Source organism: Brachyistius frenatus, unplaced genomic scaffold (genome assembly GCF_029030835.1).
Source record: "Brachyistius frenatus isolate BFR_SWC_R1_liver_20210118 unplaced genomic scaffold, ASM2903083v1 Contig_92, whole genome shotgun sequence".
In the NCBI taxonomy this organism is placed as follows: Eukaryota; Metazoa; Chordata; class Actinopteri; family Embiotocidae; genus Brachyistius; species Brachyistius frenatus.
In genome coordinates this window covers 285,615-429,193 of record NW_027210691.1, presented here as the reverse complement: position 1 = coordinate 429,193, position 143,579 = coordinate 285,615, and the positions used below count along the sequence as shown (strand labels likewise).

The following is a 143,579-nucleotide window of genomic DNA, read 5'->3' as shown; positions in this document are numbered from 1 at the left end:
GAGACCAATGTGTAAAACAACAAAGCTACGTGACGAGGTGGAGGAACAATTCAACTTTTAATCCCTGAACGTCATCGAGTTCAGCATTTCGGCCGTCGCCGTCTTACTATTTTCTGAAGGAGTAAGTGACCATATTTGGACGAGCTGGGGGAGGAGCGAGCGGGCAGATCTGACTCAATCTCATTGGAAACCTGGGGACACTAAGCCCCGCCCACCAATAGCGGAAAACTTACTACACCACAGGCCTGTCAATCAAACCAGACAAAACCATGTGGAAAAAAAATGTGGTTACAAAAAAACCCCTGAAACTCCTTACAGAAACTTCAGAACTACAGAAACGGCCTTTTTGCTTTATGTCATTACTTCTGTTGAGCAATGTTTGTCACATGACCTGCCTCTGTTGACGTCTATACGTCTCAAAGACACGCCCCCCCTCTAGTCGAAGGTTGTGTTACACCGTTTGCTGTGACGCTGCTGGTTTTGAGGTGAAGTTGAATATATTTATGACACTGAAAGACGTTCCAAGCTCGGATCATTGTGAGGTAATAAATAGAAGGAAGGATGAAACGGGAGAAAACAATCTGCCCGGCTGACGCAGCGCTTCATCACAGAGATGACTGGATGAGGACCAGCTGAGGATTATGGGAAAATCCCAGCACAGATACAAACACATGTTGGAGAAGTGTTTAAACTGGACACTGAAGACAGAACCACGAATAACACAGACCAAACAAAGAGGCTGACATGTCTCTGTGTTTCATCATCCTCCTCTCAGAGGTGGGCTTGGACCAGAACCAGCGAACGGACTCAGCAGGTTCACTGGGACCAGAACCAGTGAACCAACCCAACAGGTTTACTGGGACCAGAACCAGGGAACTCACTCAGGAGGTTTACTGGGACCAGACTGCAAAAAGCTGCATTGTTTTGAGTTAACTGTTTTTAACTCAATGCGCAATGGACAGCGTGTTGGACTTAAATACTGAAGAAGTGATTCAAAGGTTGTGGGTTCAAACCCCATCAGAGTCAATGTTTAGAAGTTGCTTTTAATGCAGCACACTGATTTAACAGATACATATTGTCTCTCTTTGAGTACCAACACAATCATCGCTCCCCACGACCAGGTGATGTTTAATGTTCTACACGCAGTATTCAGTAGTGTTCGAAGTATTACCTGGAGCAGAAGGTGGTATTTGAGGATCCTCTGCACCGGTTTGAGCAGGTACGTCTCCAGCGGTAACGAGTGGTTCAGAGTCGTCTGTCTCTCCTGGAAGAAACGAACCAGAATCTCGGTTTTCATGCACTCCCTCAGCACAGCCACCGAACTGTTGGGAGGATGGGGGGTACGGGGTGGGGTGGGGTGGGGAGTGGGGGGGAGGGGGGGCAGAGGCAGAAGAGACATCGTTAGAGCGCAGATTAATCAGGAAGAAAAATGCTTCTGCGTGGGATCAAAATCTTTTTCTCAACAACAGGAGGCCAAACGGCGACTACAAAACAGACTGATGGATCTGCAGGTGAGATTACGGCCATCCACAGAGGGAGAGAAATCATTTCTCCCAGCATGGAGGCAGGAGGAGTGAAACATGATGAGAGGGAGAAACGAGGTGGAGGAGGCAGCAGGAGAAATCCTCTGACTGACATCCATCGGAGGAGGCGGAGGTGATGGAGGGACGGAGGAGGAAGACGGATGGAAGAGATTATGAAGGGAGGACTCTACAGATGTTTGGAGCTTTGACAAGCATTCATTACAGGTTTATGGAGAAAGATTGAATAAAGTGATGATAGTTTAACATTTATCACAATATGAACAAAGAAGAGGAGGAAATTGAAGAAAGACACAAAGAAACTGAAGAATCGGAGGAAATCTTTGAAGGACAGGAGCTGAGCAGGACGATGAGAACTCGTCCGGATGACGGAGGAGGGGGAGTAGGTGGTGAGAGGAGATGATGGAGGACAGCGGAGACTCCTCAGCTGTTGGGTTTCACATTCATCACAGCGTGAAGCCAAAGAATCTCTGATGGAGAAGGACTCCAGGAGTTCAGAGCAGGAGTAATATCTTCAGCAGACATCACTGACGTGATGAACACACGTTTACTGTCCTGTGCAAAAGGTTAAAGGATTCTTTACATCCATCATGTAACATCATCACAGAGATGTCGGATCATTCTTGTTTGATCCTGCAGGACAACGAGCTAAAAACTGATTGGAAACCTGACGATACTACGTCGCGCCCATCGTCAAGTGACATTTACCCGCGTGTAATTTTCACGCCTACGAAATGTGTAAGTTTCACGCCTACGCAGCCCTAAGTGTGGCTATCTCACGTTTTGCTGCGGTGGACTGGCGTGCCTATTTCAAACATTTGGTCTCATGCAGAACGTCCGAGACTGAGAGGACACGTTTAGGCCCGAGTCCTCCACAGACGGAAAGAAATGAAGCCGTGATCTGTCATCCAAGACGAGACCGGACCTCAGCCTCAGACACACACTCACCTCTGCAGGAGGAATGTAAAGCATATGGCAGATATGAAGAACGTCCACCCGAGACATTCCTAGAAACTGTGCTTGGACAGATTCCTATCAAACCGCAGAGAAGAAAAGACTAACTCACATCTGTGGTTTCCAGCTGTTAAAATAATTTTATTTATCTGTCTGCCTCGTGTTGTTTACAGCCTCTAAACAGAAACACAGGAACCAGAGCTGCTGTCTGCTCGTCATCATGACAGGACAGACCGAAGCCAGTTCTCCTCTCTGCCTCCATCTTGTCTCAGACTGCAGATAATCACAGCTGGATTCATCTCCACCAATCAGAGGTAACATGATACCCGCCTGGAGCCAATTAAAAAAACCACCATGAACCTCCTCACCTCCACTCCTCCCTCCGGCCCACTTTTAAGGTTCGTTTGCATTCTGCAGAAAGTGGTTTCTGTCATGCATCATGACAAATTATGATTATTACTCTTCATCTTCCTCTTGTTTGGGGGATAATAGTTATAATAGTTAAGTTTTGGCCAACCATCATCCATCAGTGATGTCATCGTTGGTTTGTGAACGTTATGAATCCTCCAGTTCAGATTCTGTCCGTCACCATCTTTGCTAGTTCGGAGCGGTTTGGAGCAGGAAGTGACCATATTTGGACGAGCTGGGGGAGGAGCCAGCGGTGGATCTGACTGATCTGATTGGCAACCTGACGATACTACATCCCGCCCACCGCTAGATTTTCAGATGGACCACCAAAAAACGAATCTGGAAGAATGAATTTAGCGAACGACAGACAGAAAACTCAATCTGTCCAAAACCAAATCTAGAACTCAGTTGAAAACCTGTTTAAAACCAGTCTATAACTATAATCCCCTCCTTGTAGTTGCAGGTGTCAGTTTCCATCCATCTCTCCTTTTGTTCCTCAGTCATGGCATCAGGTTCACGTGAATGGGCGGGGCGTGAGCGCTCAGTGACCTTTGACCACCAAAATCTAATCACTTTATCTTTGAGTCCAAGTGAACGTTTGTGCCAATTTTGAGGAGATTCTTTCAAGGCATTCTTGCAATATCGCGTTCACGAGAACAAGACGGACTTCTGTACACCCCAAAACATAATGCCTCCTGCTGTGGCATGAAAACATTTGAATAAAACATTGTTTTCATGGTTTATATATGCAACAACAACTGTCCCAGCCTTTCCTCCATTTAGTTTTTGATGGTTCTAATTCTGTGAAGTAAAAAGCTTGGACGTCCAAAGGACACCGGGTCTTTGAGGACAGTGAGAAACAGATGTTTCCAGGCAAGTTGGATGTGTTTATAAAGCAGTCGGGGATGTGAATCAGGATGCAGCATCGACCGTGTAGGATGCAATTCAAACCCAATAACCTGCTCTGCGGCTTGTCAGTATATTTTTGTTTTCATGTGTGTTGAGTCCGATCATTACGGGAACATTTTCTCGCTCTGTTAAAACTTGGCTTTCAAGGAACAACCCCCTTCTGGCCTCCAAAGCCCACCCCCCCACCCGCCCCCACCCGCCCCACAGCTCATCAATTTACAGCATTACAAACTGCACACGTCCAAAGCGGAGTTCAGCAGCATAAATCACCTCAGCATCTGTCCCGGCTCCCTCTCTGGATCTACCCACTGAGATTACAGCCACATCTGTAAACGCCATTTTAACAGCAGCCTGTTTCATGATACATACAAACCGTTGGGGTGTTTGTGAAAGAAAAAGATCTCCTCGAAGTACTTCTGCTGCGTTCCTGGAGATGTGTTGTTATCTGGCGTGTCTCCCTCTTTACGCAGGATAACTAACCAAACAAAGACTCTCATCTCGTGTTCCCAGCGGGGCGACACTAGAGTTCACAAACCTGCAACCCAGCAGATTTCCCTCCAAATCTGACCCAGCGGATCACAGTGGAAAAATGCAGAGCCTTGGCTGACAGAGACCCAAAGTCTGCTCCTCTGGTAATCACATTACTGTCTTATTGTGAGTTTGCTGAGCTAAAATATCACACGAGGCATCTTCTGAGGGTTCAGTATCAAAGAAAATACAGGCCGAATACCAAAAGTGACGGATTCAAAGCAACTTTGAATCATTTTCTCTGTCCGAAATAGTGTCTTTAAATCACCGCTGGACACAAAAGACCTCTATTTGTTGTATATGTTGTGCAGTTAAACAGTTCAGAGTCTGTTCCTCTTGAACTGCAGCTCAGTGATGCACACGGAGGAATCGATAACCTTCACGAGGAAGTATTTGAAGTTCCACACATTTTTGTGACCACTGGTACGTGAACATTTGTGATCTCACAGTGAACCTGAAACTTTAGCAGGTTCACGACACCCAAAATCACCTGAACCAGATGCACCCTGAGCATCCTCCGGACGCCGAGGAAACTCCTCTCGTCCGCCTGTATCCTTGGAACGGAGCCTGAATGGTGAACCGAGAGCTTCATCCTTTGAACTCGGGGTCCCTCGTCACAACAGCAGTCTGGTACAACGCCCAGATCTCCGCAGACTGAACGGCCCGTATACAAGATCCAGATGTCTTGGTGCACTTTATGCTGCAGAGCTCCCTCCACCAACTTCCGCAGAATGTGCAGAAGAGCAACAGACATGAACACGTTACTGCAGCGCTACTAATTCACTCATTGATCTGCTGACTGTTTCCGACCCGGTGCCTCGTCTCAGATCAGAGAACCGGACGTCTTGGCCGTTGATTAAAGGTGACTGGGCCTTTGCAGTTTAACCTCCCTGACTTCTTATTTAGACCAGATGTGCTGCACCTGTAATGCTTTCTAAATATCTTCATAGCAAAGCTTCTATGATTAGGGATTTGTTTAATTTTCTGTAGTTGATTATGTCACTATTTTTATTTCATTTCCTTGTTTGCTTTTTAATTCCACCGTAGGGTACTTTATAATAAAAGGGATATACAAATAAAGTTTATTATAGAACCCTGTTTACAAAAAAGTTGTGACGCTCTGTAAAATATAAATAAAAATGGAATTTGATGATTTGCAAATCACATAAACCTGTATTTAATAAAACATTTTAAAAAAAAGACCAAAGACAACATGTGAATTCTTGAAACTGACAAATTTCATTGTTTTATGAAAAATATGTGCTCATTTTGAATTTGATGGCAGCAACACGTCTCAAAAAAGTTGGGACAGGGGCAACTAAACAGTGGAACATCCCACAACTAATTAGGTTAACATGGCAACAGGTCAGTAACACGATTGGGTATAAAAAGATGATTTCAGAGAGGCAGAGTCTATCAGCAGTGAAGATGGGGAGAGGTTCACCACTCTGAAAGACTGTGTTGGAAAATAGTTCAACAATCTAAGAATAATGTTCCTCAATGTAAAACTACAAAGAATTAGTAGATTTCATCGTCTACGGTTCATAATATCATTAAAAGATTATTTAAACTCCAGGCTGTTAAAATATTGGCTGTGATCTTCGAGCCTTTAGGTGTCACTGCATTAAAAACAGACTGAATTCTGTAGTGGAAATCACTGCAAGGGCTCAGGAACACTTCTGAAAACTATCGTCTGTTCGTCGCTGCATCCGCAAACGCAGGTTAAAACTCTAGCATGCAAGAAGAAACCACAAATAAACATGATTTCCACAGTGTGACAACTGTTTTGGAGACGGGATTGAATTGGATGGTAATGAGATGAGACTGTCTTTACTCCGTTTATAGGTTTTATAAATAGATTCCTGTGTTTCAGGCTGGGAGAAACTGCATGTGGCTCCTGAAAAGTGACGGACTTACAGCAGCAGAATAAGTCAGCGTTTTGAACCGAGAGGATCAAGAAGAAGAAGAATAAGCGGCGATGTAGCACTGAAATCTGGAGACGGGCTGACAGAGAGCCTCTCTGGATTTGGTGGTCTGACAGAAACCATTCGACCTACTTATTTTTATTGGCGTTTAATGGGGCTTTAAGGAGGCGACAGGCAGCGAGCAGCGAGGTGAAGGAGGGGTCGACTTCCTCTCCGACGATGGAAACTGACACACCGGGTACACTGAAGGGGCTCAAACACACACACAGGCATGTATGAAGGCCTTTAGAGCACATGTATGCAGTAATTTAAGTGTATTAACATGCAGACAGATGTAGGCACACACACACACACACACACACACACACACACACACACACACACACACACACACACACACACACACACACACACACACACACACACACACACACACACACACACACACACACACACACACACACACAGCTGCGCAGCGATCCAGTCAGGCCACACATCTGTCTTGTCAGATTGATGGGGAGAAGATGGTGTGAGATTAGCAGCGATTCTCTCAGACTCCACCGAGAATAAAAGACAAACACTACAGAAAAAGACAAAGAGGTCGAACACAAACATAAAAAAAACAGCATTTTAAAAAACAAATCCTTTTTCCAGAGTGCTTCGATGATGTTCCTGCTCACAAAACAGGATTTAATCAATTTTAACAAACCTCAAGAGGAAAACAAAGGAAAGAAGTTTATTGTATTTCTATCCTCCAGTTTAATTTAATAAAATAGCAGGACTCACTGACCGCAGTTGTGGATTTAATATCTAAGAAAAACTAGAACATGTGGAACTTTTAAAGTTTGAAAGTGCGTGTCTGTTTCCATTTTGATTTAAATATCTTTTATATTTATGACTTTATATCAAAACCAACATTTTTGGTTTTCTGACAAAAAGCAAGAAGCGCAAAAACACTTAAAGATGTGAAACATGTAGTTACCCACATTGAAGCCAAACATCTGTCAAACCGTTTGAAGAGGTTGTGTGTGCCTGTACGTCAATCATTGTGAAGTCCAATTTGAGTTTTAGACGTCAGATATTTTGAGGATATTTTGAGAAAACTTTGAGGATTTTTGGAGAATATTTAGAGAATATTTGAAGATATTTCTCAAATATATGAGGATATTTTTAGAATATTTAAGGATATTCTGAGAATATCTTTAAGGATTTTTTGAGAGGATTTTGAGGATTTTTCGAGGATATTTCGTGGTTCAGACTGGGTTGTATGTTTCAGATCAGAATGGGAAAACATTTTGTGTGCCCACAAAAATAGCAGAACAAGCTTGTGTCTGGATGAGATACAGCTTGTGCTCTACGCTCTTCCTCTGCTCCATAAAGCAGACCTCTCAGCAACAAGGCTCAACATTTTACTCCTCTGTATGTTTCTACGGAAAGACATTTTCTCCCATCATAAACCAAAATGCCTCGCACCAAACCTGAGAGTCCGTTTATCAGGAACAGACCAGAGAAAAATGTGAAGCATCTCACTGATGTCTGTTCAGACTTCACAGGAGAGCGTCGACACGTTTCAGCATCCAAACCACAAATTCACAACATGGAATAAGAATGTTTGTCTGCTGCTCAAGGAAAAGTCATGGAATCATTAATCTCTAATGGGTTCATCCTCTGAGAAGCAGGAGTATGACATGACAATATATCACAGCAAACTGTCCGGCTCTCCATTATTCTGGCTTTAGCCGTCAATCTATTTATCCATGTATCCATTTCATGGATCCAAAGATTAAGTGGCACAATCAGTAGCCCCGATTACTAATCACCCATCTTGACACATCTGATATGTTTTATCTACACCTCTGTCTTTTATTTCTACTCTGCTTTTTCTTTAATTTATTCAGTTTTTCTCCTGATTAATCCACTCGACTGTATAAATGTGTGTTTCTGCGTGCGAGTACTTACTTGGGGTAGTTCATGCAGTAGAGAGTGTAGATGTCAAAGGCTTCACTCTAAACAAGAGACAGAAGAAGTGAAATTAGAAGCAGAGAGAGACGGAGGTTTCATCCCAACATGATAGGGAGAGAGGGATGGACAGATAGACAGATGGACGGATGGATGAATGGACGGACAAATCTTTTACCATGTATAAAAATAACTCACACAGCAGAGCCTGGTCTGAATCTCCAGTTCTCACCATCTAATATTCACTCTATCATCTCCTCTGAGAGATGATGGCCTGAAAATCTGTTGAACTCAATCAACTGTAACTTCTTGTATGCGATGTGTGTTTCCCTTTAATTTGATCTGTGAGTCAGGAAGCAATTAGATAAGCAGAGAGAGCACTTTTGCTCCAGATTTCGATAATCGCTGCATCTCGTTACGGCAAACTAAAGATGTCATTCCTTTCCTCCTTCCATTTCACTTCCTGTCAGTCTGTCAGGAGGTCGCGGAGAGAAGGAGCGCATTGTGTGCACAGTCTCAGGTCTTAAAATAACTCTGTAACAGTTTAATCTAATGTCCACTGCTCTTAAACAGACAGCAAGCTCAGGACAAACACCAAAACAAAATCACATGTTTTATACGAGTAAAAAACTCAAAGAGGGTAAAAGTGTCCAGGTGGCCCCTGAATCATTACGATTCTTCCTCTGAGCGTCACGAATATTTATTTTAAAATTTAACAGAGATTTAAGCTGTTGTTGTTGAGCTATTTCCACTCCGGACTCTGACGTCACCACCACCCCAGAGGTGTACAGTCACCTGGTGAGCAAACATTCATGCTGTCTGCAACAATAAAGCGTCTGTCCAATACACACAGGCGGCGTGTTTTCATTTATTGGGTGTCGGTTCGATCTGTAGCAGCAGCAGCAGCAGCTGTTTTGTCGAAGGATGTTTGTGTTCTACAGTTGTACTGGTGGTTTACTCAGTGTTTGGAGTTCACAGTGTCATGTTTCCTCTAAATTATCAGCCTAACACACACACACACACACACACACACACGCACGCACACACACACACACACACACACACACACACACACACACACACACACACACACACACACACACACACACACACACACACACACACACACACACACACACACACACAGAGCTGTACTGTACTCACCCTCTCTACGAAGCAGTCTGCGATGGCTGCGGCATGACGACTCCTCTCTAAATCCTCCAGGAGATCACTGAGGACACAAACAGACATGTTAGAGATGGTTTACAAGAGTTGTCAAAATCGTAGCACCCAGAACTAAAATTCTGAAAATGGGCTGCACTCAACTTAATGCCTACGGTGTTGGACAGTGTTGAGGTCGATCATAGCAGCCCCGCCCCCAAACATATCTGTATTTGAGTCCTAATATCTAATGAATGCTGGAATTATTTCCAGAAGGACCAGAACTCTGATCACAAGGAGCGAATTTATCTAATGACATCATGATGACTTATGGAAAACATTTACTGTCTTTGTATTTCAGGAGAGAATTTGATGTGAGTCTTTGGAGACAGACGTTTTTTGAGCAAGTCCCAAGTGGCCGTCAGTGGTACTGCGTTTTAAGGCACTTCTACATTGGCTTCGACGCTCGACGCTGCACCCAAATCCCTCCTTTGCACCAGTCATAACTACAATACTAAGTATTGTGGAAAACTGCTTTTAACTATCCTGGATTTAAAGACAATCACTAGACACCTGTTGTGGTTGTCCAAAATTTACTTTCACATTGCTAAGTTTACTTTCACATTAAAACGTAATTTCCGTGACATATTTGGGGGCTCGTCCAGGATCTCTTTCACATTGTATTAATATAATTTCTGGTCAACCACAACAGGTGTTTGTTGTTTTTCTTTGAATCCGGGATTGTTAAAAGCTGTTTTCGATGACAGGAATTATCACTTATCTCTTAAAAATTTCATTTTGGGCAATTTACTAAATCAAATAAACATATCAATGGGTCGTAGTAAAGCTGCCCTGATTTTTTTTAATTTAAAAAAAAAATCAGAATGAACACCCCATGTTAAATTAAACACATCCTGTTAATACTGAATGTTTTCATGTTGGGTCTTGCAGGACCTGCAGGAGCTAGATCCTGCTGCAGCACAGAAAACAGCACAAATGGGTCACATTTCTCCCTCAGAGTTCTCTCGAAACTCTGGTTCACAGACAGTTATATTTGCTGGGAGTCAAGGAGAACATCTGACACTATAATGAGTAACAAATGTATTGTAGTTTCTGCAGAGTTCAGTTGAACAGAGTCCTTGTGTTTCCACATGAAGGTTAGTGTGACACGAAACTGACTCCAGAACCTGCAGACTGTTTCAGCTGGCAGACGTTCATCCTGAAAACTCCGTTCCCACAATCCATCCTCATCATCACCCCTCCTTCCTGCCAAGTCCCAATTACAAGCCCAGTCTATATCTCTCCGTTTTAATTCTTCTGTTTCTCTTTTTCAACCCTGTTTTTTACTCAAACAACACACTTTTTAAACTACAGACTGCTACTATCAGAAATAACAAACCGGTTTTGTTTGAAGGAACCTTTGACCTGTTGGATGTTTGTGCCTGAACTCGGACCAGGATTACAACCCAGGTCCAAACCCCACTGACCCCGATGTGGACGGCAGTTCCCATGGGTCTGCTCATGAGGTTCTGGTCTTTGGTTTTAATCGCAGTAACATTACATGGTTTCATGTGTTCATTTCCTGCTTAATGAGGATATTAAACACAAATCAGATTGTCCTGAAGCACTGACATTAGACGCTGTGTTAGATCGACGTACAGAACAAGTCGAAAGCTGATTGGAGAGCAGATTACAACAGTTTGGCTCAGCTGTGGAAATGTTACTCGATTTGGAACAACTATTATGTTTCGAAGGAAACATGAGCCTTTTTTTAGCTCGGCTCGACTGGACTCACTTTTTTGGTTTTCCATGGGGCAAAAGTTGTGGCTTTTATCTGGTACTATTTTCAGTATCACCTCCCTCAAAGTGAGTGGAGATGAAAACACCTCAGACCACTGATGAGTCAGAGCAACTATGGAAGCTGTATTTTATAAAGTCACTAGACTACTAGATTCACTGCAGCATGCTAAACAACACCATGTTGAACTAAGGAGGTATGGATGTTCCTGTGTTTGCCAAGAAAGGAACCAGTTATCACGTGGCGTTGGTTCTATCTGCATACAGTAGAAAAGAAAATTCAGAAAAGTACCGGGTATCAGTAGAGTCATGGAGAGCTGCTACTGGCATTGTAAAAGGGGCTATGATTACAAATCGATTGTATTTTTATTAAACTTAACAAGGAAAGTTGAATGGCTGGACTGGGAGGGCTTTTAATTTGACACGAGGGCTTTTCATTTGAAACAGATACAGGAAGTCGCTTTATTATGCTGACCAATGGTGTAACGTTGATCACTCACTCGGTGACATACATCCCATTAATGGTGCTGACCTCCATTCTGGAGGCTGTTTGACTGTTATGAGTTTTCAAAATAAAAGAGGATCCAGACGCACAGCAAACAGAGGTTCAACGTAAATAACAGGGCTTTTCACAAGAGCTCTGATACAACGGCTGGTGACAAAGTAGAGCAAACCAAACTCAGCTGAATCCAAGAAAAATCTCAAAAAGTTCAGAACTCACATGGAAACAGGAAAATCCAGGAGTGTGACATGACAAACTAACAAAACGTTGGGAGGAATATAAACAGAGGAGGCTGATGGTGAAGTGGAAACAGGTGTGAACGATCAAGGTGTAGGAAACACCTGAGGGGGGAACTTCAAAATAAAACAGGAAACACAAAACCCAAGACTGAAATAAAGAGGAGACTGACATGATATCCAAACCATGTAGTAATAAAAGCTATTAAATTCGTTGGAGACGTTGATGGGTATCTCATTTCTGTCAGGGCGCAGAGTCACGTTTCCATTCAAATGTGGTGTTATTTGAAGAAAAACTGTTGATTTTTTGAATCAACCAATCACATCTTTATAAAAACCTAGCAACGGGGTCGACCACACCTCCTCACTAATATCAGGGTTTCTTTCCTAAATCACTCCTAAGATAAGACTCCTTGATAACATTTTTAGGCTAAGTTAGGAGCTCTCTAAGAATCTTTGTGAATATGACCCCAGGTCTGAAAAATGAGGCCGATGCAGAAGTGTCTTCAGCTGCAATACCAGCGAGTGCCACTAGAGGTCGGCTCCAAAAAGCCTTCGGCTCCATAGACTCCCATTCAACTTCTCTCATCAAATCCAAAGTGAATAAAATGTGTCCATCAGTTATCTCGGTGTTGTTAGCTAAAGTCACTCCTTCTTATTAGTTTTCTGGAGGTCCATCTGAAAATAATCCCTCATTCATTAGAAAAGAAGATTCAAGAAGACCTGTTTTTGGGGGCGTGTCTGTTTGATTGACAGGCCTGTGGTGCAGTCAGGTTACAGCTATCGGTGGGCGGGACGTGGTATCGTCAGGTTTCCAATCAGATCGGTCAGATCCACTGTTCAATCCTCCCCGAGCTCGTCCAAATATGGTCACTTCCTGCTCTGAACTAGCAAAGATGGTGACGGACAAAATCTAATCTGGAGGCTTCGTAACGGTTGTTCCCAAACCAGTAGGCGACGTCATTGCAGCCGAACTAGTCCTTCTTGAAATGAAAGTGTTTGCAGAAACCAAACTAACTCTGTTTATCCTGCCGCCTTTTTTGTTCTCGTGTTACAAACCGAAGTGGGAACCAGGCGATGAAAAATTTTCCAGCTGAGATTCAGGAAGAACCGAACCACCAGTCGAGGCTGTTTGCATGAATTCTTCCCTCGCCTTATTTTCTGCATCACTGCTCTCATGGAACGAATGCAGAGCTGCTGTTTGTCTTTTTGACGGCCTATTATAAAGTTTCATTATAAAGTTTTCATGGTGGTTTTACGTGCCGAGTCTTCCCCCTCTGAGAAAACGTCCTCAGCGAACAGCGATTAAAAGAAGAGTTAAAGTGAGTGATGCTGCGTTTACCCGAGACGCTCTTCACCCCTGCTTTGACTCCACATGTTCTCATGTCAGCGGGGAAACAGCAGTAATAGAAGTTTGGCTCGGTTCTCGAGCCGTGTTGTTTGTACCGTACATGCAGTGTGTGTGTAATTTATAATTTATGTGCAGCCGTATAGTCCACCATCTTGTAATCTTACGGTGGAGCCCTGAGAGAGTTTCAGAGACCCACGGGGCTTCGAAACCTGTTGGCAACCAATTTATAATGTCAGAAAGAAAATACGTAAATTATGAAGAAAATATGAAGCAATCTGTTGCAAAACAGGAAGTTCAATCACCTTTCACAGTAAAAGCAGCCAAGCGTGATAGAATAAAGCCAATATTTTAAAGTGAAGTGGGGCGAGATCGACAGAGAAGAAGAAGAATGAGAGTAATAATGCTTTCTGTTTATACAGTGATTTTTAAAACGCTTCACTTGAATTCCTGCAGAATCGAGAATGGAGTTATTTCTCAGGAGTTTTGGAGAGTTTCTAGAGTTTATGAGTTAGAGACGATGCTGATGCAGAAACTGAGTGTCGATGTTGAGCTGCAAAATAAACTCCAAACTTCTCTGTGAAGCTGATGTTTGTTTCTGATGAATGAAACAATTCATCAGGAAACACAGGAGCTGTGGGAGAGCAGAGGTTTCAACGGAGGCTGAACATATTTCACGTGACATCAGACGGCCGACGTCATGGCAACGAAACATTAAGAAGGAATTGAAAATACAAATATCAATCATAAAAAATAAATCAAATAAACTGACGAGGTTGTATGTGTGAGAGACAGAGAAAGAAGGATATTCAAACATCAAGAAGAACAAGAAGAAGACGATGAAACACGACACGCCGTTTGTCTCCGAGCCAACAGTGTTGAAGTTGTAGGACACACACATGATGTGAGGTTACACCACAACTCTCACTGCATTCACAGTTAACAAGCTCAAATTATCATACACACACACACACACACACACACACACACACACACACACACACACACACACACACACACACACACACACACACACACACACACACACACACACACACACACACACACACACACACACACACACACACACACACACACACACACACACACACACACACACACACCATCCCGCCTCCTCCTCTCTGCCCTCTCTCGCTCCCTCTCTGGCGTCAGGCCTCATTTTGTGGCCGGCGGACATCATTAGTGGGGGATTGTGGGAGAGGAAGAGGGAATTCTGGTGTTTTTCTTGTCTTTTCTTTTTTTTTAATGGAGTGACCACAGAGGACGGAGGACCAACAGTGATGGACAGACAGAGGGACAAACACATCAGACAAACAGAGCTGATAATTAAAGACAGAAACTGAAACATACCAAAGTTTTTTCAAGTTTACACAAATGTATTTTTTACGAATTTCATAAATTCTCTGTAAAAACGAGTCCTAAACAAGTTAAAAACTAGTCCTAAACAAGTTAAAAACTAGTACTAAACAAGTCAAAAACTAGTCCTAAACAAGTTAAAAACTAGTACTAAACAAGTCAAAAACTAGTCCTAAACAAGTCAAAAACTAGTCCTAAACAAGTTAAAAACTAGTCCTAAACAAGTCAAAAACTAGTCCTAAACAAGTTAAAAACTAGTCCTAAACAAGTCAAAAACTAAACAAGTCAAAAACTAGTCCTAAACAAGTTAAAAACGAGTCCTAAACAAGTTAAAAACTAGTACTAAACAAGTCAAAAACTAGTTCTAAACAAGTCAAAAACTAGTCCTAAACAAGTTAAAAACTAGTACTAAACAAGTCAAAAACTAGTCCTAAACAAGTTAAAAACTAGTACTAAACAAGTCAAAAACTAGTACTAAACAAGTCAAAAACTAGTCCTAAACAAGTCAAAAACTAGTCCTAAACAAGTCAAAAACTAGTCCTAAACAAGTTAAAAACTAGTCCTAAACAAGTCAAAAACTAGTACTAAACAAGTCAAAAACTAGTCCTAAACAAGTTAAAAACTAGTCCTAAACAAGTCAAAAACTAGTCCTAAACAAGTTAAAAACTAGTCCTAAACAAGTTAAAAACTAGTACTAAACAAGTCAAAAACTAGTCCTAAATAAGTCAAAAACTAGTTCTAAACAAGTTAAAAACTAGTACTAAACAAGTCAAAAACTAGTTCTAAACAAGTTAAAAACTAGTCCTAAACAAGTCAAAAACTAGTTCTAAACAAGTCAAAAACTAGTCATAAACAAGTCAAAAACTAGTACTAAACAAGTCAAAAACTAGTCCTAAACAAGTCAAAAACTAGTCCTAAACAAGTTAAAAACTAGTCCTAAACAAGTTAAAAACTAGTACTAAACAAGTCAAAAACTAGTTCTAAACAAGTCAAAAACTAGTCCTAAACAAGTCAAAAACTAGTACTAAACAAGTTAAAAACTAGTTGTAAACAAGTCAAAAACTAGTCCTATACAAGTCAAAAACTAGTCCTAAACAAGTCAAAAACTAGTCCTAAACAAGTTAAAAACAAGTCCTAAACAAGTCAAAAACGAGTCCTAAACCAGCCCACAACTAGAACCACTTCCTCATGGTCATTTCCATTCCCTATTGAGTCCGGTTGTGGAGGACATTCACGTGTGTCCTTTTAAGTAAAGATCAATTTGTTGGTCTGAAGTCTTCTCGTGCTCTCTGATTGGCTGCTGGTCATGTCAATCAAACAATAAACTAAAAAAGAACATTATATTTTTTATAAAATATAAAATGTTGTTCCTGTTCCCACTCTGAAGGTCTCCTCAGCTGCGTCATCATCTCACTTCTTTTCTCAGGAGTTTTAGCTGCTAAAAAAACCAAACCTGCCCCTGAGCCTCGGTGACCCCCGGTGACCCCTGACCCCCAGAACCCTGAACGCCCGAGCTGGGCCCTCCTCTGCTGGCCGGGGCCAAACCAAACACACGGGTCTGTTTTTCATCCTCATGCCGAGAGAGTCAACTCTTTAACGGAGTGATAAACAGCAGCTGACTGTGTGGCATCTGAAAAATGCTGCTGAACTGAAGAGGAGGAGGAGGAGGAAGAGGAGGAAGAGCAGGAGGAAGAGGAGGAGGAGGAGAAGAGTGATATGAGAGGAAAGTGATAAAAAGAGAAAAGATATTTATAAATTATCTTTGATGCAACTGATTTAATAGATGCATATTGAAGATATTGATGAAGATGTCCGGCTGATTAAATATGAATATTGATCAAGAACTTCTCCAGAACAACAACAGGACTCGCGTCAGAGGCACAATCGTCGCTCTCCATCCCTTCGACTCATCGGATTTGGCTCCCCGTGACTTCTTTCTCTTACCCGACAATTTTACCCAAAATCTGCTCAAGTTTCGGGTCCATGGTGAAATCACGAAGAAGCCTCCGGTGGCCAATGGAGGAACTGCAGCGTACACTATTATTCTTTAAACATTCAGACGTTTTTTTCAGCTGTTTGATTTTCCTCGAAACATGAAGTCTAGACATCAGCTGACTGGACAAGCCAGCGTCTCTGAGACTGTTTGGTTATAAAAAAAAATTACACCTGGCACCAAATTAAAAGTGTTGAAATTGTGCAAAAACTCTTTTCAAATTACAACTTGCTTTAGTTTCCTGTGCAGCGCGATGCGAGCGGCGGACCACCCTGCAGACGCAACATCCCACAATCACACAATGATGAGCAGAGACGCAGGGTGGATATTACACTATAAAAACATACCCGAGTGCAAAAGTTTAACAAGTTCCTCACGCCTGGATTGAAGCGCTGTAATCATGGAACAATCATCCAACCGACAGCTGCGTCTGATGCAAACTGCTGCTTCTTCTCCGGAATAAAAACATCTGAAATACAGGAAGTAATCCAGCCGCAGTGAAACATCTGTCTGCCTTTAACATTACGGTATGTTTTTTATTCTCTGACCAATATAAAACATTTTGTTCTCTTTTGAAAATGTTACTTTGTAGTTTAAGTTTCTGTTTTAAATGAAGAGATCGTTAAACATTTTTCATTTTTCATTGACAAAATGAAAAAACTATTTATTTACTTATGACTACCCGGAAAAATGTCCCGCATCTCTGTCACACGTTTCATGTTAACTTCCTGTTTAGACTAAAATACCAGATAAAAAAAATAATGAGCCTGAACTGGGTTTTAATTTTACACAGCGGCGTCAAAACACCTGACTGCTTTCTACATTTTATGTTTCAGCCAAACAGCTTCTCAGTATTTTTGAAATAGACTTCACATTTGTTTTTAGTGGTTATGATTTTTTTTGAATTTGTGTTTGAATCATTAAACAATAGAAAAATATAATAGTTTAAGCAACTTTGGTCTTCCAACCCCTTTGTTTTATCGGCGCCTGGTTGTGATGCCGCCAGAAGGAGGCAGTTTTTAGTCCATATTAAACTTTTGTTTCTAGAAACGAGACCAGATCGTAAAGATATCACATTTTACGTCATATAAGAGGAGCACACGCACATTCTGACGCAAATGCACTCATCAACACACCCGAAGTATGCAGAGGAATGTGTGTGTGTGTGTGTGTGTGTGTGTGTGTGTGTGTGTGTGTGTGTGTGTGTGTGTGTGTGTGTGTGTGTGTGGGAGGACTTTTGGCCCGGTCCGACTTCAAAGGGCTCTGCAGGGTTCAGTTTGAAGGTTAACAGACAGAGGAATGGATTATATCACCGGAGGTCCTCACAACTGTACATATGTTCGACTGTGTTTGTGTGACGTTACGTGGGCTCGTGACCCCCGGTCAGCACGAAGGGGTCAAAGTTCAAATACTGAATCGGAAAATCTGAGGACGCCGAGAGAAAATAAGGAAAAAGAAGAAAAGAAAAAGGAGAGAAGAAGAAGAGAAACGAGACGAGAGATCGAAATGAGAAAGACAAAAAAAAATGTAAAGAAAAAGTTCAGAAACAAACGACAACTCGCTAATCAATTCGTTATCGGCAGATACCGCCGGTCACAGCTCGTCAATCATCCGCCTGACTCAGCTGCTTGTCTTGGCCCAGTGCACCATGGGAAAACAGCGCTGGTGATGTGGTGGACGTCCCGGGGGACTTGTGTGTGTCTGACTGACTTCACCGAGCGGGAATGAACAGAATGTGTGTGTGTGTGTGTGTGTGTGTGTGTGTGTGTGTGTGTGTGTGTGTGTGTGTGTGTGCGTGCGTGCGTGCGTGCGTGCGTGCGTGCGTGCGTGCGTGCGTGTGTGTGTGTGTGTGTGTGTGTTGCCGCGGTTACCGCCGGCAAATCGTTTTGTAAACGCTCGTCAAAGACACAAACTTATCAATCTTTAACGTTGATTAACGAGAAGCTTCTTGCACAGAGAAGTTTTAGAGCCTTTAAGTTAAACGTGAGCTGGTCAGTTTTCCAGAGGTCAGTAAAGGTTTGTGCACTTCATCAGCTGACTTCCACTTATCGTGTAAAATCGACTCAACAGCAACCCAGGTGATCACATGATCGATCGCAAAGAAGGAAAACACAACAAGTAGCTCCGCCCCCGAGATCTGATCGGTCAGCTGAACATTATGAACAAATCATGATGACATCACACCCCGCTGATCTCCAGAAAAATCCCTCCGCCTCCTCAAAGGAACGTGGACACATTTAAACATCAACCGGTGCTGATGCACACTCAGCAGTTCAGCTGCTCATAAACCTCCGTGTGGTTCGATTTCCGACTGTAACACACACACACACACACACGCGCACACACACACAAGCACACGCGCACACGCACACGCACACACACACACACACGCGCACACGCACGCGCACGCGCGCGCACGCACACACACACACACACACACACACACACACACACACACACACACACACACACACACACACTCTGAATGTTGTCATGTTTGAACTATGCTGGATGATGTAGCTCTCAGGGCTTGTTATGACTACCCATCTGGTACAGTGTGTGTGTGTGTGTGTGTGTGTGTGTGTGTGTGTGTGTGTGTGTGTGTGTGTGTGTGTGTGTGTGTGTGTGTGTGTGTGTGTGTGTGTGTGTGTGTGTGTGTGTGTGTGTGTGTGTGTGTGTGTGTGTGTGTGTGTGTGTGTGTGTGTGTGTGTGTGTGTGTGTGTGTGTGTGTGTGTGTGTGTGTGTGTGTGTGTGTGTGTGTGTGTGTGTGTGTGTGTGTGTGTGTGTGTGCGCGTGTGCTTGTGTGTGTGTGCTTGTGTGTGTGTGTGTGTGTGTTTTCTTATTTTCGCTCCTTTCCAGGACAAAGAGAGAGAAACCAGGTCAGTCGTTTACAGTCCGACTGGGCTCGACCCTGGTCCTGTGTGTGTGGGGGGTGGGGGGGTGGGGGGGTGGGGGGGGTGGGGTTCTGAATGCTGTAATTACCTCGTTAGGAGCTACTTACCTTCATTCACTAAAATCTAATTAAGTGCAGAACTGGAGTACCAATGGACCCCCCCCCTCTCTACTGCCCCCCCTCTCTCTCTCTCTCTCTCTCTCTCTCTCTCTCTCTCTCTCTCTCTCTCTCTCTACCTCCCTCTCTCTCTCTACCCCCCTCTCTCTCTCTACCTCCCCCCCTCTCTCTCTCTACCTCCCCCCCTCTCTCTCTCTACCCCCCCCCTCTCTTGCCGCCTCGCTCTCATATTTCCCATGAGAACCTGAAGCAGGAAGCAGCGATGGAATGAAAACTGTGTGTGTGTGTGTGTGTGTGTGTGTGTGTGTGTGTGTGTGTGTGTGTGTGTGTGTGTGTGTGTGTGTGTGTGTGTGTGTGTGTGTGTTGAGGAGGCACAAAGAAAGTTAAGTGTGAAAAACAGGACTCTTAGCAGGGAGTGTGCGTCTGTATGTGTGTAACTGTATGTGTGTAACTGTGTGTGTGTGTGTGTGTGTATGTGTGTGTGTGTGTGTGTAACTGTGTGTGTGTGTGTGTAACTGTGTGTGTGTGTGTGTGTGTGTGTGTGTGTGTGTAACTGTGTGTGTGTGTCATATTCTAGCAGTTTCCTTCCCAGGCTCTCAAAGAACCCCTCCCCACCCTCCCCACCCTCCCCACCCTCCCCCCTTCACAATCACTTTAAAATCGGTTCAGTAGTCCGTCTGCTCCACAATGTGACATCACACCTTCATCATTTCCATCAAAAATACACCTTTTAACAAGCTGCTCCTCCTCCAGTCTTCACATCCATCAGCCTGAAACACCGAGCGGCAACCATCAGTGATGTCATCAAACATCAGTGATGTCATCAATCAGCAGTGATGTCATCAACCATCAGTGATGTCATCAATCAGCAGTGATGTCATCAACCATCAGTGATGTCATCAAACATCAGTGATGTCATCAATCAGCAGTGATGTCATCAACCATCAGTGATGTCATCAACCATCAGTGATGTCATCGTTGGTTTGTGAACGTTATGAAGCCTCCAGTTCAGATTCTGTCCGTCACCATCTTTGTTAGTTCGGAGCGGTTTGGAGCAGGAAGTGACCATATTTGGAGGAGCTGGGGGAGGAGCCAGAGGTGGATCTGACCGATCTGATTGGAAACCTGAAGATACTACGTCCCGCCCATTTTATTGACTTTGGATTTGATGAGAGAAGTTGAATGGGAGTCTATGGAACCGGAGGCTTTTTGGAGCCGACCTCTAGTGGCACTCGCTGGTATTGCAGCTGAAGACACTTCTGGATCAGAACCATTTTACAGACCTGAAGCTACGAACTCTTTTATAAACAGTTTGTGGATTAGACTGAGTCTGAGCTGGTAAACGGACCATGATGGTCTGAAGGATCTGCAGAGGAGGAGGAGGAAGAGGAGGAGGAGGAAGAGGAGCAGGTGAGTTACCTGTTGAACTCGTAGATGTCCTCAATGTTGCAGAACAGCGTGCTGACCTGCTCCGGTTTCAGCGGCAGAGCGCCGCAGTCGATGATGCAGCCGACGTAGTCCTGCAGACACACAGAGAGACGAAGACGAGATGTCAGTGTCCTGCAGTCTGTCCATGTCTTTGAATGAAGCACGCTCTGATCGACTTCCTTGCTGGTGCTGGTTTTGGTTTTCTGTCCTGATCTGTGTTCCTGTCACACTGTCAACATATCGGTCACAGTTTCTTACGGTGTCGCAAAAAAAGTCAAAACATCTCTATTAACATTTATTTCGGTGCGTTAAAAGGCGCATGGATGTCTATGAACTGTGGCACCGTGGCAAAGGCATTATTAATGTGGTGAAATGGACAGTGTTGGACTTCTAGTTAAACACAGTGATTCAAGGGTTGTGGGTTCAATTCCCTCCAGAGTTAATATATATTCTGTTAAAGTACAAGATTTTAAAAGTTCATTTGCAGGTTTGTTGTTTTTAAAAACTGTTTCTAGGAGACGTGAATCATCTCTCATGTTCTGTCTTCATGTCTGTATCGCTTTCTGATTTTTCCTAAACTGGGTCTAAAACACGCACACAGTGTGTGTGTGTGTGTGTGTGTGTGTGTGTGTGTGTGTGTGTGTGTGTGTGTGTGTGTGTGTGTGTGTGTGTGTGTGTAGACAGTAAAAAATGGCCTATAATGAGAGGTTTTGACCACATTCATCACCTTTTTAAAGACAACAGGAAACACACACACACACACACTGCAGGGCATGATGGGAGAGAGAGAGATGAGTGAAAAATGATGGAGCTTAACAGGAAAAGAAGAGAAGAAGACAGGAGGAATGAGGAAGAGGAAGAGAGTTGCTTGAGCTGAACCCCAGATGACGAAGAGGAGGAAGAGGAGGATCGATCAGGAAACTAAAGAAACAAAAAATGGGTTGTCATGTGACCGTCGTCCTACGATGTACAAACTACAACCACTACAGACACCTGACTGTTTTTAATGCAGGGCCTCCTGAGGGCCCGAAGATCATAGATTTAATACGATTCTGTCCAAACTCTGTCCTAATGAAGTAATAAGCCACACCTCCTGCCTCCATCATGAGGAGGTGTGGCTTGGTGGCATGAGTCACGGACCGCCATACGGGCCGACGAGGTTTGTCAAAGGTTGTCTACTTTGTTGTTTTATTTTTTCTAAACCTGGTTTTCACATGGTTTCCTTTTCCTATAAAGCGCTGCGTGTAATAGACACGCCTGTGAACAAGCGTATCTATTACACACGTTGCCGTGACACCGGGTCGAGTGATGTGTTATAAAATCAGGAGGCTGGCGTTTTATTTTGGATGTTCTCTGAATCTAGCCTTTCAGGAGTTGAACTCCGGTCTCTGCTTCCTTCCTGCTTGTTTTCCTCTCCTCGTTCCTAAAATCTGCGACCTGAAATTCACTTCCTCCTTTCCTTTCCTTCTCTCCTTCCTTCTCGCCCTTTTCTTATTGTCTGTGTTCTCCTTACTTTCCTCCCTGATCTTTGTGTCCTCCCTTCGCTTCCTTTTCCTCATTCTTCCTTCAACATTTTTCATCCCTCTTTCTGTTTTTCTAGTTTTCCCAAATCTCATCTCGGATCCCCTCCTCGTCTTCTTCCTCCTCCTCCTCTTCCTCCGTCTCCACCTCCTCCTCCCCATCCTCCTCCTCCTCGCTGTCTTCCCCTGTCTCCTCATGTTTCCTCATGTTTCCTCTGGTTCTTAAACCCCCCTCCTTCATCTGTCTCCCCTCCATCATTCGATCCCCCCCCCCCTCCTCCTCCTCCTCTTCCACCTCCTCCTTTCTCAGTTTCCTGTCCCACTTGGCAGCAGGTCAGCAGCTCGATCCCTCATGTTCACTCCGCAACTCCGTTTTCTCTCCAGAAAAACTAAACTGATTCCTTAACGTATTCAGTTTCACAGTTTTCAGCAGTTTCCAAGGAAATCTCTTCGAGTGAGAGCGTTAATCAATAAAAGTGAATGAAAAGAGTTGAACCAGCTGGAGCTGCTCACACACACACACACACACACACACACACACACACACACACACACACACACACACACACACACACACACACACACACACACACACACACACACACACACACACACACACACACACACACACACACACACACACACACACACAGTCCTATTATGGTAGTTGGTTCAGATTCCAAGTGAGCGTGACATCATGTAGCCCCAATCAAAACCAGACTTCAGCAAAACCTCAAATACAGAGAACAGCAGGAATGAAGGTTTACATTACACACAGACACACACACACACACACACACACACACACACACACACACACACACACACACACACACACACACACACACACACACACACACACACACACACACACACACACACACACACACACACACACACACACACACACACACACACACACACCTATCATCTATCAGACCTCCTCTGTCTCCATCAGAACAGGGGAATTCTGGGTTTGTTGCTCTGATTCTTCACACTGTTGGCCGTTAAAGTCAGAAATGCACGGACTGAATGAGACTGGTGTTTCAGTGACGCGTTGACTGACGCCATTTTTCTTTCAGAGAAAAGCTCACAGCTGGAACAAAGTTTTAAAACAGCGAGATGTGGTGCAGAGTGTTTTATATGAAACAGGGAAAAAAAACTAATAAATGTGTGCTTTTTTTTTAAGCTTTGTGGAGTTCCATTGTATTTTTGTGTGTTTTGAAGTTGCAGTTTAATTGACAGTTTATTCATTTTAATCACAGTACCTAACATAATAATGGGGGTCAACAGATTTTTGATGATCTTCAAACCCTCAGGCAGCACTGCATTAAAAACAGCCAAGATTCTGGAGTGAAAATCCCTGCATGGACTCAGGAACACTTGTGAAAACCATCGTCCGTGAACACAGTTTAAAACTCTGCAAAGAAGAAACCAGATAGAAACATGATCCAGAAAACTGCCCTGTGGTCTGACGAATCAAAATTTGAAATTAACTTTGGAAATCATAGATGCTGCATCTCTTTGAGCTAAAGGAGGAGAGGGACCATCCAGCTTGTTATCGGTGCACAGTTCCAAAGCCGGCATCCGATCTGTACAGGTTTTGGAGCAACACATGCTGCCATCCAGACGACGTCTGTTTCAGGGAAGGTCTTGTTTGTTTCAGCAAAACAATGTCATCATAACAATTCAACTGCAAACAAGTTTAGGAAAAAAAAAAGAAAAAAGACCAATCCGCTAATCTAGTGATGAAGTACCTGCAGGTGAGCGGGAGTCATGTGACGCTGAAAGTGACCCCTGAGTGAGGAAGAAAACAGTCAGGAGGGATTAACCAACAAAGAAGAAAGATGTGGTGATGAGAGAGAGAGCTGGAGGTCGGAGAGGAGAAACTGACAGACAGCTGATAAACCTGACAACAGCCGAGCCCTCAGCGAGAGTGTGTGTGTGTGTGTGTGTGTGTGTGTGTGTGTGTGTGTGTGTGTGTGTGTGTGTGTGTGTGTGTGTGTGTGTGTGTGTGTGTGTGTGTGTGTAACATGGCAGGGGATGAAGGCAGCAGTAAATTCTGTCCTTTACTTCAAAAGGATGTTTCACACTCCGATCGGACAGCTGTAGGTGTACACACACACGCACACGCACACACACACACACACACACACACACACACACACACACACACACACACACACACACACACACACACCTGGTGCACCTGGACCAATGATGGATGAAACACACACAGTCAAACAACCAGCTCAGCAAATTCTGTCAAGAAGCATTTTTTCCATTCAAAAGTTCCTTTAAAAAAAGTTCATTTTTTACTCCACGGAGAACTTTTAAGTTGTTTCCAAAAAGCATTTCTGACCCATTCTTCGGGTCGGGTGAAATACTGAGTCGGTGCTCTCAACATGGTCCAGTTTCCAGATAAACATAAATCTTAGAAGTTTTAATGAATCTTTTTTTTTTGTGGCATTTCTACGAGTGCACGTGACGTCAACTTTCTGTGGTATTAAAAAGAACCACAAATAAACTTTAAAGTAATGTGTCGTGTGTCTGTAAGTTGTGCTTTGAAATAAAAACAAAGAGACAAAGCTTATGAGACGAGAAGAGGAAGAGGAGGAGGAAGACGACGCTTCCTGAGTGACAGAGTTCTGATGTGAAGGAACGTTTGTCCATCGATGATGCAGCAGAGGGAGGAGGATGTGTGGAGGGCAGCTGCAGTTACACCGGCCCGGAGGCTTTCACACCTGGCCGGTAAATCAGCCGGCTCCTCCCACACACACACACACACACACACACACACACACACACACACACACACACACACACACACACACACACACACACACACACACACACACACACAGATGTGGCCTCTCCTCAACGTCCTGTTTAATTTTTCTCTCCGTTAAATCGCTGCAATCGCGTCCGGTCAACACCTTGCAGGCCACAGTAACCGTGGAAACCAACCAGCCCAAGAGGGAGTTCGAAGAGTGAGGAAACGGGTAACTTCACGTAGCTTCCTGAAGTGACGTTTTGTGTCCTTTGTTTTTTTTAAAGAGCTCAGGGGGACCCTGCAGATATTTGGCGTCCACCAGGACAGACTGAGCACGACAGGAAGTTAAATATAACAGATGCAACCCTCAGACGTCCCGATCATTTCTTCAAACCTGCAGCTTCAGAATGACTTCCTGTATGATGTCATCCTCTGCATTCACTCAAAGTCGTTGTGTGTTGAAAGTTATGCAGAAATGTTGGAGGAACATTTGGATGATGTATTTTTGTTTTTTTTAAATGTCAGCACTGCAGGGACTGAGGAGGATGTTTGTTCCGTGTATTTACCGTGTAACCCCGCCTCAAACGAGCCGAACTATCTGTTAAACGTTAGCCTTTAATAACAGAACAAAAACACGGAAGAATAGACGTTGCTATACCAACAACCGACTGATTTACATCTTCCTATTCTTCAGTGAGAATGCAGACGGAAACAAATCCCTTGGTAGTTCTTGGGGAAACTCGCCGTTAACGTTTGGTCCAAAAGCCCTTCAAGTTCTGAAACACAATCAGCTGATTGTCCATAAAAAAATAAAAATAATAAAAAAAAGCAGGTTGGAGACTTGGAGTCATTTTTTTAAGCCAAAAGTTCCCCGGCTGCTGCTTTTTAAAAAGTCTGTGACATCTGAATATCTTAGTTTTTTTTAGACGTTACACATCTTTTCACTACATTTCTACACAATTTAAACTCTCTTAAATAAAAACAAATAAAGTTGTTACCTCCACGATGCTCTTCAGGTCTCGGACGTAGGCCCGTTCTGTCTCCACGATCTCCAGAACGACTCGCTCCAGCCGAGAAAGCTGCTTCGGCGCGGCCACTGCTACCACTGCCGCGGTCGGATTGGGTGCATGTCCGTTAGGGGCGTGGCTTCCTCCTGCCACCTTGGCAACAGAGACTCCTCCTCCTCCTCCTCCGTGTGGCGTGACGAGCGGAGTGAGGTCCAGGCTGATGTCAGAACCGTTCCTCTTCGGCGTGGAGGATGACGACGAGGCGTTGTAGGTCGGCACGGCGCCGTATGGAAGCGAGGAGGAGGAGGAAGATGAGGAGGAGGAGTGGGAGGCATCCTGCAGGGAGACTGAGGAGGCAGAAGAGGAGAGGGAGGCGGGGCGCTCGCCATCCGAGCAGACGGTGTTGACGGAGGTGCAGGAGGAGGACGACGCGCCTCGCTCGCCCGATGACATCATCCTACCCACAATCCCACTCAGGGACGAGACTGAGGAGGGACGTTTGGCAGCTGCAGGGAGACAGAGACACAGTTCAGTCCACCAGCTGCTCTTATCAGGTAAAAAGCAGGCAATAGGGATACCAACGAAGAAGAAAGGTAACAGGAGTGCAGGAACAGGTCCACTGTGTAAAAAAACAACAACTGACGTACGGAGATATTCAGTGTTTGAGTCGATGTTCAGGGCTCAAACTACAAATACAAATGGTGTCACAGAGCATTTAAACAACTCAAACTGAAAACAGGCTCTATAAATATCAATCAATCAATCAATCAATCAATCAATCAATCAATCAATCAATCAATCAATCAATCCTCCAGCTGATTTCCTCCGAGTCAGAATCCGTCTGATTGACTCTGAAACTTTTGACACGTTTGCTGCTTTTTAAATCGAACCAGATGGACAGTTATTTTATTTGCTGACACACACACACACACACACACACACACACACACACACACACACACACACACACACACACACACACACACACACACACACACACACACACACACATAAATACACAAGTGTTTCTAACAGTGGAAGCTGAAAAACCATCCAAACAGCTGCTCACCTGCCAGTCAAACCGTCGTCTAGGCGACCTCAATTTCGACAGGAAGTACGAGCACAAAAAGACCCAACAGTTGCATTCAAACGATTTGCTGATCGGTGAATTGAGGAAATCGTTGGTGGTAAACAGGAAGTGCTGTCGTCATATGAGCTGTACATCAGGCGTGTTGTTTCGTTATGACACAACAAGAAGCTAAGCCAACTTCATTTAATCTGACAGCGTTACCGTGGTGACAGACAACCATTTCCTTTGTGGTAAATCAGCAGCAAAGATTTTAGTGTCAGAAACATCGACTCTGACGGGACTCGAACCAACAACCTTTGAATATCTCCGTCAGCTGTTTAGCTAGAAGTCCAACGCACTGTCCGTTGCACCACAGAGCCTCACGCTAGCTGAAATGACCCTGTTGCCATGGCGTCACAGTTCAAGGTCACACTAGGTCTCATCGTTGACAATCTGACGACCTGCTAACAAACAGCTAACAAACAGCTAACAAACAGCTAATGTTACGAAAAACAAGTTAAACTCAAATGAACAAACCGCTAACAACGCTAACAAGCCTCAGCCGCCTTTGTTGACAGTCTGACTCTTTGGGACGAATTCACGGTTGCACGACCTCCGTGAACGTCAAAGAAAACCCACCTGGCGGACGTGTGAAGCTCCGCCCCTTTTTGAAACGTTGAACGTCACTCAGAAACACGTCGCCCGGCTCGTTGCTTCATCGCCGGAGACTTTCTGAAGCGTTTCAGGAGTCTCTGTTGGCGATTTACAGTTTGACCCTAAAAATCTGATGTTTCTCTGGTTTTTCACGCTTTCTTTGTCGTTTCCTCTCAACGACGTGAAACTTTTCCGTCCAGACATGAACCCACCTGCCCGGCCTGCTGGCAGAGACTCGCCGACGCGGTGAAGTATTTAAGGCTCATTAAGCGTTTAAAACTCCAGACGTCCCGGCAGGAGGAAAATTTCCTCACCGAGTGTTAAAGGAGAAACTTTTTTCTTCTTCCACGCGGACCCCTTTGAGCTGATATCAGTCCGTCAGGTTTTGTAGAGGAAGAGTTTTAAAAGCTGCCAACACGGTTGTAAAGCAGCTACATGTGGTTTGAAGCGTTGAGCTGCTTTCGTTCCACATGTTTCGTTTAGAAAAAACATCTTTTATATAAAAGAAAAAAGAAGTCGTTGGCTCCTAATAGACTTCACACAAGGGAAGTAAAACGACAAAATGCTCTTAAATGATTGATTTTTGAGTATAATCGCCGTAAATATGATGTCTATGAGACATGTTCACAGACCTAGATTTTAAATACAGAATAAATGAAGCAGAGATAAAAAACATGATTCACTGTTGCAGATTAAACAGCCCAGAAATATGTGGAATTAGATTTTATTTACTGATTAACTGTCTTAAAAGTTATTTTTCTTCAAAAAATGACAAACATTTTCTCGTACAAGCTTTTCAAACATGAAGATTTTTTTTGGTCTTTAACGATTAATCAAACTTTGTACTGAACGCTTTGGGCCTGTTTTGAGATTGATGAAATATAACCTCCTGGATGCTTTCAATCATGTGATCTACAGACAATTAAGAATTTTAGCTTATAGAATACATGCACAGCTTTAAACACCCAGCCTCATAGAAACAGGGTGGACAAAATAATAGAAACACCTGTCAGCATGATGCAACACGGCTCAACGGCATAACCGAGTCCAAAAAGGAGAAAAACAATCGAGTCGACGAGTCCCCAAAACAGAACAGATTCAACAACTGGACATCGGAACTGGAGGATCTACTGCACACACACACACACACACACACACACACACACACACACACACACACACACACACACACACACACACACACACACACACACACACACACACACACACACACACACACACTAACCAACCAGACAACCTGAACCCAGATCAAACAACCAGATCAGGACTGATCGGTTCCACCTGAAAACCAGAAGATCAATGAGCAGAAAAACAGACGACCATTAGAAATGTGTTCAAGAGAGATGTACTTACAATTTGCAGGGGTCAGTGTGTGTGTGTGTGTGTGTGTGTGTGTGTGTGTGTGTGTGTGTGTGTGTGTGTGTGTGTGTGTGTGTGTGTGTGTGTGTCAATCAGTCCACATGCTGTTTCTCTGCTGAATTTATAACAATACAGATAACCGTTAAAGACTGACTGAAGTCTGTCAGTCACACTCAGGCAGCCTGATTTCCTGTTATTGGCTGTGTGTGTGTGTGTGTGTGTGTGTGTGTGTGTGTGTGTGTGTGTGTGTGTGTGTGTGTGTGTGTGTGTGTGTGTGTGTGTGTGTGTGTGTGTGCACCTGACTTAAGAGTACAGGATGTGGTTTTATGAACGTCTCTTTCTGTTTGTCTTTCTTATGCAAACGCACACGCACACACACACACACACACACACACACACACACACACACACACACACACACACACACACACACACACACACACACACACACACACACACACACACACACACACACACATACTTGTACTTCTATCTTTATGAGGACCGTCCCGTCACCGCTCGTCCTCTCAACATAAACCTGATTCTAACCTGAAGTCTCAAACAACCCAATGAAACTCCGTCCAAACCACAGGCTGTTTATAAAAGCCTCCATCTCTGTTACGTAACTCCGTAACTCTGAGCACATCCACCCTAAAAACGTAACGACAGACCGACCTGTGGGAGCGGCGGTCCAACATCAGAGTCAGATGTTTCCTGTGTAAAATGTAAACAGATGTGTATTTATGTATTAATCTCTAAAACAGACACAGATCATAGTAATCAGATTAAAGAAGTCAAATCTTCTAATGTACAGAAAAAGATATGTCTTTTATCAGCTACGCGCATTATTAATCAGTTTTTGCTTTGTTCAGAAATATTTATACTAACATTTCACTGTATAGGTCAAAGATGTATTTATTTATTTTGTGTATATAGCTTTTGTGTGTATTTATAAAAACCTTTTGCATTTTTCAAAAAAACAAATCTTTTTATTCTATTCTACTTTTATTGTTTGCGTATTTGTAATTTTTTTCTTTCACCTGTATTCTTAAGTTGCTGTCACGACTAAATTTCCCCACTGAAAGTTTAATAAAGTCTTATCTTGTCTTAATGTTGGATTATAGATTAATTATTTAGACATTTTCAGATTAAAAAAAATTTTCATTAAAGATTTCTAAACTTTATACACTCAAAGTCTTCAAAGCCTGAATTTTGTCATTTGACCTTAATCAGTTTCCATTTTACTTCAACATTTTTTGCTTTAAAATGAACCAATTAAAACAAAGAATTGTGCCATAAATGATAAATATTGTGCGAGGAGAATGTAATAAACAAAATGTCTGAAGAAGCCTCACTACAGAACATCAGGTGTGTTTTTCTGTTCCTAAACGCCACACGGTGATTGACATGAAGGGGAATCTCCCTTCAAACACAAACTATAAGGCGGAGTGGATTCCAGCGTGTGATTACAGTAATAAGACAGAAGCTCCTGTCATTAAGTGTTCGTAACCAGTTTCTCAGAATAGAACAAACTGCGACACGTGAACCTGAAGAACAGAAGAAAAAAATATCCGGCTGCGCTTCAGCTCATCGATAATTCAATTTAAAATGTGATATTTAACTACCGTCCTTGTGTTTGTGGTGGACTGACTGTATTAACCCCTTAAACTCACTAAACAAGACGTCATCTGAAAGCACAAAGCCACATGATTCAAACGGTGCACGATTAATTGTATTTGGAGAAAGATTTCAGAGAAAAGTTTGTCTTTAACAAGAAAGTCATTTCAGGAAAATTGTGAAAAATTAACGTGAACTCACGCAGTCTCTGTAATATCTGCAACAGCCGGCAATTTAGCAAGATTCATGCAACTTTTCCCAAGAAAAACTATCGTGAGCAGATGCTTTGCTGAAAGTATTACAGCATAAAGTCACCTTTCAAAATAAAACTGACTTTATTACGAAAACTAAAATATCAAAAATTTGCAATAAAGAAAAACAAAACACCGGTCTACTTCAGAGAAATGTGAAATAGACACACTTTGGGCTGTCTAGGTGTGACAGTTACACGCTTTGAAAGCGTGAAACTTAAATGCATGTAAATGTCAGGTGCTGTGGAATCATCACTCATTTTAGCTGTAAGTTTTATTTTCCTGAAAATCACACGGCTCAATACAAGCAGTAGGTTTCATTTTCGTCCACAACAGGAAAACGTGTAACTTTCACGCCTAGACAGCACAAAGCGTGTCTATTTCACGTTTATCCGTTATACTGGATTGTTGAAACACTGCAGAGTATTGTAGGAACGTTTTTAGAGCCAAAATTATTTCTTGCGGCCCGAGGTGTAAAATAATTTAAGATACCAACACGACACCAGCAGCAATTCCTTTTTTTTGTGATCTTTCTTATTTTTCATCTTTGTATCTCCCTTAATAATTCTACAGATAAGAGAGTGACGAGGAAGCTGAGGGACGGGGCACCCATGAAACTCTAAACCAAATGTTTAAATAGGAGGGGAATGTAACTTTAAACCAGATGTTCAAACACTGAGAATGTAACTTCAGAGTCAGATTCAGCGCAACAGTCCAAGTGGCCTTTTAACAGCGTTTGAGTGAAAGTTTTCAGACTGCAGCAGATAAAGAGACAAAGACAGGAAGTGAGTCGTCCTTTGAGCCCGTCACCCCCAGCAGCACTGTGCCACACACACACACACACACACACACACACACACACACACACACACACACACACACACACACACACACACACACACACACACACACACACACACACACACACACACACACACACACACACACACACACACACACACACACCCTCACGGTTTCCTCATGTTTACATTTATTCCTGCAGTCACCAGTGAACTCCCTTCAACAAGCTGCTAATTTTACATCACTACTCTGAACTTCACGTTGCTGCCGTCGGTTCCTCTTCAGTCTTGACAGTAAATTCCTTGAATTCCACCTGATGAAAGGTCTGAGGGACACTAAGCCCCGCCCACCTATAACAGAACCCTCAGTGCACAACAGGCCTGTCAATCAAACGCAAAAAAACCCCCAAAAAACAGGTCTTCTTGAATCTTCTTTTCTAATGAATGAGGGATTATTTTCAGATGGACCTCCAGAAAACTAAGAAGAAGGAGTGACTTTAGCTAACAACACCGAGATAACTGATGGACACATTTTATTCACTTTGGATTTGATGAGAGAAGTTGAATGGGAGTCTATGGAGCCGGAGGCTTTTTTTTTTTTTTTTGAGTCAGTCCCTAGTGGCCCTCAGTAGTACTGCACCTGATAGCACTTCTGCATCGGCCTCACTTTTCCAGCTATGTCTCCTTTTTTTGTGCAAGGTTCAGGACAAAAACACATTTCACAGACTTCACTGTTTGTTTTTGCATTTAAAAAGCGGTTTATTAAAACTTTGATGGACTTTTCTCACCGGAGGTTTTTTGTAAAGTCTAAAACTCTGCGGTTTGACTCTGACTCGGAGTGTTTCAGTCTTCCCTCCCGGTTCCTTCCTCATTTCTGTTCAGACTGTTTGTTACTGAAATAATAACAGCAGGGAGTCTCCAGAAACCGGCCAATCACAAGCGAGAACACGACCACAGATAAAAATCCGTGATTTTCTCAGCTTGCTCTCCGTTTCTATTCTATCGTTCATCTCGTCGTGTTTCTGCAGCCTTATCTGGGCGTGTTCTCTATTTTCTGCCTCGTTCCTTTCTATGGTTATAATCAACAGATCTGCTGTGGCCTTTTATGGTGTGTGTGTGTGTGTGTGTGTGTGTGTGTGTGTGTGTGTGTGTGTGTGTGTGTGTGTGTGTGTGTGTGTGTGTGTGTGTGTGTGTGTGTGTGTGTGTGTGTTTGTTACAGCAGAAACATTGTTCGGCGCTACACTTTATCACCACAAACCATACAACTTCCTGCCCACAGAGTATATTGGTGTGTGTGTGTGTGTGTGTGTGTGTGTGTGTGTGTGTGTGTGTGTGTGTGTGTGTGTGTGTGTGTGTGTGTGTGTGTGTGTGTGTGTGTGTGTGTGTGTGTGTGCGCGTGTCCACATGCCAGTTCTGCATGCAACAATCAGTGGTGTGTTTGTGTACAAATGTGTTGCCTCTGTGATAATTGCAGAATTTTAGCGTGTGCAGAAATGTAACTGCCCTTTGGTATGTTTCTAGGTGTGTGTGTGTGTGTGTGTGTGTGTGTGTGTGTGTGTGTGTGTGTGTGTGTGTGTGTGTGTGTGTGTGTGTGTGTGTGTGTGTGTGTGTGTGTGTGTGTGTGTTTGTAAGTGTGTGTAAATGCTAAGTATGGAAGCCAATATAACAGCAGAGCAACTAAACAGCATGGTGGCTGTGTGTAATTACACATCATTACAGAGCCTCTATGTGTGTGTGTGTTTGTATGTGTGTGTGTGTGTGTGTGTGTGTGTGTGTGTGTGTGTGTGTGTGTGTGTGTGTATGTATGTGTGTTAGTGTTGTGTATAATAGCAGTCCACTCTGCCGGGCCTCTCTCTGGTTTGGTGACAGGAAGTCACAGCTCGGAGAGAAAGTTGAGCCGAGACCGAAAACACTGAAATAAAATCTTGACTCTCAGTGGGAAAACGACAACGCTTCACTCAGTGAGGTTAAGCTGGAATAATTGTAGTATTTTTCAAATATATGAAATATAGATGACTTTTATTTTGAAAGCTGGATGAAATACAGATAAAGTCACCATGTCAGGCAGCTTTAAACGCTGACGCTGGTGGGAGTCGAACCCACAACCTTTGAATCACTTCTACTGTGTTCAACTAGAAGTCCAATGCGCTGTCCGTTGCGCCACAGAGCCTCATGTTTCCTCTCATGCACACCGCCGACAGTAAGGGCACACATAAGTCTGTTTGTTTGAGGTTTCAGTCCGCAGATGTCCACAGAAACCTTCAGTTTACGGCGGCTGCACCAGCTGCTAACATTTTTAATTTGCATACTTGCGCGGAGGCCGTTTTGGGGGCCCAACAGCTGCAGAGAGGTGAGCGCGAAGCGTGGAAACATACATACTGAAGGTGCTGCTCGAGCTGTCTCGACCGTGTTTTAACTTATATTTTGTGGTTTTTAATTCAGATCCATCCACAGTCTCATGTGTCTTTTTGTGGTTGTTTTTTTAAAAATATCTTGTCTTTAAGCTTTTATGTCTTTGCCCATTAGGGTATTTTTGTGTCTTTATTGTGCAAAAACTGTTTTAAGAGCAAATTTCTCAACACCGCAATCAACTATCAGGTTTCCAGCATTAGTCCCGCCCACTACAACCGGCTCAGCTCGTAGGTTTTTGATTTATAGATGAAAACTTAAGTTTTAGAAGCAAAAAAAACAGTGAACCAGTTATTTCAAAATATTCCACATTCATCTTATAATTTTGTTCAAAATAAAATCACGAAAAACCTTATGGAAACTTAAAACTTAATGGACAGTGTGTTGGTATTTTAATTAGGAGAAATTCCGAGGTTGTGAGTTAGAGTCCCACCAGAGGCACCATTAATGGCTTGGAGCAACTTTTTATAGGTTAAAATCTACTCAAGAGAAACAACATCTGTTTAGTTATTTGTGCTGTCGGCAGATATTTTGGTCTTTACTTGAACGGCAACTTTACTACAACAATCCCACGAACTAGTTAGTCACTCACTGACTGACAGATGATCCAAACCTTTAATCTGACTGACTTCTCTCTCTTTTTTTTTTTAGCTCTGTTTTTGGTCTCCACCACCTCCTGAGGGAAATATCTGACCAGTTTTATGGATAACAACCGCTGCCACCCCCCCCCACCTCGCTTCCCTTTTACCTGTGTTACTGGGCGATCTCTGGCTGCCACGCCGTGACCCCTCAGGCATGGTGTGATGATGTCACAGGAAGTAGAAACCTGGAGAAAACAATGAGGGAACGCCGGTTAGCTTCCCGCTTCACGAACACCAACTCTCTTGTCTGGTTCCTGTAAACAACTCGTTTTCAGTCTCATTTGTGGAAAGAGTGCCAGACTCCTGTAAGCGCTCTGGGTTAATTGACAAATGATCAGCGCCTCTTATTTCTCGACCCGTTTTCATTCTCAGGGTGTCGAATACCGACGTTCTGTCAACGCCTGCTGCCGTCCCAAAGATTCCCACAAGATGGCTTCAGTACAGGAACCAAAAACTGCTTCGGTTCATTATTAAAGTAGGTAACGTTAAGATCATGTAACTTATCGTACAAGCGGAAACCATCAGTGATGTCATCGTTGGTTTGTGAATGTCATGAAGCCTCCAGTTCAGATTCTGTTCGTCACCATCTTGCTAGTTCGGAGCGGCTTTTTGGAGCCGACCTCTAGTGGCGCTCGGTGGTATTGCAGTTTAAGGCACTTCTGCATGGGCCTTATTTTTTAGAGCCTGAAGCGACAATCACTTTTATATCCAATCTGTGGCTACTTAAAATAAAACTACAGTGACTTTGCTTCCACATGGTCTTGATCATCTATCCTACCTCACCTGATGTCCCGAATCAGGTGGTCAGGCCACCGACGCCAAAGTTCACCGTGGGGGGAATCTGAGAGACGCCAGCAGGCTTTGAGAAAACTGCAGTATTTGACGCCCTAAAAGGAGAACAGTGGTCTTTCTTCTAAACAACATAAAACACGGCAGTGACACAAAGAGACTCACAGAGGCAGGAGGTGAAAAGCTTTATAAAGGAGGAGAAGAAGAAGAAGAGGAAGAGGAGGAGGAGATCCATAGAGGAGTTCTCTGTTCTTTTGTGTAAAAACTGTGAGGACACATGTAATGTTTGGCTGGAAGACAAGAATGCGGTCTCTTCTCTTAACCCTGTGTGTGTGTGTGTGTGTGTGTGTGTGTGTGTGTGTGTGTGTGTGTGTGTGTGTGTGTGTGTGTGTGTGTGTGTGTGTGTGTGTGTCCACTGGAGGATAACGGCCTCCTACAAAGTCATTGATACAGTAACACAGGTTGACCCAATTAGTCCTTCGTACGTAAACAAGTGTTTCTGCAGCTGCACGCTAAAAAACCGAGATGAGGGGGTGAGAGGGGGAGAGTGTGTGTGTGTGTGTGTGTGTGTGTGTGTGTGTGTGTGTGTGTGTGTGTGTGTGTGTGTGTGTGTGTGTGTGTGTGTGTGTGTGTGTGTGTGTGTGTGTGTGTGTGTGTGCGTCTGTGTGAGAGTTAGATGGGAGTCCTGGAGGAGTCGGGGTGTCAGTAATATGAGCCAGATGCAGAGCAGGTCTGCGGGTTGCTGGTTGAAATCCATTTTTACTGCGTGGAAACACCTGCAGATTCTCCTTCACAGCTGAGATTTAAACAGCGACTTTACGGTTGTGGGGAAAAAGATGTAGGAACTGCAGGGCTCTATAAACACCGCAGTGACAGCTCACTCGGGTCTGCACTCTAAAATAACATTAATGACGTTGGAAATAAACGTTCGTATGACTTAAAACTTTAGTTTTTGTGAAACCAGCCCTGTAAACTGCACCAAGAAGGACGGAGGGGAAACACGATTGTGACCTGATTATATTTTCTAATAACTTGAGGAAAAGTCATTTATATATTTGAAACTTAATGGAGAGTGTGTTGGTATTTTAATTTGGAGAAATTCAGACATTGTGAATTAGAATCCCACCAGAGTCACAATTAATGGCTTAGAGCAACTTTTTATAGGTTAAAATCTGCTCAAGCGAAACAAGTAAACTCTATAATAACTCTTCTGTAATATTTCCTGGAGAACCCGAGGTCCACGAAGGCCGACAGGAAGAGCAGCGAAAAGACGGTCCGAAGGAGCCCGAACGGAGAAAACGTGACTTCATCAAAAGCAGCCGAGTCGGACTCAGAAGAAACGACGTTTTCTTCGATCGAACCGACCGGCGGAGAGAAAATGACCCCGAGAGACGGTGGAGGACAGACAGAGTACCGAACAGAGCTGTGGTGGAGCCGTTTCAACACTGTGGTTAACCGAATGAAAAGTCACGGCGAGGTCACACACACACACACACACACACACACACACACACACACACACACACACACACACACACACACACACACACACACACACACACACACACACACACACACACACACACACACACACACACACACACTCAGCAGTGTTTCCAGCACTTCAGAGAACAGTCTATTGACTTCCATTCACTTCCTGGACAGCGACAGCAGATGTTCTTTACGAGCAGATCTTCAAATTTGGCACAAACATTCACTCGGATAAATTAATTACGTTGTTTTTTTTTGGTGGCCAAAGGTCAAAGGTCAGGGCGAAGCCACAAAACACGTATGTAGCCATCAACTCATAACATCATTCATACCTGAATTATGACAGCATTTCATTTTTAGTTTTTATATAAGGTCAACTTCACTGGCACATCGTGATGTTTCCGCTCATTATTTCGGAACCATAACTGACACCTGACTGGTTGGAGGAGGAAAGAAACCCACAAACATAGACTGGTTTAGGACCAGTTTTAAACTGGTTTCGCATTGAGTTCCAGATTTGGTTTTGGACTGGTTGAGGACTGATTCTGGACTTTGTTTGGACTAGTTTTAAACTGGTTTTAGACGTGGTTTAAGACAATTTGGGGAATGGTTTTAGACTTGATTTTTAACAAGTTTAGGATTGGTTTTCAATTGGTTTTGGACAGGTTTAGGATGTAGTTCTGGACTTGGTTTGGACTTAGAACTGGTTTCAGACTTGGGTATAAACCCAGTTTTGGGCGACTTCAAGACAAACTCTGGTCTCCATTGTTCCACACTATAACCGAGGAACAGAAGATCAAATTCCACTTGCGGTCAAATGCTAATCTTGGCTGTCCACCTTGAAACTGTGCTGACTCCTACAGCAGCCCCGATGGGACACACTCTGTCTCTAACTCAGGACAGTTAAAACTTTACGATTCGGTTAATGATCTTCTCTAACAGTAAAAGTTATATTTTTAATGTAGCCAGAGGTTTCTAGTTTACGGTGGGAAGCTCATGAATGTTCGTCCTCTGGAACTCTGGGAGGATTTTTTTCACATTAACTTCACCTCATCATCTCCACCTGCTGCAACTCAAACTCTGACTAGAAATTATGTTTGCGCTTGTCGTGAAGCCTCCCAGCATGTTGGATAAGACGTCCTGCTCTCTGATGGAAAAAACATCAAACTTTCATATAACTTATAGAGATGGAGGCGAGAGAAGGAACGTATTTCAGACCAGTTTATTTTTCTTGTTTCCAACGATTGCAACTCTTTAATCCAAGACGTCAACTTAAATCTGAATGATTTATGTGAGAAGGACTTTTCGTAGGAAGACAAATCCCCACAATGAGACGGTGCAAGCAGATGTATGTCCCCATAACGTGAGTAAAACACACACACGTATGTCTTTAACATGTCTGTCGGTACTTAAAACACTCAGCACACACTGAGAGAACAGAAAAGGCTGTAGTGTGTGTGTTTGTGTCTGTCTGTGTGTGTGTGTGTGTCTGTCTGTCTGTGTGTGTGTGTGTCCTTTGACCATCCTCTTCATCACCTATCAAGGTATTTCCAGGTGCATCTGCTTCAAACACACCTCATCATACACACATGCAGGCAGTGAACCAACATTTTCACTTCCACCGGGGTCAGTGTGTGTGTCTGTGTTATTGATGCCGTATCTCGTTGTCGCGACAACCGGACAGACTGCGAACAGACGTGAGGTCCGTTAAATTAAACAGAGCCGTCGGATGCCGTCCGTCTCCTTCAGCTGAACCTTTTTTTTTACCCGCCGCAGCTAAAAAAGGGCATTACGACATCTTCAGAGAGGTCAAAAGCTATGAGCCTGGTGGGACTCAAACCCACAACCTTTGAATGATCATCTAGAAGTCCAATGCTCTGTCTAGGGCAACACGGAGCCACCCATTGACGACTCACTGTGGATGGACACATGTGAATCGGGCAGTGAACCAGTGATGGAAAACATCCGCTGCAGAACCACTTGAACTGTGTCTCCATGGCAACAGGGTTTGCACAATCACTGCAAGGCTCTGTGGCACAAAGGATAGCGCATTGGACTTCTAGGTTACCATGAAAGAAGTGATTCAAAGGTTGTGGGTTCAAGTCCCACCAGAGTCATCAGTCTTTGTGTCAGCCTGGTTTCATCATGCATGTTGTTTCCAAGTAGAAGAAGACTCTGTGGCGCAACAGATAGCACATTGAACTTCTTGGTAAACACTGAAGTCAGATTGAAAAATCTTCCTCAGTGGACACACTGCTCTGCCGTCCTCCCGGTGCTGCTCTAAATCTGCACGGTGACGTACGTTATTTATTGTATTTGGGCTCCGACACACAGGAGAGAGAAATAAAACAGAGAAAATAGAGATTGATTACAGCAATTATGGATTCTGGATAATAATCTGAATTATTACTTAGACTTGTTCTGTAATGAGCCTGCAGGCCTCAAACTCCAGAACCAGAGCACGCAGCTTGTTTGTGTAGCGTGTGTAGTAGTGTGTAGTGTTTACATTTTTCCTGCTTCTATAGGCCTTCATGTTTATATGACATCAGTGAGAGAAGGAGGCCTCGTGGATTTTAGCCCTCAGCGTTGCCTCCCAGGCAGTTCGCAACAGCCTTCACTGATAAAATATTCAAGTTTATTCCAAAGTCCTCAGACACAGGTGGCTCTGTGGCGCAACGGACAGCGTGTTGGACTTCTAGCTAAGCACAAGAGAAGTGATTCAAAAGTTGTGGGTTCAAGTCCCACCAGAGTCAAACCTTACAAAGTTAAACCCAAATCTCTAACCCTAAATTACACCATGGTGCTGTTGGAGGACACCATCTGAAATACTAAATGTTGATAAAAACACAACTTTACTCCTCTTTAACTGCGCAGTTTGTTCTGTGTGTTGGGCTGTGTATGCAGTACGTAGGTGTGAGGTCGTTGGTGACTGTAAAGTCACTCCAGGATGTCACAGCTGGGTTTTTTTTGCAATTGTTACGATCGAAAATGTTTGATTCTGTCAGATTTTCTCAAAAATGTCATAATTTTTTTAGTTTTAAGTGGGTTTTTGCATAAAATTGCGGGAATGAGAAAACATTGCAGGTTGAGAAAGAAAATTGCATATTTTTCTTGAAAGCACCACCTGATAAATGAATAAATATGTAATCACTTCCTGTAATAATAATCATGCTGCACGTCACAGAAATATTTGAGTTCTAATCTTTTTCAAATTTATTTATTGAACTTAGAGAATCATGGGGCCAAAAGCAAAAAAACCTCCTAAAAGCTGCATATCTATATACTTCCAGCACAGCTTCTGATGATTTTTTACAGCAAAAAATCCCATGAATATTTTAAAGATTGTCAGCTCCCACAAAAAGACAACAACAGCAAAGAGGTACAAACTGACCACAAAACAACACTGAACAAAGAAAAGATGCAACAACCACCGTGAAGACACGGCAATGAAACACAAAACTACCACGGGGATGCAAAATGATGACAGAGATTAAAAAGACACAAAACTACCTCAAAGAGACACGGCGGGGACTTTTGGTTCATATTCAAACGACATGTTTTAACACCTGTCGTTTTGTCTGTCCACTTTGGGACCGTTTGTGTGTCCACTTTCATAAAAACACACACACACACACACACACACACACACACACACACACACACACACACACACACACACACACACACACACACACACACACACACACACACACATCTTCACACGATGTAGGCCAGCAGACTGTGTGTGGTCTGTGTGTGTGTGTGTGTGTGTGTCTCTGTGTACACACGCGCAACAGACGATTTCTGTCAGACACATAAAACACACAATAGATCCACACTGTTCTCCTGCTGTTTCCTTTTGTGTTCAATCAGCTCCATCTACACACACACACACACACACACGCACGCACGCACGCACGCACGCACGCACGCACACACACACACACACACACACACACACACACACACACACACACACACACACACACAGAGTAGACTCTGACAGACGCTCTGCTCGGATATTTTGAACGCAACATGTTTGTGAATAAAAACGTGGCGATAAAAAGGGTTCACATGATGTGAAGAAGATTAAACATTGTTCAGTTTCATGGTAAAATAATCAATAGATAATAATAATAAACAATTATTATTCTTCCATTCTCATCCTCCAGCAGGATAAACTGAAACTCTACATTTAAACTAAAAAACAGAGAAATTAGACATCAAAAACACTTTAACTCTTTTGTAAAAACACTCTGAGATGAAATCAAGTATCATTGTTCATTCATTGTGATTTTAATTTGGAGCTTCTTCAAACTGAAACTTTTGTTTTTGTTTGGATTTGAAAAAAAGAAATCAGCTGCAGAGGATGAAGAGAAAAGACGCTTCTTATGCAACGATGCTGCAACAGAGCTGTGAAACGTCTCCTGAGAAAAACGTAAAGCGAGAGTCGGAGCAGGGAGGGTCTGACCTTTGACCTCGGGTCTGACAGCACACGGCTAAATCCGGACATCTCAGGTTCGTGTTTTCATTTGGAGTTTGTTCTTCTTTTTGACAGACGAATGAATGTAAAAATACTCCGGACTTCAGCTGCGACGCCTCACTCTGCTCCGATCTGATTATTTTGGCTCCATTGTTCTGCAGTGCATTGTGGGAAACGGAGTCGTCTCAGCGGACGGTCGACCCGTCGAGGTGAGACGCTCTAAATGTGTCATCACAACTACAGACTCTGTGTGCGTTTGGAAAGTCCCTGTGTGTGTTCATGCCTTTGTTGTGTGACTAATAACACAGAAACAGAACGTTAGTGTGTGTGTGTGTGTGTGTGTGTGCAGTGATTCATGATGGGAGTGTACACACACACATACACACACACACACACACACACACACACACACACACACACACACACACACACACACACACACACACACACACACACACACACACACACACACACACACACACACACACACACCTGGTTTAAACACAATGAACACTTCAAAGCTTTGTTCCTACTTTGCGGTGAAGTTGTTGAATAAAATGTTCGGACTTGATGACGGTTCTGTTTCTTATCGGGTCTCCCACTCACCAAACTCTTGCGTTCTCATTTGATGAGACTTTGGACAAGGTCATGTGAGAAAGCAGCCCCGCCCCCAAACATATCTGTGTCTGAGTCCTAATATCCAATGAATGATGAATTATTTCCAGAAGTACTAGAACTCTGATCAGAAGGAGATTTTATCTAATGACACCATGATGACTTATGGAAAACATTTACTGACTTTGTATTTCAGGAGAGAACTTGATGCTTTTTGAATGGGAGTCTGTTGGAGGATGGTTGGAACCCCTGGTGGCCCTCAGTGGTACTGCAGTCTCCTCTAAAAGTTTATTTGAACTGAACAAACCTCCGTCTCTCTCCTCGGTGAAGCTTTTTCATTTGAAGCGCATCCAAATCCTTGTGTGTGTGTGTGTGTGTGTGTGTGTGTGTGTGTGTGTGTGTGTGTGTGTGTGTGTGTGTAATGACTAATGTACTGTATGTATCAGTGCATTTGTGTGTGTATGTTGTGTACGTTGTTTACTGTGTTGCTTTGAGGTTGGAAAACACTGCGGTATACATGTGTCGCCTGAGCCACACACACAAATACACACACACACACACACACACACACACACACACACACACACACACACACACACACACACACAGCTGCACGTCACAGAAGAGCCTCTGTCTAACCTCAGATGATGCTAAATTGTCAGGCTAATTATTATAAATGACAAACACCGAGGAAACCATCCTCCCGCATCCCATAATTACCCTACAATATTAAAACTGCTTCCAAATACTTGGGATGGTTGGGGTGCGTTTGATTTCTGATTGCCTGTGAAATCAGTTTTTATAACAGAAGGGTCTAAATGAGCCTGGTTTAATTAAACATGTAATTCAAAGGTTCGGTGCTGCTGAGTCAGCTTGCTTCTAGTGGGATTTAAACCCACAACCTTTGAATGCCTTCTTCATTGTTTTCCTAGAAGTCCAACGTGCTGTCCATTGCGCCACAGAGCCATATTTTGATCAGGCACCACTTCTTGAAGACAGACTTGAATAAAATAAAGTGTTTCCTATGTCTAATGCCAACAAAATTATATATTCGATATTTTCTAGACTCAAGTTAAGAAACAGCTAACAACATGTTGCCATGAGGCCACAGTTGAGGTGGTTTGCAGCCGCAGAAGGTCACAGTAAAACCGCAAATTCTAAATATTGACTATGGAGGGACTTGAACTCACAACCTTTAAATCTCTTAGTTCATGATAACCTAGAAGTCCAATGCACTATCTGTTACGCCACAGAGCCTATGGAAAACAGTTTAGAGGGAGCTTTTTCACATTTTGAATCCTACTAGAGTCTGAAAATGAGCAAACCAGACCAAATGCAGACCAGAACTGCAATAGAAGTCTGGATTCAGGAGCTTGTTTGGATTGATGAAGAGGAGGTGTGAAGGAGGAGGAAGAGGCTCCAAACAAACCCTCTCCGTGTTGAAAAATCCTGCTTCGTGTTTATTATTCTGACAAATCTTCTCTGCTCCTCAGTGCCTCTGCCCTCTCCGGCTTTTCATTGGTTCTTCATCTCACAGCTCAGCTTCTGATTGATCCGTTTTTAGGACAGTTAATTCTGAACTTTGACCTGTTTGTTGTGTTTTTATAAAACTTCAATCGACCCCCAGTCCTCCGCAGAAACATTTGATGTCATCAGTACGAGAATATCGTCACTATTTCAGTCTTTTTATCTTTGCAGCACTGACTTCATAATCACCCAACCAGGACACACACACACACACACACACACACACACACACACACACACACACACACACACACACACTTCTTTTTAAAGAGAACAGTTCTTTTTTACCATCTGTGATCTGCTCTCACGTTATGATGGTGCGTTCGCTGACCTCCTGCTCACGGTGTAAATGTTGTGCCGTTCAGGGCCGGATTTTAAAAAGAAAACAAACACGACTTTTGATCTTCTGAAAAAGTTCAGTATCCTTCCGGTCCCTTCGGTTAAAACACCTCCCAAATATAGAGCTTCAAAAGTACTCAGTCCGAAAAAAAACCCTGGCTGCTGAAGCTTTTGGGGACTATTTTCAGCGGCGGATTAATCCACATTTGGCTCTGATATCGTGGTAATTTCTCCATTTTCATCCTGCGGTATTTTTTGTCTCTTTTGTGTTGTTTTTTCTGCTGACGCTCCACATTTTTCTTGTGAGGGAAGTTTGTTTTTAAAAGAAATGTTTGAGAGATGAGGTGGAGAACAAAATCGGATTCCTGTTGTGCCTCTTAGATTAAACCCAGTCCTGGAGAGCACGGCTCTCTGAGGAGCCCGACGTCTTCTGAAAATAAAACTATACGACGTGTAGTGAAGTAGTGAAGTTGTTACCGCAGAAGAAGAGCGTGTGGCTGAAATGACAGATTTGAAGCAGAAAATGAAACAGTTCAGGGTTTCAAACACGTTAATGCTCCTGCTGCTGCCCCCTACTGGCTGCTATGCCCACTACAGACATTAATACCCAACAGCTGTTCGTGCAGCTGTTTTGTTTGTTGTGTGGCAGTGCTGGAAAGGTCATGACGTCATTAAAGGACCTAAAGGGTTCATCCTCTGGGGCGCAGGAAGTGTTGCTCAGTGTTGGCATTTCTTCCATTTTTGAGGAAAGATCCCCTGAATCACCTGGAAGAGTGTGACATGTCAAGCGGAACTGGTGACGTCATTCTTAGTCAGCTGTTAATTCATTGAACTGAGCTATATAAAACAATAATAATAATAATGGTGGTGGTGATGATAACAGTAACGTAGCTCATTGTGCGTGAGAACTAAATGCATTTACACGTTTCCAGGACACATGCACGCGCACAGCTTTTATGAGACCGTCTAAACTTGGACTGGAAGCACGCGCGCACTTCACAGAACATGAGGATCAATACAGTGATCGATTGGAGAGCAGTTTGGAGCTTTGGGCTTTTATTGTGAAGGGTCAAAACATACTTTTTATTCGATTTTCTTTGAGCTGATTCTGGTCAGCTGATCTGACTTTTGCATTTCGGTGCATTTTTTCTTTTTTCTTTTCTTTGTGTGTTTTGTCTTATTTTGGAGGTGCGTCCGTGACCTCTGACATCTGTCCATCAATGATAAGAAGTACAGGGAGGGAGAGTTCATCGAGAAAAGAGGGTTAAAATGTGAGCGTACCTCGGTGCCGGTGGGGAGAGGAGACATGAACGTCCAGCAGCCGCTCTTCCCTCCGAGCCTCCCTCGGTCGTTCTCCGGTGGTCCTGCTGCTTCAGCGGCCGCTCCGGACGCATTGGACCGAACACACTCAAGAGTTTTCTACAACTTCCCCCCGTCCCTCTTTCTCTTTAGAACGAACTCACGGTATTTTCCAAACAGACCAGAAAAACCTCCTCCGGTTCGTCCCGTTAACCTACTTGGGCAAGTTTTACACACCAAAAGCAGAACAAAAAAATCCGTCCAACATCTGTCTGTCCTCACGCGCTCTCTGCATCCACTTTAAAACTCACAGAGGTCGTAGAAGAAGCGTAAGTCGGGCTTCAGAGGGACATTATGAGCGTCAGGACCGTCGAGCTCCCGGTGAAAGATGTGATTCGGTGGTTTGGAGATGAGCTCCGGGCGGCGGAGAGGCGACTCGACCCCGTCTGCTGCTGCCGAGGAGGGAGGGAGGGGAGGAAGGGGGGGCAGAGGGAGGGAGGTCCAACAACCATCAGAGAGAGAGAGAGAGAGAGAGAGAGAGAGAGAGACCGATGCCTGACAAACTGTTCTCAAAAGAACAAACCACTTTCTCAGAAACTGTTTCACCCTGAAGGTTTTTTTAATCCTGAGGTTTCAGCAGTTTTTGGTTCAGCAGGAGTCTGACAGAGTGAGACCTCCTGAAAATAAAACAGCATGATTATCACAGGTGCAGCTGATGATGCTGATGAGCTGCTCAATTCAAGCTCTCCAGTCAGAGCCAGCACAGCAGCAGTGGCTGCATCACTACATGGACCCATCAGGCAAAACATCTGCAAGATTAACAGCTGGGGACACAAAACGACTAAAGTGACACACAAAATGTCAAAAAAACGAGACAAAGGACGTCCACAAATCAGTCAGAAAAGGACCAGAGTTAAAAATTTGACGATGATGTCGTTAGTTTCACCTGAACTTCACCAGGAGAGACAGAAACGATAGGTAGAAACCAAAAAGGTAGATTTGTGTTTGTTTTATGTTCGTGTGTGAGCTGACCTTTAACTGACTGTACACACACACACACACACACACACACACACACACACACACACACACACACACACACACACACACACACACACACACACACACACACACACAAAGAGGACATTCCTGACCACATCTGTTCCCAGTCCACCAGTTTGGAAGCTTTAAACCGGACAAACACAACCCGAGGTAAACACACACACACACACACACACACACACACACACACACACACACACACACACACACACACACACACACACACACACACACACACACACACACACATACAGTGGAGGTAAACAGCGTCGGTCGGATGGCAGCATCCTCTCAGCGTTAGTCCAAACTCAGACATTCCTCAATCACCCAGCAGACTGTGTGTGTGTGTGTGTGTGTGTGTGTGTGTGTGTGTGTGTGTGTGTGTGTGTGTGTGTGTGTGTGTGTGTGTATGTGTGTGTGTGTGAGGTCAAAAGGTGGTCGTCAAACAAAAAGAAAAAGGACGGCGGTTTTTGAACTCTGGATCCAAACAGCAGCTCGGATTGAAACAGGAAGTGAAACTCGGACCAAAGAACTCTTCTGCTTATTCACCATCTCACCTGTCTGCACACCTGTCTGTACACCTGTCTGTACACCTGTCTGTACACCTGTCTGTACACCTGTCTGTACACCTGTCCCCCCTGAGACGAGCTTCAGTCTCACTTTATCCTAAAATAAACTCCAAAACCAGGTCAAAATCCAAGACAAACGCTAGTCCAGAGAGAGTCCAAAACTTGGTGGAAGTCCAAACCAACTCCTAAACTAGATTTAAATTGGTCCAAACCAAGTCCTAAATCTGTCCTCAAGCAAGTCCAAAATCCGAGACAAAAACTAGCCCCAAGAGAGTTCAACACCTAGTTGAAAACAAGTCCTAAACTTGACAAAAACCAAAACTAGATTTAAATAGTCCTAAACTAAGTCCTAAATCTGTCCAAAACCAAATCTGGAACTAAGTCCAAGACCAGTTTAAATTGAGTCCAAATGAGTTGACATCTCGACCCTCCCGCCTCGTGGGTTTTTCCCCTCCTCCAACCAGTCGTCCCTCCTGGTCCTCAGTTATGATGCTGAATGAGGGACAAAAAACACAATGATGTCACAGGGAAGTTGAACCTTTGACCTTCCGGATATAAAACGTCACCTCTTAATTTCGTCATCTGTGTGAAGTTTAGTCAAACTCAGTGTTTGAATTCTGGAGTTTCGGCCACCAAAGTGTTTTGTGAGGTCACTGTGTTGTTCCTGGACACCTTTAGCCCCTCCTCCTCCTCCTCCCCCCCCAGCACGGGTTCCTGGCGTCCAGATGAACCCGACGCGGCGCTGAACGACCGACGGTTTCGCGTCCGCCGGAGTTTCTGGATTCCCTCCTCCTCTCTTCAGACGAACCGTCGTCTCTGGGCTTCTTGTCTCGGCTGCTTCCTGCGCGCCGGATCGGCTGACGGCCTCGCATGAAGTCACCGCAGCTCGTATTGATATTCCATCTCTAATAACCGACCACATTTCCACTGCTAATGACACGGCGGCGGCCATCTTGGCTCTGCCTGCCGCCTCATTACAGGCTATCTGAGAAACCGACGGCGGACCTGTGTGTGTGTGTGTGTGTGTGTGTGTGTGTGTGTGTGTGTGTGTGTGAGCACATGTCTCCGTGTGCATGTGTTTGTGTTTATGTGGGAGAAAGAGAACAAACATATCAGGAGGAAGGAGGAGGTCAGAGGTCATCAGCAGGAGGAAAGTATACGACTGTGTGGATAAGACTGTTTTTGTGCGGTAAATATGTGGAAGACAGTGTGTGTGTGTGTGTGTGTGTGTGTGTGTGTGTGTGTGTGTGTGTGTGTGTGTGTGCACTTTTTAAAGCAGGAAGACAACGTGTTAAAGGCTGCAGGTGGCTTTTACAAGAAGGAGAGATGTTGGCGGGAAAGATGGACCGAGTCAGAATTACAGTAAATAAACAAACTCTAATTTACTCATTGTCATCACTTAGTTTTCATTTTTAGAAAAGCTGCACCAGTTTGTGATCAACAGCGTGACGAAGTTGAAATGATCAGTTTGGTTCTCAGTGTTTCAGGCAATCTGTTGATTTGTCTGTCGTGTTGTTACAAATAACAGAACAAAAAGGATCAGAATCAAAAACCTTCAGCTGAAAAAGTGGTCAGAAGAAGTCCGTCTTCTGACTCATATTCATCCAGGTGCAACCCCGTGTGGACGCAGCGATGAACTGTGTTCACAGACGATGGTTTTCACAAGTGTTCCTGAGCCCATGCAGTGATTTCCACTCCAGAATAGTGTGTTTTTAATGCAGTGCTGCCTGAGGGCCCGAAGATCACCACCATCCAATATTGGTTTCCAGCCTTGTCCCTTGTGTTCAGAGATTTCTCCAGATTCTCTGAATCTTTTAATGATATTATGAACCGTAGACGATGAAATCCACAAATTATTTGTAGTTTTACGTTGAGGAACATTATTCTGAGATTGTTGAACTATTTTCCCAAACAGTCTTTCAGAGTGATGAACCTCTCCCCATCTTCACTGTTGAGAGACTCTGTCTCTCTGAAATCATCTTTTATATCCAATCATGTCACTGATCTGTTACCATGGTAACCTAATTAGTTAGAGATGTTCCACCAGGTGAATTTTTTTTAAGCTTAAGACAACATTTCCAGTCTTTTATTGACTCTTTCCCAACTTTTTTTTAATTTTTTTTTTTTAACCATGTTGCTGCCATCAAATTCAAAATAGGCACTTATTGTTTTCACAAAACAAACAACGAAAATGTCTCAGTTTCAACATTTAAATATGTTGTCTTTGGTCGATTAAATGAGTTTATATGTTTATAGGAAACTTTTTTAGAGACAACAAACAGTTTTCTGACGTCTTGAAATCATGAGGACATTTTAAGAAACGTGTTTGTCGTCATTAATACGATAAACCTTCCTGTAATCCGTCTGTTGCTGCTGCGCGTCGCAGCTCACCTGCTGCTCCCTGCAGATGTTGGATCACGAACGGACTGATGTTTTCTCCCTGCAGATGTTGGATCACGAACGGACTGATGTTTTCTCCCTGCAGATGTTGGATCACTAACGGACTGATGTTTTCTCCCTGCAGTGACTGACGAACTCCGGTTGATGGTTTTTGGACCGTTTGCTTCGTGTTTGTTGGTGAAGCAGCAGATTTTCTTCATTAAATCAGAATTGTGCTCAGATCACTTTATGGTCTTTAATTAGCAGAAGAGAGCCGAGGCTTTCTAACCCCGCTGCTTATTACAGACTCACACTGAACGAGTGTGTGTGTGTGTGTGTGTGTGTGTGTGTGTGTGTGTGTGTGTGTGTGTGTGTGTGTGTGTGTGTGTGTGGTTTGGCCTAATCTCTCTGCATCTTTGCCAATAAGCACTTACAGCTGTGGTATGTGGTGTGTGTGTGTGTCCTTGTGAGGACCAGTTGGAGTTTCAGACGCTCGCTTTGGGACAGACGCTGGAGGCTTCAGGCCCGGGTTTTAAGGTTTCGGGTCAGTCGGGTTAGATCGGGTTCGGGGGCCCGGGAACACGTCGTGTCATCGAGGCGACAGAAGTCGAAGCATGTATGTGTGTTTGTGACCTAGATGTCGGTTGCTTTGTGGTTTTTGGACCTCGACCAGGCGAGCGGGCCTCGACGCCGCAAGCAACGCCTCGGCCAAGAGAAAGAGAGGCACTTAAGAAGGTGGTCACCACCAAAGAAAAGAGAAAGTCTTTCTCCTGTTTTCAGAGAGAAATGTTTGTGATTTTCAAGTTAGATGAGACAGAAAGATAAAACGTCGCCGCACGAAGAAAAAGAGGACGAATAAAAGAAAAGGTTGAACGAGTGAAGAGGAAGAGAAGAAGACAGATGAGAAATAAAGGGAAAATAAAATCAAGAAATGAGAGAAAGGAAGGAAAAGAGAAAACAGACGGGAAAGAAGAAACGTCAGAGAAGAAAGGAGAACAAAAATGAAACAGAAAAACAGGTGAAGTGAAGAGTTAGAAGAGAAAAGAGGAAAGAAGTCCAAAGAAAAGCAGCAGCAGAAAGATGAGCGGCGGAGGAGAGTCGGGTCGGAGCTGTCTGTGGTTTCTGGCAGCCATGTTGGTCCATTTAACACCAATCAGCTGTGAACCAGAATGAATGTCCCACTGTAATTACACTGAGCGTGTGTGTGTGTGTGTGTGTGTGTGTGTGTGTGTGTGTGTGTGTGTGTGTGTGTGTGTGCACGTTCAAACAGTAAAGTATTAATCACAACGACACTTTTTACTGTTTTAACTGACCTGATGTAACATGGCCGACACAACAAATATTTCACATGCAAAAAACTATTTTTTTTTACAAAAAAGTGAAGGAGGACTGAAAATGCTCACAGCCGCTCCTGCCGGTTATATTTCTATCACACGTGTGAGCTTTTTATTCCATTTAAACTAAACTACAAATGTCATCCATGTTTGTTTCAAGTAGAAACTTCATCTTACGTCACTGAACAAAGCTGTCGTCATTCAAGTCACTCACCGCTGAGCCGAGATGATGGACCGAAAATAGATCATCAGAGTGATGAGTGGAGTTTAAACGATGTGTGTGTGTGTGTGTGTGTGTGTGTGTGTGTGTGTGTGTGTGAGGATTAGGTAGTTTTTGTTGAGTCAGCCCCTCGACCGTATCGTCTTCTTACTCCAAAGTGTGATGTCAGTGTGGTGTGTGTGTGTGTGTGTGTGTGTGTGTGTGTGTGTGTGTGTGTGTGTGTGTGTGTGTGTGTGTGTGTGTGTGTGTGTGTGTGTACTCATTGCGGGGACCTGTCTGGCTGTTCTGGAGTCCCCAGAATGTACATCAACCAGTTTGAGGGTGAGGAAGATTAGTTTAGATTAAACGTTAATAAATGTATAAGTGACGTAAACACACGTTATCGATCCTGCTGTGTGTGATCATCACGTTTATTCATGTCTGCTGCTTCAGCCTGAGCGACACACACACACACACACACACACACACACACACACACACACACACACACACACACACACACACACACACACACACACACACACACACACACACACACACACACAGACACACACACACACTGGTCCTTGTATCCTTGTGAGGACCTTCACCGACATGACGCACAACTTCAATCTAACTTTGAGACAAACCGTAGTATCGTCAGGTCTCCAATCAGATCGGTCAGATCCACCGCTGGCTCCTCCCCCAGCTCGTCCAAATATGGTCACTTCCTGCTCCAAACCGCTCCGAACTAGCAAAGACGGTGACGGACAGAATCTGAACTGGAGGATTCATAACGTTCACAAACCAACGATGACATCACTGATGGTTGATGACATCACTGATGGTTGATGACATCACTGATGGTTGGTGATGAATATCCATCAACAACACACGGTCTGGTTCTCATCTTCGATTATCTGACTTCATCCGCTCCCCTCTGACCTGATTCACCGTGTCACATCAGTCTTCATTTTTCCACAAACTCCCAGATCAGTTATGAAAGAAATTACTTCTGAAACTGGAAACAGGACGTGGACAGCTTTTTATGTTTCACCATAAGTCCATCAAAGTCACCACTCTGCTCCGACACAAGTAAATACCGCATACCTGTTTTTGTCTTTTGGTTTTGGTCCAGTTTGAGTTTATATTGGTCTTTTGAAGATGAAACGTGGACTAACAGGTGAGTCATTCACTCAGCAGGTTTGGTGAGCGTCCAATAAATGAATCATCAGCTCCTTATGAGGATGTTTACCGACTCTGTTGTCCATCAATTTCTTGGAAAGAAATAATTCACAATAAGCATTACTGGCTTCGTAACAGTTGCAGGTCCTGAATTAAATATTCACCGTGATCGTTGGCCTAGACGTGAACATAACCACCAGGAAAATTACAGGATACGCAGGTTTTTTTCCGTAATCTCCACAAATCCACTCAGAAATCAGGGAAAGTAGCAGCTGCAGAAGTTCCCTGAGAATCTTCACATATTTAAGTTTTCTTGAGTCTCACGGTCATCGGCGACATTCGCCTGTACGTCCACGTGTGCATCACAAACAGGAGCTCCTCATGGCTAATTCAGCTATGTTCAATGTGAAATAAAACCGTCTTGAAACAGATCTACTTTAAAAAAAAATTAAAAAAAGAAGATGAAAGAAGGAGGTTTGAATTAGAGGAGCAGCCAGTTAACAGGACAGCAGGAGGTGTTTGTGACTGAAAGGTTTCACCTCTCCAGACACGGTTAAACTCACAAACCAGGCAGGTGACGATGAAATAAACCCCGAGTCGCAAACCGACCGACGGGCGATGATGTCAAGAGAACAATTGAAGCAGCACGATCGTGTGTGCGTGTCAAACAACATCCCCGTTACCCTAGTAACCACCGAGACGGTAATGACAGGGCCAGGCCGTCGCCCCGGCAGCCAGGTAAGCTGCGAGGTGATTGGCTGAGAGAAGCAGACCTGTTAAACGTTTGGGCTCCCGGTTTCTAATCACATGCAGGGAAAATTACAGAGCAGCAGTGTGTGTGTGTGTGTGTGTGTGTGTGTGTGTGTGTGTGTGTGTGTGTGTGTGTGTGTGTGTGTGTGTGTGTGTGTGTGTGTGTGTGTGTGTGTGTGCGTGTGTGCGCGTGTGTGTGTGCCTCAGCCAACTTCATAATGGTGGATGATCACAAAGCTCACACCACAACCAGCAGAGTCATGTTATTTATTGTTATTATTTTCCCCTGGTATTCGCTCCAGGTCGAGCCACAAGCGCATTTAACATACAGAGTTTCTGTTTAAAGTTGATTTGTTTTGTCCATTTGCTCATATTTAACTATTTAAACTAAATAACTTGAGATAATCGAATGAACTTTAAGTGTGCAAACCACTTTATGAGTCTCTCGATTGAAGTTTCCCTTCTGTTTTCAGCTTTATTTGAATATTTATTGATCCTATCATGACTGGGAGTGTTCCTGAACGCAGCACAGTGATGCACACGGAGCCGGAGGAAGTATTTCAAGGGTCCAACTTTCTATACTCAGTCTCAACGGTCATAAGTATCGTCTCTGCTCCAGTTTCAGGTCCACGGGGGAATCACAAATGTTCACGTACCATCGGTCACGTTAACGTGTTGAACTCAGGTGCTGATGTCGATCAAAAGACGACAATCTGAATACTTCCTCACGAAGGTCGTTGTTCTCTGAACTTATTGATCTGATCTCGTATTGTGAAGCTATAAAATAACTGCAGTGGAACTTTGTTAGCGCTGCTTTTGCCATCAAACATTTACTTTTTCTTTTTTTCTTTACTGTGGACCAGTTTTAGATACTGACAGGAGGAACAATCCACTCGGAGTCATCAGAGGAAGACCTGCAGACGACGCTGCATCACGTCATCGAGGTAAATTAATCCTTTCAGTTTACTGAGTCGAGTCAGTTTGAATCACAGCGCACAGATGAGGTGTGAAAACTCTTTAAAGTCTGCGGGGGGTAAAGGGTTGTGGGGGGAGGTGGGGGGGGGGGGTCACGTAAACATTTCCAGATGTGAATCTCAGAGTCGGCTGGTGACTAACACCATCAGCTCGCCGACCGTTATTCTCTCTGTGGTTCAGTCAGACGGTCAGAGAGGTCAGACGGCTGGTACACACACTCAAGTATTTTCCATGTCACTCGTTTAATATTTCTCAGGCTTTTTATAGCAAACAACCTCTGATTCACGGTCTCTATCCTTCACCCCGTCATTCTCTCTCTGTGTCTCTATCTTTAGCTCCACTCGGATTCATTTAAGTCGTGTAGGTTTTAAATGTTACATGTCCTGGTCAGTGATTGTAATCCCCTTTTTCACCTCTTAAACAGGAGCAGTCGGAGCTCCAACTATCTGCTGCTTCTCATAATAAAATAAAGTCTGGACAGGAGTTTTGCATTCGAGAAACAAGACACAAAATGGAGACAAAATGGTGCAAAATGACCCAAAACAACCACAAATACACACCAACCAACAAAAACAAGATGCAATTAACACAATTAGATGCAAAACTAGTGCAATGAAAGACGGAGTGACAAATGACCTCAGAGACAAAAAAAACAACAACCAGAGAACGAGCTGAAAATCAGAACGAAATCACAGAGACTCAAAATGAACACACACAAGGTCATTGCACAGGGACGCACAATGGCCTCCAAGACACAAAAACAGTCAAAAGGAGATGTCTGACTCCAAAGAGCTGAAAGTGGCAAAAAAAAAGAGACACAAAATATCTGCAGACAAACACAAAACGATGACAAAAAGATACCGAATTATTGAAAAGAAACACAAAATAACTACAAAGAAACACAAAATAACTGCAACAAGACAAAAACTGCTATAAGAGGCACAAAATGAGCACAAAGAGACACAAGAAGACTGCAGAGAGACACAAAATGACGTCTACAAGATGCAAAATGACCACAAAGAGACAACAAACAACCATGAAGACATTTAAACCAATGCTTCATGCTGCCACCGGCAGGCAGACTGAAAACAGTCCTCAGAGAGTGAATCAGAGTTCAGCAGAGAGACACAGACGTCCTAATCAGAAACAGGAACAACACGAGGACGCAGTGAGAAGCTCCATCTTAGACCTTCAAGGGTTTCAGATGTTGCTGCTTGAAAGTTAAAACGCTGATTCAACACCTGCAAGTCAAACTTTTACCAAATCAACAGTTTTCTTCTCCAGCTAAGTTCGAAACATGTGATCGATAATAAAAAAAAAAAAAAACAACAGGCTCTGATGTCGTCTTTATTATTTACTGATTTACCCACATTGTTTGAGTATTGAATCATCAGACGAGCACCGTTGGACGTGTGAGAAAAAACTCAGGAGAAAAATTGAAAGCAGTTGTGTTTGTGTGTCTGTGTGTGTTTGTGTGTATGTGTGTTTGTGATGCGGTGCGATAGGAGGTCTGTATTTGTTTTAGAGACGTTCCCACGACACCGAACGACCTCCACCCCGCTCGCCTTCCTCCCGTCTCTCGCTCTATAAATGGATCGTCTGGTGGCGTTCGGGCGACCAGTCGGACTTAAAAAGGACACAGAGAGAGGCCGGGACAAAATGACCAGGAAATCAAGACGGAAAAAAAAATCCCCACAAAGTTTTCTGTTCAGGTTAAATTCATGATGTGACGATAAGTTACCAAAAATAAACTCCCTGAAAATAATTAACTTTTTATCTTGTAGTTAATATTACGACTACTACAACCAAAAGTACTTTAGTTAGAAATTACTGTTTTCAATTTACAGTTAACGTTGGGATTTTTTTTTTTTTACAGTAACTAACTGGCAGATATTGACAAGTAACTTCATGTGATTTTATTTACAGCAAATTCCTGTGACTTTATTTACAGTAAGTTACTTGTCAATTGCTTCCAGTTATTTGTGATGCATTTCCTCGTAAGTTTTCTGCACTTTTTGTAAAGATGGACGTAGAGTCAAGCTGATGGACTGTGACGACTATCAAACTAAAATGTCATAAAATAACGGCTTTAAAACATTTATATCTGTAACAGTTCAAACTGCAGACACTTTCCCTCGAAACCGTCTGTCGCTGCTCTCAAGAAAGAACAACAAGAAACCTGGATAAGTGCAGTGTTTCTCATGAGTGTGTCGGCTGCCGCTCTCGTCCTCCGTCCTCCTCCCTGCTGCTCCGATGATGTCATGTGATGATGGAGGTTGACGACCGGTCTTCTCTGTTCCAGGACAAAAACCCAGCTGACTCGTCGCTCAGCCCTGAGAGTGTGAGCGTTTCAATCCATATCTGGGAAGTGAGCTAATATCAGAGTCTTCGGGGGCTAATTTTAGAGCTGTGTGTTTTATTGCAATACCAAGGACACAGTGTGTACACAAAAGTCACACACACACACACACACACACACACACACACACACACACACACACACACACACACACACACACACACACACACACACACACACACACACACACACACACACACACACACACACACACACACACACACACAGTCCAGATGTTTCCTATTGCAGGAGTCCAGAGACATGAAACTGAAGTGCAGTTTGTGGTTTCAGTTGAGTTGTTCAGTTTGTTCCCCTGTATCGTTCTCTCCACCCACCAGAGGGCGCCAGTCTCTCCCTCTGTGCCCAGTCTCCTTCCTGCCACACCCACCTCACATGCTCCCAGGTCTTCAACCGGCCTCCATGTCCTGATTTTGGGTTCTTCTTCCTGTTGTTTGCTGTAACCACAGACTGGATATAAAAGCGTTCGTAGCTTCCGTCTCTCAAAAATGTGTCCGATACAAAAGTGGCTTAAATTGCAATACCACCGCGTGCCACTAGAGGTCGGCTCAAATTGAATGAAATCGGTTTCAAATCAGATCAGTCAGATCCACCAACTCCCTCCTCCCCCAGCTCGTCCAAATATGGTCACTTTCTGTTTTAAACTGCTCAGAATGAGCAAGATGGTGGTGACAAATTTCTGAATTCGAGGCTTCATAGTGGCCGTTCATAAACCAACGGGTGACGTCACTGTTGGTTGCCGCTTGGCTGGAACAGAGAAATGTCTATAAAACCTTATTACTCAGGAAGAAGGTTCATGTTTTATATTTTAAATCAACCCGGTATCACGGCAAAACGTGAGATAGCCACGCTTTGGCCTGTCTATGCGTGGCAGTTTCACGTTTTCCTGTTATTGACGAAAATTAAACCTACTGAATGCATAGAGCCGTGTGATTGACAGGAAAATTTAACTTTTAGGAAAAACACATGGTTGGGGTTTGTGACAAAAAACAACTAAAGAAAAAGTTGTCACCTCTGCGTGGTAGTGTCTGGTTCATGCCACCACGCCGCCCCTGCTGCCTCGTAATGCTGCTGAAAAATGTCCTTTGGACTTGGTCACATGATCCTTCGTTACTTTGCTTTTACATGCGTGTGAGTTTCACGCTTACAAAACGTGAAACTGTCACGCCTGGAGAGGCCAAAGAGTGAATCTCTTATATTTTCGCTTTAGTGGATGGGCGTGTCTATTTCACGCTTTGCCGTGATACTGTGTTGGATAAATGGAATAAACAGTCAAGACAAAACAAAAGACACGCATGTATCGTGTGCAAAGGCTCGTGAGCGTCTCTTTCACATTAACAGTTGTGCTCAGATGACTGCTGTGGCTTCTGCTCAGCTGTGACCCTCCCAACAGCAACAGCTGCTGCCGGGAGCATAAATAAGTAGGACGCTGGCTGGAGAGCTTGATGTCATCGGCGTAGAGCCACACTGTCGCATATGTTACCGAGCCTGACTCCAACTGTCGGCCCCCACGGTGCATTGTTTGAATACTGTGGCTGGGATGAGCATCGAATCCTCTCGGGTATAACGCAACTCTGAGTTGAGACATAGTTTATCGTTTTGGTTGAATGCCTTCAAAAAATGTCAAAATACTTCCTGTGCTTCATTACTTATTTCCAGCGGAGAGCTCAGCACAAATTTAGGACCTAACTTTTTAGTTTGGCTTTTAATCATCTCATTTCATTCAGATAATCTGTGCTTTTATTATTATCCTATTAATGTCTTTAGTTTTATTATAATGTCCATAAATATAACTGACTTTACATTACTTAACTGAACTTCACTATTTTGTGTTAAATTTGAAAGTAATGTAACTAAATTACTCAAGTACTGTACTTAATGTGTGTACTACATTAAAGGTATTTGTACTTGAGTATTTCCAACAACTTTAAACTTGTTATTGACAATTGTTATTGATTTTTTTTTAAATAATTTTTTTTTTTACAGAAAGACACATGCAGACGATGTGTCATCAGAATAAATTATATTTATATATATTTAAGAAGCTCAAACTTTTTACACGTCACAAGTTATGAAGATGACATAAAAACAAAACCGGAAAACTTAATAAATGTTTTCAACGGTTGAACATCGTCACTAATTTGAAAGTGCGTTCAAGACTCATTTAAAGCTTAATCTATTATGTGTAATTGACTTTTAGAGCTTTAAGACGTGAAAAAAAAGGTGTTGGTCTGGTTTCCCTTATTATTTCTCATATATGCCAAATCAAGCATGTAATTTGTAATATTAATTTGAGGCTGCAGAGAGGTGACTTATGTATATCAGTGGTCAACCTTTCAACCTCTTCATGGCTGCAGTATAATTCAGCTGTGGTATAACTCAGCTCCCCCCACTCTGCAGCCTGTGGTCCACTAGATGGTGCTAGAGCTCTGCAGGTGGTTTAGGAGTTTCTCACTAAACTGTCAACAGGACATAATATTCTTCTCCCACAGAGAACGAGCGTTGTTTTCATTGCCAGTTTAGCATATTAACACTTTGCCCCTTTATGGCTGCAACTTATGATTCATTTCATTATGGATATGTTTGGCATTTATTTTTCCAATTCGTAATCAGCCAACGTTTCTCAACGAAGGAAGAAACTGGAATCAGAGAATTTGAATACAACCCGGTTTCCAGACAAAGTTGTGACACTGTGTAAAATGTAAATAAAGAATGTGAATGTGGTGATTGGTAAATCCTAAAAACCCTCATTTAATTGAAAATAGACCAAAGACAACATATCGAATGTTGAAACTAAGAAGATTTGATTGTTTTATGAAAAATATGTGCTTATTGTTGAATAAACTTAAAACATCTGTTTATTTTGTCTGACAAGTGGGTGCACCAATAATTTTAAGTGACACACACACACACACACACACACACACACACACACACACACACACACACACACACACACACACACACACACACACACACACACACACACACACACACACACACACACACACACACACACACACACACACACACAAATCTGACATCTTATATTTGCATTTATACATTTTAAAATTGCTCTGAAATAACTGATTGTAAAATGTTGTTGTCTGATATATACTTTGTACACAGACTTTATGGCTTTGTTTGATATGGTAAACATCACAAAATAAAATGTGTATTTCATTACTCACTATTACTCCATGCTGTTTTTTACACTTTATAACGATTACGATTTTGAATTTACAAACCACATAGTTTGGTGGTAATTTTAGTTCCTACCGACCAACGTAACATTTCACATGATATCAGTCAACAGTTTAAGAGAAGAACAAATGTTCTGCAAGCTGCTGTTTAGGTCATTATCTCTATATCTGACTTGATCATATAAAAAAATAAAATGCCCTCAAACACACACACTCGTCTCTCAGTCTGAGAAACACACATTATTTCTTATCTCACACATTTCCAAGCAGCAACTCTTCGTTATCTGTGTGTGAAGACACGTCAGCTTCAGTGGTTTTTAGCCACATTTTCCTCTTCAGCTGCATTAAAAACATGTTGTCTTTTATACGGCTGCAAGATTCTGGTCGTAGGATTTGTCAGACAACAAACAAAACAAACCTATTTAATAGTTCTTAAAATGTGCTGATATGACCGTTTTCAAATGGAGCCCATTTTGATCTGACTTTATCGCTGTAGTTGTGGTGTGTACATAGAGGCAGATTGGGAGAGAAACATGCACACATTCATTCTTTTAAAAAGGAATTAATTGGGATTTTTTTGTTTTGGACAAATGAATAGGTTAGATTTTTTTTTGTTGACAGAAGTTACATTTTTTTACTTTAAATTTCACTTTTTTACGATAAATGTTCTGCAAGCTGCTGTCCAGCATTCATATTTAGGTCATTATCGCTATACTTGACTTTATCATATCAAAAAATTAAAAATAGAATGCCCTGAAACAGACGCTCACATCTCAGTCTCACACACACACACACACACATTATTTATTATCTCATACGACTTCCACGGCGGCTGCTCGATGTCTGATGTCGATACACAGCTTTAAAAGAAATATTCAGCTCATTTACTTTTCTGAAAGTCCTAAAAAAAAGTAACTTACCAAAGTCTTGTATTGAAAATTAGATTTTACTGCTTGAAATATTGAAATTAAAATGACTTATTCTTGAAAAGTGTCCCCTGTAAATGACATACTATGCTTTATATAACATTATTAGACTGATAGTAAAGCCTCAATGTGTGCAGCACTTTACTGTAGCTGGTCGAGGTGTTACAGGTGGTTTAGTGTGGTTCCCTATCGAGGAGGCTCACGTAAGTCAAGCCAGTATATTTATATACACATTTAAATTAAAACAAAAGTGCTGCACGACATTCAACAGAATTAAAACAACGAGATTTCAGACATTTCAGCCATTCAAGGCAAAACGAGCAACATTTTAAATAATATTAAGTTAAAGCAACACAGAGATTTAGTTAAGTTAAACGTTACGTGGGCTTCATGTGGAAATGCCCCTGAAATTATTGATGTTTTTAATAAGGATTTAGATCCTGATGGTGAAGTTGATGATCTTGGGGAAAAGTCTGAGCCATGATTTTGGAGCTACGACCAGACAAAGTGCAAGATTAAATCTGAGCGGTCGTGAGACGTTTAATGGCAGAGGACCAATATTCTGACAAATATGTATTTAAAAACTGCACTGTGTGCCATAGAAATCACAAAATATTATGAAAACACGGCCATTTTCTAATTCACTTATTTGTATATTATCCATCCAATTGTAATGTGGTTATTTATTAATACTACTAACAATTCTTTATCATTACTGATAAAAAAATTAAACAATAGAATTAGAATATATTTATATTTCAAACAGAATAAAATGCTGTTTCTACAGCAGCAACAGTCAAGCCACTACAAACTCAACGCATTTCCTTCATTAAACTGATGAAAACAGATACTACACTTGATCTTATCCAACTCAATCACTAGTCTGATACAATAAAACTCTGAAAAGCTTTCTATGTGCTGCTTGGTGTCAGAAAACTGTCTCAGTGACCGGTCCTGAGACCTCTAACAGGATAATGACCCGAAAACACAAACACAGCTAAAATCACCCCAGAATGGACGAGAACAACTGGAACATCTGTGTTAAAGAGCTGAAACATGCAGGCAGCCTTCAATAAGAATGCATTTTGTGTAATTTAGGGGGTTATTTAGATTTTAAATCAACATTGGGGCAGTTTGTTCCAGCTCAGATGTTGGTTATAGAGTTTAATCCTGCAGTTCGCTCTGCTCTCCACTAGAGGCTGATAAAGGGCTGTAAATTGTGACCTGGAGTCAGTTTGCCAAGTAGCTTAAAAAACTCTTCACAGGATTCCCTTTGAATATTCTAGGAATAACCCCTTATGATGTCATACACAAGATGCTCTGCGTTTCCTGCTCAGCCCAGCAGATCTACTAAAACCAGAGGCTGTTCCCACCTGACGTCATCAACCCATCCCGAGCCGTCCACAGTACTTCCCCATCAGTTATAAGGAAATGCATCACCTGAGACTTCATCTACACTAATAATTCTATATCGTTATTCATTTTCTTGAACTGGAAGATTTTTTTTTAGATTTTTTTTTTTTTTACAGCCCTTTAAATTGATTCTTTCGAGGAGTCCACAGTTTGACACCAGCCACTGAAAAACACATCAGCTTTAGAGCAGCCGGTGCGTACTGGTGCTGAAAATGAAGTTTCCTTCTCCGGTCTTCGTCCTCTGAACTAACGACAAACTGTTTCAGTCGGTTTTCTGGTGACATCCTGCTTTTCGTCCTGTACATATCTAATCATATTTATGACTCAATTAAGTCTTTTAGTGTCAACATGGTCAGCTCTCTTTCAACCACATCATCAATAATTCCTGCTGCTCTTTTCTGCAGTATAAACAATGGCTTCATGTCGCTCATGTTGTTCCACACTTCCACATAATAATTAAAGTGTGGTAAGATCATTGAACAGCACAGAATTGGCGTTGCCTTGTAGTCTTAACACACACTTTGCTTTTTTCAAAATCAGAAATATTCTCAGATACCTTTGTTGTTTTACATCTGCGTGATGATCTTTTCCACGTCGGCTTGTCATCTATTATCACCCCCCCCCCCCCCCCAAAAAAAAAAATCTAACTTCAGGCACTTTTTCAACGTTAAACCATCTGAAAAAAATATGTTCAATAACCGAGGTTACATTTTAGTGGTGTAGCAGACGTGACAGTTTATGTTCTGATGTCGCCTGTATTGGTTAGAAATAGTTTACAATAAATGAGTACTGAAATATGTGATAAATAAAAGTCTAAAATGAAGCAACGTGATCCTTTAGTGCCTAAAAGAAGACGAAGACGTGACTGATCACACTCATCGTTCTCTGAGCAGTGTTGCTGTCTCATCCACATATTCTGTGGTTTTATTCATCGATTCATACGATCTTATTTATGTCTTTGTTTTTATCAAAATGGAAATATTAATTTACTCGAGTACTGTACTTAATGTGTGTACTGTCTTAAAAGTATTTGTACTCGAGTCTTTCCAACAACTTTACACTTGTTCTTCACAACAACGCAGGACTTATTCAACTTCTTACAGAACCACATCTGACACTTTTAATTTGTTCTCTTTAGAATTTTACACGCAGAAAATATGACAAGATGATAAAATAAGTAACTCATATATGATGAAATGGTCAAACTGGCTCCACACTGATCAGCTGAACTCAAAGCGGTAAATATTGCTTTGACCAGAAAAGGTCATTTCCTGAACTAAGAGATAAAGTGCTGCGACTTTATGAACTTCCTTCACCGCTCATCACCAGATTGTTCTTAGAGACAAAGTTTAAACGTGAAAATGATTTTACATTTTGCAGAACATTTGATGTGAACTTTAATATCTTATCTTAATATTAGTTCATATCTGTTCTCCTGCGTCTGGCCTGAAACATCCGGCCTGCGTGTCGCTCAGCGCTACAAGAGATGGATAAAAATCAGCATAGAGTGATGGTGAGTTATGAAATCCAATAAAACACAGTCTGTTCAATTTGACTTTTATATATTTATTATATCAAACAAAGCTTCAAAGTCCAGGTACAAATATCAGACAAGGACATTTTCAAGTCTGTTATTCCAGAATCATTTTTAAATGTGTAAATACAAATATTAAAATTCAAAGCAGTACAATAAAACAAAACAAAGTCCGATATAAACCAAGGCCGTTGAGGATGGCTGAAGTTTTGCCGCTCCACACGAAAATGTAGGCTACGTTTTTCAGTCCCACTACAGTGGGTACGGAAAGTATTCAGACCCCTTTACATTTTTTCACTCTTTGTTTCATTGCAGCCATTTGCTAAAATCAAAAAAGTTCATTTTATTTCTCATTAATGTACACTCAGCACCCCATCTTGACAGAAAAAAACAGAAATGTAGAAATTTGTGCAAATTTATTAAGAAAGAAAAACTGAAATATCACATGGTCATAAGTATTCAGACCCTTTGCTCAGTATTGAGTAGAAGCACCCTTTTGAGCTCGTACAGCCATGAGTCTTCTTGGGAACGATGCAACAAGCTTTTCACACCTGGATTTGGGGATCCTCTGCCATTCTTCCTTGCAGATCCTCTCCAGTTCCGTCAGGTTGGATGGTGAACGTTGGTGGACAGCCATTTTCAGGTCTCTCCAGAGATGCTCCATTGGGTTTAGGTCAGGGCTCTGGCTGGGCCAGTCAAGAATGGTCACAGAGTTGTTCCGAAGCCACTCCTTTGTTATTTTAGCTGTGTGCTTAGGGTCATTGTCTTGTTGGAAGGTGAACCTTCGGCCCAGTCTGAGGTCCAGAGCACTCTGGAAGAGGTTTTCTTCCAGGATATCTCTGTACTTGGCCGCATTCATCTTTCCTTCAATTGCAACCAGTCGTCCTGTCCCTGCAGCTGAAAAACACCCCCATAGCATGATGCTGCCACCACCATGTTTCACTGTTGGGATTGTATTGGGCAGGTGATGAGCAGTGCCTGGTTTTCTCCGCACATACCGCTTAGAATTAACGCCAAAAAGTTCAATCTTGGTCTCATCAGACCAGAGAATCTTATTTCTCATAGTCTGGGGGTCCTTCATGTGTTTGTTGTCAAACTCTATGCGGGCTTTCATATGTCTTACACTGAGGAGAGGCTTCCGTCGGGCCACTCTGCCATAAAGCCCCGACTGGTGGAGGGCTGCAGTGATAGTTGACTTTGTGGAACTTTCTCCCATCTCCCTACTGCATCTCTGGAGCTCAGCCACAGTGATCTTTGGGTTCTTCTTTACCTCTCTCACCAAGGCTCTTCTCCCACGATTGCTCAGTTTGGCTGGACGGCCAGGTCTAGGAAGAGTTCTGGTCGTCCCAAACTTCTTCCATTTAAGGATTTTGGAGGCCACTGTGCTCTTAGGAACCTTGAGTGCTGCAGAAATTATTTTGTAACCTTGGCCAGATCTGTGCCTTGCCACAACTCTGTCTCTGAGCTCCTTGGACAGTTCCTTCAACCTCATGATTCTCATTTGCTCTGACATGCACTGTGAGCTGTAAGGTCTTATATAGACAGGTGTGTGCCTTTCCTAATCAAGTCCAATTAGTCTAATTAAACACAGCTGGACTCCAATGAAGGAGTAGAACCATCTCAAGGAGGATCAGAAGAAATGGACAGCATGTGAGTTAAATATGAGTGTCACAGCAAAGGGTCTGGATACTTATGACCATGTGATATTTCAGTTTTTCTTTTTTAATAAATTTGCACAAATTTCTACATTTCTGTTTTTTTCTGTCAAGATGGGGTGCTGAGTGTACATTAATGAGAAATAAAATGAACTTTTTTGATTTTAGCAAATGGCTGCAATGAAACAAAGAGTGACAAATTTAAAGGGGTCTGAATACTTTCCGTACCCACTGTATGTCAGATGGAAGAAGCACAAACTTGGTTTGTGATACTTCAATGAAAGATGTAACCTCTGGTTGGCGTGCTCACTCTCTGCTCCGACACATTTAAACTGTGTAAATTGGATGTATTTAAAGTAATTAGGATGAAGATTATTTTATTATTGTGTCCTGCACAAAAAAAAAAAATACCACAACACAACAAAACTACAACAAAAACGTTAAAGTGATTCTAAAAAAAAAAATCCTGATGTTTTTTCCAAGCTTCAGCAACGAAGGTAACCGAGTTATAAAAACAGCCATCAATTATCAAGTCCACAGTCCAACAACATGTGTAGCCAGTGAGGAAATGTCCCTCCTGAGCTACTGTAGGTTCAGACAGGCCTCGGCACCTCCTACTTCCTGGTTCACCCATTAGGCAGAGTATGAAAGCTGCACAGAATGAGCTGCTGTCAGCCTGCGTGTCCCTCACCAGTGATCTGGTACGTGGTTTTAGGTTCAGTCTTTAAGTAAAGTTATGCTGCCATTGGTTACCTCTTGCTTGTTTGTACCCCAGATCCAGCTCCTCAGGGAGGCCTGAACCAGGTGTGAGCCTGCCCAGATGGAGGAGGCACAACATTCGGCTAGACTTGAAAGCCACTGCTGTTTGGTTTTGTTACTGATTTGTGTTTCTTTTTATTTTTGTGGTATTGTTTAGCTAGAGGACTTTTGTTGATGTTTTTTTTTTTTTTTTTTATTTTTTTAAATTAAACTGTTTATTTCCCCCCAAGAATATTAATTTCCATAATCTTGTGTTTGTGTTAAATTTGATTCTCCTTTTTCTTTTAGGAGTGCTTGGGGCTGGCAGCAGCGTGGCCGCCCGGACGGTGGTGGGCCTGGTGACGGGGTCTCTCACCTCCTCCTCACAGTCTCAGTTGTGTGGTTGATGGTATTTTCTTTGTTTTACACATCTTTTCAGTATTTACATGCTTTTGGTTCTGATTTAGTCTTGTTTGATGTGAGTGTGGAGTACAGGAGCCGGTGAGGATCCTGTCCACAGTCTGTTTCCCACCTTTCACTGCCTACAGCTGCGGCCTCGTCACCAGCAGCGCTCTGCTTATGTTTTAAAGCCACATTGGATTGGATTTTTATAGTTGTAGTTCCTTCAGGAGTTGATTTAATAAATTGCTTTTTATTTTATGGTTATATTCTAAAAGTTGTTTAAATAAACTTTGTAATCTTGGGGGAATCCTTTGCCTCAGTCCCTTGCTTTCTGTCACTTGTAGATCTGTTGTTGTTGTTGTATCTAAAAGGAAATGACCCGCGCTGTGGTACCAGTGGTCACGCATGCCTGTTCAGTTAAATTCTAGGCTACTTTCAAATTGGCTTTTCTGCGGCCCATAAGCTGATCGAATGTGTCCAGAATTTGAAAAAAATTCTGCGCACAATCTGGGTTTGAGGAAACAAAACAGATGAAGGCAGGTGGTCTGAACATTGCCTCAAAATTTCAGGATTAAAATTGTTCTTCAACACTAACAGGTTTTGTTCTGCAGGTGAGATCAACCCTGCAGTACACTGAAGTCGCCAGCAGGATGCAGAGTTGCAACAAAAATTGTAAACACATGTGAACACTTACAGACCTGATTATTAGGGGTCATGGCACTAATTCATCGTTATTCTGAAACCTGACTGGGATATTTTTATTGTTTGATTGGTCCCCATCTTGGTGATGTGTCGTTCTCACCCCCATTTTACCAAGTGTGTTGTGGTGGTGTTATTTTTGAACGAGGTGCTTAAGTTCACCTCTCTTATCTCTAAGTTGTTTCCACCCCAGTCCAACTTTAACTTGTTTAATTTAACCACATAAATAATGTGAGGAAAGTGAGCAGTCCTTATCTCTGTGGAGCTGCACATCACGCTGAAATGTAAAAGGGAGGGATTTGTTCTTTTCATCAGACGGGGAACTTTATCAGCAGCTCATATCTGCCATACCAATGAGAGTGCTGTGGCTCACACCACGTAGCCTACCTTTCTGAAGAAAAAAACAACCATAAAATCTGTCGGGATGTTTGATTCTGGTCTGATGAGATCTGTGTGCTCTTCCCGTGCCTGTGCTCACCTCCAGGTGTCCAAAAAAATAACACTGCAAAACATCTTACAAAATAATGCAACATGCCAACAGTAACAGAAATAGCTCCTTCACGTTTCCATTTCTCTCCCACTTCCCTGTCTTTGCGTTGCAGCATATCTTGGCATGTTACCTGTAACCGAGGGGTCAGACGGAGACGATCATTCAGAAATCAAGATCAGGAATGTGATGTCAGTCCAGGCAAATCTCCAAACATTTGCAACAGACCACACACACTGATTGTTTTGTTGACCTATTTTTGTAAACTCTTAGTCAACTTTACGACTCTAAAACTGTCTGAAAAACACCAAAAGTAGTGTAAACCGCATTTTTAATGTAAAGCGCGCCTCCATAGTTAAGGATGAAGGATTTCATGCATATCATCTCTGTGCATTTAAGAAGTGTTTATTTTTGCGACAGTATTTTTCTCAGCGCTTTGACTGGACTTGTTTATCATTAGAGACTCTTCTCGGGAAGAGGACTCGTGATGTGCAGCTGGTCGTCTGCTGGTTTGTTTTCATGCCTCCATCCAGCATTATGTTTTTGGGTTTCCAGTCCAATTCTTGGGAAGGCAGTATGTCAAAAATGTCTTGAAAGGATTTCTTCAGATGTGGCATATATCTTCAGTTGGTACGAATGAGCTGGTTAAATTTTGGGGCTCACCTCCTCCTATTTTCATGAACACATCATATCTGGAACCTCAAAGAAATTCACTCCATTTCTAATGCTAATCGTTCTCCAGCTTAAAACTGTGGAGACTTTTGTGCTGTCAGGTTGAATTAAACTGCTCAAAAAGCATGAATGGAACATTTTCCTCAGTAGATTTGTAGGAAACGGTTGTTGCTGAGAAAGTACCTATATTTTTATGAGGACAACCAGAAGAACTTTTTCCGGTTTAATAACTTTGATTAGGTGAGAATATTTATTCTTGTTTATTCAATTCTTCGCAGGTCTGTTGTAGTTTAGATTTCTTTCCGCTGCAGGTAAGAACCTCCCGTTCATACTGAGTGGACACAGTGAGCTTGTGTTATTTTCAAAGAGGGGGGTTGTTTTCCCTTTCTGACTTCAGGTGCCAGGCAACCTGTCTGCCCTTCACATTCCCCGGTATCGGTCATGTGACCAAAATGTGGTCAGAGCCAGCAGAGCACGACCAGAAACACTCACAGAATACCCTTTCTTCTTTCCCCCCGGTCATCTAGGTTTAGGTATTTGATGAGATACAGTTTCATCATAGCCTCGAGAGCTTTTGGTTTACTTGGTCACTGTTTGCTAGTTTTTGTTCATATTTTTTTGAGCTATATGTAAACATGTAAATTTCTTGTCAACAATCTCCCTCTTTCTCCCGTTGCACTCACACTTTACATTTTTCAAATGGAAATAAAGAGTTTCTGTCTCCGTTGGGAGGAAGGGAACGTTTGAGTGGCTCTTAAGTGCACCAGAGGACCAATCAATGATGAGGTTAACTATTGCCAAACATGCCTGAGGGTCTTAGACAAGTCACTGGAACAGCACACAGGAAATGCTGCTCATTGGTTAAAATGCTCTTTCGTCATGATGCCCTGTCACACATCTGTGAGTAGAGTTTGGTTGATCTTTTTGACCTTTATTATATAATCCCTTACAGTTTTAGACAGTTTGACTTCACACGAACCCTTGAATGAAAAATGAACTTGCTTTTTGCCGAATGTGCGAGCTGTGAAAACGTCCTGAAAACCTCCGTTGCAGGAAATCTGTTTGTATCCATTCAAAAACATCCCCTCAAATTTTCATTACAATTTAAAAAGAGCTTCAATCTGTATTTACTGTTATCATGGCCAGATGTCAAGCACTTCCTTGTTCTTTGTTGGATGTGACATTGATATCGGAGTAAGAGACAACAGTTGGAAAGAAATGTGATATAGCACCAAGGGACCTCTCCCATATTTACTGTGAGATGCTCATCAATTTTTCAAGTCTCTGCCTTCATCAGGTGTGTCTTCATGTGTTTTTTAAACTGGACTGAAAGGGATGACTCACATCTGTCATGGAAATTCGGACCGATAGGTCTTTCGAAAGCGTTCGAGCGGCCGCTTGGCCTCACCTCATCATTTGATGAAAATCACAGAGATGTACATGTACGTGATGAACATGTAAAACCGGTTACTGAAAAACACCTTTTCAGAGAAGAATAGGCCGTGCTTTGACAAACCGCTGCTAATTTCACCACTGCATCCTGTCCCGCGGTCAGTCGTAGGAGTGTGGGGTGGTACAGGGCAGCTCCCGTGATTGAATGTGTGTAATTGTATAAATATGAGGCAGCACGTTGGAAAAGAAGTACAAAATCTCCATCCAATGATGAATGAAGCGTTATGGGAAGGGAAACAACAACAAAAATCATGTAACCTCTCTGGAATGACTGCACTCCTCGATGCTCACACTTCTCACCTCTGGCCGTTAACCGATCCTGTGGCTAATTGTTGAGAGCGTTTGTGGCTAAGTTGCCAGTTGGAGGTAACGTAGCCCTCGAGATCGAATATCAAGGCTGCTCTTACGGAGGCAGCAGGATAGAACATCATTTTTGTTCCTGGTTTACTGACTCATGTGGGAGTCGATGTGTTGTTACAAAACTGAAATGGAGCTCGCCCATCAGGTCTTGACCTTTTTTCTTTTTTTTTATAGAAAAAAAGATGAAGATAAGACACGGAGTATCTTAAAAACAATGTTTATTTAAAAAAAAAAAAAAACACTTGTGAAATACACATGTTTCAGTTGTATATAATACACTAACATAACGTCAGCTGCTGATGAATCCAGGGGCTTCTTCGCTGTCTCCATGCTGTAAACCTCTGTAAAGCATTCAAAGTAACCCCCCCCCCCACACACACACACACCTTCTATTCAGAGCTTCATACCACACTGTACTGGAAGCTGTGTTGAATACGGTTGATATTTGTCTTGACTGTTATACAGGTGATTAACAAAACTCTTCCTACTGTATTTACAACTCATAATCCCGTTGATAACCTTTTCAACACTTGACATTTCATCAAATTCTTCCATTTTAAATTTTTTTTTACCAGCAGTCCCTTATTATGAAGGTGGCAATGGTGGTTTTCCAAAAATAATATTAAGCTGTAAACATTAAGAAGCTAGGACTGTATAAAAAGTGAAATTTGACAATGACAAAGCATTTTGACCCTAAAAAAAAGACCGCACAAGAAATGCACATAAATGTCCCTCGTATGCTTTTTGAGTCTCTGAAAAACAAAGACTTAAAATTCAGAGATACTTCATATTAAAGGCAAAACCAAACACATCCTTCACTGAGCAGTTTCCTCGTTTCCTTGAGCTCTTCTTGTTAGAGCACCGTCAACTTGGTGTGGAGAGCGAGTTTGAGATTCAGTAATGTCTTTTCCTCCTGGACCTTCTTTCATACGTAGTCTTTCCGTTCTAACCCCGGACCACCTGCAGACCGTGGCGCAGAATAAGCCATTCGTGAAGGGTTGTATCTGGTCTCACGAGGCGGACAGGAGCAGCACAGCAGTCCGCCACCGAGAATCAGGAGTGCAGCCGCCGCCCAGCCGATATACAGTGCGGCCCCCAGCTCCCTCCGCTGAGCGTCAGTAAGCAAGGGGTTGTAGAAGTCCCTGATTATGGTGTTCGCAGACCAAGAGACAGGAATGAGCTGCATGACGCCGGATACGATGAAGAAGACTCCAGAGATGATCATCACCTTGGACTTCGATGCCTCATCGTCAATGCAGTTGGTGCACTTGGCCCCAGTGATCGCGATCAGCACGGCCAGGATGGCTAAAAGGATGGAGATGACGGTGAGGGCGCGGGCGGCTTGGAGGTCCTGGGAGAGGGCGAGCATGGAGTCGTAGACCTTACACTGCATCTGTCCCGTGCTCTGGACCACGCAGGTCATCCACAGGCCCTCCCAGATGATCTGGGCCGTCACGATGTTGCTGCCGATGAAGGCCGTCACCCTCCACATGGGAAGGGCACATGCCACAATGGCAATAATCCATCCCAAAATGCACAAGCAGATGCCAATCAACTCCAGCCCTATAGACATACTGGAAGGTCGTGTTCCTCTGCCGCCGACTGTACGTCACACCTGAGAGGAGAGGGCAGAAAGAAAATCTGGAAATGGGAAGAGTCAAGCAGAGACTCGACTAATTAAGTTAATTTCAGGCCTTGCATCTGTGAGTGTCTGATGATCTGTTACCTCCGCTTCACCAGTATCCTTTTTATAAGACCGATCAGGTGGAGGGGAGGAGCTCTTGACGAAGATGACATCACCAAAAGGGGAGGAAGGACCTGGATACTCTCAAGACTCTCTGCTATCGGCTTACATGGGCAGCTTCACAATGGGCCTGTCCACAAAGAGGCCTTTTACAGCTGAAAGGACATGCAAGGATGTGTTTCTATAAGCAAAAAAACAATTCTAAGGTGGATTGAGCCTTACTGTAGAACTAGAAAAACTCATTTCATTTTATATATCAATGGTGCACAAAAATAAAACCTTTACATTGTTGTTTAACAAACTCTTTTCTGTATAGCACTGATGAAACATGTTTTAAATGGAATGGAACTTTTGTGTTTTTATCACCGTTATGTAACATATTCACGGTTTATTAGAAAATTCACAATATGTAATCAGTGTGTATAATTGGTGAAAAACTTTTGTTACAGTTTTAAGTGGCTTGTAGATCACTTCCACATAATAAAAGTCTTCTTTCTGCAGGTTTGATGCTGTTGCTTTTTAAAGTGGCTAATAAAGGAAGAATGCCTGACCTCAGTTCCCCAGTAACCTCCTCCTATATCCTGCTAATCACTGACAGACCTGCGTCTCCAAATGTTTAGTGACTCAGGATATGACGACAAAAATCTTGCTTTCTTTTGGATTACAGTTAAATTTTAAAAAGGCCTCGCGAAATGTTTTTGAAAAGTTTTCATGGGGTTAAGGATGAGGGAACTTTACAAAAGCACGAACTCCCTCGGTCAACGTCGAAGCCTAATAATTACTCGGCGTCTGAGTGATGAGGCTGTCACCTGAAAGCAGTGTTATGTTTGATGGGTCTTAATGACTCCATCCGCCTGCAGTGTCCTTGAATTTCTGTGGAGCTGAGACTGTCTCCCGAGGAATGCCCCCAACCCCCAGTGCTGACAGCACCGACCCCCCCCCCCCCAGCCCCTCCAGTCTGCCTGCCCCCCCCTGAATGAAATGAAACGGGTCCATTGTTCAGACAGTTGACTGCAGGTAAGCCGACAACGTAGAGCTTCGTGTTATCGTCGATCCAACAGACAAATGGGAGACAAGTCGGGCGAATAGGTGACCGAGACTCTAAGTCAACAGACTGGGATGGTATGCAGCGTGCATGAAGCCTTTTTTCTTTGCACCTGTTGATATGAGGAACCTTACAGCTCACTGAACCGTCTTTTGAATGTGGTGTTCAACGTAGGTTATAGTTGTTTTTCTATGAAAAGTCCTGTCATTTGTAAAACTGACCAAACTACATGAAAGCTTAGTAAAATCCTACCGTGGAGCCATACTTTAGCTACAGTATGTTAGAGCAAGGTTGGAGTGAGATTCAGGGCAAAAAACAACAAAGAGAAGATCTGAAAATGAATCTGATTGGTTTTTTTATGTGATTTTTCTTACATTTTAAAATATTAATTGTTACAGCATCTGCAGCCTAAAATAATGGAGAAAAAAAAAATGAAATGTAATATCTGAAAAAAACTGTTTTCATCATATGTCAAAATGATCACAGTAACTTAATAAAAAACTGCCTTTAATTAAAACATGAACTTGTAAAATGTCAAAAAATGTAAGGTAAACTGTCATACAAAACATACAGATAAGACAAATCTGCAACTTATGGCTGCACAATTACACACTTCAAAGTTCTCAATCAGAACTGAAGGTTCATTAATAAAAACAAACACACAATCAATACCTTAAAAAAGTACAAATACAGAATCGCCTATTCTCTCAATTTGGATCACATATTGTACAACTATTTTCATGAAGTATAAAATACAACACGTCACTAATGTACACTGTAGTTGTTAGCCTCCATGCTTCCAAAAAAAAAGTTTAAAAAAAAAAGGAAAACAAATCTGATGTTGGCTTTGGACAAATGGTCAGACGTAGTTTCTCCTATCGTAGCCGCTTGGTGCGACTGACCTGGTTTGGGAGTACATCATCTTTGATGGAGGACCATACCGTTGCTCGGGTTTCTGGGGGCAACTGGAGCAGAGAATGCCCCCTCCAATCAGGAGAAAAGCAGCTGCAGCCCAGCCCAGGTACAGAGCTGCACCGATCTCCCTCTTCTGGGCCTCAGGTATGACTGGATTGTAGAACTCCATAATGATGGTATGGGCAGACCACGACACCGGTATCATCTGGGTCAGAGAAGCCAAGATAAAGGCCGCCCCGGCGGCTATCATCACCCGAGCCTTAGCTGCCTCCTCATCCACGCAGTTGGTGCATTTTGCCCCCATAATGGCCACCAGGAGTCCCACGATTCCCAAAACAATGGAGATGACGCTGAGGGCACGGGCGGCCTGAAGGTCGGCACTCAGAGCCAGCATGGAGTCGTGGATTTTACACTGCATCTGACCCGTGCTCTGGACCACGCAGTCCATCCAGATGCCCTCCCAGGTCATCTGGGCCGTGACGATGTTCATCCCAATGAAAGCGGACACTCTCCACATGGGCAAGGCACAAGATACGATGGCTGAGATCCATCCCAGGACAGCCAGAGCCACACCAAGTATCTCCAATCCGATCGAAGGCATGTCCGAATCTACGCGCGAGATACAGGTGGCCTTCCTCTCTCAGTGGTCGGATGTGGATTTAGTGAGCGTCCTCTGAAGAGCCGATTACTCATATGGAGCAGAATTCTTTACCGTAGAAGGTGGAGTCACTTGGTTATTGGCCAGAGAAGAGTTCAAATTTTCTTCTGTTCCACCTCATTTGAACAACCCCCCAAAAAAACCAGCCTCGGCTGCAGCTTAATCATTCAACTCTCAAGGCCCCGGTAGCTCTCCCACCTGTTGGGGTGGGGGGGTGGGGGGGGGTAAACAGAGGGTCTGCATCTCTCATGTCTGGAGTAGTTAAAGGTTAACAGACGTGTTAAAGACCAGCGGATGAATGATTGAAAGCGGAAGGCGTAATATCAACTGCTGCGGGTCTGTTGTGTGACAGATGAATCCGATGCTTTGAATTCAGATTTGAAGTCTTGACAACAAAATGTCATAATTTTATTGTTAATTATTTAGACAACAAGTTGCATATGAGTAATGAATGATGTTTTTCTTTGTGGCGGTGTGGTGAAAGGGGTCTGGGTTGGGATACTTCTTTAGAAACCGGTGGGAGTGCTCTGATAAAGTGAAGGATGTATTTTTATCTGTCAAGTAAGAGCAGCTGTATCCTTCCAACGAATTTGACAAAACCATCATCGTAAGTGCCCTGAAATATGCACGATCCCATTTAAAAATCTTTTCCCAGTCAGTTCAGTTGACTAATCTGCCTCACTGGTTATTCTGGGAAGATAAAAACTGAAACCACATGCGGCAACAGCAATGCAAACAACTCTAAACTCCTGTAAGCACACGAGGTGAAAGTCTGTCGCTCATTTAAACTCATGGAAATGTGTGTTTCTCTCAGGACGGAGACATGTTCTGACAATTCCAAGCAAAATCCATGAAAAGAAAAAGAAAAAGAAAGAAATGACCAGTGTGTTCGAAGCTGAAACATTTGCCTGTGTGCATGTGCAGATGGATGAGAGGTCGTCTTATCAGCGTCGCTGCATCAGGGGTTTCAGCTTCAGTTTAACTAGTGCAAGTGCTATGAAAAACAAAAAAACTCCCCCTGATGCACACGTTGAACACCCGGAGTTTCACCAGGATTCCTCAACCTCTCTCGAGCTTGCTAAAACCACAAAGAAAAAAAAGAGACTGAAAAGACAGACAAGTTTTCTTATCAACCTTGTGCAAGGACTGTATTCAAAAGCACGACTCGGCCTCTTAACAATAAAGGAATTTGACGCTTGTGCAAATACCCTTTTGTTATTTCAGAAATTTTTGAATGTACGCTGAATAAATGCTATAACATACTTGGACAATCCTTGTGCAGTAAATGATATTTTTTTCAGCATCAATATAATGTTTTCTCTCATGGTTGCAGGTCCTTTGAAATGAGAATGAACTGTTGCACTTTCCCATTAACACACGAGCACACAGCAGTTCTCCCAGTAACGCGATCTGTAAACAGGGTCTGTGATCACTCAAAGGGAGTTTCCACTTTATTTAGAAGCCTGCTCTTTATTGACCTCGCTGCTCTCGCCAAAGTTAAGAGAGCAAGAATTTTCCCACCTGTAAGTGAAACGTGGACACAAATCACCAACGGGGAAAAAAAAAATGGAAAAGGATGGAAAAAAAAATTCCATCACATTGGCTTGAAAAACATTTTGTACACAATAACATGTATTCAAGTCTTGATGGGTAGCACCGGCTTTCTGAAGCTGACGTCACCTTTGACATTTTTGGTTTCAGTCACATGACTTTGTTGACCCTAAACGCAGATTGTCGACCTGCTGCTGCTGCGTAGATTTGATCAACTTTCTCCAACAAAAAACTCCATATTGCATCGTAGCTTTTTGGTTTTCCTGTTCAAGTAACTGTTTATTTAGACGCACTTTTCCTCCAGTGAATCTCACCAGAGGAGGAAGGGAAACAGTTGCAGACCAGCTGATCAATAGGGTCTTTGTGGCTCAGTTCGGACTCAGTTACAAAGCAGGTTACATCCCCTTGCACATGGAGACCTTTATCTCAGACTCAGTTTCACTTTGCAAATGGAGGCTACAATGGAAGGGAAGCACAAGGTGCTCCTCGGAAAACAAGCCCCCCCATTGTTTCTTTGCTTCATTTACATTGAAATAAAATACCTAATTTTGGCATGCACCGGCACGGCTCTCATTGGTCAGATGTTGTTGAACTCTACAGCTGGCACGCATCCTCTGAATACCAAAGAACTGTGTGGCGTGAAACGTGCAGAGTTACAAACTGTGAAGAATGCTTGATAATGAACCAATTCTTGAAAAATGTTTGTTCTTTTATTTATAATCTTGTTGGTTTTATTTAGAAATGACCTGCATCGACATTGTTTGAATTTCTGAAATTTAGAAAACATTTAAAAAAGAAAAAACAGAAACCAAAACGTACAAGTAAAATGTTTTTTTTTCTGTCGTGACAAAATTGTAATTATAAAATCATTACAGGACACATGCATCAGTCATTCACTGTTAATGTTCTGTGTGCATTCACACGTTCATCTACTGACCACATCTCTAATAACGCAGGTCATCGTGTCTTCATTTGTGGCCACGTGTTCATACATAGTCTCTCCTGGTGTATCCGTTGACTGACATGGTTTTGACAGCTGAGTAGTCCACTCGGGGGGGCGCGGAGCCACCACCTCTTGGTGCTGCAGCTGATTTAGGTGGGCAGGAGCAACAGAGCAAAGCTCCCCCTAGAATGAGCAGGCAGGAGGAAGCCCAACCAAAATACAGAGCATTACCAAACTCCCTCTTCGCCGTCTCCTCCAGCAGTGGGTCGTAGAAGCCCAGGACGATGGCGTGAGCCGTCCAGCTCACGGCCACCAGCAGCAGCAGTCCGGCCACGACGAAGGTTACCCCGGCAGCCACGACGAGGCGTGGTTTACTGCTCACATCCCGGCTGCAGTTGGTGCACTTGGCACCGGCCACCGACAGACCGATGCCCACGATGCACAGCACCATGGAGACGATGACCAAGGCACGAGCCGCCTGCAGGTCCGCCGGCAGCCCGAGCAAGGAGTCGTGCACCTTGCAGTGCATCTGGCCCGTGCTCTGCACCGAACAGTTCATCCACAAGCCTTCCCAGATCACCTGGGAGATGACAATGTTCTGACCGATGTAGGCAGCCACCCTCCACATGGGCAGGCCGCACGCCACCATCACCCCCAGCCAGCCGGCCACGGCCAGGATGATCCCGAGGATCTCCAAGCCTGCAGAGTACATAGTCGGAGCCGGGGACGAACAGGGAGCCGAACAAAACTGTGGTCCAGGGTTGTGAGGGATAGAGGGCCCTCTGTGTCCGCAGGCTCAACCCTCCTGAGATGAAGGTGATATCGGATCTCTGTGGCTCAAAGTCCTGCGTAAGACTTTCAGAGAGGGAGAAAGAGAGAGGGAGAAACAGATTCTACCTTCTTTATACAGCTTAGACGACTGAAGGTGGAGTCAACTTAAGGTGGCATCATGTTTACTTTGAAACCACACTTGAATGTGAGGATACGCAGGCGTCATGTGTACAGCTGCATCCGACTGGAGTGGTGTCACATGGCAAACACATGGAAATTAATATTCTTGTTGAAAACATTTTGTTCCTGAACCTGTAGAGTCCTCGATAAAAGGAAAGAGTTAAGTATTTATGAATTCTGGAGGACAGTCTTCTCTCAAATGAGATGAAATGTTTACAAGAATCATTTCTGCATTAAAGATCTGATGGCACCGAGATGTACCAGCACTTCTTTTAGATCTTTTTGGGGATTTGATAAATAGTATCTATGTATCCATGACAACCTTGAGGAAAAATGTTGACTCATCCACTGAATATCCACCCGAGAAAAAAAAAACGAGCAACAATGACAGGCCTTGTGTTTTGTTGGTCGGCTGCATAATCCCGTCTGGGAGGAAAAAAAAGAAAAAAAAAACCTGCAAAAAAACCCGATAACAGGCCTCAATATTAGTCTTATCTGTTTCTGCAAAAACAATTTAAATTAACAGGATGTTGATTTTTTTTAATTTTTTTTTAAAGCATTGAGAATATCAGCCTAATAGTTGATGGCACGAGCAGATAACAGTCCATCGGACACACCATCGTGAACCTGACATACCTGGGACTTCACGGTCGGTCACATGTAACTAATCCCCTCAATAAATACCCCCTTTTGTAAGTGGTGACGTTTTTGGGAACATTAAAGGACACAGAGCACATTTTTTCTGAGCGAGTTAGTTTGACAAAAAACTGAAATTAGCCTGATCTCACATTTCACGTTTCATTACTATTATATCAAAAGTGAACAGAAAATCTGACCCCATCCAAAGAACTAAAGACAAAGCAAGATGGAAAAGGGAGAGAAAATGACTCAATCTCAGCTGTTGTGTCTTCATCTGAGTGGACATCTACCTTTTGTCCTGGTGAATACTAAATGGATCAAAGGTGACCTCAACAGGTGGGAATATCTTCTAAAGCACCTAAAATATCTTCTTAACTGATTGACGACAGGGTGCTTGAGGTTGGCTAACAAGTGAGCTCTGTGTTATTTAAGGCTTTCCTTTAATTAACAGAGGTCACCTGGGGTCAGTGGTCAGGATGAGCATCTCTGCTATCTTGTGGTTGAAACCTCCACACACTCAGGCATGGACGCACATACCATTTCATCACACAAACACAGACACACACCTGAGAGGAACCGCTTCTGAACTATTTTAGTGGCAAATGACACGATTGCAGTTTTGTACGTCAGTGAGATGAATCGGCGTTTTATTCCATCCGCTTGAATATTTTTGACTGGATTCTGAAAATGTGGCTTTTTAAACTTTTGGCTTGAATGACAGTTCACACTAATCCAACTTTAAAGAATTTTTTTCTGCAGCCCATCACACGTCAGAAATGGCCGATTGGGCAACATCCTCTTGTCTGAAAAAGAATATAAATCCCATTTTCACGTGAAAGTTTCCTTTATTAAAAACAAAGAGCGAAAAAAATGCTAAATCCAGAAGGTACTTTTGAGAAATAGTATTACATGTATTCATTCAGACTTGAATTACTCTTATGCATTATACTGTTAACATGTGTTTTTACAGGCAGAGGGAGCCAGTATAGCATTTTGTCCCTGTGTTGATTACGTTAGCCCGGATTTGCAGGAAACGCCCCGAATGATGGATTGTGCTTGCATCTGCTTTGTTTGTGTGGATTAGCTGTTATCAGAAATGAACAATGACACAAATAGAAAAATGTTTTATTGCTCACAAACACAGAAATCTGGTTGGCTGATTTTAACACAATATCTATAACAGCCTTTCTAGATTCTAGTTCCTCTGTAACAGTGTGCAGAACAACGCTGCCTTGTTGGTGAAGGTCAAACAATATCACAACAACTCTGGCAGAAAGTGATTCATATTTTGAACCTGTATGATATCTTTGCTTTGCCTGCAGCGTTCAGGCTCCTGATTGCTGCCTTTATTCAGCTGGTATTGTTTAAAGTTGCCTTTTTTCGTGGTGCACCAGTTGTGGGAAAAGTACGTTGAACTGTCACGTGAGCTTTCTCCAACGCAATTTTGTCAAAACGTATTTCATGGAAAACAGAATTAAAAAAATTAGAATGAAATTTAAATCCCATAAGGGTTTTACATTCATGCAAAAATGTATTTGAATGAGACAAATAAGCAGTTTTAGTCCACTGAATTCCCCACTTTGTGAAGTTACCCGGTCTATTATCCTCCTGTACACACACGAGTTAGTCATTTGTTTTACATACAACTAAGTTTTACGGTCGATCTTTTGAACACCAGGCCGCTCTGAGATGTTTTTAACAACACGATCATTATTTAAGGAGTTCACCACATTTACAGCAGGTGCACCAACTTGACGAGACCATTTTCCTCAAAAAACAATCATGTTGCGACTTGCAGAAACACTTTGCTAAACATTCACCTGTCGTGGGAGTGGAAGCCGGTCTGACCAGTTTCCAAGAGGCACAAAATCACTGTTGCATGTTGTTACAAAACAAGTGTAAAAATGGCCAAAGCCCAACTACAGTAGTTCAGCGTGTGAAGCCTGGACAAGCATGACAAAAACAACATGTATTAGGTCGTAAAATAATGAATAAAAAACAGGGAAGCAGAGGTGGTTCCTGTGTTCAATGGTGCACACAAACTGAACTGACAGTTCCTCAGGATGAAGATTCAAAGCCTCACTCATTCCCTAATTCAAAGCTGAACGGACCTTTACAATGACTTGCATGACAGCTTCGTGTGTAGCTTGTGTTGGCCCCGTTTACATTTACAAACACACTCAGAAAAAAGCTCTGAGGGTTTCAGGATCTGAGCCGTTGTGTCCTGAGAATACCAAAGATAAAGTATGTCCCCGTAGTTTTAGATGTACTGAGTTTTAAACTTCGGATGTCGTCGTTTGTGGCTCTAAAAGAGAAAGATTTCATCGCTTTTTGCAGACTTTTGAAAACTACAGGTTCCTGTTTGTGTCATGTGATAAGATGTCATGCCGGACTCATGACTCACCGAAGATCACATAAAGATATTTATCGCCGCTTGAAGTACCCACTGAAACTGTGACTGTACCTGAACAATGGCCCCGGGGCTGTCTGTGATGACATCACAGATGCACATTCATACTTCCCACTCTGATACATGAAACTTCTCTTATTTGTTTTAGTTCATGGAAAAAAAAAAAAAAATGTAGCATAAGACCATTTTCGTTGCATCACAAAATATTTACATAGACAGCTGGAAGCATATCTCCTGATACTCTGCTCAACACAGGATGTTAAACCTTTTCATGTAAATTAATGGAAGAATAAAGAAATAAGCAGAGAACAGAAATTAAAAAACACGCTGCACAATTTCTGTCTTTATTAGTGTAAATGATCATATACTAGTTGGTAAAGATCTGTCATTTGAACCGAGAATCAATATTAAGACGCCTGAGCCCCGTCTGCACCGAAGGCCGTTTTAACTTTTCATTAATGTGCACAATCACGCAGCCATTCGAAGTGAAGGGTTGGACACCCGAGGGAGAGACCAAGCCAGCCGTTACTGTGAAGTCTGGGCTTGCCACGGACCGCCTGCTAACACTTGTCACTTTACCTCCCTCCGGCATTTTCTCACGGCTGCTGGAGTCAAGTCTCCTACCTGCTGCCTGTATTAGCTCTTTGCAAAGTTGCTTCAGTGAAGAAATTTGAGCTCCTCATTAACGTTTTTTGTCCAAGTTAATTGACATGTACGCAGAATCAGCAATCACAAAGTTCTAGCAGGACATACTTTACTTTCAGTTTCAGGCAAGCAGCTATTTTTGGACTTCATTTTGCTCTCAGTCGGATTATTAAGATGTCTTAATAGACTACCCTGTTTACTATATTCGATGTTCTCTGAAACATGAGGCAGGTTGTTGCAGCTTTCTCTGAGCGTTTATAAGAACCTGCACATCAGGACCGATCTCAGTTTGAAACCATCTCTCCTCAGAGTCTTAATTGTGGAAATTCCTTTCTGCCTCCCTGTGTGTGGAACCCAATCTCCATAGCCAGGCTCAAGTACTTTTAATGAACCCACCCTGGATAAAATAGAGGTATTATAGTCCTAACGGCAGTTCTGGCTCCCGAACACTGCCTCCATTCATTTGTGAAACAATCTGATTCTCTCTCTACCTCCCGTTGCCCCCTCTCACTATCCCCCTGCTTTTTTCAACAGTCTATCACCTGTAATCACTTGGCGTGCAGTTTGCCATTTCCCCAACATCTCCCTCCCGATGTCTTCTCACCACTGCGGGAAACTATCGATGATTCAAGTGGGAGCCGGACTGCAGGGTGCACATTCTGTTCACAGACGACCTGAAGGAGAACGCTGCCACCCTTCATGCTTTAAGGACTGACATCCCTGCAAGGTCAGCCCTTATCTCTTTTATTTATTATCATTTATTTTTGAGGTCCCTGGTTTTTGTGTTTTTAGTAATAATGAAAATACTCGTATGCGTGTCCGTGCCGTTGCTATTCTGTTACATGACGGTGCCAGAAGGCCGGTTTAAATGAATGTAGTCACTGAAGGATGCGTGCATATGTTACATTTGCAGGTGCAAACAGGGTTAGGATTGATTAATACCAGAATAGTCTGCAGTCCATATGTTCGTAGTGTATCACAGGGATTTATGTATCAAGAAAAAAGTGACCGAAATTTTCACTATATCTGCATTTCTGTTTGTGACCTCAATAGTTAATGTGGTTTTATAAAATCAGCTGTGGTTAGAAGCCAATGTGGGTACAAGTATTCTGGTCATTTGCACATTTAAAAGTGAATATTATTGCTACTTTTTTTATTTAAAAACTTAGATATCAATTGAGCACACTTTGTCTATTAGAAATTCCTGCTGCTGTGAAGAGATGTGGGAGGTTAATAGAGATCAAAAGGGAAGAGATTTGGATTTTAACGAGTGTTGTGCTGACATCAGAGGATGGAGAGCACACAGTCTGTGCCTTATGAACAAGTAGTCATTGTATTATGAAAAGTACAATCTGTAGATCTATGGAACATTTTGAGAACTACTCGGTTGAACATACAGGGAGTACATAACCATCTTTAAACAAAGCTGTTCCTCCTAGTTCCTGAAACGCTAACATTTTGAACATGCATTGGTTTTAATCCGTTTCAGCACACATTAAAAAAAAATAGGACCAAAAAAAAGCGACCTAACAACCAATACCGTCATTTTAAGGGTGTGGCTGATGGTAGTTTTTAGTCTGCTCAATACCTGTGAGTCACTGTGTGGCTCCTACACCTGCATCAGAAACTGACATGATGACACATGTCCGAAGCTGGGAGTGGGGACGGAGGAGGGGACGGAGCAGCAACCACGTCACAGCTGTGTGACCGTGTGTGCATGTGTTAAGCCCCTCCTGAGTTAAGTGTATAAAAGACCTGCTCCAACCTTCTTCAAACATTTACTCTTGAGGGATCTCTCAAGCAACACATTCAAAGACGCAAACCTTTTGACTTTTACTTTTCTTGGACGACTACAAGAAGTTTTTCTGAGGAGACATGGTGTCAGCCGGATTTCAGATGTTGGGCATCGCCCTGTCCATTATTGGCTGGATCGGGGCCATCGTGGCCTGCGCCCTACCGCAGTGGAAAGTGACGGCCTTCATCGGCCAGAGCATCGTCACGGCGCAAACTACGTGGGAGGGCATCTGGATGACCTGCGTGGTCCAGAGCACGGGCCAGATGCAGTGCAAGGTGTACGACTCCATGCTGGCTCTTTCCCGTGACCTCCAGGCCGCCCGCGCCCTCATCATCATCTCCATCCTGATCGGCATCCTCGGCGTCCTCCTGTCCATCGCGGGGGGCAAGTGCACCAACTGTGTGGAGGACGAGAGCTCCAAAGCCAAAATCGGCGTGGCGTCTGGCGTCATCTTCATCGTTGCCGGCGTCATGTGCCTCATCCCCGTGAGCTGGACAGCAAACACCATCATAACTAACTTCTACAACCCCATGCTCGGGGGCCCTCAGAAGAGGGAGCTGGGAGCGGCGCTCTTCATTGGCTGGGGGGCCTCAGCCCTCCTCATCCTGGGCGGTGCCCTCCTCTGTGCCAACTGTCCTCCGAAGGATAACTACTCCGCCAAGTACTCCGCCACCCGTGCATCTGCACCCAAGGACTACGTCTGAGGAGAGCGAAGCCACATGAGAAAACCAAAAGACTGAAAAAAAAAAGACTTGATGCAAAAGCATGTGGTCCCTGAAAATGATTCACGTTGTTTTATTAAGTGTGATTTGAATTTTACACAGATTTTTTTTATTTTTTTTATTGAGCTCACAGTTTAGTTTTATTCTTTTATTTTGAGTTGCAGCACTTCAGGATTTGTTTCATCAGTGCCAAGAAAAAGAGAAGTGCAACACGCCCAAAAAAAACCCTGTTCTTGTGGACTCAGTCAAAAACTGCTTGATCGATGGGAATGGAGGAAATAGCATGTTTATTGGAACAGCATTTATTTATGCTGTTATTTTATTATGTATTCATTTTCCTTTGACTAAATCCAGTTGTACCATTTCACATATCATTTCATTTTCAAGTGTGTTTTATACGTGACTGTTTGAAACTGTAAATAAAGTGTTTTTTAATCAACATTCAATTACCATGTTTCTTTTTCTTTTCTGTTTAGATTTTATAACAAAAGAGATTCATCTTAAACTAAATTGAGCCTTCAGAAAGAGGAAATGAGGTGGGACTCTGATATACAATAGGTAACCTTTAGGTTGGGAAAACTAATCTTCTTCTCATCATTGGCGGTACGCAGAACATCTGCTCCACCTCTTGGCAATTGTAGTTTTGTCAATGGAAGCCATATTTGCTGCATGAAACTAAAACTACAAAATTACATGTTACGTAACAGTAATGCAACATTTCACACATCGTGAACTAATTAAATGGCAACTATACTGTGAAATTCACCTCATCCATTTGCCACCCTTGAAATCTCTCTCTCTCTCGATCTCTTTTTATTTTTATTTTTTAAGATGTTTCTTAGTTTAAGCAGAAATTAATTTTTCAAAAGGATTAAAAGTGGCTTTATACATTCAAGCAACTACTTTATTATACGAAATCATTATTACAAAAAGTGAAATAATACACTTTGTGCAACATTTATTACACATTATTAGCAAATCAGTTTGGCTTTTTTCCATAATACTCCTGGATTATAAAATGCACGTAATTTTTTTTTAAACATCAAAGTAGATGTTTCCATTGTGCTGAAAAAAAAAAAAAAAGACAGGAAGTCGCATGTCAGTATAACAATTAGTTCCTATTTGTTTCAGAATTGGTACTTCTGCTCTGTGCTACGACTGTGTGAGAAGTGGTTTCTGCCTGAGTAGTTTCCAGTCCAACACCGCCCCTTGCTGTAAAGAAAATAACACATCCAGTGGTTCCTCTCACTCATGCACATACACAAGTATTTTGATCAACTTGAATTGTCTCCTATGTGTGTATTTAAATTTGTAAACAAACACCAACATTTTATTTTTAGATCAGCTGCGTTTTTCGCTTTCGTTCTTGTTCAGCGCTTAAACTTGTTTAACTCGTTGTGAATGCAGACGAATTCTCATTTGACAATTTTCTTTATGTCGTGTGATTGTTGCAAATTTCTTTGACATTTTAGTGAAATGTCAAAATTTGATGGAAGGAGTTTATTTTCTGTGACCTTAAGGCTCTGGATTTCTGGCCAGTCGGCTCCTCTGAAGGTCACCGAGTCTCTGTTTGTGTGTAAACTCCTTCCAGCCAATGGAAGCTGAGGACCGCGGTATCACATACCCTCATGTCTGTGTCCCTTCTTCCCACACCAGAACCTATAAATACAGGTTCACGGCATTTCACTTGTTTTTCATTCAAATTTGAAGTGCGAGGCGGCGAGATGGTTTCTCAGGGGATTCAGCTCATCGGTATATCGATGGCCGTGATCGGCTGGTTCATGGTCATCGTGGTGTGTGCCCTGCCCATGTGGAAGGTCACTGCCTTCATCGGAGCCAACATCATCACGGCTCAGACCATCTGGCAGGGCATGTGGATGAACTGCGTGGTGCAGAGCACGGGCCAGATGCAGTGCAAGGTGTACGACTCCATGCTGGCTCTGCCGCAGGACCTGCAGGCCGCTCGCGCCATGATCATCATCTCCATCTTAACTGGAGTCTTCGGGGTGGTCGTGTCCATCGCTGGCGGGAAATGCACCAACTGCATCGAGGAGGAGCGATCCAAGGCGAAGGCTTGCATCCTGGCCGGGGTTTTGTTCATCGTCTCCGGGCTGCTCTGTCTCATTCCGGTCTCCTGGTCCGCCAACTCCATCATCACCAACTTCTACAACCCGTTGTTGATCAACGCCCAGAGGTACGAGTTGGGAGCGGCGCTGTATATCGGGTGGGCCGCTGCCGCGATGCTGCTGATGGGAGGGGGACTGCTGTGCTGGAACTGCCCGCCCAAAAATGAACATCCCCATTACGTACCCAAATTCACACCAGTGAAGTCGGTCTCCACGTCAAGGGAATACGTGTAAGAGGGGTTTCTTGACTCTCAAGGTCACATGACAGCCTGCTTTGAAACTCCACCTGTGTTCGCCGGCAATGTAAATAAGTCTTAGAAATCAGAGCTCGCCGAAGGCTGAATGATGAGGTGTGTTTGTGGTTTGTATGTTTGTCGAAGTGGTCCTTTCCGACAGCAGACGCAGCGTCTCGTCAGACCAGTGAAACTATTTGCATAAAAACTGGCTGCAGTCCAGTTAGGTGCTCGAGCCGGGTCCTGCCAATGCCCGACTCAGTCACATCAAGATGAAGTGAAGCTGTCATTAATGGTGAAAAACCGTCTGTCCACCCAAAGAGGAACGTACGCTTCCTTAGAAATTTCCTCTGATTGTTGTAAAGATTTAACAAAACGATGATAACTATCAATCCAATAAAGGCAGACATAAATACAGCTTCCTTCATGATTACGTCTGCCTTCATAACAAAAACAGGATGTGTTCAGCTGCCTCTCTTGTAAACAGTGTGTTTTTAATCATGAGTGCATTTCAACGTTTCGTCCTGTCATTTTAACGACCTGCTACGTTTTGTATTTGCTCGTAACGTCCTATTACTGTGAATAAACTATATTCTTACTGGATGATTACTGTCGACTTCTGTGAAAATCAAAGCGTATAATTCTGTTACGAAGATTAGAGGTAATAGACTGAACATCACGTGGTAGGTGAGGAAATGATGACTCAGCAGAGCACAATTCACTACGCAAGGAGCAGATTAAAAGTTTGTTTACACACAACATAATGTTGATGTCGTGGGTTCTTTTCACGCCAGAAAGTCAATGTAATTTGCATTTTACTTCATTCCATCAAGGTGATTGCTATCAATACTGAAACCAATAATCTCTTGGCGTTGGACCGATCGGCTGTTTTAACCGGGTCAGGTTTTGTGTCCTGATCTTGGTGCAGACGAGCTGTTCATGCCTTTCATCACCTGCCAGACTGAACAGAGTATGAAGGCACAGTTAACCTCGAGAGGAGCAACATTTCAAGCGTCCTTTGTTCTAACTTATCACCAAAAAATGCAGGAGAAATCAAGAGAACTGTCGTCTTAAAAGGCTCCGGGCTATTTTCTATATGGACAATAAATACTTTCCCCAAAAAAACATTTACACAAATATGGAATAATAAGATGAGCTTCATTGTGAAAAGTGATGATCTAGAGTTTGTTTGTGAAAACAGCAATTATACGACATTACATCATTTTCCGTCTTTCCCAGTCTGAGCTGGTTTCAGGACCTCTAACGCTGATAAGTGGTTGTAACTCCATCCGATAACCCCATCTGCATGTGAAAGCGTTTTTTTCAGGAACAAAAGCAAAGCATTGTTTAGATAAAAGCGCCACTCCTCGAGCTCCAAGAACAAGAATCTTGTTTGTCCAGAGGAACTCACCCGACGACAGGACGGCGCTCCTCCTCCTTCTCCTGCTCTGACAAACAACCAGTGAGGGAGTCGCGTCACTCCGAAGTTGAACCAGACCTGGAAGCTGAAAAACGTCTCTCTCTCCTGCCGCAGACGAAAGCCCCTTCACCATGGGGAGGATTGGCAAGGAAGTGGCAGGTCAGGTCATAAGCTTCATCGGCCTTATTGGGGTGTCAGTGACGTGCGGCATCCCCATGTGGAGAGTGACCTCCTACATCGGAGCCAACATCGTGACCGGCCAGATCATATGGGACGGCCTGTGGATGAACTGCGTGATGCAGAGTACCGGGCAGATGCAGTGCAGGCTGAACGAGTCTGTGTTGAGGCTGTCCAGGGATCTGCAGGCGGCCCGAGCGCTGGTCATCATCTCCCTCGTCTTCGGCTTCATTGGCTTTTTGGTCACGTTTATCGGAGCCAAGTGCACCAGCTGTCTGAGCAAAGATTCGTCAAAGGCCAAGGTGGTGATCGTAGGCGGCAGTCTCATCATTTTTTCCGCCATCCTGGTCCTGATCCCCGTCTGCTGGTCCGCTGCCATCACCATCACGGACTTCCAGAACCCCTTGACCATCGAGACCCAGAGGAGGGAGCTCGGAGCTTCTATCTACATCGGCTGGGCCGCTGCCGCGCTTCTTCTGATCGGTGGGATCACCTTGACCACTTCCTGTCCTCCCGAAAAACCAATGTACGGATACCCAGGCTACCCACCGGCACCGATGTACCCTTACTCGCCGGCAAACCCGGCACCTTACGGCCCCGTGTACGCTCCTCTATCCAGCCGAGCGTACTCCGGCACGGGAACATACGTACCCAGCAAACCATACGCTGCACCTCCCACATACCCTGTTGGACAGTACCTCTGAAACTGAAGGGACACAAGTTCTGACTTCATGAACTTCAATTGTCAACAGAAAGTAAAATTGCACAAAAATGCACATTGTATTTCTAGAGGATGGTACGTAGTCCAATACACTGCTGTGAGGAAAACAAAGTTTCACTGTGACCTTTGCATCTTTGATTAAAAAAAAGCCTTTGTTTTAGATTACTTTTACTCTCTAAAAGAGAAATCGTTCTAGTTTTTAAGCCTTGACATAAAAGGAATATTGTGTCATCACAGCTGAGAGATGCATTGTTTTCTTTTCGTGAGGAAGTCACTGTCAATATATTTATTTCCTTGTTCTATGGAGCAGATTTTGTATATAGTGTTCCATTTTAATGTGTTGCTTTTCTTTACATGATAGTCTGTTTTTGAGATTATTCAAAAGAACTTCAATAAAGAGCTTGTCATATATTCACTTGTTTGTGTGTGGAGTCCTTGTGTACATCAATATTACAAAAGATATAAACTTTTTACAAAGTCAGAACCTTCTGCATGTCTGCAGACGTTGAGTGCTGGTTGAAATAATACAAAATAAAAAGCTAATGTAAATTTACGCCAATAAATGTTACAATTTATGTTATTATTCAAATAAAAAAATATAAAAAATATTGTTTTACCATATTTTAATTACGCTGTCATCGCACTTAAACTGTGACATTGATCAGCACGAGTACAGAGCCTTTTCTCTCATTGGAAAAAAAAATCTAATCACGTCCTTCATCAGGTGATGATCAAACGAAAGTGATGAGTAAAACCAGGAAAATGGACCCTAAACATAGTCTGCTTCTGACATCAGGTGAAACTCCAACCCACGTCGGTGTTTTAAAAAAAAAAATCTGAAACCCGTGACTGGACCGGATGCAGAGCCTTGTTTGAATGAGGAATGCGTTGCCTCTCTGCAGACCTCATTTCCACAGTCGTTTAAGAATGATCCGCATCTCATCGAAACTACACCTCATCCACATACTGATAACCCAAAGAATCTGGTCGGGCAGGTAAATTACCCCGTGCACAGGTTTCAGGTCAGAAGGAAGGACGTGCTGACTCCACCTTCGAGAAAGACATCCTTATAACTGAAGACAAAGTGCCGCAGTCTTCATTCAACTTTACAACCAAAGCCAACCGGCCTCTGAGACCTTCGACTCCTCTGCTTCATTCACCTCCAAGTGACTCAAACCTCATCATGGTGTCGATGGGACGGCAGATGCTGGGCTTTGCCCTCTGCGTCATTGGCTTCCTGGGGACCATCATCGTGTGTGCCCTGCCTATGTGGAGGGTCACGGCCTTCATCGGCGCCAACATTGTGACGGCGCAGGTCATCTGGGAAGGCCTGTGGATGAACTGTGTGACGCAGAGCACGGGCCAGATGCAGTGCAAGATCTACGACTCCCTGCTGGCTCTTCCTCAGGACCTTCAGGCCGCCAGAGCTCTCGTGGTCATCGCCATCATCGTTTCCGCTGTCGGAATCCTCCTCGGCATCGCCGGCGGAAAGTGCACCAACTTTGTGGAGGAACCGCGTGCTAAAGCCAGAGTGGCCATCGCCGCCGGGGTCATCTTCATCTGTGCCGGTGTTCTGATTCTCATCCCCGTGTGCTGGTCTGCCAACAACATCATCAGGGATTTCTACAACCCCCTCCTGACCAGCGCCCAGCGGAGAGAGCTGGGGGCCGCGCTCTACATCGGATGGGGCACAGCTGGGGTTCTCATCCTGGGTGGCGCCCTCCTCTGCAGCTCCTGCCCACCCAAAAAAAGTCCAGAGTACCCGGTGAAGTACTCCGGTGCCAGGTCTGCAGCCACCAGCCGGGCCTACGTCTGAGAGCTCCGCACTACCAAGAAAGACTGTAAATTATTCTACTAATCTCGAGTGACCCTCTTCATTGTGCTAGTTTCTGATTGCACCACAAGTTGTATCGCTCTTCGTTAAAGTGACACGGTGGGATGTGATTTTCTGAGAAATTCAGATTCCTCTAGTCGAGGTGAGAGAGACTGTTTTCTTGAGGAACAAGAAACGCAGAACGAAGATGAGGTGGGAACTACAGAACAGGCAAGAAACTCTTCCAGTGAGGAAAGTTACTGGACTGAATGAGAGATGTTTTATATTAAGCTTGTATCAAACCTAATAATCCTCTGAGTGTCTGGTGGCAAATCTAAGATGTGCTAGCAGGATGTAAAAAAAAAAGAAAGAAAGAAGCTATAATGGAAGGAAATGTGTAAAGTACCACTGGAAAATTGTGAATTTATTGTATTAAATGTTTTACAAATATATTTGTTCAATGTCAAAAGACTGTATTTGTATACTGAAATCACTGATTTGTAATAAAACATCTACTTAATGACATTCTTTTGTCAAAGTCTCTTTTCAACAGGTGTCTTAGTTTAAAGTTCACAGTTAAAAGAAACTTAAAAAGAAAGAAACAGTTGAATAAAAATAGATCTGCAAGACAATAAGACACTGATCATTATTAAACATATTATTATTATTATTAAAGCAAATCTTAAAGAGAAAAAAAAGGTGATGAGAGAGTTAGCAAATTCAGAAGAAAACATGACTGACTTCATTTATTTTAGAAACACTATTATTAAAAATGTTATTTTCATGGTCCCAAAGTGAGCCGGAGTGAGATGACAAAGTAAATTCAGCAGTTAGTTGAAGCTCCTCGTGAACACCTTTAACTGGTTGAACCGGTTTTAGCGTTTACTGACACACAAAGATCCTGTTGAAAAGGTTTTGTGTGTTAGTTTAAATAAGTATTAAGAGTAGCCATGCCCCTTCTGGCATTTATACAATCTGATTTCACAAGTTTTCATCTGTATCTGAATAAAGAAATGACTCTACTGTAAATTACTAAAACTCTGAAACGTTTCTACTTTAGTAAAACGTTTAAGGCAGCCGGACAGTGAATGTGAGGTTGATTCATTAAAATCTACCGTGCCCACACTAATGGTTCACAGGGGGGGGGGGGGGGGGGCTGTTAGTTTGTAGACAAAATTGAGCTGATATGTCAGATTTTATGTACACAAAACTCTCGTTAACGTGATCAAATCTGTTTTTTTGTTCTTTTATATGGGACTTGTTGACGAGGAGAACATGGAATATCTGAGAGGTCGCAATGGAGGCTTCTCCTTTAATCTCGGCACTTTTTAAAATCACGCCGAATCACAGTATGTGTCATTATTCCTCGACACAGAATTACTTGCATGACCACGTGAAAACTACAAATCGAATTTAATTAGTTGCAAAATTAAACACCGTAATGGTCCAACGCTGTTTACACAACATTGTTGTCAAGTCCTTTAAAGCTGAAAGTTAAAATGTTCACAACAGAAAGTATTTCACCACAAATTTAACGCTTCTAACAGCAACTTTAAGCTCAAAATATAAAACTGTCCAAATGAGACTCTGAAGAAAAGTTGCGTGTTTTGGCAAAATGTCCTGAAACGACATGCGTGTGTATTTACTGTGAGTTGAAGTGATGAAGTCTGCGGGCGACGGGAGGAAGTCAGGCGACTGACAATGACCAGCGTCTTTCCTGAACCCGATGAGGTTTTTCTGGTATTTCTATTGACAAAGATCCTTCGTTCTTGACAAATAGTCATTTACTGTTCATCATTATTACAGATACAATAATTATAAATGACTATAATTTTCCCTCAAACCGAACTGAGTCGTGTTGTAAACAATATGGAGGCCTTGTTTACAGTTTCTCGTGATGCACGCTGTGGTCCAACTTTCTGTTCCGCTCCAAATCATCAAAACATCATGTCAGCATAGCATGACAGGGTGTTTCACTGAACACACCCTGTTCCCTGTTCCATTTTTATCTGGTATCACATTCCTCCGTTGACTGAACCTGCCTGAACCAGTTATAGATTCAGTGAGTCACTGATGTCCGAATAGACAAAGGACCAATTTCCTCAAGATCTATTTCACCAATAACCAAACGATCCGTGAACAACGAGTTCAGGGAATTCACTGATAAAACTAAAAAGCTTTTTCCTACTTTCAGTTTATGGAAATGGATTTCTGAAGTCGATACCACAAACAAATATGATTGTAAGCGTCCGTATATCCATGAGAACAAATCCAGAAGATTTGACATGATGAGGTATAAGATTTACATTCACAGGACAATCAAACTTAAAGATTTCCAGTAGTTTTTTAAGCTAACAATAAATTATAAAGAAAAAAAAAATCTGTGAAACAGCCTGAGAAAACAACTCTTCATGAAAACCTCCCAGAGATGCGACAAAAGTTCATTTTGTAACATTTCCGTCTGAAGTCAGAATAATGAGGAGAGAAAAGCAGTTTTTTTATTGAGTTATGATTCTATTTTGTATTATTATATTAATATATTTCACCGTGGGAGGTTTTTTTCTCTGAATGTGTGCGTGACCTTTCATTCACATCAAACGGTGATTTATTTCCCGTTCATTCTTCTCCACACTCATCGGTGTGTACGGTCCATACTGACGCTAATCTTTGACTCGAGAGACAATCGCAGGACGGATTCCTTCATTCTCGACCCGCAGCCTCGTCTTTTTCTTCAACCCTCATGTTTCCAAAGTGTCCGTCACACCTTCCCTGCCCCGATTGGCACCTTTTGGGTCAAACACGTCCTTTTCCTCGTTGAGAAAACCGGAAACAGCTCTAATCTCTTTCCAGGAGAATAAGTGAAACCTTTATTGTTCTCACACACAAAGAATCCTGCGCAGCTGGTATTCGTTGGCTGGGCTTCGATGTGTCCTCAGCAGCTTGGGTTTCATACCTCCCATTCTTCCTCTAGCTTCAGATGCACATGCACACCAGATGAGCTCCTCATAATCTCTCGGAGACGCTCAGAGAGAGAAGACGATGGTTTCCATGGGGATGCAGATGGCCGGCTGCACTTTGGCCCTCTTCGGTTGGATCGGGGTGCTGATCGTCTGCGGCACGCCCACGTGGCGGGTCACCGCCTTCATCGGGAACAACATAGTGACATCGCAGACCATGTGGGAAGGCATCTGGATGAGCTGCGTGGTGCAGAGCACGGGCCAGATGCAGTGTAAGGTGTACGACTCCATGCTGGCTTTGAGCACCGACCTCCAGGGGGCCCGAGCTCTGACTGTGGTTTCCATCGTCACGGGCATCGCGGGGCTCCTCATAGCTTTCGCCGGTGGGAAGTGCACCAACTTCATCCCAGAGAAGAGGGCGAAGGCGAAGGCCTCTGTGGCAGCAGGTGTGGTGCTGATCATCAGCGGATTCCTCTGCCTTATTCCCGTTTCCTGGACTGCCAGCATTATCATAAGGAACTTCTACAGCCCTCTACTGGTAGACGCCCAGAAAAGAGAGCTGGGGGCCTCTCTTTACATCGGCTGGGGAGCCGGGGCCCTTCTGATCTTGGGAGGGGGGCTTCTATGTGCCAACTGCCCCTCCAAGGAAGATGACGCCCCCTCTGTGAAGTACCTCATAAACAAGTCCGGAGGAAACAGCAAGGAGGATTCGTTCCGATCTCTCTCACCAGCAAAGACGTATATTTGAGCTTTCTGAAAGGACAAATGGAAATCTGGATGATTTTGTCTTCCAGAGAGAAAAGAAGACTAGAGTTTGATCAGCTGCTGCGACACATCAAGAAAAAGGATTGTTGTCATACAATAATGAAGGAAATCTGCACTTTGTCCTCGATAAGGGAATCCCACTTTGAAAGAAGCTCCCTGTCTGAGATTGCGTCACTTTTGGTAATGAACCCGGGGATAGTTTGACTTATACACAATCTGTGTTATATATGTTTGGGAAAGTGCTTTGTTTCAAACAAAAAAATACAAATGTAATTGCACTGTACCTTTTTGCTCTTTAATGTTTGTGACTATATTTTCTCACAATAAATGACCTTCTTTTTGTACAACTTGTTTTCCTGTTACGATACTTGTTTATGTCTTTTTGGAAAATGCACCGGTGGTTATTTAAACAGTGCACTGTGGGAACCTGTTTGTCCGGTACTCACCGGAGATCACGTTCCAGGGAACAGAGATGGTGACTCAGGGACTCACAATCCTGTCGGCTGAAGTGTCTCGTAAAGCTTCAGCTGCTCGGAGAGGTTTAATTCAGCTTTAAATCGTGTTATCAGATCTGATGTCACAGGAAGGGTCTGAAGCTCTTGTAATGTTCAAACCAACATCGGTCTTCCTGCTCTGTGATTTACTGTCAGGTTTTTAACCACAGCAACAAAGGAATAAAAACTGATGAGATTAAATTCTATGTAAAAAAAAAACAACAACAGCTATTTACAAACTGAAGATGACATTTTGTACTGATTCACATTTACCAGATTCTTGACCTGAATGTTTTTGTCATTGCTCATCATCACCGAGCAAAACACTCCTTATCGTTGTGTCTATCGTGTCACACCACTGCCACCTAGTGGTGATGACGTCAGTTACAGGAAACAACATCTTTGTGTCTGCCTGTCTATGTTTCCATCCATCGGTCGGTATTGATCTTATTACCATACCTTAACAGCAAATTATACTGAGCCCCCATTCACCAATGATGTGATAAAAGGAAGATTGCATGTGTCCATCCTGAATAAAGACTCGAACCTCCTCTCTTGTCGGCCCCTCTGTGTTCCCCAGGGCCGAAGAGTCTGCCCGGTTCCCCATGGGTCTGCAGGAGCTGGGCATCAGCCTGTCCATGGTGGGCGTTGCCGGGATCATCCTGATCTGCGCTCTGCCCATGTGGAAGGTGACGGCGTTCGTCGGCACCCATCTGGTGGTGATGCAGGTGTTCTGGGAGGGTTTGTGGATGACCTGCGTCAGTGAGTACACGGGGCAGATGCAGTGTAAGCTCTACGACGCCCTGCTGGACCTGTCGCCGGACCTCCAGGCGGCCCGTGGCCTCATATGCATCAGCCTGGTGTTGGGATGTCTGGGATTCCTCATCTTCGTCCTGGGAGCGCGCTGCACCAACTGCCTGAGCCACCCGCGGATCAAGGCCCGGGTGGTGCTCAGCTCGGGGGTCATTTTCTGCCTGGCGGCGCTCACCGCCATAGTCGCCGTTTCTTGGACGGCCAACTCCATCATCAGTGATTTCCACAACCCTCGAGTCCCCGAGGTGCTGAAGAGAGAGCTCGGGGCGGCCATATACGTCGGCTTTGTGACGTGCGGGCTGCTGTTCTGCGGGGGAGCCGTCCTGTGCGTGAACTGTCCTACGCAGAGGGCCCGGTTCCCCTCTAGCGGGTACGCACCGGCCAGGACACCCACGCGCAGCAGCTACGCCATCAGGAACTACGTGTGACGTCAGAGCCGAGGGTTGAACACACACATCGGGGGGCGTTTGAGTGCTCAGAGCCCAAAGAAGTTACCACTTTAGGACACATGTATTGAACTGGGATAACGACTTATTCACAGGAATAAATATTTGAAATATCTCGAAAGGTGTGCTTTCCAATATTTTGTAATTTGAGACCCTTGAATTTCTAAACTATTACGAATAGTTTCTTTAAGTGTGTTCGCTTCTGCTTTTGTCATTTGCAGACATTTAGTCATCTTTGTGGTCTTTCCAAGTGTTTGTGTAGAATCATTAGACCTCAATATAGAGGCAATATATTTCACTGCATGTTTAAAGTTTGCAATAGCTGCAGTCTGTCCTGCTGAATCTCTTAATACAAACCTCTGGCCATCGAGCATTAATCCTGTTTTTGTGAGTATTTTTAAGTGAAATCAGAATCAAAGATCATTTGCCGTGGAAAAGATTGCATTGTTGTCATTCGTGTTTTCAAATAAAGATAGTAGAGAAACCATCGTGCAAACTTGAGTCAATATTGTGTGGTGATTGTTGTTCTGTAATCTCCACAGAGATTTAACTGCTTTAACTCGCGATGGGAGATCAGTAAGTAAAAGTTCTTTAAATCAGGTTTCCTCTCAGCCACATGGATCAGTAGCTGAAACATCAGAGCACAGTGGACGCTTTGTTTTTCCCCTCGACACAGAAACTGGGAGAAAGGGATTGTTTTGAAACCATGGCAGAGCAAACAGAGGGATGTCCCTCCTCCGCCCAGCTGCAGCCTTCTTCTCAAGAATACCAGAGAACTGGTTTCCCCTTTCAGACAGGCAGGCACACACACACACACACACACACACACACACACACACACACACACACACACACACACACACACACACACACACACACACACACACACAAATTGTCTCTGACTCACACATGCAAAAACACATTGAAATAACACCCCACCCCACGGTGCTCTGCTGCCAGCTGTTTCTGGTTAGGCAGCCGGGCCTGCAGTGAAGAGGAGCACGGGGCGGCCTGAGTCATGGAGCGGCAGCTGGAGCTCGCTGCGCTCGGCGTGGCCCTCACAGGGTGGCTGTGCGCCATCCTGACGCGCTGCTTGGCCCTGTGGACGGTCAGCGGCACGCTGAACAACACCACGGCCACTCTGCCTGCCTACTGGGACGGGGTGTGGCTGCAATGGGATCACTGGGACTTGGCCCACGACGGCAGCCTGCACTGTTCCTTCTACCAGTCTCTCATGTCTCTCTCTGGAAGTTTTCGGGCGTGGAGAGCCCTCGTCATGGCCGCCATCGGAGCCGGGGCTTTCGCCGCAGTGATCGGATCGGCGGGGATGCTGTGGTTCCCGCAGCGAGGCCAGGTCAAAGTGTTTTCTGGTAGTCTCTTTGTTTTGTCTGGGATCCTGCTGCTGGTTCCCACAGCCTGGACGTGCCACCACACCAGTCAGCCACTGGAGGGCGCTGCGCTGCTGAGAAGAGACTGGGGGCCTGCCCTGTACCTCGGATGGATCTCCTTTGGCCTGATGCTGGTTGGCGGGGTCTTTCTCACCACCAGATGCCCCACTGCCCCGAAGCACGAGGAGCAGCCTGCAGACGGCGGGTACCCCAATGTGGAGGAGGAGGCCAACCACCCGCTGAGCAGGATCAACAGGACGACGTTCACGCACAGCCAGTACCAACGCAGATCAGAGCCCATCTGAGAGGAGTGATATTTAACTGACAGAGATTCAACTGGAGTTTCGTTTATATGTGAAATAACAGCTGAGTAAAAAACAACAACAACCCCGAAACCCTTTGCAGCTGCACTAAGTGATGATGCACTGGTTAATTTAAGAATGAACTTAACAGAAGAAATCACGTGATACAAAATGTTCTCAAGGTTGCAGGACTTTCTTGTTTAACTGTTTTGTTCCACTGTATGTATTATATAACACTGTTTTAAATCCAATCTTTATTTCCACAATATAAAAAACAACAATACTTCCGAGTGTCTGTTGCTTTACTTGATTTAATAGTGAAGTGATTCTGATCAAAACTGTCAGGCTGAAGACATTACAACCAACAAATCCTTTCAGTACATTGTAATGTCTTGAACGTGAGTCGGTAATCAATCAGATTTTAGACACTTAAGCCATTAAAGGCAAAATAAGCAACATTTTAAACAATATTAAGATAAAACAGTGTTTCTCAAATTGTGGGGTGCGGTGGTATTACACATTTACATGTCCCACACACTGCTCTGCTAACTAGTGTCAGTCAAAACGTTATATTTAACAACAAGCAACCCGTCGTGAAAGGAACAAACTTCTCCATTGCTACTGCCTTACAATATAAATAGGACCCACTCCAATGGTGCCGGTCAGTTTGACAATGCCGTCCTCACTATAGGTTCCTGCAATAGCTGCCGTAGAAGGCACTGTGAGAATCCACCAAGCTATCAGTCTGACACCCGGCCAGAGGAAATACCGAGACATTTCATGTCTGTGTTGAAGGGAGGGAGGTGTTTTGGACTGCCCCTGCTTTACCCTTCAAGAGGTCACTCTAGCTGATGTCCCTGTTTCATCTGATGAGTCCCCAGCATGTGGAAAGACACCAGACAACTCTAGGAGGCCAGAAATGATCGAGGTAAAGCACATCGGAGAGCGGTGCGTCGTTAATTACGACAATGAAGCATACCCAGGCGTCACCGTGGATGCAGAAGGGCAGAGTGTGAAAGTTAAGTGTATGCACCGCAATGGCATGAACCAGTTCCATTGGCCAAGTCTCCGGGAGGACATCTGTTGGTACCATGACTAATACCAGAACCACAGGCTCTGAACAAGCGCTCTGTACAGATCGAAGCGTCTGCTTGGAAGTATGTGGAACAGCAACTGTAAAATTGAGCCATGTCTCTGCAGAAAGGGGGAGACTGTTTGGAGACGCGTTGAAGTGATCTCTCTGTAACGTGCTGGGATTTTTTTATTTTTTAAATCAACCGTTTTCCACTTAAAAACATTTCTCTTCTTGTTCTACAGTTGAATGTTTGACTTTTACTGTGCAGAATGATGTACAGAGTTTAACACGAGAAGCCACATTCATGGCTCATTTTGTGCATCTTTATTCAGTGGCCACATGCAGGTAGAGTGGATCAAAACCAGTCTGTTCAACTGGTCATTTCCCCCGACAGGGGAAAAGGACCTCTGACGTCTTTTCTGACATCATTCCCTTTAGATTTATTTCATTTATGAGACCATTCAATGATATCTCACAACGTGTCCACCCTGTCATTTTCATGTTTTATGAAAATAAACAAATTATTTTCACAAGTTAGCGAAACCTTTTATGTGATTCCTTTATAAACAAATGAGGGCCAAATAGTATTGTTTGAAAGTTTGACGAGATATCTTTTGTTGTTAGATTTTAACAACAACTGGAGAAGTTAGACCATTGTACATTAACGTCACCATCATATTAGCCAGAAAATACCATTATTAAAACACGTTATTATTAATATTTGATTAATTAATTAATATTAAGTTATTATTAATATTTATTTTATATTGAATATTATATTCAATATCGTAAATATTCGTATAAAATATTATATATTAAAAATAGTATCTGACTAGATTTCGTTTTTTATTAGTTACCATAGCAACACCAAATATTCCGAGGTTAAGCAAAACACATCAGGGAGAGAGAGAGAGAGAAAAGACGCATAAAGGAACGGAACTGTTGTTAAAGGTCGGTGTTTCCTACCGGACGGTCATTGAACGCACACTCGGACGACGCCACCGACACGGTTGACTTCGACAGCAGCTCGTTTCATTTGCTTCAAATAATGTCGATATTTACGCCGACAAACCAAATCCGCCTGACTAACGTGGCGGTGGTGAGGATGAAGAAAGGCGGGAAGCGTTTCGAAATCGCCTGTTACAAGAATAAAGTGATGAGCTGGAGATCCGGCGCGTGAGTGCCGTTAAAACCGTCAACCGTTTGATCACCGGAAGACGGTTCAGTGGGGAAAAAAACACACACAAAAAATCCAAACCGGTTGTTTTGTTTTTCTTCTTCCAGAGAGAAAGACCTGGACGAGGTTCTGCAGACGCAATCGGTCTTCGTGAACGTGTCCAAAGGACAAGTGGCGAAGAAGGACGACCTGACCAAAGCTTTCGAGACGGATGACCTGACGGAGATCTGCAGACAGGTGAAGACACCTGGAGAGGATGGTCAGCACCACGAGGCTCCTCTGGATGGAGCTCTCAGACCTCAACAAGCTCTCCGTCATCACCGTCACGTTAATCAGACACTTCATTTGTAAAGTGCTTCACAGACGTTTCACATAAAAACAGATAGAAAGCTTCAGGAGGAGCTCGGAGAGGCTGATGTCCTTCACCGTTTGTTTGTTTGTTTGTTTGTTTGTTTGTCTGTCTGTCGACAGATCTTGACCAAAGGAGAGCTCCAGGTGTCGGACAAGGAAAGGCAGAGTCAGCTGGAGACGATGTTCAGGGACATTGCGACGACCGTGGCGGAGAAGTGCGTGAACCCCGACACCAAGAGGCCGTACACGGTCATCCTCATCGAGCGGGCGATGAAGGACATCCACTACTCCGTCAAGCCCAACAAGAGCACCAAGCAGCAGGTTCTCGTCGCGTTCACGTTCCCCGTTTCTTTTTTTTCTCTCCAGTTTCCAGCTGTTGACGGAGCGATTTGTCTCCCCCCCGCCGCTCCTCAGGCTCTGGAGGTGATCCGGCAGCTGAAGGAGACCATGGAGATCCAGAGAGCCCACATGAGGCTGCGCCTGGTGCTGCCGGCCAAAGAGGCCAAGAGGCTGAAGGAGAAGCTGAAGCCGCTGCTGCAGGTCGTGGAGAGCGAAGACTTTGACGAGGAGCTGGAGATGGTGAGGAAGCTGAAACTTTCAGCCTCTCTTCTAAAATCCAACGCCCACCTTTTACTTTTATTTGCCTTTTTCTTTTCTTTTTAATTTACCAGGTCGCTCTGGTGGATCCCGGCTGCTTCAGGGAGATCGACGAGCTGATCCGCTGTGAGACCAAAGGCCGAGGCTCCCTGGAGGTGCTCAGCCTGAAGGACGTGGAGGAGGGAGACGAGAAACTATAGTCGGGACTCCTGCACCTCATCCACACTAACAACGCTTCACACGCACACTCATGTCAAATACTGTTTGTGCTCTGAGTTCATCTTCCAGCCGTGTTAAAAGCAGTCATTAAACTCTTAAATAGTTTATGATTCTCCTGCTGAGTGTTTTTGAAAATAAGTTCCATCTTTTTATACCTGAATTTAACGGTCAGTAAATAGTCCAGAAGTGTTTATTTTGACGTCGGTACTTTGGACAATTAGCAGAACTGGTGACTGAGGTTTGTTTCTGCCTCCGAGCAGCGTCTGTGTTCAGCAGCCTCATCGGATGCATCATTTCTTTGACCGATCATTTATATTTTCTTATAATGAATGAGTTCGCTCTGTAGCAAATCTTCCTAATGTACACAGTTGAGAAGTTTAATAACTGACAGCTGAACTTTATATCTTAAACTAGTTAACATCACCAGTACAATGTTTGTAAATATTGTTTTAGTGATAACCTGCTTGGAAGTTGGGATGCAGCCCGAAGAGACTTCCATCATCTGGCCGACAGAATTAACGCGAAGAAACCACCAGCATGATGCACGGCAGCAAACATGCCTTTATTTTTTTATATTATTTTATTTATAGTCACACAATTATAGTAGGGATCACACAGAATTGCAGTGTCCAGAGGATATTATTATATATATATAATATATAATAAGACATTATTGGGGGTCTGATTCTTGAAGTAGATTTGAGGCTTTTGGTCTGAACTTTGTTTCTGACATTCAAAAGTAAAGAAACGTCTCAAAACCGGAAGTGCATGAAATTTTCCTTATTTAAAAACTCAATCATTATTTTGGATAGATGAGGCAAAAATTGTAGATAAGTTCGACCTAAAGAAAAGCTGTTTTTCTGCCAGATGTTTCTCCCGACTTTGACTGTAAAATTAGACCGAACCAAATAGTATCTCATGAAATACCTGCTGAACATCAGTGAGTCTGCAAATAGAAGTCTAAAAAGTCCTGCTTCAGAAACCCGATGAGTTTATAGCCTACTATTATGAGTTAGTTGTAAATGTACCAGTCAACCTACTCTGAAGACGTTGGTTCCTGATCACGCACCATTTTCTTGTATTTCAAAAGAAAAATCCTGAGCGATATTTGTGTGGAGCTTGTGGCCTCCTCAAGTGCTCATTTGTGTAATAACTTCAAACGACTATTTTTTTTAAGACATTTGCGATGCTTTATTCCACTGATTTTCTGTTGTGCAGAACAATTTGAATGTATATAACATCGTAATACAGTAATTCATTTATGGATGATTACCGACTCACGTTCAAGACATTACAATGTACTGAAAGGATTTGTTGGTTGTAATGTCTTCAGCCTGACAGTTTTGATCAGTTCACTATTAAATCAAGTAAAGCAACAGACACTCACAAGTATATATATATTTTTTTTAATATTGTGGAAATAAAGATTGGATTTAAAACAGTGTTGTATAATACATACAGTGGAACAAAACAGTAAAATAAGAAAGTCCTGCAACCTTGAGAAAAAAAAGTATCACGTGATTTCTCCTGTTAAGTTCATTCTTAATGAACCAGTGCATCATCACTTAGTGCAGCTGCACTTTTGTTTTGTTTTTACTCAGCTGTTACATCTATCCACAGTTATTTCACATATAAACGAAACTCCAGTTGAATCTCTGTCAGGTAAATATCACTCCTCTCAGATGGGCTCTGATCTGCGTTGGTACTGGCTGCGTGAACGTCGTCCCGTTGATCCTGCTCAGCGGGTGGTTGGCCTCCTCCTCCACATTGGGGTACCCGCCGTCTGCAGGCTGCTCCTCGTGCTTCGGGGCATCTGGTGGTGAGAAAGACCCCGCCAACCAGCCTCAGGCCAAAACTGAATATAAAATGTTAAGAAATTAACATTTTGATTATTAGAATAATTTTTAATTACTGAATTAAAATTGTATATAAAATATATAATACATTACTATTAATATTATTATGAATAAATATCAGATTTTTTTTCATTAGAAAATATTAAAGTACCTCTTGAATGTTATGGGTCCTATTAATAATCTCACTACTCAGCATTCATGATGTAACGATGAGGTCATAATTATTCTGAGCTATTAGAGTTTTATGATGTCACAAACATTTGGAGATCACTGTGACATCACAGAGAGAAAACATTAAAGTAACTCCTGTATGTAACGTGTCTTTTCTCTCTCTTTCTTCAATTATATTATTATTATGATTATATATTCAATGTACGTCTCTGTCTCCGAGGCATTGTCAAACTTTGGCATCATAGGAATTGTTCCTATTTATAAAGTGCTGAAGAAATGAGTAAGCCCCGCCCCCTTTAAATGTTTGTCACATCATAAAACTAATAGCTTAGAATAATTGTGACATCATCCGTGACATTATGCATGTTACATAATGAGATTATTACTAGGACCTATAACATTCAAGAGGTACTTTAATGTTCTCTCTCTCTCATTTGATGATGTCATAAATGACATCAGTGGTCATCGATCATGGCCACTGATTATGGAACAACTTTTTAAAGCTTATAGAGTTCTATGAGAATTAATTTTTAATATACGATATCAATATTTACAAAATTGAATATAAAATGTTAAGAAATTAACATTTTGATTACTATAATAATTTTAAATTATTGAATTAAAATTTTATAGGATTTTTAGGATGTTATTAATTATGTGATTGTTCATGTTGCATAACTCCTGTACAGTTTATAAATAGGAACCAAAACATACAAAAGTTACTTTCATACTTTCTATATTTTTAGGTGGAGTCAAAAATAGGAGGACCAAGAAAAGGAGTAATATCACCATTTTTATGCAGATTTTCCAACCTCAAGCAGTATAAACTTAATGCCTATTGGATTTAAGCAGATCAGGTGATGTGTGTTTGTGTACTGAGGGGGGGGGGGCGTCCTAAGGAGATCAACACCCTATATCAAGGTGTGCATAATTATTAGGCAGCTTCTTTTCTTCAGACACAAAGGGTCAAAAAAGAGATTTAACTGACTCTGAAAAGCCTAAAATTTAAAAAGTCTTTCAGAGGGATGCAGCAGTCTTGAACTTGTTCAGATATCGGGGCGTGATCACTCATCATTCATTTAGTTTTAAATAAGAGTTATGGTAAAGTGTTTCGACGTAAGAGAGCAATTACTGTTTTGCTGGATTTTTAGCTGAGTATTTTGAGTATTTTGAGTATTTTGAGTTTCCCATAACGGTAATGTGAACCAACAGTAACAGTTAGTTAGTTAGTGGTTTTCACGAGGTTGAATGGTGCTGACATGACGGTGTTAACTCCAGTGCACCAATAAATACAATTATTTATATAAATAAAATTGAATTGAATTAAATTGAACCGCTTGGCCTGATGTAAACAGCTGTATGTGATCTACTAATCTGCTCTCCCCCTGAAATGTTTTGCTTAATTTCTAGAATATTTGGCGTTGCTATGGTAACTGTTTTTGTTTTTCTTTGTTTGTTTTTTTAATGAAGCCAGATGAAAAAAAAAAAAAAAACCCGCATCCTGCAGTTGTCCTTGCTCACCACCAGAGGGCAGCAAAGGCAGAACGAGGCCACGTAAACATTCTTTTGAACGACACTTCCCAGCATGCACTTCGGCCAAACAACATGGCTACGCACAACACCAGCTGCAGAAGATTGTAACCTGTATTTAAAAAAATAAATAATTAAGTAGTAGTTTCAACGATGCCAAGCTTGTTCGTGCTTATTCTGCTGCTCACGGGTCACGTGGCCGCCTCGGAGGCTCCAGGTGAGCTCCGTTTAACCGGAACTTTACGCCGCGTTCAGGCGACGGTTGGTTAGCTAGCGACGCTCCACCCGCATTCTGCGCTGCTCGGAGCTGAACGTGTGATCCCGTTTTCTGGGTTCGTCCTGCTGGTTGGAGGAAGCGGCCAACAGGCTGCCAGAAACTTTTGCTGCTCTGCATTTATTATCTCGTGTGTTTGTTTTTTAATGATTTGAATCTTCCCTTCAGCCTCACAGGACGCCCACAGACCCAGCGACAACTACCTGGTGTCGGTGTGGAACAACAGGCTCTACCTGTATTCAGCTGCTGCTCTCGTGTTTGGAGTCTGGTTCTCTCTGAAGATGGCCCTGAAGAAGGTGAGCGGCATCTTCGGCACAGTTTGAGTCTCATTTCTGCTTTTAAAACGGTGTGCAGGCTGTCAGCTGCAAGAACACACGTCGTTTATTTGTATTTGTCGGTGGATGAAGCATTTAGGTCCTTTTATTGAAGTACAAGTACTTATATCACACGAGGACAAATACTCTGCTGCAAGTACATGTACTGCTCTGAAACCCTTAATCCTACCGAGTAAAAGTATTGTCAGCAAAAAAATACTTAACATGTCACACATAATGCAGTCAATGTTTCCTGTCTGTGTTTTACTATTACATGTTTTGTTGGATTATTACTGTCAAATGAATGTATTTTACTGCTGTAGTCGTTTAAGGTTGTTTATGTACTGTTGATGAGTCTTAGTACGTTTTCTGTCCTACAACAATCAAGTATCTAATAAGAGAACAAGCCAAGTTTTTTTTTTTTTAATTTTTAAAGAAGGACTTTAAATTTATACTTGAGTAAATGTACTTAGTTACATCCCACCAGTGTTTTTATTTTTATTTTGTTGCATTAATTATCTGCCTTTGTGCGCTTTTAGAAAAGCTTCTTAAACGACGCCGGCTCGTGGGTCCGCAAAGCTGACGGCAGCGGCGACCGCTCTGACGGAGACGTTCACGTGTCACGAGTCCGAATCTTCTACGGCTCCCAGACTGGAACGGCAACGGTACAAGAAACTGCTTATTCACATCGTTAAACATCCTCAGCGGCCCACGACACCAGCAAAAGAGTTCTCATCGATCTCTGTCACCGTGTCGACAAAATCTGAACACTTAAGTTTCACGAATGTAGAATTAGATTCAGAGCAATACAGACACAGCTGGTGAACTATAAGTTGATATTTCACACGTAATACAAGTGAAAGTCACGGCCGGACAGACTCGCCGCTCTCGTGGTGAACGCAGCCGTCCGGGATGTTTGACGCGCATCAACTCGAGACTCTTGTTTGTTCAGGGTTTTGCCAAAGAGCTGTCGGAGGAGGTGAAGACTTTGGGTTTGGCTGCCGAGGTGATCGACATGAAAGACTACGATCCGGATGATCGTCTGGCCGATGAGGTAAGTTGAGTGCAGATGAGAAGATGCTTTTTTTTGTTTTGTTTTCCAGAGTGGAAAAACAAAGATGGAGAAAAAGGACAGCAGGAAATGGGCTCCGCCACACGGCCGCCGGTCTGACGACGGCATTTTAACGAGATCGTGTCCTCGAACAGGAAGCTGGCGCCGCGCCAACGTTAGAGCTGCTCGTCAGCACGCCAACCTTTATTTTAGCACCTTAAATCAAGCGACTAATTAATGCGTCTGTTAGTTAATCGCAACAAAATGAATCGAAGTAAAATGAATCATTTCTGTTTTCTCATGAAACCTTGACGACAGACTTTAAAGTGATGCTCGACTTCTGTTGTTTTCAACCTTCCCTTTTTTTCACCGGGTAGATTTTTCTGCACCGAGGACGAAGGAGTCCCACATATCCTGCTCCGCTCCAAAAAAAGATGGATTATTTTCATCACTGTTCTGGTTTTTTTTTGTTTTGTGTTTTGCTGTGTACTGCATTGAGAGATGAATAGGAGATTGGTTGGCAGGTGCACAGCAGGAAAGGATAGATTGCTATTTATTCAACGGTTTCCAGTGATGGAAAATCGCCAGCCGCTCCGGAGCTGCAGCTGTTTCTCAGTTCACCGACTCGCCGTCAGCGAAACCGTTTGGACCCCGTTAGACAAGAGACTCAAATTCTCTGTTACAGGACAAACCAGACCGTGTCCATCCACTTTACATTCAATCTAGACTGATTTCTTTCTGTCCTTGCATGAAAGTTTTGTTTTGAGACGCGTCGGAGTTCAATATTACGCTTCGAAGAAACTGCACATTTCCAAACTGCGCCCTGTTATTGTTTCGCCGTCTTACGTCCGTCTGTGCTGTTCACGTCTCCATCCAGGGCGTCAGTAAGTCGGTGTGCGTGTTTCTTGTGGCCACCTACACCGACGGACGGCCCACCGAGAACGCCGAGTGGTTCTGCAAGTGGTTGGAGGAGGCGTCCACTGACTTCAGATACGGGAAGAACTACCTCAAAGGCCTCAGATATGCAGTGTTTGGTCTCGGCAACTCCGTCTACGTTGGCCACTACAACACCGTAAGAAACGGCTTCCACATCAAGTTCCATCAGGATGATAATACTGCTTTATAATATGCTTTAGAATCAGGTTTTCAGGCCCTAAACACAACAGCAGCACAATGTGTTCAAAATAAATAAATAAAATGTAGTCAAACTGCTTTTTTCTTTCCTCTCCAGGTGGGTAAAAATGTGGACAAGTGGCTGTGGATGCTGAGTGGCGTGCGAATCATGACCAGGGGAGAGGGCGACTGCAATGTGGTGAAGAGCCGCAACGGCAGCGTCCAGGCAGACTTCCTGGCCTGGAAGGTCCAGTTCCTGAACCGCCTGCAGGCTCTGGTCAACGGCGAGAAGAAGAGCTGCAGCGGGAACTGTAAGAACAAGAGGAAAGAGGACGAGGAGCAGCAGCAGGAGGAGGAGCCGGAGGAGGAGGCCACTCTGCAGAGTGACAGCTCTGAGGTACAGACGGAGAAGCTGGGTGTGTTTCTAATGAGGCACCACGAACATCCTCACATCTGTGAAAATATAGACCGTCTATAAAAGTGGACGTAGCTTCTGAGTCTGAAAAGTGAAGCGTAGTGTCCCTCTGGAAATCATTTCTTCTTAATGATTTCAGCTTCCTGCTGATTGTGTGTTGAATTGGCTAAAGATGGATGATTGAAGGTCACATGCCAGCTGTAGAGCTGTTAAATTGTTTGTCGCTGATTTGGGGTTCTTGTTCTTTCTGTTTTTAAGTAGTTTCCTCTAACAGACTGTAAACAGCAGGTGGACAAAGATGGTAAAAATGAGGGTGTCGGTCGGTGTTTAAAACAACATGTTTAAAATGTTCTCCTGGCTTGATAATACAGTATTTAGTATTCAGTAAAAAGTGACTTACAACATTTAAACCTGTTTAAACAGAGATTTGCATCCGATAGATTGAGAAGCAATAAACCTCCGAACAAACCGGCCCAGTGATGTTCAGCAGGAAGTCCAAGGAAACGGATGAAGTCAATTATTAATCACAAGAAGGAGACACAGAAAACGTGTCCAGCTGCTGTGTCCTCTGAGTTATGACGATGGCTCTCAACATTACATCAGCACTTTAGGTCTCAGCAGCTCTTATCACAGTCTGAAGCCGACTGGCTAACAGCCTCGTGTTGTCCTCCCCGACCCAACCATGTGATTATAATCAGAAAAGGCTTCGTGTTACTTTCAGGTCCTCAGATCCGTATTTAGCAGCAGTCAAGTTGCACATTTTCAAGGTTGGCATGCTATTATGAAACGTTCTGCATGACTTCCATGAAATCTGTCATTTTATTTTAAGCTGTCCGTCACTCAAAAATATGCAAATGGGACTTTTTTTGTTTTTGTCTTCACAACACGACAAGTACAAACACAGACAATTTATACGTACACACAAATGTTTTTTTATATGCATCACAGCACACGCAGATGATCGGTTGTCATGGTAGCGGGCACCTTGGAGCCAACTCTAGCTGAGACTTTCTCCCCTCTGTGTGCGACATTCGGTGCACTCAGCAGAGGTGACATTCAGCCGGCACCGAGACGAGCCGAGGACTGTGGCGAGGGCACCGTAATTATGATTTATCTACGCACTGTCACTCACGCAGTTTATTTAATGTGAGCAGAAGCTTCGACACCGAGCACGTGTTGTGATAAATCAGCTGAAACGCCATAAACATGCCCATTGTTTTTTTATTTTTTATTTTTTTTTGGGGGGAGGAGGTTTAATCAGGAGGAAATAACGACGTGCAATAAATGTGTTCCACACCTGCACCCTCGTCCAATCACGGCCCGGGTTTCAATTGGTTATGGGATGGAACATATGTGAAGCGCTCTACTGTCGACAATCATTAAAGTTTAACAGTCGATCGTGTCTCTCACCGTGTCCTTGACTATTTATAGAAACATAAAAAATGTAAACAACCGTCTTTCACGTTTCAGGAGGATCTCATCGAATCCAGCAGTGATGAAGAAGATGAGAAACAGTCCGTGGTCGACATGGAGGATCTGGGCCGCATCATGAACAGCATCAAGAAAGCAAAGGTCAGGCTCCATTTTTGTGACACGCGTGCTTCTTTTTTTTGTTTGTTTTGTTGCACATTTACCTGCATCACAATTTCCCATCAGAAATAAGTTAGTTGATGATCTTAGCTTCAGAGGCTCATTGTCCCTCAGGCTGTCTTAGCTGTCCGGCCCGCAGTATTACAGTTAAGTCATATGTTAAACATACACGGAAGCTCCAGTGGCGTCAGTCTTCCACCACCTTCGTTTATTTGAAGTGTTTTCAGTAAGGACAACAAAAAAAAAAAAAAAGGGATTGATTGCAGAGGAAATGGCAGATGGGTTGATAGACACCAGACTCCAGCAGACGAGAAGTGGAGGCTTGCGTAATAGCGAGGACGCCCACTTCACAGATTTGTATGGAACGAGTGACTCAAGAAAGGCCTATTATAGGCTGTCGTAGAAGGAGCTGGCGAGGAAACCAAACGTATGAATCCAACTATGCAACGTACCTGTTGTTCTGATCATTGGGTAAAAACATCTTGTATTTTAAACCAGAGTTAGAATCAGAGTAATTATTCACCCACTGGTTTCACGTTGAAAATATCCAAAAGGTCCCAAACCTTCAGAGAGGAAATGCACTCCTCTTTGCTGGAGGCTGATGTACATTTAAAGGCTTGTTACCTGGTGTAGCAATAAAATGGGTAAAACAAATAATCCTCCTGTTGGATGGAAAATTACGTTTTAATGCACCTACTTAAGAACAATGCTAAAACGTGTTTAAATCGTTCTTGTTGTACATTAACGTTCTTTACTGGACAATTTCTATGTTCAAGAATTGTTGCTGTGACATCAGTTATATCGATCAATAATCTGCCACGGTGGGAGGAGCCAGACTTCTTTTTAACATTTGAATGAGGTGTTGCTCATGCAGGTTTCATGGGGAAGTCACCAGATCTTATTGTCATTGTGTTCCCAGACGCTCATCTCATATCTGTTGTAAAGGACAAAGGAAATACTCTTCAGCCTGACTTGCCTTGCAGCATTTAATCATACGGAGGTGCTGCAATGACTCGTATCATCGCACTCGGATGTCAGAATGACAACTTTAATTTGCGTCAGCCGGTGGAAACAAATTAGTGTTGCTTCTGCATAATTTGGTCACACAGAGCAGGCGGCGCAAAATGTAATTAGTTCAAACATTAAACATGCGCTATTGCCCAGAGACAACAAGTATTTAACAAAGCTGTATAATTTGCCCGCAAGGAAATTGTGACTGGAATTTTTCATTGAGCTGATTTTCCAGTGTTTGCCTGCTGAGGTCCAGAGGTCTTGTATGTTTTCATGGTTCCCTATTAATCTGCTGCCGTGCTAATTAATGTGGAAGATTTTTTTTTTCTGACTTTCATCTGGGGTTGTAACCGCTCAATAAGAATTACTCTGGAGTGTTGCAGTATTAAAAAGGGAGGTGGAGCTCAACCTGCTCACACAGCTGCAGGTGGAGGCTCACGTTTGGCTGTGTTTGACCACTAGGTGATGATAGAGACTGTCGAGTTGTTGGCAACTCAAATCACTGAAGTGAACCACTGGTGTCTGGCAGAGCTGCAACATGGGACATTTAACATCACACTTACAGTGCAGGAATACTCAAACTGAAGCTAAACCCCTCCTGAGTTTGTACTCTGGTGCTTTTGAGTCACTGATGGTAAATATATTTTTTTAATGGGGTCGTTCTGAGATCAGGTCCAGTGGTACAAAATCAGAAAAACCAACCACGTTCACTGTGGCAGGAAAAGCAGCGATCCCCTCGGTGTTACCCGCTTAAAAAAAATAAATAAAAAAAAAGGTTTTATATTCCAAACTTTGGACACAAATTTCCTACACTGAAGAAAATATAGATTTTATACATAGTATTGATGACTCGGTCCCAGTTTGAACCCGTTTTCTCTCACTAGTAAGTCTCGTTGGTTTTGGTTTTGATGCTCACGGACACTGAAGTAAACATCCGTCTACTTCATGGATGTGGGACTTGTTGCCAAGCTGGAATAAGGACGACCGGATCACTGCTAAACTTTGTGACATCACAAAGTTGTTTTTCTTCTAATGTAGCCAGTGATAGGCTCGTAGGCCGGTTCTCATTGGCTGCCCGGAGTACACTACTCATGGTGCCCGACGTTAGTCTGCATCAGGCTTTGGCTGTCGTTCTGTTTGTGTTCTACCGAGTGCCAGCGAGTTTCATTTCTATTGTGGCTTTACTTGATTTTTACACAAACGCTCATAAAATCGGCGTCTGAACTTTGTCTTTCGATGCTTCTGTGTTTTGGTCGCCGTCCATGTTGTCGGACTGCTGCCAGATACGAGTTGGTGTGAAACTCATCATTAATGTGGACCGCTGCACATTATTCTTGGCTCAGTTTGAGTGTTGTTTTTTTTAGCTTTGTGTCCAGAGGGAGACGGCAGACAAGAGATGCTACTGCGATTTAGATTGCTGTTGTATAATCTCACAAACTTAGTATTGTCACAGCTTACCATTAGTGGTTTCTGTGGAAGACCATATAAGCTTTGCTCATCTTTTATTATGCCAAATGTATGTCAGTTAAATCAGGCAGTTAACATCAATAACAACATACAATTCACATTAGGTGACCAGGACATTAAATGTTGTAGTTCAGATCTGGTATGGTGCTTTTTGAGACTTTATTTTGTATTTATTTACTAGTTTTAGATACGTTAAAAGTCAATTCTCATATTTGCATATTTTAAAGTAAAGATATATTCCCAGTGCTTCTGAACAAACCGTCTGTTGCATCAACGCCTCTTTAACACTTTTCAGTGACAACATGTCAGCAGCTATTATAAACACTGATACTAGGAGAGCCGACTACACGTTAGTATATTGCTTAACAATGTGGAGAAGATTGGTGCATTTCTACACACGGGACTAATTTACTGTTTTTTTTTTTAAAATAAATGTATAATTTCAACTGAAATCTTGCAGTTATATTATTTTTTTTTTTTTTTTTAATCTCATTTGGTATTTGTTTTAAGTCTTGCTTTCTGCTCAGCATCACGTGCTTCCCTCGGCGTGTCACGGCCGCCCTGTCCGCCTGCATCAGCCCCATGTTGTGTCTCGGTTCCCGTCAGAGCGCAACAGGCTGCTGTGAGTTGTCCCACTTCCGTTCGTCCAGACACGCACGGCCACGATTAGATTTCTGCGAGCTCTCAGGCAAAAGGTGAAACGCGAGCGGTGGGACCGGGAGGCCGGAGGCCGGGGCCAGATGAACCGACAGGGCTGCACGCGAACGCCACGGGGACAGATTGTTTCACCGTGGGCGACGTGTCGTGTGTGCTGTCGGACTTGAACATGTCACGGATGCATTTAAAGTGAAGGCGGACGTTTGTGCTGGCTGAGAGTGGTAAACTAGCGTCATCCCGTTCTGAGCTTTAAATTGCAGGCTGCACAATGTTCACCCCCTCCAAGTTGGAGGCCCGGTGAGCTGGAACGACTACTTGGGCCAAAACCTTTCCGATGGTTGTACCAGGCGGCGGCCGGCGCTATCCCTGCCTCGCTGTGTGTTTGGGTTGCTGTATTCCTGCATTCCTGATTATTCTTCAAACCACTTGAAATAAAACAGTATCCCACGTACACAAATCAAGTTTCCAAATATCATCCAGCACAATACTTAGAAATCTGTGAACTGTCTTGGTTCTTTTAGGAATTCTCACACATGAACATTCATCAGCATTCGCTGACACCATATTAGTGCTTTGCTGTGACGTATAGATGCCTATAGGCAGGCCGAGGAAGTGGCAGTGGTGTTGAATTGTATGCAGCTGTAATTTAAAATGGCTAATCTCACAGGCAAGTCATCCATAGCACCCTTCTGAAAAGTAATACCTGTTTCCATGCCCGGGGCAACTTTTGCAGCAGGATATAATCAATCTTCGGTCGTATCTGTACACATCATCTCCTAAGATATTTAGCTTTATGTACGAATGCTATGCGCCGCAGTAATTTAATCTTGGCTTAAAGGAAGCGTGTTAATCTTTCAAACAAATGAGATGCGGCAGCTTTAGCAACAAAAGAGGAGGGCTGTAAAAGTCCAACATTTATCGTGTTGTGCTGGAGACTATTGTTGTATTTTAGAGGGACTCTCACGGGCCTTAAATCAAGAGCATCGTCTGCCGTCTGGACAGGATGTTGTACATTTGATTCATTTCATTCACATTCTGTTCGTCACGAGAGAGAAATAAAATAAAAATGCCTTTCTTCAAATGTTAATGGACGTTAACTTTCATGTCATAGTGGTACGTGCTAAATTCGGTCGCTCTTCTGTCAGTAAATCTTCCGAACTTTAACTCATTAAGCCTTAATTGGCTCATTAGAACTTTTTAAAGTAGGTCAAGAATTGTCCTTAGGAAGTGTCAGCTGATGCCGAGTATCCTCTAACATTGTAGTAATGCTTTAAGCCCCACGGGCTCCTCTGAGCAACCGTGCATCTGGAAATGAAGTCGATCGACAGCCACAGAGAAGGAGACGGCTATAAAAAGATATCGAAGCTCCTCCTGCTCGCAATTTCCACCGTCCGAAATGTCAAAAATGTCAGTCAAAGGGACCAGTGGAGGTCCAAACAACATGCAGCACTTGGAGATGCAATTCTTGTATGAAAGGTGCTATACAAATACAGATTATTATTATTATTATTATTATTATTATTATTATTATTATTATTATTATTATATGAATGACACACAAAAAAAACAACCTTTGAGATAAAAAAAAATAATACTATTGCTCCTTTGTTGGTCTATTCTGGTCTTGTTTGTGTTTATCTCCATGTGTAACTTAATCAAGTATATTATTGGCATCTAGTTGGTTTAATTAAATCAGTATTATTTATTTTTGACTGAAACACTTTTAATATGTTTTATTTTCAACAAAAGTAGCTAAATTCTTGTTGTTCCTTAACATCATGTTTGAATCGATAACGTAGTCGCTGATTTTAGACGCCCGTCGCAACACAACCTGATTTCTCTCGTGTACTCTCGTGGTCGTAAACAATGATTTGTTTCTTCCCTCAGAGGAAAGAGGAGGGTCGAGGAGACGGACAGATGGTGAAGCTATCCAAACTGAACGGAGTGAAAAAGGTTGAAGATGGAGGTGAAAGAAGAGAGATGATCACACCCACTTTAAGAGAAGCGCTGACGAAGCAAGGTGAGAAAAGGTTGAAGAGGAGACGATAAAAAAAAATAAAGTTGAAGGAGAAATCAGCTTAGTGACTGACACCTGATCACTGACTGACACCTGATTGAGCACTGACTGACACCTGATTGAGCACTGACACCTGACTGATCACTGACTGACACCTGATCACTAAAGAACATCTGCTGTGTGTCACTGGTGACGGTGAATAATGTGTTCACATTATCGAGCTTCTGTTGATTTGCATAAAAAAAAGAAAGAAAAACAACATGACAGCGAAGACACCCGCTGCTTGTCAGGAGATGTTTAACCTTACTGTTTCCACAAGGGCAGCAACGCTGTAATTCACTTTAAAGCAGAAACTATGAGTTATGCCATTTTTTTTTTTAAGTGTCAGCAGTAAATCTAAAACATCCACAAACCGGCAGCCGAGAAGTCAAATTAGATTTCTTTTTTTTTTTTAAACGAGGTATTTCCTCCATTTAATAAAGTCAGTATTATGATCCAGTTCAGTTTACTGACAAGGACATCTTATATTTTAATGGAAGTAGTATAGCCATCTTCACCCCCACCCCACCCCTCTCCTCTCCTCTCCCCACCACACACACAGTCAGCTTACACAACGCTCTATAAATAGAACTCTGTTTGCAAGACTTCACTTCATTTGACCAAATGTTGACCTATTTCGTGGTGCTTGTTGGCACCGGTCCGTCCTGGGGGGTGAGGGGAGGTGGGGGGGTGGGGGGGCAGCTCGTTTGACTTGGAATTAAAGAGCGAAGGATAAAAGTTCTGGCTTTGTTTTAATGGGATTCAGTGTTGAAAGGCTGCGTTTCCTGTACAGCCTTTTCCTGGCATGGCACGGATGCAAAACACACACACACACACACACACACACACACACACACACACACACACACACACACACACACACACACACACACACACACACACACACACACACACCAGTGTACCTCTTGTGCCGTGTCCAAGAAAGTTTCAGCAACGTGCTTCACATTGTAGAATATATATTGCCGTTAAGGTGTCTCTGAAGACTGGAAGTTTCTGATGTACCTATTTCCCGTAAAAGGGAAAAGCAGGAGAGAACACCATCGATCAAAAGCCCGGGATGACGGTGGCGTTAATTAAGATTTGAAAGCGCTTAAGGCGGCGCTTACTCGCGGTCATTAGGAAAGTGGTTTGGTGCAGCGTAGTCGTTAAAGGCGGCTTCGCTGCGTTTGGTTGTGACTCCACGTACCTCCGTTACCGGAAACGGTAGCAAAAACTACATTTGTTTTTAAATGTATAAACTCGCACATCTGTTGTAATTTTCCGTTGTGCCGTTGGAGTTGTAGGAGACCAGCACAGGGTCACGAGAGAAGCCAACAACCTAATTCATTATCCCACTAACAGTTGCTTGAGGATTTTTATCATCAGCGGCGCCTCGTAGCAAAATTGTAGAAAATCAAAACGCTATTTGAGATGGTTTCAGAGATTGAAGTAATAAGCTGAGAAAGTGAAACAATAAAAAGTGGTGGATGTTATTACATGCTACTGAAACACTGAAAGAGGATCCGTTGTCTTTTTTTTTTTTTTAATTACTTCTTGCAAAACCAGCACCTGCAAGATACTTAAAATAAGAGCAGCAAACTTCACCAAACAAATTAGTTGATTAAACACATCTTCCTCCCGCTCGTTTGATTTCCCTCGAGCAGCTGAGATTTGAAGAGAGTATCACACTTCCAAGTATAAATTGATTTCACAATTTTGAATCATATTGAAGCCAATAAGTTTTATGTACAATTTGTATTCCTGCCCAGAAGTTTGATGGCAGCTAAAACACGTACGAGCTTCCACAACATGAAGCTGACACCCGAGTTGGACTTCAGGCTGCTGCGCTGCCACTTGAAATGATTTTTAAAAGTCACAAAGCTCTCCTGGTTGAAGCAATCCCATTATCACATCCTGGTGTTTGTCTTTATGTTTCTGTTCAGGATATAAACTAATAGGAAGTCACTCGGGAGTGAAGCTCTGTCGATGGACCAAGGTAATAGAATTTACTACTTTCACACATTCCTTTCTAAAGTTTTCACTTCACATTACGATTGTTGTCAGACTGAATGCGTGAATCCCGTTAAAAGTGTTGTTTCTGTCGGTTAGTCCATGTTGCGAGGACGAGGAGGTTGTTACAAGCACACTTTCTACGGCATTGAGTCGCACCGCTGCATGGAGACGACGCCCAGCCTCGCCTGCGCTAACAAGTGCGTCTTCTGCTGGAGGTTCGTTATCACTTGTTTTCACATCATTTGCGAGAGTCCTGAGAAGTTGTCGTGACCTGCGTGTTAGCAAGAATGTGACGTATCATAACACAGCGGTTGAAATTTCATATATCTCAATACGGTCTGCAAGGTAATAAATTGCCTTTTTTTTTTTTTTTTTAACACGATTTTAGGAACATTTACATAGTATACACGATTTCCTGTCTGAAATACCAGGAATCTTTGCACATAAACTATAGATTACAAAACGATTAGTCTTAAGAATTGATTTGGAAAGATAACCTGACGTTGTAACAGTGAAGTGTGTCTGGACCAGAGTTACTAGTTGCTCCCCATCACTTAAAGTGTTTACTTCTTCCACTCTGTTCTTAAGTTTGGACGAGACCAGACTTTACTCCCAACATTTAGTTGTTGTTCTTTAGTATTCATTTTGCTATATACTGATTTAAAACGCTGATAAAGTGAGATGTACTCGCGCCACATTACCGAAGGTTGTGCTTTTCAAGATTAGGAAAGATTGCCTGCCTCTTTTTTTCCCTTCTTGTCTAAACCGAACTCGCTCGGTGCATTACTCAAGACCGCTGCCTGTCAAGAGAGGGAGGAAAGCTCACGACCAGAATAACTCCCAAGGCCTGAACGTGGACACTGATTCATGGTGTCACCGGCGAGATATCGGGCCTTTTATTCCTTCAAGTTCCATTTGAAAAGGCGCCTCTGTTGAGCGCTGAAAGGTCGCTGTCAGGACGTGCTGTGGTGAGCTGCTTCCCTGTCGCCACAGATATGCCCGTCGCTCTTAAGGAAGCTATGTGGGGTGACAGGAAATAAGCAACTTCAGGGCACCGGCGCGTCGTTTCTGCCGTCGCCAGCATCCACCTCTCCGTGGCAACAGGTGGCGTTAGATTGTCGTGGGCACCGTGATGCCGGTGTGGGCATATGCATGCGACAGACTGTCTGAAATTTGTGATGCCTCAGGATTTTTTTGCTATCGCACATAGACATCACACTCGGGCAGTTAGGAGGTGTTATTAACACCTCTTTTTACAGGAGGATGCATTCCTTCACTTAATATGTTTTTATAGGGTGAGAATACACACACCCACATGAGTCACTTTCATTTTGTGAATAAATATCTTGGATCTTAATGTTTGGCAAGATTGCTCCTCTGATTCAAGTACAATATGATTTTAAACCCTTTTAAATCTTGTAAATGAGTCCAGTCTAATGGCCTTAGTGTGTTTAAATCAGAGAAATGCCTTTGATCCATTCAGTCTGTCGCTTGCTTTATTTAAAGATGGTGCAATGTCTCATTAGTTTGTATTGGAGCTGGTTTTGAAGCCCAGATTTGTAGTTTATGGTCTCTTTTTCCATTGGGAGCCAGAACCATCCATGTGTTTGGGTTTTCCCTTTTTATACTGTAGAAACAAACCGACGCTGCCTCGGACCGAAGCGAACGCCGTCGGTGCGGTTGCACTTCAAGACGCTTTGCTTTGGCCTCGAGCCGTGGTCGCTCCTCACTGCTCCGGCAAGCAGGGAACAAATGTTGTAGGAGTAGTTACAATCAGTGTGTCTGTAGTTCGTCCTTATCTGTTGGTGTCTGTATCCCCCCCACCCCCACCTCCAGACATCACACCAACCCCGTGGGCACAGAGTGGCGCTGGAAGATGGACACTGCAGAGAAAATCCTACAGGAGGCTTTGGAAAAGCACCAGAACATGATCCGACAGTTCAGAGGTTGGTGTCCCACAAGGTCCCACATGCAAACACCAGCTGTCGTCCCACGTCTGTGTACACCTGATGGATTTCACACTCTTTTTTTGTCTTGCACCTCTTTTCCATATTGAGTTTATTGCTCACGACCTCCTGTTATCCCGTGTTTAATGAGGCAAGACTCAAACACTGATGTTCTGCTGTTTGGTCACACCCTTTCTACACCACCTCATTAATCACTTCTCAACTGTTTAGTGAGATCTTCAACAGGTTAGAATTCATACTTATTTAAGTTAACTTACTGTTAAGTATTCTAGATTAATTTATCCATATACGTTTCAATTACTTGTCAAAACATAATGAAAAGGCCGAGTGCACTTTTCTAATCTCTGGGGTGATGAAGTTTCCTGCGCTGTCTTACCAAATGGTTCAAAAGCCAAAGACACGGAAATCTCAATGATACAAAACAGAAAAGCAGCAAATCATCATAGTTGAGCTGTAACATATAAATGTTGAGTATTTTTTATCAGATAAAACTTATGAATAATTGATAGTCTGCATTTTTTTTTTATCTATTCAATTTTCAGTTGTTGTTTTCTTGTGAACAGCACAAAGGGTTGTTAATATTTTATTACCATTACCATCAAAGACACACACACAACATTAATAGATTCCTCAAGCCTGTTTTTTTTCGTTTTTTCTCAATTTTGACCATCTTCTATTTGAGTGTCAGCACCGTGGTCTTCTTTAAAAAAAATAATAATAATAAAATGTCACCTGCAATGCACACCCTTATATCACATAAAACTATCTATAAATCTACAAAATCTACAGTACATTGACATCAAGGATTGCTTGGCCAACACACATGGCTGTAGCTTCAGCCAAGTGGTCTGAAGGCTGGCCTTGATCCTGCGCCCCGAGAGTCAAAAAGCCGCCTCTCTAACCTCAAAGCTGCTGCTGCTGATCTCATTATAAAACAGTGAAGCAATTGTACTCTGGGAAATTATATAAAGGCCAAATGCTAGAAGCTTCTGAAGACATATCTTCTTCAAAGGGCTGCTTCATAGCTAATATCATTCTCAGAGCAGTCATCCAGGAGGTATTATAATGCACGTCATCATCAAAAATGTACTTTCCTGAGGTGACTGTAATTGAACTGTAGCACACACATGCTTATGTTGACATACGTTGTTTTTTTAGTTCACTGAGTTAATTCTTTTTTTCTTCACAAATAGTATTATACTTTTTTTTGTATGCGAAAAAACTGCAAAAAAGCACATTTCCAACTGTTGTTGCAAAGCAGAACTTTGCAATTCTAAGGCTGTCGTCATCACCTATAATCTTCTTTCCTGCTGCTCTATAAAAGCACATTATGCAGCCTTCAAGGCCATTTACAACCGACAGTGATACATTTTACTCTAGCACAATGGACTATCCATGCAGAACCTTCAGAAAGGCTGGTGCCTGCTCTGACTGCATGATGCTCTTTTGTAAAAATGTCTCATCAACAGCAGTTTGAAATGCAGCGCAACCGTTTATTATTTAAGTTATTAGTCACCATTTAAAAGTGATTTTTTTTTTCCTTATTACCCTGCAAGCTGTCTGTTAATTCTTTGCTTGTCCAACTCTCGATAATCTGAACCTGTTAATGTGATTAACGACACCTAGAAATCCTTCATATAAAACAGCTATTGTTTCAACCGGATGTTTTGTTGTTGAATGTCGCGGCGAAGGAGCATTTCAAACTAGATTTACTCTTTTGAACAACCTGTTTCTTTCTCGGGTCCAACTGTTTCTTGCCACTTGGATCCGTCCCGTATGAGTCTGTGCTCGAGGCGGTGTGGTAAAATTGTCATGAGTGAGAGCCTCCTCGGTGTCACCGTGCAGCACAGTCGCATATCAGAAAGGAGCTCGGCGTTGTTCTACCTTTGGCAGCTCAGCGAACGCATTAATTCAATATTTTGTTGTGTGATTCTCTTGGCGCCAACATCACAGCACTTTCAATTACTCGAATGACGCGTCCCAGTCGTGCACACTGAACTTGGACACGTCACCCTTTCATCCGAAGCCCAATGGTACGTGCTAGACACCGACCAGTATCACCTGGAAAGGTTTATCACACATCACACATGAAATATTTTGGGTGAAGTTTTGGCGTCGGACCAGAAATATTGCAGGTCGAGTCCAGAAGGTCATTGAAGGTCTTCGATAATAGTTTTGCCTCGAATCAAGTCCGTGGCCCCGAACTCAACAGGGTAACCATCATTAAAACAGTTTTCCATAAAGATCAGATTCTTTCCCGGCCGACTTGATTTTATAGCGTTCCACTTTAGAAATAGAGACTTCTCAAACCATCTCGAGGGAGGGAATCGTCTGAGAATGTAATAAAATGTCACATTACTGAAGTCATAAGATAATGTGCAGTGCCACGACAATGACCCGAAACATTAAAAGCTATTAAGAAGAAGAGCACGAGGTCCTGCAGCAGGGCGAGCCAGAACCAGAGGAACCAGAAGCAGCTAAGAGGGCCGATATCAGCTGTAGGAGTGAAGGATCTGTCAAGAAAACATGTTTGGGTTTGATCTGTTTTCTGCTCTACGACTGTATGAAGTCAATTGATGAATAAAAATGGCATTAAAAGAAAAGACCCCCACTTTTCTTGTAGCACTGAAAGCTTTTGCCACGTTACTGTATAAATTGAATGTGTGTTTAGACACTCTCCTTGCCGGTCACGTGCACCATCCACCTCCACCCTTTACGAGCTCCATTTAAGTGGGATTCCTCCTGAGGGACGGACGGCCTTTTGACGTCCTTGCAGCTGCTGCGAGATTTAATTTTGACCTCGGCAACAATCACATTATGTGGTTCAACTATAGAAAATGCAAACTCATCAATAATTCATAGTTTTTTTTTTTTTTTTAAGTATACGAAGGCAAAGGTCCAACATTTTATTTTACTGAGGGTTCACTGCATTTACTATAAAATGAAATAGCATCTGCTCCGAGTACAGCCATGTGGCATTAAACCCCCCCATGATATTGTTTGAAAATTTCCCTGAAGGATTTAATGTTTCTTCCCCTTTATTGTAAAATCTTTCAATGTCATACAACTTTTAATACTTCATGCCGTCAGCAGAAAGCACCTGCACCCCTCTGAATCCTGAAAGGAGACTTGATCAAATCACAAATTCTGTTTTCCAAACAAATACACACATCAATCCTCCTGTTCATTTTCATTGGTGTCATGGTCCCGGATGGTTTTGTTCATTTCTCAAATTTAGTTCCCGCGTGCATCTAATTTATGTCTTCATCCACATATGAACTCGCCTCAATTTGAACAAACCTATTTTCTTTGGCGTAACAACAGCTGATGGAAACAGAGACATGATTCCTCACTCTAAAAGTCGTTTTTCAGAGGAGTCTGGTCTTGGTTGTCAACTATTTTTATGAATGAATCTGTTTTTGTTTTTTTATTGAGTGTTTTATGAGTTGATCCTGTTGAGCTTCTGCTGTTCAGCACCCTGGAGTCGAACCCACGACCACCCAGCGCAGAGCTGAGAGATCGAATGAGTTCTGGTCTTATTCTTATATTCTCATTTCACTAGACGTCCCTCTTGCTCCTCTTTGGTTGTATGTGATTACTAAGTTTGACCTCAAGCTGTTATTTCCCATGGTTTTTGTTGTTGTTTTTTTTTTTTTTTTTTACTTTGAATTGGCAGTGCTCTTCTTTATGTTTCCACATGCAGGGCCTCTCGTTTTATTTTTAGGGAAGCATTAATTAAGTCTGACTTCCAAGCAATCATCTAATTCCCTGACCCGTCTCCCCTCCAGGTGTCCCCGGAGTAAAGCCCGAGCGATACGAGGAAGGCTTGGCAGTCCAACACTGCGCCCTCTCCTTGGTGGGCGAGCCAATCATGTACCCTGAAATCAACACCTTCATCCGCCTCCTGCACAGCCAGCGCATCTCCAGTTTCCTGGTCACCAATGCACAGTTCCCCCAGGAAATCAGGTACGGGAACTAGTGGACATTTACATCTTGTTTGTGTGGGTGTTATAACTGTATTCTGAACCGAGCTGCGAGAGTCGAGGTCTCCGCTCGCTGTGTTCATGTTTGGTTGATGGAGGGTTCACCGTGTACACAGTTCTTGGGCGTATCTTATGCACTCCTAGTAACTGCATGAAAAATTCATACAAGACAATCCAGCTTCATGTGATATGTACAATCCACACACACACACACACACACACACACACACACACACACACACACACACACACACACACACACACACACACACACACACACACACACACACACACACACACACACACACACACAGTTCTGCTTTGTACTGAAGGTCGAGGAGGGTTTTTGAGAATCAAGGTTAAAGGTTTTGTGTCTGAAGAAGTAAAAACGCTGAAGTGACCTCAGTGTCAGCGTCTACTCAGCACTCTGTCAACACAGGACTCCGTCGCTGTATATCTCGACATCCCTTCTAGGTTCAGAAGAGGTTTGTGGTTGTTTTGTCCATCAGATGTACAATCTGTGATGTGAAGTCTTAAGACGAAGTGCTGAAAGTGTTTTCAGGGCCGCTGAAAGCATTAGACTGAAGTCGACATCTGTTATATTATTTATAGCGGGAGCTTACATAGATGATACTTTCTTTTTTTGCCTTTATGCTTTATTCCAGGATGAGTTTTTCAGTTGCGTGTTGGATAATAGCTTGTTGTATGTTTGCTGTTCTCTGTTCTTCTAATGGAACCGTGTGTCAGACTTCTGGCAGATATCGAGTCAGATGACCCTCACGGCGGGTTTTTTTCCGCATCGATTTGGCCGATGTGTTGTAAAAACCAGTTGTTTACTTCTACGTAGAAATGATCACAGACTTTTAATGTTGCTGTTCGCAGCCCGACAACCTCCGAGTGATGATACAAAAAGCTATAAATACAACTCTTAAGGGACAATTGTGGTTTAACGCTTCGCATAAATATAAAGTCACAGTCTCCTGTTGGCAGTTTCCTCCCGGTCTCGACTGAGAAACTGTACTTCACTTGATGTATTGGAGGTAATCATTACGTTTCCAGATGTTCAGATGGCTCCTGTTATGCCTTTTGAGAGCTCTCACTTCAGATCCACCTGCAAGTTGTCAAAACTCGTACTGACACGCGTGAAATGTCAGCTAACCGTCCTGTCACAGCTGCACTTATCACATCCTCATCGAGCAGGTTGAACGCGAGGACGCCGGCCATCAGCTGTCGTTACCGTCTGCCTGAGCGACCTGGTTGGAGATGAGCTGCTGCACTTTATCCGCTTTCTATTTCACAGCTGCTTTGATAAAGGGGAGAGGTTCCTTTTTTCTTTCTTTTTTTTTTTTTTTGTACAGACCTCCACCAGAATTAGAAACTGAATTTCCAGACTTGTACGTGTTGTGTCTTTACTTAATTGCTGCTCTTTCACAGCAAATATTTGAGTCTCTCATTTGACGACGTGATAATGTGGAGCTCAGCCGTGTGAATGTTTCCCATCGTTCTGGTTCTGTTCACCTCTCTGGTGCATCCTTCTGCACAGCTACAGACAATTAAGTTCATGTCTTTCCTTTTTCCATAGTGATAAGAAGCATACTTAATACAACTGCCTGCTTCATAGAGTTGACAGAAACATTCATGTAACTTCAGAAGAATAAAGATGTTTTTTTCTTTTGTTAATATCCACAAATATTGTTTCCCAAACACTTTCCAGATTTTGGTTTTTTTTACTGCTTTTGTCGTCTGACAGTTTCTCAAACTAGATCATTCCCGTCTTCCTTTCTCCTCCATATTTCCTCTCTACTCCAGGACGTTGGTGCCAGTTACTCAGTTGTACGTTAGTGTGGACGCCAGCACCAAAGACAGTCTGAAGAAGATCGACCGGCCGCTTTTCAAAGACTTCTGGCCTCGCTTCCTGGACAGCCTGAAGGCCCTGGGAGAGAAGGTAAGCTGAGCTGTCACTTACTTTGCTTTCCACCCAGACAGGTGAGTGGTTCAACTGTCTTACTCCGATGGAAGATGATGCTTAAAAAGAATCTGCTGAGTCAAATCTACCTGGACAAAAAAATAAATAAAAACAAAGAATACAACTATAAAATAAAGAGAAAACGGGGATTGATATTCACAAGAAGTGAAAAGCTGAGATTTTAAATGATAATTATGTCGTAGACGGTTCGTTAAAATAACAGCTTTCATGAATTGAGGTTATGTCACTGTTACAGTCTGTACAATTTAAGTAACCTCAACCTGTAAATATGAGCACATATTGCCCCCCTGATCAAAATAACTTATTACATCAGCTTTGATTAAGTCTATTTTCTTGCCCAGCCTGACTAATTTGAAAGTTGTAAATTAATTGGGTAATTTTCTGCAACATGTTTCTGCTTTGGATTCTGTAATTAGCTGTAGAACAATTTTTCCCTTGGAAATCACTCTTGATTAATAATCTTACAGCTGGGTATTTTTCCTGTTACTATCATCTCGCTGTTCGTACCCGTTTTCAAAGGATTTTTTTTTTTTTTTTATTGTACTTATGTGAAGTTCTATATATATTTCTAGATATTAGTTGGCTACGTACTGTATGTGTGATTGCATAATTGCCGCGAGTTGATGAGCATCTCGGCTAAACCAAAAAAATGTAATGAGAGCGGGGACACTTGTGACGGCGCACCTGTTTAATCAGCCGAGGAGCCCCGCGGCATCCTGGGAGCCCCGCGGCATCCTGGGTGCTTCTGCCAATTAAAGGCGCCGCAGAAATGTCAATAGTCTTATCATTTTCTCTCGAATGCATCATTTGCTTTACTCCCAGCTGAGAGGAATGAATACACGTTTTGCACATTGTTTATCTTGACGAGATGTAAAGCCTGCGAGAGCATGTGCATGAAGATTATGTTACTCAACATAAAGTTCACATTTACAATACAATCTGTCATTTCAACCTAAATGAAAAATGTTGTTGCTCATCCTTTACAGATGAAGGCTCAGGCTTCTTCTGCTGGCACTGGCTTGTGTGAGGGTTGCTGATAAGAATCCCCATCATTTATTTATGGAGCTAACCAGATTAAAAACAAATTTAAAAAAAATCCACCGTTGAGATTTAAAGTTTAAAGAGTCACCTGAATATTATTGTTTCTTTTTTCACCGTGTGTTTAGTTTTGTGGGATTTCTGATGTTTTAATAAGCCTCCATAGTAGTGGACACTTTTATTATGTTCTGTCACATTGCTCCTAAAAATGCCCTGAATAGTAAAGACATTTTTAAAAGATTAGTTTTTATCTTCTCTCAGACTTATTGACTTTTGATTTTGACCTCCTGTGCAGATTCCCTTGTTTTTAGTTGGAATGATTCAGAGCAGCTGATGAAAACTGGAGCTTCAATTGAGCTCTCGAACACAGACTGAGATGTCTGTATTTACCAATTCCCATGTGATGACAGTAAGATGCCAAAAATGACAAGAAGCCATTTAAACCTTTTAACAAGTGTGAACTGTGTTGCAGCGGTTTAAAAAAGAAAAGAAAAAGTGCATCCAATAGTCTTCCACGTCATTTAATCATTTGTGAGAAGAGGGATAGTCCATTATCACGTCCTGCATCGAGCCACGAGGCCACTTGTGTAAATCGATTCTCTCCGTTAGCGCGTTTTGTAGAGAGGGGGAGAAGAAACAAAAATGGGACTTCGGTGAACAACCAAACGACCTTGAGAAAGATGTGAGCTATAAAATCTCTGAGGGAGCCTCCGTTGCACCTTTCTGTAATGAGCTCGTTTCCCCTTGTTCAATGCTTTAGCAAGCAATGGACAAACTCATTACTACTCCGGGGGACTGCCTGGTTTGAGGCAATTCACCAGTGATGGATCATCGCGCTGTAATTGCGTTTAGATCACCGTTTTCACTAAACCTCAGCAGAAATATATCAATGGCCACCTGCTGAGGTCGGCACAAATAACAGGGGCATCTTAAAAGAATCAATAGCCTGACAATAAATGGTAACCGTTGGTGACAGCAAAGTCCTGCTGGACTTCAGAATTACACTTTTGTCCGCCGGCACATTAACTGCATCTCGTTATTTTGAATAAAGCTTCACAGTCTGACAGTCGGAGGATCCATCGATCAAGAGAATTACTTTTAAAGTTGTCAAAAATGTCTTCACGATATCGGGGTTTCCTGACTCGGCGTTCTCATGAACACAACACGCGTCAGACATCCTGAGGATGACACCAAATCTCCAAACTCCATATTGTGAAAATGTCAGCAAACCTCAGCCTTTTACGATTTTGTCTCTGGATTCGGTTTCTGGCGTGAAATATTATATATATGAATTCTTTTATTTAATGTTTTTGAAGAGTGATAATCTGAATTATTGGCCTCGTTGTGGCAGTTTGACAAAATGTGAGGCACGGTTTTGGCCCGTCGGTGTATTCAGATTAAATTAAAAGGAGAGCCCTTGATGTTGCTCATATTTTATACACGCTTTGAATGTTGTGTCTTTTAAGCTGACATTTTTGAAAACAAACCCTCGAGTCAATAAAGTGTTTGGATCAAACGTTTTCTGTCAACACGACACACGATACAAGCGTACATGTTTATTTTATGAAATACCTCACCTCCCTGCTTCCACCCTCCAATTATCCCTTCCCCTACTGGGCTGAAAGGACCCAGTGTTACAGATAACCGTCCGGTGCGAGAGGAGGACGGCGAGGAAACGTGGGAACGAGTGCACGCTCTCTCCTCCCGCCGCCGTTTGCTGGTTTCTCGGTATTAACCATTCGTCGTGTCACGTGTGCGTCCAATCCTGTTTCTGTCTGATCGTCTTTCTTCCTCTTCATCACATCGGTTTAAAGCCGTCGACAAGACACGGCGTGAAAAGATCTTGTTACAAAGATGAATCGGTACTCGTTTAGTCCATTAAATACACACACACTACAGAAATATCATGTGTATGTATATAACCTTTACGTTTGGACACCTTCCATGGATCCCACACCCCTCTTTGTCTTTCCAGAGACAGAGGACGGTGTACAGACTGACGCTGGTGAAGGCCTGGAACGTGGAGGAGATGCAGTCCTACTCTGAACTCATCGCTTTGGGCCAGCCGGACTTCATCGAGGTCAAGGTACGACTCGGCAACATTTGCACGATCCTCCTCTTTTCTCAGCTAATTTTTTGCTTTATTATTGAAGCAATATATTATTTAATCGTTTTTACGCCTATAGAAAGGTGCCTGAAGAAGAAGAAGAAGAAAAAAAAAGAAAAGCTGATCAGAATCATTAAAACGTTATATTTTGGAATATGAAACGCATCCTGAAAAACGGCACCAATTCTCATCAGTTTGACAGTTTCTCATTAGATCTGACCCCCTGCTGACTTGATCATGTTGAGATGAGGCCTGTGTGGCCGGAGGTCCTCTTGTTCTTCTCTCCACTAATGTTCTACGTAATTGTGACTGTGGCTGAATGAAATCGAGACGCCTCCCGACTGGATACGAATCTGAAACGTTGTGAAAGTGTTGTCACGGGCCTCTATATGTCAGCGTTTATAAGTGGGCTAGATCGCTGGAGTGGTGGTCTGCGAACCGCACCGACCTGCTGCTGGTCATTGCTGGTATTAATAGTGTGGGAGGAGGCCACCTGGTGGCAGTCTGAGCTGTTGTTGTCATGGCGACGAATGTGCCTGAATCTGTGATCACTGTTCAGTGAGCGGCTCATCAACTTTGTCGTAGTAGTAGTAGTGTGTTGGAGTGGATCCAGTGAATTGTGTTTGCTGCACTAGTTCAGACCTTTGCACCGTTACACTTCCTCTACTACATCATATTATGTTTTGACCTCATTAATAAATGAGGTGAAATTAATGCATGAAATAAACTCTCCGAAATACACAAAAATCTAATTTAAGCACTTTGGCTTTTTACCTGAAAGGAATGAATTATTTATTAATACGCTTTTATTTTTGCCTCTGCGTCTCATGTGGCTGCTGCGTTATGATTTCATCGTTTCTATCCGTTCTGTGTCACAGCTCATGCTTTATTGTAAATATGAATTTGTTTGTGGTCCAAAATGGTTTTCAAATTATGACTTGCTGGTCTAAATGAGCTTTTGCGTATTAAGCAGCTTCCTTTTCTCCGATAGATCTGACAGGCTGTTCACAATGATCTGTTTTTTTTATTCTTTGTAACCCTCTTGTAGGATGTATTTCTTTAATATTGCATATAGTTCACTTTTGATGTCCCTCTTTGACTTAATGCTGCCTTTGAACACAAAGTTAGAGATTTTATCCTCGGTTCCTCATGAACAGTGCCACGCTCTATAATAATAATAACAATAATAATAATCATTCATAATCCAGAGCGCATCACATTACTGCGCTCCTTGACAACAGAGCTCCTCCACTGGACGGTCTCCGCTGGGATCTCGCTGCTCCGAGCTGTTGCTTCCTTTAACCTTCATTTATCCGGACTGGGTTCGCTCAGCTGAATGAAACGTGTTTCTCAGTTACACTGAATCCCACCTGGGAACTGCCCGGCACAAGTTGTTATCTGTCCGCCAACTGCAGACCAAAGCACGTGTGGGTTAAGCGTCTTGCTCAAGGGCATCTTACCAGTACGTGTTACATTAGCGAGGCTGACGCCAACATACGGCGTTTTCACTCATTCTTTCAGCATATCACTCTTTTATAATAATAATAATAATAATAATAATAATAAGCTTTTATAATATACTATAAAAGATAACGTGATGAAAGAGTGAACCTTGTGTTTGTCTCCTGTCTCTACAGTTGTGTAGTGGTTCACTCACCTTCCCCTCGTCTCTCTACTTCCATCCTTCCTCTTCTGTTGTTGCTCTGTTGCACTCCATGTCGCCATTTGCTGTATATGCCAAAGCAATTTTTTTTTTTTTTTTTTTTTTTTTTTGCCATCTGTGCAAAAGTACATTTGACCCGCCGGGACGACGAACAAACACTCGTCTGTCTTCACCTTTCTCTCCTCTTCACTGAGTGTTTTATTGCTTCTTAAGTAAACAGCAACTTGCTTCAAGCAAATCTTCGCTCCGCGATTGAGTTTATGATGAGCTGTTAATGAGACACACACACACACACACACACACACACACACACACACACACACACACACACACACACACACACACACACACACACACACACACACACACACACACACACACACACACACACACTTCTAAATCCAACTTGTCCACTGAGACTGTTTTGTTTTTCCTGTTAAAGGTTTCTCATCGTTGTATATTGATCCACCATTTAATTACGTCAGCGAGAGAACAGTAGTAACGAGACAGCTGGGAGCACCGGAGGACCGGAGGACCGGACCGGACCGGACGCGTAATCAGAGCCGCTCATCCGCCGTGGCCGTGTGACCGCACGGCGACTTCACACGCCGACATGTTAAAGCTTCGCTCACGTATTTTTCTATTTTGCTTCCAATTGTCGTGCAGAGAAAGGCCCATAATTCTCTTTTTTTATTTTATCCAATGTAAAAAAAAAAAAAAAAAAACATCCTTGTGAAGTGAATATCTTCATTATCACATCATTATTTTAAGAGACTTTGTAGACCGTTATTCTTTTATGATAGATTGCATTTGAAGATGCACGTTTAATGAAGAAAAGTAATGGCGTCCTACTTCCTCACAAACACATGCACACAATCTAGTTGTAACGAGTCCTAATTTATTTTTATATTTGATTCTCACATTTGTCCCATATTCAGGTCTAAAGTTATTTATTATTCATCTCGTTGTCTTTGTACAGTTAAATTGTAAGTATTTAATTCTCTGACCTTCAGAGCAGCGTAAGTCCCAGTCAGATCCTCCTTCATCCTGAGGATCAATTATTAAGCCGTCTCTCTGGCACAAAAGTAAAGGGTCACTGTCAGGGTGAAGTCTCACTTGCTTTCTGATCTCTTGCGTCTCTTCTTTTCCCCTTAATTATCTCCTCGGTGTGCTTCTTATCTTCCTGACCGTGAGCAGTATGTATACTGTCCCTCTCCGAGCACATAAACCCGTCTGGCTGCTGAGTTTTGGTCGAACCATCGACTTCGGCGTCACGAGTCCAGTAATTAGTGCGTCCCGTTAAACGATACACTCGGCACACAAGACGCACTTTTTAAATTTAGATTATTCCATGTATCATCAGTTTTGTTCAAGATTACAGAAAGAGAGATTGTTTTTCATAAACACAGTAATTTTGAGTGTTTATGCAAATTTAAATACAAGTGTGGTGCTTGGATAGTAATTAGTAAAACTTTAGAAACTATTTGAAAATCCCGATCAGAATTTTGATTATAATCATTTGGAAGCCGCCTCATTTATTCAGATCTGTCTATTGATTTTTCAACCATCTGTGTTGTGAATGCGTTCGATCGAGACGAAGCGTGAGTCTGTAACGATGATGAATTGCGTCGGCGTACGGCGTTGTCCACCGTCCCCGAAAGAAAGAGCTTTGTTGTTGGCCCATTTCATTATTACTTCATCATCTGGTTTGACGCAACGCACTCTGCTCGTGTAATTTACCATCTGCTGTCCAATCGTTATCCGAGGTTTGATTTATCATCTCGGTGCGACATCAATATCACTTACCTGCCACTGGTCCGGGAAGGAAAGGGATGAGATGAGAGCAAAGATGTGAATGTACAGCGATGAGTTTGGTGCATGTTGCACACAGCGAGCGGCGCCTCCACCATCAACATTAACGATTTCCACTGAGGGCGAAAGACTCGCGTCTCTCGTCCTGTCGCTCCGTCTCTCCCTCGAACTCATCGCCTCCTCGGTTGAGACGGAACGTTTATTCCCTCCACGTATCTCAGAAGATCTCTTCCCATCTCGTGCTTTTTTTTTTTTCTTCCTCCCTCTTCCTGGTGATTTATATCGAGTCCTAGATGGTTGATCCCTATTCAAAGGGCCTCCGGGCGAGGCTGATAACTCCCGAGGTCTCTCATCAATTCTGTCCAGCGTCCCTCCCCCCCCCACTCCCTACACCCCTCCCTCTATTTCTCCAAACTGAGCCCATGAAGATACACTTTACTTTCTGTTTGTGTTTTTCTTTGTGAAATGAATTCACAAGCACCCCCCCCCCTCCACTCCACCCCCCTCTCCTCCCACCCCCACCCCCGCAAGACACATGTGGTGAAGTTAGCGAGGAGCCGGAGACCCCCTGCTGCTTCAGACTGGAGATGTGAAAGGCATCTCTGGAAATAGGTGGACCTATTAAAGAATACGGCCCATTATGTAGTGTGTAAGTGAATGCTCCAAAATCAAGAGTGGCACTTTTAATGGCGTCTTATGAAACGTTAAGAGACGACGGTAAAAAGCTGCGTGAAGGTAAATGAGAGGTAAACAATAATCAACAAATAACGAAGCATTATGTAACTCGTTTTAAAACATTTCCCCAGTCTATTTATTTTTCCTTCATATATTAACAGCACTTTATTTTCCACTAGACGTTCAACATAATGTTTACCGCCAATTTGTCAAATGTGTTTTTCTCGTGGGGTTTATATCTTTAGGTAATACTTTTATCTTTACTTGGTTTCCTCGGTTCTCGCCAACGCTCAGAGGAAACCGCTCACCTCGTGACCTTCAGATTCTGGACGTGACGTTTTGGAGAGTAGCGCGTCATCACAGGAATATGATGCGGTGTTTGAAGTGTGAAGCTTGTGTGAGATTTTAGAAATGGCCGGCCGGGTCAGTTGGTTCGTGCAGGTGTTTTTATATTTACAGAGTTTTTGTTGGTGGCTGTTCTTGGAGAGTTCACCGTTACTAGAAGAACCTGATATTTAACACGCTCACAAACAGGCGCGGATGCTCCCGTTTCTCTCCGAGATACCTGGGTGAGGATCACACGGCCTTCCTGGCCAACAGATCAGAGAGTTACAGTAGCACAGCTGCTGCCTTGGCGCCATCACAGCATCCTGACACACGGGTGACACACTGGGTCTGTGTGTGTGTCGGTGTATTTGTTTGGCTATCTTTGTGAGGACATTTTGGCCAGTCCTTCCCTCAAAAGGCTGTTTGAGCGTTCAGACTTGGTTTTATGATTTAAGATTAGAATCAGCTGTGCACTGGGAGGGAGGTCAGTCAGTCGAGATGGTTCAGGTTTGGCCGAATGGCCGAGCAGATGCATCATGGGAGCTACATTCCTGTGTACAAAGATTTGAACTTGGTAAGAGATGCTGAAGGAAACCAATTTTGACTCATTTTAAATTCTTAATATTTGCACTAAAGGGAAAACCCTCCTATAAATAAGCATCCCAAACAAAGCATTGCACCCGTGTGTATTACTTTGGTGCTACAGTTGGAGCGCAGCTGCAATGCTGCTGTCGACAAGCACAACACCACGTTCCTATCATGCAGTGCAGCGAAGCCTGAAGAGTGAATCCTATATAAAAAGTACATGCTACCAAAAGCAGAAAGCATTATACATGAATGAACTACATGAAATACAGGAATTTTACACATTGCTGCTTCGGTTCTTTGGTAAAGTGATCTGACCAACCAATGCTTTGGTTTTTGGCATAATTTCTCCAACACAGATATGTTACTTAGTGTTGATTTTTTTTTTTTTAATTTTTTATTGCGTGCTTTCTATACTATACGGGAACATCTTGCAGCTTTGTTTGCTGATTCAACATTGATGCTCACAGAAATTCTGAAATATTAAACCCATACGACTTATTCATTTTCCAAATCAGCCGCGTCGACGACCTCGTTAATGTTTTCGGTGTGTGGTTCGAAAGCTCTGCCGGTGAGACGAGTTATTAATACAAAGGTCAGTCCGGGTTTGACCGCCTCGACGGCGAAACATTCAAATATATTTGCAGAACAGCTCGACCCAAACGATTGTTCAGGGAGCTTAAGTCCAAATACTCCTTGAGTTTATGTTAAAAACAACAACCCGGAGATGAATGTAGTTGATGATGCAGGTCTCGTATTGAAGATTCTTTCAGTGCGTTTTCCTTCCTCCTCATCACTTGTAACCACAACACAGATTTAGCCACTATTGATCAGAAGACACTCAGCGGTCATCCTGCTGGTTTGATTGATTTCATGTCAATCTCTCTCTCTCCAGCAGGAAGGGAGATTATATCGGCCCACACGTTTGCTAGTGATTTCCAGCAGTTGTTGCTGTGCATCAACACTTTTTTATTTAATTTTTTTTTTTTTTTTATCATACATGATCAGAATTAGTAACATTAGTTAGATTGAGAAACCAAAGGGTCAAAACAGTTGAACCATAAAACTCGCTGAATAAAATCCTATTGAACAGTTGTGCAGCTGAAAGAAGGAAGTAAAAATTAATTTTCTCATGGTGGGTAGACTTTTATTTATTTATTTCTTTTAGCCCAAGTGTATAAAATTCAAATGAGGAACCTTTTTTGTAATAAGCCACTTGTCTGATTTCGAGGACTTTGACGCTCTGACTAACCAGCACATTTTATTCCATGAAATAAGAACCGAGGATCAGATGGCCGTCCTCCGTGGGTAAAGAACATCTGGTGGGTATGGACATGGTGCAGCTCCGTCTTCCCTGTGCTGTGGTTGTGATGGTGTTGATGTGTGTGTGTGCGTGCAGGGTGTGACCTACTGTGGGGAAAGCTCTGCCAGCAGTCTGACCATGGCCAACGTCCCGTGGCACCAGGAGGTGGTCTCCTTCGTCCGGCAGCTGGCGGCCATGTTGCCTCAGTACGAGATCGCCTGCGAGCACGAGCACTCCAACTGTTTGCTCATCGCACACACGAAGGTAGGAACTCGGCTTCAGAGTGTCGGGAAGCTTTTCTCACGTGAACGTAAAGCAATTTGAAGTTGTCACTTTGGAAAGTTTCTTTCTTTTTTTTTTCTTTCTTTATTTCGTTGTCTCATATTTTGTAGAACCAACTGTTTCAGCAGGGAGCATTTAACAGTAGTTGAAAAATAATGGTTGCTTGTAGCCTTTGCTCATTTTAATAAGCTTACAAATGGGATGTAATGAATTTGTAGTAATTCCTGCCAGAGATTGTGACGGGTTCAGAAGATGAACTGTTTATTCTTGTTTTACACGTAAAAACGGGGACTCAAATTTAGCAAAATATCTTCCGACACAATAAATAGATTTGCAAGAAATGTATTTAGTTGGTCATAGAGGGTTAAATTCATAATATCTGACCTGATATATATATAAAATATATATATATACATATGTCTATATGTATATGTGAAAGCTGTGACTTTACCCTCCACTTATTCACGAGCACCAATCATCGCGCCGCACAACTAAATCAGGAAATAGTTTTAGTTTCAAAATAGTTTGTGTGTATAATTTGAAGTGAACTGATTATCTCACATGCAGTATTATTATTATTATTATTATTATTATTATTATTATTATTATTATTATTATTATTAGTAGTAGTAGTATTAGCTCCAACTTGCTGGCTACACTGTCCTGCATCAGTTGCCCCAGACGGTGGATGCTGCGATAGCATCCCTTCACACATCATGTTGAATAATGTGAACATGCTGATATTTGTCGTCTTCTGTTTTGATTTGTTTTGTTCATTGGTTGTTGTTTTTTTTAAACACAAACACGTACATCTTGTCACATTTTGCATTCATCATCTGTCAAAGTAGCGTTTCAGACAACTCTCAAGCTCACTGCGGGTTCCTAGTTTTTTTACATTGGTATTTTGATTTTGACTCGTTTTATAATTTAGTTTTCTGCTTCCCATATTTTTGAAGTGTGAAACCATCCGAGTGGTTTTAGTCTGGCACAAGTTCACCGCCCAAGAAAGCATCAGTCAACGGTGGGTTCTGCCAAAGCAGCTGTCTTATCGATTATTGATGAAAGATGATTAATCGCTGTCTTGGCTGTGTTTGACGGAGTAGAGCCAACAGGGACGGATTAGATCCTCCAATTGAAGAGTTCAAACTGGAGTTTTGAAGTTGCACACGTTATATGGCAAAGACAAACCCAAGAAATCTGCTGGGGATATAAATATTTATTAGAACTGCTAAAAAAAAACAACTTTTATTTTGATTTAAAAAACAACAACATTAATTTGGTGTCAAGGGTTTTATAAAAAAGATGTACAAAATGTTGCAGGTAAAAAATGGACTGACTCACTTTACTTGTGGCTAATTGTCTGAGAAAATGCAATTATGTGGAAAATTCTGGCAGTTGCTGCGTTTCTCTCTTCTAACTGTCAATTTATAGTAAATCATGATTCAGAGCTTTATGATTAAAATTACATTTATTTAAATACGGATATTTGTGGCAAATTTGTAAAGGTAGAAATATCTAAATAACTAGCGGATGGATTGTCCTTGAATGTTGTCGCAGCATTCGTGGTCGCCAGACTTTGAGTCCTGAAAGCTTTTAGTTTTCCAATTAGATTTACATCCATAGTTTGTGAAGAATTGCCATGAAATTTGTGACATGCATTAATGCTGCTCAGTCATTTTTGTGATTGCCTTTGTTATTTAGTGAACATGGTAAATATTACACCTGCTTAGCATTCAACATGTGGAGGTTTTTTTTGCTTGCTATTAAAAGCGTCTTTGCCATTCGTGCAACTGCTTTAAAAACATGAATTCATTGTCACCTCCTCGCCTCCAACTGTCATTATGTCCGTAGTACACTCACACCAGCTCTTCATCTCTTCCCTCTTCCTGCTCTCAGATTGCAGCGTTGGTGCTCGACGCCGTGGAGCTCGTTTAATAGCAGCTCTGATTTTTTAAAAACCTTTTAAAGCATCTATTTGAGCTTTTCTAGACAAAAGCAAGAGAGGAGCTTCAGTTTTCAACACGTAACATCGTGACAAGAAAGTATAAATCTAGATGAATAAAATAGTAAATTATAACATGGGAGGGATAATTGCATAAACTCGAATAAAACTTGAACAGAAAAGCACGTATAATTAACCGTATTTCCCTCGTTGATACTCAGACTGGCTGCGAATCACCTGAGAGAAGAGGTTGTCGGCAATTCAGGTTTGAGTGACAAGTCGTACGCTCGGTTGTTAAGGACGACGGGTTGAAAGGTTCACCGGGCGCCAGGTACAATCCCACAAAAGCAAAGATATAAAGCAGATGCTAACATGACGACAAAGAGTCAGAGAAAGGTCTTGAGTTATTCACAATGGCTCACGTGTCAACTGCAAGAACCTGAAATGACCTTTTAATGTAGTGGAATGATTTCATCGCTGCCCTTCAACGTACCGAAGCACACGAGAGTCAACCGGGTCGAGCTTTTGAATATTCAGATCAAGACAATGAAACGAAAGGTAAACTAGCTTTCGTTTCATTCAGTTTAACATTCAACATTTGACTCAACTGTTCAACTCGTTTTGGAAAGGACTGTATATATATATATATATATTAAAATTTTAGATGCAGAAACCAAATTGTAAGTAGAGCAAAGGACAAAGACGCAGTCGAGAAAGAAAGGGGAATTGAGAATATAATTAATATTCAAAAGTTTAATCAAAAAAACTGGAACCTTCGGGATGAATGATTTTTATGTAAATATTTACCACTGGGTATGCGCGGCACGCTGCTGTCTCCGGGCCGTCATCAATAATCCAACAGACGGGGAACTGAAGGCATTTTTAGGTCCCGGAGAGCTTAATGTGCTGCGCTGTCGTCGGTGTCCTGAATATTTTCATGCAGGAAGAGAATCCAGAATTTAGAGGTTGTAATGTTAACTTGTGTCACAGCAGAGTTTAATATGCATCCAAGGAAAGGACATTTGTCCTGTTTTGTCATCATCATCATCCTCAGCTCCTGTTCGATCTCTGGGATCCTCTCATTTTGTAGGCATGCAGACGTCCGTCTCCGTCTCTTTCTTTCCCTCATTTCCGTCTCCCAATTTTGTTTTCTTCCACTTCAATGCATCTCCTTCCATTTGCTGTGACGATGGTGCAACACAAAAAGAAGTTATGGCAAAAGAAAACGCCCGGATTCTCCTGGACGGCATCAGAACGCTGGTTATGTTTCAAACTCCAGATGAAGTCATGCCGTTTGGGCCAAAACACGATGTCAGATTTATTCATGTTTACGTTGAGGAACAAAAATATCTTTAAAGCTGCATCAGAAAATGCTCATCGAGCCCTTCGGGTCTTGTGATGGTACAAAATGTCATTATGTTTTTTTTTTTTTTTTCAGTTTAATTTAAAGGCAGATGAGATCCGCTGGTCAATAACACGTCTTCGTACGAGACGCCGTCCTCGTCTCTCCGGGGGATCTTCAGTCCACCGGCTCCTTCCTTCTCTTCCCGTCTCTGCTTTGTAGCTCAGAGACTGAAATTGTTTACAAAAATTCCAGCTGAACAAATCTAATGTTTTCTCATTACCAGAAGCCGTAGCTCTCAGTAGACGCCACTTTCATTTGTCATTTTTTTGGACCATTTCTTCAGCTTCATTAGCGAGGCAGCGTTTGTCTAAAGGTTGAGACGGCGTCGACGGCCTCAACGCTCCCTCAGCGAGGCGTCGGCTCCAGAAGGAAACTCTTTAACTGGACAAATAACTTTTTCTTTTTCTTTTTTTAATCACAGTAGGAAGTGCAATTTGGTGGAAGTTTGAGACTTTTAAAAAAGCACTCATGGGGCTCGGACCAAAGCAGCCATGGACCCGAAAGACCTTTTTAAAAGCTAAATGCTGAGAGCTAAAAGCACAACGGTCGTCCCCGGCGACGTGGCAGTTTGCGTCCAGTTATAGCTTATTAAAAAAAGTTCAAAAAAACACAGCTGAGTCATTTTAAAGATCAACACTTTGAACTTCAGCTCAGAGATTCATGTTTTATGTAACACGTGCTCGCTGCTTTGCTCGCTCTGTCTTTTTTTTTCTCAGTCACCTAACAAGAGAAACACGGTATTCAATCAACTGGAGAGCACTGTTGCATGCTGGGAAACAACACTTCAGGCTCCCGGTTTAAAGAAAACAAGCAGGCTTAGCGAGGCCGAGGGACGTTGGACGGGATGTTTACCGTTTGTTTCTCCCAGTTCAAGGTGGACGGCGAGTGGCGGACGTGGATCGACTACGAGCGTTTTCAGGAGCTGGTCCGGGCTCACGAGGAGAGCGGAGGGCAGCGGAGCTTCTCGGCCTCGGAGTACACGGCCAGGACCCCCAGCTGGGCGCTGTTCGGAGCCCCCCAACAAGGTTTCGACCCCGTCGACACTCGCTTTCAACGGCGTAACAAAACCAAAGACATCTCCGGATGCTGACGGACGAGGTAGGATGAACAGAGCGAGTCCTGATCTTTGAAAACGATGAAGAATAATAAGATTCAGTGAGTTTTATTTCCACCTTCTTGGAGTTTCACATTTTTTATTTTTATTTTATTTTTATTTTTTTATGTCCACAGCTGCTTTCGTTCTCATGTGGACCTAAACTCTTTCCTTTTTTTTTTTAAATCTACAATTTGCACCTTTTTTTAAATTATTATTATTCATTCCAGAATATTCCTGCACTGATTTTCTAGACATTCCCCCCCGACATGAGTTCACGTGTGTTTTTGCTTTGTACGTAGATCTTTGATTCGTCACACGTTTTGAAGAGGTCATAATTATAAATGTCAACGGCTTTGATCTTTATAATCATCTTGCAGCATTTGGGAAAATTTCACGTGGTTTCAGTTCAACCTGGTGGCGGCTTCATCTCCTCTAATATATTTATAATCCATCTAGTGAACCTTCACCAAACGTTTATGCAAATCCAGATGTAAAAATCAAGACCATTTTAATTTGTTGCATAAAATTGTTGCTGTAAATGTTTAAGTCCATTTTGTTTTCTAAGCTGTGTGATGCAGCAGCGCTGCCCTGTTGGGAGAAAATGGATATATCACTTTAATAAATGAATTTGGAAAAATGTGCTTTGTCATTTTTTGAATTTCATTTAAACAAATGTCAAACTGTATTTCTGACAGTTTTCTGGGCTGAACATCAAAAGACAAACAAATGGAGCAGAGTTGAAGTTTTAAAGTAGCTTTTGTTGTTGTTGTTGTTGTTAAAGTTGACCAGATCCACGATTTTGGAGAATACAGAATGAAAAGGGAGAAAGATGAGTTAAATTAAATGTTATTTTCAGGACCATTTTCTCTTTATTGTTGCAGACAATAGCTTCATTTTCCAAATATTTAAAAATGCACAAGCGGCAGATCGCACAAGTATAATATGAATAATTCATAATGTGAGCGCGTGCAGTGATAACTTTTAAATGAGAAATGTGTTTTTATCATTCTTAAGCAATCCTCTCAACCCCAGAGACAAATAATTCATAATTAAAACCAACAGAAAAGATTACAGGAATAATTATTTCAACAGAGTGTGTGCGTGTGATTTGTGGGACGAATGACAGAAGACAGAAAGAGAAGAAGAGGTTTTTTTTGTCCTCCATAACTTTGTGATTCAAGTTTTCAGAAGTTTTCATCAGGCACCTGGAGAACTGGAGCACTCAGATGTAAAGTGTCTTTTCAAAGCGAAGAGCCCAAAGGATACAGAAGACATCTTTTTTTTCTTTTTTTAGGCAGCTAGAAAATAGAATCTCTTTATTTTAAATGATTTTTTTTCAGTTTGATATGAATTTCAATTTGAGTCTTCGGAGACCGATGAAATAAGAGCAGGCGTTGGTGACGGTGGGCATCGGAGTGATTTCATGTTCGTCAGATCGTAAAAAAAATATCTGTTCAACTGCTCGACCTATTACTCAGTCCTGCATGTGCTGGACTGTTTATACCCGTGTGTTCATGCGTGTGCTGGACTGCTTATACCCGTGTGTTCATGCGTGTGCTGGACTGTTTATACCCGTGTGTTCATGCGTGTGCTGGACTGTTTATACCCGTGTGTTCATGCGTGTGCTGGACTGCTTATACCCGTGTGTTCATGCGTGTGCTGGACCGTTTATACCCGTGTGTTCATGCGTGTGCTGTTTGGACCAGATGTCCAGAGAACCTGGGTTCCTCAGTTAACGGCGTCGGTCCATCTGTAGCGCAGCACCTCTCCCAGCTGACGTCGACTGTCTCCATAACCTGCTGCTGGATCGTGGTAAGATGACTCTTTGATAGATTCCCTGTCAGAAAAGTATTATTTATACTCACGATAAGAATACATTTTCTGTAAAAACGCCGTCACTCCGGTTTTTTTTTTTTTTTTTTTTCCATCAACCAGCTGCGGTTTGTTGTGATGATGATGATGATGAGAGGAGCGGTTGAAGAACCCGACTCGGTACATGAGGGTTTTTTTCCGGGTCGGGTGTCATTGCTTCATCCTCTGCTCAACACGCCCGTAAAAACATCAAAGACCTTCAAACCTGCACGCACGCCGTCGTCTTCACGCCGTCGTCTTCACGCCGTGTAAAGGTGTGCAGCTTCTTTGCTTCTCTGCTTCTCTACTTAAGGACGGAGATTAGTTTGGCAGCACAGACCAACGGATTTGAATATTCTCAAGCTGCTCTCTGCCAGAGGACACGCCCACTAAATTATACAAAGGCTGTAAGTCGCTAAAATATTCCTTTGTTCTATATTCTAGATCCATTGAATTCTCATCATGTTTCCCTAGAAAATAATGTCCTGAATAAAAAGTAACTGCTGCAGCTCAAAAGCACAATTCACATTTTCTCTCTCTCTCTCTCTCTCTCTCTCTCTCTCTCTCTCTCTCTCTCTCTCTCTCTCTCTCTCTCTCTCTCTCTCTCTCTCACCTGACCTCCTGTTTCTTGGGAGTTCACTGAATGAATTTTTCATCACTTATCAGCTGCTCCAAATATGCAACTGGCTTAAAAACGTACATTTGCCCCCGAGAAGTGAGAGAGAGAGAGAGAGAGAGAGAGAGAGAGAGAGGTGCTCTGAAGAACGACCTTTATTAGCTGATGCTAATAAACAAAATGACTCAATTAACCAAATGACCGTCTAATGAAGGCGTCGCCTCGCATGTTGATGCTTTGTTTTCGAAGGAGGATTCACGTTCTAGTGGCAAATTAGTTCTCTCGTGACGACTGAATGGCGGTAAATCACAGAGCGACGCGATGAATCATAGAAAATCTGTCTGGATAACGAGTGCTGAAATGCGTGCTGGGAGCAGAGCGATTAGAAGAGATATGTGCTAATTGCCTGCTGTGTGTCCTGGATCCTTCTTTCCTTCCTCAGGCTCAGCAGTCGTCTGGTCTGTTTCACAACTCTCTGAATGAAGGGGAACGATACTTACAAACTTTTTACCTCAGGAGAGACCACCACACGGGTTCAACGCCTCACTGACATTTGGGAATTGTTGTCATCTACTTCTTATGTCCACACGTGCAAACTAAACATTTGTACAAGAAATATTGTCATTCACATGGTTACATTTATACAACTGCGTTTCAACGGTGTTCAATTTAAAATTCCCCTTTTTATTTTCCTCATTTCATGAATGGGATAAAACTTTTAGAAAAAAAGAGTCATTGAATTCCTCGAATGGCCTATGTTTTTGTCACTGTTGAATTTAGATACCATCCACTAGGTTTAGAGATATTTGGCATTCAAGAAAGCCAACTGCCCTTTACTTGCAATGTTAATGAAAGCTAAAAAATTGGAGATAACAAAGAACTTTTGTTTATATGCAGTATGAATTTCAGCTTTATATAATTTGCTAATTTGCCACATCTGGTTGGGTGCAGCTCTACGTGGTGCCATGCCTTATCAGAACTACGTCTGTTATGTGATATATTACAGTTTCTGCCTAATAAAAGCCGGCTGCACACGAGAACTATCTGTACTCCTGCTAACCTGTTGCCAGGCGTGATCAAAGTAAAGGAAACGTCAGCGTGTCTGGTGTAAAGGCGATCTTAATATCTTTTGAAGTATTTCAGCGATGATCGTGAGTGCAGATGAATTCGCTGATATTTATTTATTTTTCAGTTTGTGTATTTTTTTTTTAGAAACCTCTGGTGTTACATCCAAACAAAAGTATTCTGGATCTATTTGTAGTTTTTCTGTTGAGGAAAATGACCGGTGAAAAAACTTTGGACAAAGTTATGATGTCATTGAAATAGCAGTAAAAATACTACTGTCACATTCTACGCATGGAAACATGCTAATTCTTTTTCTAGGATAGTAAATAGGATGGTAGTATGTTGGAAGTCAGTTACTTTTAAAACCAATGCAGGTTGGTTTGAAGCTCGAATGAAAGTGTTTAAGTTATTCAGTGACAGTGAAGTTTACTCTTGGGCTACTTTTATATTCACACATCTGTCACATCTGTTTGTTCTTCCTGGAGTTTGCCACCTGTTGCTGCACTCACTTGTTCCTCGTTTGAATACCAGCCGATCTATTTTTTTTTCCAGCCCAGCTTTTCTCCTCTTTCTTTTCCAGTTCATCCTTTTACTGAGTTTTTCTCTCTAGTTTTTCGTGTTTGACTTTTTGCCCGTTTGATCTTTTTTTCATTTGTTTGTTGCTTCCAGTCTTTTTGGTTTCACCCTCAGTGCTGTGCATTTGGATCCTCCTCCATGTTCAGATCTCAAGAATCGCCAAATGAAGGTAATCTTGATTGTCGCTTGTGGGTTTTTTTTTGTTCAACCATCGACAGAACTTGCACAACTCCTGTTCTTTAAATAAATAAGGTTAAATCTAAACAGCTCTCTAATATCAACATCACAGCTCGTGTAAACTGCAGACTGTAAATGGTCGACCAGAAACCTGACTTGATTTACAGGCTGGCCTGACAATCAGTATGTATGCATGCAGCTTAAAGGTCAATCTGCATGTAATAATAGACCTGTGTGATTGAAACCCTCAATCAGTAGAATGAAGTGGCTTTTTTGTCTTTTTGTATTCTACTGAATGCTCTGATTGCAGCGTGTAATACACTGTAAGATGAAGTGTTTCAGGTCATTTACACTATTCCAGTATTCATGTTGTATTCATTCCTTTCATGCTACTTTGCGGG

General features: G+C 42.7%; 9 protein-coding genes and 3 non-coding genes across 13 annotated transcripts in view; 8 read left to right on the top strand and 4 right to left on the bottom strand.

The window, feature by feature from the left end:
• The window catches only part of plekhg2 (pleckstrin homology domain containing, family G (with RhoGef domain) member 2), a 50,009-nt gene extending 3,855 nt beyond the window's left edge, over positions 1-46,154 (bottom strand). The window contains exons 1-7 of the mRNA XM_069710521.1: positions 45,723-46,154; positions 35,305-35,382; positions 26,368-26,882; positions 21,068-21,168; positions 9,389-9,455; positions 8,225-8,271; positions 1,172-1,322 (exon numbers count right to left, since the gene is read on the bottom strand). Coding sequence (XP_069566622.1) covers positions 1,172-1,322; positions 8,225-8,271; positions 9,389-9,455; positions 21,068-21,168; positions 26,368-26,882; positions 35,305-35,353 — 930 coding nt within the window. The 5' untranslated portion in view covers positions 35,354-35,382; positions 45,723-46,154. The remainder of the gene's footprint in view (positions 1-1,171; positions 1,323-8,224; positions 8,272-9,388; positions 9,456-21,067; positions 21,169-26,367; positions 26,883-35,304; positions 35,383-45,722) is intronic.
• Positions 34,226-34,317, bottom strand: trnar-ucu (transfer RNA arginine (anticodon UCU)). The gene is given in 2 exon segments: positions 34,226-34,261; positions 34,281-34,317. It is a non-coding gene; the product is annotated as a tRNA-Arg (tRNA).
• On the top strand, positions 39,503-39,594 carry trnar-ucu (transfer RNA arginine (anticodon UCU)). The gene is given in 2 exon segments: positions 39,503-39,539; positions 39,559-39,594. It is a non-coding gene; the product is annotated as a tRNA-Arg (tRNA).
• trnar-ucu (transfer RNA arginine (anticodon UCU)) lies at positions 40,139-40,230 on the top strand. The gene is given in 2 exon segments: positions 40,139-40,175; positions 40,195-40,230. It is a non-coding gene; the product is annotated as a tRNA-Arg (tRNA).
• A 24,184-nt stretch (positions 46,155-70,338) lies between the features above and the next one.
• LOC138627898 (claudin-3-like) lies at positions 70,339-74,460 on the bottom strand. Its single transcript, XM_069710549.1, has 2 exons — positions 73,936-74,460; positions 70,339-71,701 (listed from the first exon to the last, which is right to left on the bottom strand). The coding sequence occupies exons 1-2, from the start codon at positions 74,414-74,416 to the stop codon at positions 71,037-71,039; spliced, it is 1,146 nt and encodes a 381-aa protein (XP_069566650.1). The 5' UTR covers positions 74,417-74,460; the 3' UTR covers positions 70,339-71,036.
• Positions 74,461-76,868: 2,408 nt separating this feature from the next.
• On the bottom strand, positions 76,869-77,679 carry LOC138627817 (claudin-4). The gene has a single exon (XM_069710416.1). The coding sequence runs from the start codon at positions 77,677-77,679 to the stop codon at positions 77,011-77,013; it is 669 nt and encodes a 222-aa protein (XP_069566517.1). The 3' UTR covers positions 76,869-77,010.
• Positions 77,680-82,271: 4,592 nt separating this feature from the next.
• LOC138627852 (uncharacterized) lies at positions 82,272-98,185 on the top strand. Its single transcript, XM_069710475.1, has 4 exons — positions 82,272-82,339; positions 95,416-96,070; positions 96,637-96,670; positions 97,111-98,185. The coding sequence occupies exons 2-4, from the start codon at positions 95,441-95,443 to the stop codon at positions 97,785-97,787; spliced, it is 1,341 nt and encodes a 446-aa protein (XP_069566576.1). The 5' UTR covers positions 82,272-82,339; positions 95,416-95,440; the 3' UTR covers positions 97,788-98,185.
• Positions 83,374-84,570, top strand: LOC138627850 (claudin-4-like). The gene has a single exon (XM_069710473.1). The coding sequence runs from the start codon at positions 83,488-83,490 to the stop codon at positions 84,109-84,111; it is 624 nt and encodes a 207-aa protein (XP_069566574.1). The 5' UTR covers positions 83,374-83,487; the 3' UTR covers positions 84,112-84,570.
• On the top strand, positions 85,854-89,221 carry LOC138627831 (claudin-6-like). The gene is made up of 2 exons (XM_069710444.1): positions 85,854-86,329; positions 88,030-89,221. Exons 1-2 carry the CDS (start codon positions 85,854-85,856, stop codon positions 88,787-88,789), a joined length of 1,236 nt encoding a protein of 411 aa, XP_069566545.1. The 3' UTR covers positions 88,790-89,221.
• Positions 89,897-94,665, top strand: LOC138627823 (claudin-4-like). The gene is made up of 2 exons (XM_069710427.1): positions 89,897-90,472; positions 93,656-94,665. The coding sequence occupies exons 1-2, from the start codon at positions 89,990-89,992 to the stop codon at positions 94,322-94,324; spliced, it is 1,152 nt and encodes a 383-aa protein (XP_069566528.1). The 5' UTR covers positions 89,897-89,989; the 3' UTR covers positions 94,325-94,665.
• A 1,682-nt stretch (positions 98,186-99,867) lies between the features above and the next one.
• Positions 99,868-101,308, top strand: sbds (SBDS ribosome maturation factor). The gene is made up of 5 exons (XM_069710484.1): positions 99,868-100,035; positions 100,144-100,273; positions 100,508-100,708; positions 100,802-100,966; positions 101,059-101,308. The coding sequence occupies exons 1-5, from the start codon at positions 99,908-99,910 to the stop codon at positions 101,182-101,184; spliced, it is 750 nt and encodes a 249-aa protein (XP_069566585.1). The 5' UTR covers positions 99,868-99,907; the 3' UTR covers positions 101,185-101,308.
• A 3,522-nt stretch (positions 101,309-104,830) lies between these two features.
• On the top strand, positions 104,831-139,530 carry tyw1 (tRNA-yW synthesizing protein 1 homolog (S. cerevisiae)). Of its 2 annotated transcripts, XM_069710429.1 has the most exons (16): positions 104,831-104,977; positions 105,203-105,330; positions 105,888-106,013; positions 106,301-106,402; positions 107,277-107,471; positions 107,631-107,909; positions 109,398-109,499; positions 114,540-114,672; positions 116,652-116,704; positions 116,818-116,936; positions 118,558-118,667; positions 122,477-122,654; positions 124,481-124,616; positions 127,672-127,782; positions 134,265-134,432; positions 138,666-139,530. In XM_069710429.1, exons 1-16 carry the CDS (start codon positions 104,914-104,916, stop codon positions 138,885-138,887), a joined length of 2,226 nt encoding a protein of 741 aa, XP_069566530.1. In that variant the 5' UTR covers positions 104,831-104,913; the 3' UTR covers positions 138,888-139,530. The 2 variants fall into 2 exon arrangements, with proteins under 2 accessions (XP_069566530.1, XP_069566531.1); XM_069710430.1 differs by lacking the exons at positions 104,831-104,977; positions 105,203-105,330; positions 105,888-106,013; positions 106,301-106,402; positions 107,277-107,471 and adding an exon at positions 108,876-109,026 and having other exon boundaries at positions 107,843-107,909.
• Positions 139,531-143,579: the final 4,049 nt, after the last annotated feature.

Bases quoted from the DNA above. Each gene is read 5' to 3' on its own strand.
- LOC138627898 (XM_069710549.1), bottom strand. From the start codon at position 74,416: ATGCCTTCGATCGGATTGGAGATACTTGGTGTGGCTCTGGCTGTCCTG. The intron at 71,702-73,935 runs GTGCAGCTCTGT...TCGGCGGCAGAG, and splicing joins GGCCCAGAAGAGGGAGATCG to GAACACGACCTTCCAGTATG.
- LOC138627823 (XM_069710427.1), top strand. From the start codon at position 89,990: ATGGTGTCGATGGGACGGCAGATGCTGGGCTTTGCCCTCTGCGTCATT. The intron at 90,473-93,655 runs GCCGCGCTCTAC...CAGAGAGAGAAG, and splicing joins CCCAGCGGAGAGAGCTGGGG to ACGATGGTTTCCATGGGGAT.
- sbds (XM_069710484.1), top strand. From the start codon at position 99,908: ATGTCGATATTTACGCCGACAAACCAAATCCGCCTGACTAACGTGGCG. The intron at 100,036-100,143 runs GTGAGTGCCGTT...TTCTTCTTCCAG, and splicing joins ATGAGCTGGAGATCCGGCGC to AGAGAAAGACCTGGACGAGG. The intron at 100,274-100,507 runs GTGAAGACACCT...GTCTGTCGACAG, and splicing joins TGACGGAGATCTGCAGACAG to ATCTTGACCAAAGGAGAGCT.
- tyw1 (XM_069710429.1), top strand. From the start codon at position 104,914: ATGCCAAGCTTGTTCGTGCTTATTCTGCTGCTCACGGGTCACGTGGCC. The intron at 122,655-124,480 runs GTACGGGAACTA...TCTCTACTCCAG, and splicing joins CAGTTCCCCCAGGAAATCAG to GACGTTGGTGCCAGTTACTC. The intron at 124,617-127,671 runs GTAAGCTGAGCT...TTGTCTTTCCAG, and splicing joins TGAAGGCCCTGGGAGAGAAG to AGACAGAGGACGGTGTACAG.
- LOC138627831 (XM_069710444.1), top strand. From the start codon at position 85,854: ATGGTTTCTCAGGGGATTCAGCTCATCGGTATATCGATGGCCGTGATC. The intron at 86,330-88,029 runs GTTGGGAGCGGC...CGCAGACGAAAG, and splicing joins ATCAACGCCCAGAGGTACGA to CCCCTTCACCATGGGGAGGA.
- LOC138627852 (XM_069710475.1), top strand. From the start codon at position 95,441: ATGGGTCTGCAGGAGCTGGGCATCAGCCTGTCCATGGTGGGCGTTGCC. The intron at 96,071-96,636 runs GTGTGACGTCAG...TAATCTCCACAG, and splicing joins GCTACGCCATCAGGAACTAC to AGATTTAACTGCTTTAACTC. The intron at 96,671-97,110 runs GTAAGTAAAAGT...GGGCGGCCTGAG, and splicing joins TAACTCGCGATGGGAGATCA to TCATGGAGCGGCAGCTGGAG.
- LOC138627850 (XM_069710473.1), top strand. From the start codon at position 83,488: ATGGTGTCAGCCGGATTTCAGATGTTGGGCATCGCCCTGTCCATTATT.
- LOC138627817 (XM_069710416.1), bottom strand. From the start codon at position 77,679: ATGTACTCTGCAGGCTTGGAGATCCTCGGGATCATCCTGGCCGTGGCC.